The 144,179-nt window shown below is 41.0% G+C and overlaps 4 protein-coding genes across 10 annotated transcripts; 2 read left to right on the forward strand and 2 right to left on the reverse strand.

Annotated features, from left to right (window-relative positions):
• Nucleotides 1-3,218: 3,218 nt before the first annotated feature.
• LOC116782351 (exosome complex component RRP43-like) lies at nucleotides 3,219-11,730 on the reverse strand. The gene is made up of 11 exons (XM_032678850.1): nucleotides 11,651-11,730; nucleotides 9,908-9,944; nucleotides 9,240-9,303; nucleotides 8,080-8,153; nucleotides 7,497-7,542; nucleotides 6,434-6,539; nucleotides 6,301-6,346; nucleotides 5,945-6,041; nucleotides 5,268-5,388; nucleotides 3,877-3,983; nucleotides 3,219-3,426 (listed from the first exon to the last, which is right to left on the reverse strand). The coding sequence occupies exons 1-11, from the start codon at nucleotides 11,665-11,667 to the stop codon at nucleotides 3,311-3,313; spliced, it is 831 nt and encodes a 276-aa protein (XP_032534741.1). The 5' UTR covers nucleotides 11,668-11,730; the 3' UTR covers nucleotides 3,219-3,310.
• A 330-nt stretch (nucleotides 11,731-12,060) lies between these two features.
• On the forward strand, nucleotides 12,061-52,693 carry ALG5 (ALG5 dolichyl-phosphate beta-glucosyltransferase). Of its 5 annotated transcripts, none has more exons than XR_004355207.1 (7): nucleotides 12,061-13,238; nucleotides 14,081-14,127; nucleotides 14,801-14,858; nucleotides 16,085-16,125; nucleotides 29,878-29,963; nucleotides 30,344-30,489; nucleotides 31,176-32,453. XR_004355207.1 is itself a non-coding variant. In XM_032678853.1 (6 exons), exons 1-6 carry the CDS (start codon nucleotides 13,221-13,223, stop codon nucleotides 30,394-30,396), a joined length of 303 nt encoding a protein of 100 aa, XP_032534744.1. In that variant the 5' UTR covers nucleotides 12,061-13,220; the 3' UTR covers nucleotides 30,397-32,453. The 5 variants fall into 5 exon arrangements, 3 of the variants coding, with proteins under 3 accessions (XP_032534744.1, XP_032534743.1, XP_032534742.1); XR_004355206.1 differs by lacking the exon at nucleotides 30,344-30,489 and adding an exon at nucleotides 50,638-52,693 and having other exon boundaries at nucleotides 12,106-13,238; nucleotides 31,176-31,373; XM_032678853.1 differs by having other exon boundaries at nucleotides 30,344-32,453.
• A 1,868-nt stretch (nucleotides 52,694-54,561) lies between these two features.
• Nucleotides 54,562-92,396, forward strand: SMAD9 (SMAD family member 9). 3 transcript variants are annotated; one of them, XM_032680756.1, is made up of 7 exons: nucleotides 54,562-54,661; nucleotides 68,297-68,923; nucleotides 74,534-74,791; nucleotides 77,784-77,921; nucleotides 79,741-79,962; nucleotides 84,250-84,506; nucleotides 88,942-92,396. In XM_032680756.1, the coding sequence occupies exons 2-7, from the start codon at nucleotides 68,512-68,514 to the stop codon at nucleotides 89,083-89,085; spliced, it is 1,431 nt and encodes a 476-aa protein (XP_032536647.1). In that variant the 5' UTR covers nucleotides 54,562-54,661; nucleotides 68,297-68,511; the 3' UTR covers nucleotides 89,086-92,396. The 3 variants fall into 3 exon arrangements, with proteins under 3 accessions (XP_032536647.1, XP_032536649.1, XP_032536648.1); XM_032680758.1 differs by having other exon boundaries at nucleotides 77,784-77,894; XM_032680757.1 differs by lacking the exon at nucleotides 54,562-54,661 and adding an exon at nucleotides 67,625-67,738.
• A 13,504-nt stretch (nucleotides 92,397-105,900) lies between these two features.
• On the reverse strand, nucleotides 105,901-111,025 carry RFXAP (regulatory factor X associated protein). Its single transcript, XM_032679251.1, has 3 exons — nucleotides 110,273-111,025; nucleotides 107,526-107,633; nucleotides 105,901-106,119 (listed from the first exon to the last, which is right to left on the reverse strand). Exons 1-3 carry the CDS (start codon nucleotides 111,023-111,025, stop codon nucleotides 106,009-106,011), a joined length of 972 nt encoding a protein of 323 aa, XP_032535142.1. The 3' UTR covers nucleotides 105,901-106,008.
• Between the last annotated feature and the right edge of the window lie 33,154 nt (nucleotides 111,026-144,179).

Below are 144,179 nucleotides of genomic sequence, written 5' to 3' on the forward strand. Positions count from 1 at the left end.
GGCATTTACAAAAAGGTTGATGTAACAGCCTTGTGGTAGAAAGTTCTTGTGAAGGAAATCAATCTCTGCATTGGTTAAATTGCCCTAAGGAATTTCCCTCTTTCTGTGCATTCTAGAGGAAGACTAGGGGGTCATTACCTAAAATGAGCTATTATGAACATTAGATCCCTTATCTTTTTTAAGGACAAGAACGTATGTACTCACGGTGCTTAGTGGAAACAAACCATAAAGACCAACAATTTTCTTGGCTACCAACAGAATAGATGCATTCTCATCTCATTCTTAGGGTTTTCCCCATATGGTTCTATGACTCTGCAAGTCTTAGTCATCAGTCTTAGAGGTGATGATGTCTTCTTAACATGCAATCTTGTGGTCTGGTTTACTTAGATCTTAGTGGCATTATATCATATGGTTATGCTAAAGAAGCATCACAGCTCCTGGAATGCACCAGGCTCTTTATCTAACTGATAAGCCATGCAGTTTGCTTGGATTGTGAATATAATGCTTTATTTCCCTATGTTATAAAACAATGCATAATTTAAGTTCTAGAAGAAGTCATAATTCAGCACCCTTTGACTTCAGGAGATACTGTCAGACTCCACTTACTCTATTTGTGTGATTACTTGAGAACTACTCTATTCCAAAAATACAATTTTAAAAGTAGGGTTTGTATTTTTTATGAAATTAAGGAGTGTGTGGTACAATACGAACATGGGAAAGTAAAGTGTCAGGCTTTGCATACTTTGATTGATTAGGACCTTTGCACATGGATGGTTTCGGGGTCACCTGAAGACTCTGGGGCTGGGAGTGGGACAGGAAACAGTCATAAGATTACAATCATAAAGTCTAGTCTCTGCTAGACTACAGGGAAGTTGACAACTACATGGGACTTCTGCAGGGTAACAGGTGCAGTACCGTTTCTGCCAAAACAAAGTTGTTTGGGGGCATTCAGTATCTGTTCTATTTGTAGTGACTGCAGTATAGCCTGTATCTACATGCACTGGAGACAAAGTATTAAATATTTTTAAACAACACTTCAAAAGTTTGCCTTCACACTGGCTTTGTTTGCTTATTCATTGATACCAAAGTTTGGTAATAAGGATCAAGCTTTTCATTTTTGCTAGGGGTCTGACCAAGGTCCATCCACTCAAGATCAGGCATTATCTGCCCAACAAGCTGTTGTAATTAACCTGACCAGAGTAGGGAATTTTATGCAACCTCAAGCCACAGGTATGTGCTTGCTGAGCCTCCTTTTGTAGTTAAGTGTGTATATTGATAAATTCACACTGAAGTGGAGTTTGGTCTTAAAGAAGTCATATGTTAGATCAGAACAATTTATTGATTATTATCAGCATATGAGTTAAACAAGAAATACTGGACTTCTAACATATGCACTTCTCTGTTTTGTTTGGCAGTTAAGTGCAGTCAATTGATTGTATCACATGAAAATAAGCTATACTTAATACAAAAAGAAAATGATGGGCACTTCCATGCCAGACTTCATTGAGTATTTCTTTAACTCTGTGCTTAACATCTAGTATGAGAAACCTCTTTGTGTCTCCACAAGCACTTCATAATCTAGTTATGTTCTGAGTATGTATATCATGTATACCTTACTCTGCGCTGTTTTCAATTTGACCCTGAAAGTAATTCTTCTGATCCCCCTTTCCTGCTACACTGTATTCCTATGTCTTCCTTCCTCAGCCCTGACAAACTCAACCTGACCTCTCTGACCTGCCTGCCTTCCTGTTCTCCTTTCTCAGTGTTGTCTAAGTTTGGCTCTGCCATGAACAGACCTGGGCAAAGCCTTTCTCAGCAGAGATTCCAGCTCTCTTCGGCCTTGCAACAGCAACAAGCCTTGCAGCAGCAGCAGCAGCAACAGATACAAGCAATCCAGCAACCTCACTCTGACAGAGTTTAAAAAAAAAAAAAAACCAAACAAAAAAAACCCCAAAAACAAACAAACAAACAAACAAATACAATTCTTGGCTCCCAAATCAAAAATCTTGCCCTTTTGACTTCTTTAACTAATGTCACTATGGTCTCACAAATTACAAAGAACCTTGAATTTGGTAAACTATCATGCAAGATTTATAATCTGTGGTTCTCTCAGCTTGGATCACTGAACTTATTTTTATTCATTTAAGCCATCCACCTTCCTGATTTGCAAACATTCAAGGGATGCTTGTGGCACTTATCTAAATCAGGTCTGGCAGGTGCCAATAGATTTTAAAGTGGCATGAGTGTAAGCACCTGCAAGTTCAAATGCAGCACTGCTACAATCAGTACATGGAAGCAACAGCTCTGCAAAGCATTCCTTTTACCATTCTGTCATCCAGATGCTTTATGAAAATATTTTAATATTTCTTCAGCACAGTCTCCTCTTTGTAATATATACAGAAAATACATACGATGCATACACTGAGAAGGTATTATGTTAAAAATGCACTGTGTAACCCAAACATTCACAGAAGTTGCTGAGTTACTGCTGTTACTGCAATGAAGAGAAAGGGCAAAAAACCAAAACTGGGCACATACACATACAAAATGTGAGCTGTACCCTCAGCAGACTTCTGTGTCCTGGGTGCTGCTTGACTGTACCCATTGGCCCGGTACATGGTGTGTTCCTTTTGTCAACCTGGCGCTTCCTCATTTTTCTAGTTTCCCCCTCCTCCCCACCTTCCTCTCATTCCTCCTGACGTGAAAGCTTTATAGTCAACACTAACAAGCTTTTTCTCTCCCTTCTCCTTCATGGCAGCAGTTTTGATTCTTGCAGCATCAAATGGCTATGGTAGCAGCAGCACAAGCAGCTCACCTGCATCATCAACAGCATTCAGGTAGCCACTCAAAAAGTAAAAGGAAAAGAGGCACACCGGCCCCTCCAAAATTATGAGATTTGCCTCCTCCCCAAAAAATTGATTCAATGGGGATTTTTTTCAGATTAATAAGGAGAAAGCTTAAAGTTAAATTTGTGGGGTTTATTACTGGTGGAAAAATTAAGTTTTGACATTACACTAAAAAAAAATGAACTGATTTTGGAAGCCAACCCTACAGAACCTAGAAATTTCATCTATAAAGCATCTAGGATCTGGTTTCCTTAAGTTACTTAATTTTTTTAACAGAATGTTTTATCTTGTATTTTTTACCATTCAGCAGCATTATACATAGAATAAGGGTGAAAACCATTTTAGCAAAAAATGATCTTTGTAAAGGTAGTATTGGTATTTGTTTATTTAGTATAAAAGGTTTGCGAACACTGTAACAAATACAATTTTTACAAATCCATTTTTTAAAAGATCTCTCCTTTTGTTCACTTGGACATTATACTTTTTATTACTTTGTCAATCAGCTTCTTTACTTCTTTATGTCTTGTAATTGCTCTGGTGATACAGTCCTGAAGCTTGGCTCCTGTAAGAGGACTTCCACCTAAAAATTAAAGGGAACAATTTGATTTTCTACTTAATCTTCAGTTATGTATCTCTAAATGTGATTTCCAAATAAGAGTATTAATACAGTAATTCTCATGACCAACACGCCTTTCACCTGGGGATCATGCAGCTTTCCCAGCTCTAGCCTCAGGCAAAGATAATGGAAAAAAACTAGAGCTGTAATAGAAGACATGCTTAAAATCTGTCCTCTGCTGTACCTAAGTCAAGCTGTGACTTCTTTTTGAACTTCAGTCATGCCACTATCTTAAAAACTAATTTCAAGAGCAAGTAATTTAATGAGTATTTGAGCAGACACTCTGTTACCGTAAAGCACCCAAATCTTACAAAACAAAGCAGATACGTAGTCTTTTCTTGACCTAAACGTTATCACCTCCATAGGTTTAATAATAAACCTATATGTAATATACTGTAATAAATTTGGAAGTACCTGGTTTATGGACAGAACATAGTCTCCCTTCTTCATCAGTGACAATGGTTACTGTTCCAGTTGCTAAATCTTCCTCTTCGGCAGTTGGATCAACAATGAGTAACGTGCTTGTGAAAGAAAAACGCGTGCAGACATGTTTGTACATATTGCTCCATTAACATTACTGCAAAATACAGGTAACATTAATTTTTACTGTAGTCTTACAAAATACTTGCAGATGGATTTAGTGCCCAGGCTGTTTTTCTTACCAAAGTGCACTGATTTAAAAAAAATTAAAAAGTCAAAAAATATGGGAGATTCCACATAATCAAGTGTATATGTCTACTGAAAATACAGCTTTATGCCTAAAGTGTCTTAGATTTGTGACATCCGTGTATTGCAGGAAAATGCCACTAAACTGCCATTTGAAGGATGCAGTCACTCATTGTGTAGTTACACAAAGACTGGTATGGGGTGTAGCCTGCACTAATCTCTACTAATGCAAAATTCATTTCCAATGGTAAGTTCACCAAAGTAGTTCTCAGTCTCTTGTCAGAGAACTCTAACATCACTCAGCCTGGGAATAGTTAAAAAATGGATTTACAGGGTGTTTGACTGTCCTAAAAGCATACAAAATAAACTGTCATACATCACACAATGCATATCTTTGAGAGATTAAATACTGTTATTTTTGAACCATTTAAGTTAAAAATGGAGCAAAATTGATGGAAAAAAAAGAGGATCTAAACTATAAGCCAATTTTGTTCAACAAGAAAAACTTGAACTTAAAGTTAAACTTTAAAACCTGACCAATATTTCAGATTGCCATTTAATAGCAATAGTAACAAAACATAAGTCCTTAGCTACCCTGTAAAAAAGTGCTGCTTTTTAAAAGTCTAACACTGTGACACATCAGCCCTTAGGTAATTATGTGTCAGTTATCCAGAGGTTACGTTGTTCTAACTAGACTGTTACTTCTTACTTCCTCTGTTGACTATGTCCTTAGTATAAACTGTTCGAAAAGTAATCTCTTTTACATCATTTATTTACATAGGTTTCTAAAACATTAATTGCATTGATAACATTGTTTCATCTCATGGATATTTCAAAAACCTAAAACAATACCTATCCCTGTACTTTTAAGCATATCTTTTAGGTTGGGAACCAGTTCAGCCTAAAGTCACAGGAAGAAGCTGTGTAGACTGTTTTGTTCTGCATATTCATTCACATCACAGAACTACAGGTCAGTTCTACAAGAGAGGTCTGGACATAAGATGAGTTAAACAGCACTGCCTGAGGCTGCACACTCATCACTAGAAGTGCAGAAGCATCACTGGTAGCATCCTCTGTCTTTCACTCAAACTTTTACAGACACAGTTGTTTCCATAAGTACTAAACAGTTATGAACTTACTCATCAAATATAGCAAACGATGTAGCAACTGGATGCTTTCTGATAGTCAAAGGACTCTTCTGTTTTAAATTCACTTCTGATAAACCAGTTTCTTCATTTATAATAACCGATGGCAATTGTACTGAAGAGATGAAAAAATTACAGTGGTCTAATATTAAACATTGCTGGGTTTAGCAGGCCTAAAGATGTCCAAGACTACTGAAATATTTAAGCTGTCCTTTTAACTCACCAAAAATCAATCAGAATAGAGTTTTGGCTATGTTAACAGTATTTAGTACAAAAAAAAAAAATCTCAATTTCAAGCAAAGTATTTAGCTTAGGACTACCTGTTCAAGGAAGTATTTGATTTTTCTCCTCAAGGTAAGCATTTATCCTTACACAGAAGCATTTTCTACTTCCAAAATGCCATGCAATTAAAATAGTTTGGAGTCATATTCCCCCAAAAAGCCTACTGGACATATAAAACCCAGGAATATAGTCTCTCCAGGTGTTACACACCTATGGCACCCATACCATCATTTTCACTTTGCATTTTAGTAATTTAGCATTCAAATGACAGGAAACAAAACAGTCCTAACAAACTGTGAACCAGTTATCTATTAATCAAAGTTCAAAATTAATGCATTTCTCCAAGCAACACTAACCAGAACATGTCCCTTACTCTAAGGAAGACTCACCATTTTTTAATGCTGCTAACAAAGCAAAGACACTGGCATCCAAAAGGTTTCCATCATAGTCCAGACATATGATATCACAGTATAACACCCAAGCAAGCTATCAAAAAAAGTTTGCACACGTGAGATATCACAGCAGCTAAGCAAATGGTGCAATAGGCAAGAAAATTCTGGCCACATTGAATAGAGATACTTATTTCTATCATGCAATTTTTTTTTACACTTCAGATGTAAACCAAGCTATGAAGACTGAAAAGCAAAACAACAACAAAACAACCTATAACCCCAAATACCTTCTTTAACATCTCATTACTGAGATCTTGTTAGTATTCCCCTCTTCATTTTGATATACAACTTACCTTGCCATTTGCAATACACAGATCTTCTTTCACTATCATCTGTGAACTAAAATAACATGAGAGAATAAGCCAGGAAATAGAAAACTGTCTTGCAGAGTTATCTGTGTTTTAAATGCACTGTGATGGTTCTTACTTTTCAATCACATCTGCAATGAACTGGCTCGCTGCTTGAGCCTCTTCACCAGGTGGTCCAGAGCGAAACCTCTCTGAACAGAGGGATGGTAGTTCTACATTTGGTACTAGGTATGAGGAAAAGCAGGCAATGGGATATCAAAAAGAGATATAAGTCAACAATCACTCTTAATACCATTTTATGTACTTCAAATGCAAGGCAAGACCAAAAATTTTTCAATCAAGCCTCCCTACTCCTTTCAAAACTAAAGTTACGCATGAGTTGGTTTTAAAGAACTTGTAGTACTCTGTATTTAGAAACTATATATTTCATGGTAAAACACATAATCCTAACTACCATTTTCTGTTTATAATCCTGCTACGGCTATCATGGCCCCATATCTTCTTTAAGTGTTAGGCACTCTTCAGTAGATCAAGAAACAGCAGTATTTTCATCCCACTGCCTGACTTGACTGTTATGCTATCTGTTTTTCATCAGTCATTAAAAACTGAGGCTTTAGACTTGAAGCAAAAACATGCATAAACATTTCTGAAAAAAAACCAAACTCTCTGAAAATAACATACTTTGGAGATGCCTTGCAAAAGAGGGATTTGGTCTAACCTCTCAGTTCCACAGAACTCTTTTATTTCCAAAGAAACTCCAAGCAGGGAGGTACCCCCAGGACTTTTACAGTTTTCCAAGAAATAAACACAGTTTATTTCAGTGTTTTTAAGAGTTATGTTTTTTGTCTACTGTCTTCAAAACAAAAGTTAACATGCTTTTGCACAACCTTGCATGCCATAATCTTTTATAGATTAACTACCTTCCCCCTCTTAATATACACACTTGCCCCTGCTGCAAGTCTGTTTCCAGCCTGGCCTGGAATCAGCAATAAAAAAGTAGTTTTACATGGAAAACTCACGAGCAGAGGGCATTCTAAAATTTCTGAGGTACCACTGCCTAGATGTCAATTTGAAAATACAATTTTACCAAATCCGTTCTTTTAAGAAATCTTCCCAACACAATCTGTCATTACAGCCTCTTAACTGAAGCAATACAAGACCTGAGCAAGATCCACACTCACCAATATACCCTTTATTAGCAGAATCTGCTGCAGGTGCAGCAAGTTCCTGGAGAAACAAAAAAGACAAGATTTTCCAGCTATTCTATATACAACTAGTCATTTTCTTGAAAGTTACCATTACAATGAGATTTACAAAAGCCATTTTTAATCAGTCCTTGTCTGTAAATTTCCTATGGAAAAACTCAGTACAGGGGCATGCAGTGATTTGGCTCATAGCTCATGGCGGGCCAGCAGTAAAGTCGAAGCTACAAGGCACTTGATAGTCCAGCCAACTAATCCCCAGTGCACTTATTGACAGTAACTTTTCAATTATATAGCTTTTATCTAGAAATAACAAGGAGTTTATATTTGTATACCTCTTTTTCCATACATGATGGGCACCACAAAAAAATACATGTTCTCAGAGTAAACAGGTAGGATTAGGTAATTAAATTCTATATTAACTTTCATGTCTGAAAATAACTCTAGTGAAAGACTGTAATTGTGTCTGATTGGCACATTATTGTAACTCTGTGGGCGATTCATTCTAAACACCAATGCACAAATTCTGCTAACACATAAATTAAAATAAAACCAACCATACCGCTTTCACTCCACAAATCACCGTGGTATTTCCTAATTTCACCAGGGCAGAACCATCCGCAGTTGTAATTGAACCTGAAGAGAAAAAGTACTGTTCAATAAAATCTATTTTTCATTCGGAGAGCATTAATTAACATCCACCTTCACAAAGTGTTAACTTTCCATCATTTTATACTAAACAGAGGATACGCAATGTCTCAAATCCAGAGTGGGACAGAATCTCTATATTAAACCATCACAAAGAATGACTGAGGCTGGGACAGCTGGAGCTCATCTGGTTCAACATCCCTACTCAAGAAGGGCCACCTAGAGCTGGATGCCCAGAACTTGACCCAGATGGCTTTTGATTATCTCCAAGGAAGGAGACTCCACAACTTCTCTGGCCAACCTGTGCCAAGTGCTTCATCACTCTCACAGTAAAGAAGTGTTTCATCATGTTCAGAGGGAACATCCTGTGTTTCAGCTTGTGCCCATTGACTCATGTTCTGTTACTGGGCACTGATGAATAGAACTTGGCTTTGTCTTTCCCACACCCTCCCTTCAGGTATTTATATACATTGCCCGGCACTGGACACAACACTCCAGGTGTGGCCTCACTAGTGCTGAGCAGAGAGCGGGATCACGTTCCTTAACTGCTGGCAATGCTGTGCCTAATGCAGCCCCGGACAACATTGGCTGCTTTGCAGCAAGGGCACATTGCTGGCTCATTTTGCCTCTGCTTGAGGTAGGTGCCCACCAAGCTCAGAACACAGTAGAAGCCAGGACTCAGTGTCCCTCCCAAGATGTTCAGGTATAATTTTGTGCTGGTCAGTGTATGCCTTGTCGCTGCCTTCAGCATCTATAACATATGCTGCTGACCTGAGACAGAGACAAGATTCCACAACCACCTAAATTGTGCTGCATGTACCTGGACAGGAGCAGACCTGAGTAATTACATTGTGCACATTAGCCCAGGATCAGGACTGAAAACAATGTTAAAGTATATTACTGTGCCATGCATTCTCTTTCATGCTTACTGAAATGGTAAATAAAAATTCTTTCTCTTCCTTGTTTCAAAGTAAGAACCAAGAAAACCGATTAGCAAGTCATTAAGGTCACTATTATAACCTGATATTAATAACACCTCCCCCATTATTATTATTATTCCAAATAAGCACTTGCCTATGTTGACAGTGGTTGCTCGAAATTCACCTAATTCCCTTCCATCAGGTCGACAGTTCTCTTTCTAAACAAACATTACAAAGTTCAAATTAGAAAACATATTTTATTAAATAATACAGTAATATTTATGCTATAGAAGTTGATATAAAATAATATTCTCTTCTTTTTAGCAGAAATATACAGCCTCAAAAATGCTAGTAAAAACCTGGTCACACTCTAGTTGGTTTTTCATCAATTGATATGTAATTTGTGGTTCCAGGCCTGCAAAAAAATCCCTGATTTTTAAAATTTATTATAATTTATTTAGAAAATATAACAATTAATTGATTGTCTCAAAGGTAAGTATTACAGGCTAGATTCAGAACATCATCCATGAATGAATAGTCGTTGGTAATTTAAAATGAGAGTTTCCACCTGTCTGCACTGCTAAGGTTTCATAGGCAATTCCCCTCCTCCACCCCCACCTAGTGGAGCTCTAAAGAGACTGAACTAAAGCAAAACAACCCCCAAAAACCCATAACATTCAAATACCATCAGGCAGAAACTGCACAGTACAAGACCCTTAAGTTAGAAATTGAACGATATTCCATCGTGTTAGATCTGAAGAACCACAAGAAAGAAAAAATTCATTACAGGCAATTTATACAGGCATCTCATGTTTTACTCACCAAAAACCTTCTGTAATATTCCAATGGTTCCACAGTTCTGAAACAAATAGAAAGAGAAGTTCACATGCAAGCTCTTGAGTAGGCAAGAGATAGCAAAAAAAAAAAGATAAGCAAGCACTAATGCACAACAACAAATAACTGGAGAATCAAGATGCCTAGCAGTATGGCAAAGTAAATGCTAAGCAAAGCTGCTTAGCAATATGGTTACGGAAAGATGAGAAAACTCTGAACTGATCTGTTTTCCTACACTCCGTTTGAAAATGCTTCCTCCTTACAAGGAACCTGTCTGCACATATACCTAACAAAAACTAGTAGCTTTCACCTCAATAATATTAGTTATAAATCAACAGAAGTGTTTACTGAACAGACAGGTGTAGAATGGTTTTCAAGAAACGCAGAAAGCATAATTTTATAACCGTGTCTGAAATATCTGTTAGTTCAAGGACCGCATTCAGACATACAAAACGATATAAAACAATCTTAAATGCTACAATTTTTCTTAGAACCTTTGAGAAAATATAAAATTACAAAATATGCTTCATGCAGTGCTTCAGGTGAGAAATAATTAATACTCATTATTAATTACATACTAGTACCAGTGTTCGTGTATTAGTATTTAAGCAAGGATCATTAATGAAAAAAACAACCCCATCTTTTTTTTATAAAAGTATTCTTAATACTTAAACAAAGCAGTCGCAGTTTTGTTAATATAGTGCTTCTGAAGGAAAAAACAAAAAAAGATAAATGGGAAAAGGAAGTTTTCCAAATGCGAACTAACATACAGAGATATCACAAACACAATGGCAAGCATCAATTAGCTCCTGTTGGCTCCATATATGTTGGTCCTGTACTACTGGTTGTCTGAAGGCCAACAAAATGCCTGTTCTCTTCCAAATCATGTAAAAGCACTTGCTAAACATTGTTTTGCACATTTAAGACATAAATACAGAAGCAAGAACACTAGAACAGGCTGCCCGGAGAAGTTGTGGATGCTCCACCCCTGGAAGAGTTCAAGGCCTGGTTGGATAGGGCTCTGAGCAACCTGGTCTAGTGGCAGGTGTTCCTGCCCAGGGCAGGGGGGTTGGAATCAGGTGATCTTTGAAGATTCGCTCTGACTCAAACCATTCTACTATTCTAAAACGAGTAGTTATTAATGAGAAGCTACTGAATTCCCTACAGTTTAATTCCCTCCTTGTAATGCTATCAGCTGTGTCAGGAGAGGTTTAAGGTGGATATCAGGAAAAGGTTTTTCACCCAGAGAGTGGTTAGGTGCTGGAAGACGTTTCCCAGGGAAGTGGCCACAGCACCAAGCCTGACAGAGCCCAAGAAGGTTTGGACAACGCTCTCAGGCACGTGGTGTGACTCCTGGGTGTCCTGTGTAGGGCCAGGACTTGGACTCGGTGATTCCTGTGGATCCAACTCGGGATACTCTGCGATTCTGTGACACCAGATACCTCCGGGCCACATTGAGCTCCGCGCTTTGCCAGGCCTTTTCCCGGCTGGACACTGCTTGCTCGCTCAGCCCCCTCGCACACATCGGGGCCCCGCAGCCCCCTCAACACCGACCCCATCCCGGGGGGCCGCGCAGAGCCCGCTCCCCTGGCGGGCGCAGTGCCGCCGCGGTAGCGCGGAGGGGCCCCAGTGGCCCCGCGGGGCCCGGGCGGCGCTGCCGCGATCCTCGCGCGCGGGTGGGACCCCCGGAGCGGGGCTGGCGGGACCGGGGCCGCCAGGCCCTGCACTCACCTAAACGCGGCCGCCATGGCGGCACCGCTGCCGCCCCGGATGTGGCACCCCCTGGCGGCCGGCCCGCCCAGCGGGCTCTGTGGGCGGACCGGCCTGGGCGGCGGCGGTCGAGCCGGCAGCGCTGGCGGGGCCCGGCCGCGAGGGGGCGCCGGCGGCTTCCGGCGGCAGCGGTGGGCGGTGCCTCGTTGCCGCCGCGCGTCTGGTCCCCGCGCGCCGCCGGGGGCGATGGCGCTGCCGCTGTCTCTGCCCTTGCCGCTGTCTCTGCCCTTGTCCCTGTCCCTGTCCCTGTCCCTGTCCCTGCCCGCCGCGGCGCTGGCGACCCTCACCACCGTCCTGCTCGTCCTGGTGAGAGCCGCGCACCGCGGTCACGGCAGGCCCGGGGGGCTCCGTGGCGGGGGCGGTGCGCGGGGCCGCCCCGTGCCCGCCCCCGCGATGCGGAGCGGGGCCACTGCCCGCGGGTCGCGGCCCTGCCAGGGGGTCCCGGGGGGCTGCGGCGGGCCCGGGCAGGGCTGGCCCTGGAGCACCAGGGGGCACCTGGAGCCGTGCGGGCAGCAGCCGGCGGGGCTGCGCTGGTGCGGGGGTTGGTGCAGGCAAAGGCGTCCGGGGACCTGGGGAGGGGATAAAGACGCCTTGGGAAATGTCGTGGTAACGCCCGTTCGCGGTAACATTTGGGAAATCGCTGTGTCTCTGAGTGGCTGAAATACCCTGCAAGTTGCAGAAATTGGACACCCTGGAAGGTGGAATTCTGCTGCCTGTCCGCAGTGCCACATATGCCTCCTGCCCGGGGAGGTGGTGGAGTCCTCCTGTCCACGTATGCCTCCTGTCCTTGGAGGTGTTTCCTGGACGTAGCACTCAGTGCCATGGTGTAGTTGACATGGTGGTGTTCGGTTGTAGGTTGGACTCGATGATCTCAGAGGTCTTTTCCAACCTAATTGATTCTGTGATTCTGTATGTGGTGTTACCAAATAAAGTGCTCCAAACCCCACGTTCCATGGCTTTATTTTAACTATTCATAAGGTGATCAGAGCCTCTGTTTTGCAAGCACATGGCTGGCTGGTCACGAGCCAAAGCCTTGATTTCAGTGGCGCAGAGTGGGATCAGGGGCCGCACCAGTTTGTGTGCTCGGGTTTACTTGGTGAAGGGGCTGTGTGCGCTTGGACCACAACTTTGGAGGCATCTGCATGCTTTGCAGTCAAAAATAGTAACAAACCAATGATGCTGACAGTGGTCAGACTAGGAGTAAGCAAATGACATGAGAGGATTTTAGTCCTGTGTGATTCAATCAGTGGATGAAGTTCCACAGCATTGACCCACCTCATTATTGAAATACATTTGGTTGCCCTTTGTAGCACATTCAACAGCTAGGTCAACTTCTAATAGAATGTTCAACAACTTTTCTTATTTCTTTTTCACCATAGATTTGTACAATTGCTCATGTAACTCCCAAAAAAATGCCAACCCTTCACCAGTGCAAAGAAGAGAAATTCTTCATAAGCGCTGAAGTCAGGAAAGAACCTGTACGAAGTATACATGATCCCACTACAAGGGAACTCTGTTCTGGTGCCTTCATATGATGAGGAAGACTGGTGTAAGATTTTTCTTATTTTGAGGAAAAGAAGAAAATCTATCTTGTTACTGTAATAATGCAGAGGTCAGTTATGTTTGGGGTAGATTCTGGCAGCCCAGATTATGTATCAGATTTTGGACACAATTTCCAGAAAACAGTCCAATTACACTGAATTTCAAAATTAAGTAATTGTATAACTTGATTTCTGCTGCAAAAAATAGCATGGGGCACTTGTAACTACGAGTCCTCTATTTTAATGAACCCCAGAAGAATGGTTGTTCATTGCTCCTGTAAATACTGCAAGGCAAGAAGTAAAAAAAAATATTTTTAAAACTGATTTGAGAGCTTTCCACCCTTTAAACAGCAGCAGCTTCAGACAAGCAGAAAAAAGGATGATCTCACAGGTTTGTGTTTGACTTGGCCATAGGTATGAGTACCTGATACTGAGTGAAGGCTTTCAGATGTGATAGAAATAATCAAACATGGTAGTACACAAGCTGTCAGCTTGCTTAAGTAGATAAAGTCAGTGCTGGTTTTCAAGGTCAGTCATGAAGAATGATTTCTTTTTCTTTTAATCTTGTGTAGAGAATTACAAATTCCAAAATGAAAAATTGGTTCCTCAGAAGAAATATTTTTATCGTGCCTTTTATCATGTGCGTGCTTTTCTTCAGTGTTGTTTTGCATTGAGAAAGGACAGAACTTCGAGTTGCAGCTGCTAAGCTTGTTTGCTGAAGGTAGTGTCGTATGAAAGAGTCGATTTGCTCAGCTTTGCTTTGTGGTTGTTCACAGCTTGCTTGTCCAAGTACTTTTGGTGCTTTGCCTGTTGTAATCTACTAACCTGACCTCCTCCACCTTTTCTCTAGTACCTCTTACGATGGATGAAGCTTTGGATTATCTCGAAAAAAGGCAGGTATTTTCTTTTTGCATTCAAAATTCATTATTTTTTGGTGTATTATGTATAATAAGCAGTGATCTAGTTACTTTGTTATGTTGGTGTATATTAAACAGTAATACTTGGCTACTTAGAAGTAATACTTCGGTCCCTTCTCAGTTATTTTTAGATCAATTGCAAAAAAGTATTTTTAAATTAAGTAAAAATTTAATATACTTCTGTGGGATGAAAAAATCTTCATGTGAATGTTATCTTTCCAAGACAAAGCTAAAGATTAGCCATACATTTAACTTTCTAAACTAAATCCTAGTTTGTTCCAACAAGTTTTTTAAGTATCTGTTCTTCATTATGATTTGTTCTCTGGGTAAGAAGCCCATTGCGAAAGTTTGAGGATTTGTTCTTTTTGGGTTTTCTCAACAGTGATAATGTTCCGAGTGTTCATCTTTTACAATTGAATTGATTTTTCAGTCTGGATGGTAGCATGACAACCCAGTGTAATGGTACATTCATCAAGTATGGCAAAATTCTTTAATTATGCCATGTTAACAAATTTACTATATCATATTAGTGTCCGTTGGCAACTGTGAATGATTTAAAACCTGCTGGAGAGAAAAGAGTAATGATGTTTGAAAGACCTACTGCCTACTTAAGAAATTGGATTAAATATATTATTTCTGCTTTTATTTTCAAGAAGCGAGACTTATGAAGTCATAGTGGTTAATGATGGCAGTAAAGATCAAACTACAAAGGTAAGAAAAATAATTGTCTTCCCAAGCAATCAGAGGTGTGGGGTTTTGTACTATGTTTGTGGAATGTAACAGTTTTTTGCATTTATATTTTGGTACTTGAAATAGTTGACAATTGAAGTTCATATTTCTGAGTGCTTTCTGTCATTGTTCTTTATGCATCATGGATGTCACATATGCACATGAATACACATATAATTCTTTTGCAAATTCTAGTTTTCTTGGTTGGCAAGTGTGACAGCCATTTTCCTGCAGCTGAGATTCTCAGAATTCTAATCCTAACTTCAAGAAATTTTTTATGAAATACTCTATGTATGCATAGTGATGACGTGAATATGAACGTGAGGAAGCTAAAAAGTCTTTTAAAATACCCAGTTCATACTGTGATTGACAGAACATCTGACATAGTTCTTCTTCACACTCTTCATGGCATTGTTTATTTAAAAATCCCTTTGTCAGTAGTAGTATTTTCAAAATAGTTCTGTATTCTTGTGGTTCAACTTTGATGTATGTCACTGGAAAGGAAGGCTCACTAACTTGAGGGCTTTTTTTACTACTGCTTGGAAGATGTTTGAGGTAGCTACTAAAATGCATACTGCTTTTTGATTTACTTTCCTTAAGCTTGTCCATTAAGGATTGCTCGTAAATATTTTTGACTACTGTGCATTCCTTCTGGCATCTCTTTTAACTGAGCATACAACGGCTGGACTTACAAGCACTCAAGACAACCTTTAGAAAAAATTAAGATGAGAAAACTCATCCTTTCTCTTCCTCACAGCATGGAACAAAATCTGCAGATCTTTGCAGTGTGAATGGGATTTTGGATCAATGTGAATTTTTCTTTAAAACCACAAACAGCAGCAAGACAAGTGATAAATAGGTGACTGTAGTAGAAAATTATATTTCTTTTATTAACTATTGGTGTTAATATAAAAGGTCTGTAATAGTATAAGTTAAATTAGGTTCGAGGTTTTTGGAGGTGGGAGGATGGGGTTTGGAGTATCCTGTTCTTTTGAACGTGACTGGTTTCTTCAGTCTTCTTGTTTTGACTGTGAACTGGTTTTTATTTTCCCGAACAGACTCCAGCGAACACTGGCAATGTATTTGTGCTGACTGAAGTGGTTATCCCTCTGTGCTGTTAATTTATTTTCTTTTAAAGGATAAGCAAATGTAAACTTCTACTTTGATTCCTGGGTTTGTTTTATGGTGGTTTTTTGTGTGTCTGTCAGGTTGCAATGGAGTACTGCAAGAAATATGGTAGTGACAAAATGTAAGTGCTTTCTTTGGTAAAAAATCAAGGGAAAGGAGGAGCAGTCAGCATGGTAATAGATACTTTCATCTCCTTCTCTGTTTGAACCACCAAATATGCAGAAGATAGACTTGTGCTGATTGACATTTTGAATTCAATGCATTAACAAAATGATTATGAGAAAACTGAGTACAGATTCTATAAATTAAAGCAAAACCTGTTTTTCAAAATAAGCTTATTTGAGATCTTGGAAACAGTATTTTCTGCCAGATAGATCAATAATGAAGACTTTTTTTGTATGAGATTTCAAAGGGAAAAAAAACCCCTGAATTTCGTATTCATGTTAGTTCCACTTAGAAATAGACTTCTGTTTATAAAAGCGAACCAAAAAAAAACAAAACCAACCAAACTGTTACAGATTAAAGTTAAGTTTTTGTAGACAAAATACGTCCAAATTTGCAAACTTTGTTCTTCAGGTCATAGATGTAGTTTTTAAAATGGCTAATAAAGAAGCATTCTCATCCAGCAAAGTTTTTACTGAAGCCCACTGTCATCACCCACACTCAATAGCAGAAACAGCACAATTTATGCTTTCACATAGATATTATCCTGAAATCTTGTTGTCCTAAAAATAAAACAGCTGTTACACATTTTGAAGGAATATTTTTTCCTAGGATGAATAACACTTTACTTTTACGAGAAAGGGTAGTATCATCTGTGAGTTATCAGTGACTTGTCTTTATCTGTATTTTATGCTCTATCTTTAATGTGTCAATTTTATTTTTTTATGAAAAATGAGTAAATATAGGAAATGGAGAGAACATTATATTAGAACATATGGAACTTTCGTAAGGTATACACTTCTGAAGTTATTTCAAGAGAAGGAGAAAATTCTCTGTGTGATACACTTTTGCAGTGCAGAGTGTAGAGTGGATGTGTATACAACTACTTCCTTGACAGGGTTTTCCAAACTCACACATGCTTGGTTGAGACAGTACTTCGGTCAAACTCACTGCTAATTGTTTTCCTGTCTGGACCCCTTCAAAAATTGTGAAATTTTTCTGACCAAGAATATAGCAAAACAAGCTGTGAGACCTGTGCATCACAAACGTTTTGCAGTGAGACTGTGAGTTAAGACTGAATCTTAAATCAGTTTTGAGAAATAGCTCTTGAATTCTCTTGAAACAGTGTTGGGAAAAACTACCTCTGCATCCTCCTTTCCATAGCTGAAATGACAAAGAAAAGCCATTCAGTGGAGTGGCAGCTGCTAATCACTGCTTCTTTTGCTCCCTTCTACAGCTGACTGTAGCAACTTGTTGAAGCTTTTAGTTTGGAACCTTCTCTTCAAAGGGATTGTTAGCCTTTTGTGCTCATGCATTGTGTGTCACTGTGGGACACCACACACTGTGTAAAGTCTCTAGATGTTATTATAGGTTGGTAAATTGTGGTTAGTAGCAGAATATTAAGACTCACTTGTTGTGTTGAATCTGTGAGATATCACTGTTCTTGTTACTATGTTAGGTTTTTGGAGTCTTTTGCATCTAGCTTATGACAAATACTGATTTCAAAAGTGTTGATTTTTATTGACGATTTTCATTGGAGGGTGTCTTTAGTTCTCGGGGGAAAAAAATTCTTATGGCTGATGCAGATGGAGCTACAAAATTTGCAGATATTGAAAAAGGTCTAAAAAATCTCCAGCCATGGCCTGTGAGTATAAATTCTCATGGCTTTAGTTTAATACACATGCACAGAGATTGACCTTTGTAATTCTCTTCAACTTTTTTGAAATCCAGCTGAAGATGTAGGTGTAAGTCTGAAGACCTAAGTGTAAGCTTAGAAGCCTCAAGAATGGGCGGTCAGAAAGAGCTTCCACAGAGTTCTTAACTGCTTTGCATCCAGTGGGCCTACTTCAATACAGTACAGAATGCTCTATTTATCCTTCCTTTAACTTCTTTGAAGTTGTTCTGTTCTGTATAAATACCATGTGTTACCTACTTAGTTTTCTTTGTTAACTATTTTGTATTTTCATTTTATCTGATGTCATCCTGTATACCTTTAAGGATGCATCTTAATTTCACCTTCTTTTAAAGAGGTTTTCTTTTCTCAGGGTCCTTAGTTAAATGACAGTGTTTGGAAGAACTTTTATTGTAAATAAAAATTCAAAAACCTGTGGAACAAGAACACCTCCCTGGATAGTCATTCTTTTTTGAGAGCTTGACTTGAAAGAACTGAGGTTTATTTTCTGCTTAAACACATATGAGTGAGGTACTTGTAGCTAGTTTCCCAAAGTGCCAGAACTGATGTGCAAGCTTCCAGCCAGAGCTGCAAGGGATGTGCCTGTGGAATGGGTCATAGTCTGTGAGTTCAGAAGCACAAGTACAGGAACCAACAGGCAGCAGCGTGTCCCTGATGCTTTTTGCTACAAGGGCAGCAGCAGCTGTAGATTTGAGAGATTTTATGTGAGAAATAGTAGCACGAGAACAATGCTAAACTTTTCGTTTTCATTGCATTTATTTAATTTGAGGTTATATGTTTTTCTAACACCATGGCATTTTATTTGTTTGAAGGTACATCAGTGCAACAAGTACTTCATTCTGTTACCCTTCCATTGCACGATATTTAAGGAAAACATTCAGTTCCTAGGAATGCTGCATGCTTATCTGTGCTGTTAAACATATATACTGTATTCCTACAGTAAACAGTGTAAGCTAAACCAAACCTGAATAAATTGAAGTAATTTGTATGCACCATATGCAAACTGTAATAAACTTCAGATTATCTGTAAACTGTAGAAAAGACTGATTTAGGCTCAGAATTTAGCAGTAGAAGAAGTGCAGCTAGAAGAAGCAGAAAAGTATATACTTTGAGGGTTTTATATGGTTCTCAATACAAGATTCCACTGATTCTGAAATACTAGTTTAAGTATTTCAGAATACTAGTTTAATTTATATTCCTATACAGAACCAGATGGCTATTTCCTGTGGTTCTAGAGCTTATCTACTCTACAGATTTTTCAATTAAAGAATCAATATTTGTAAAAGAATGGAAGCTAAAAATAAGGAAAAGATTGTCATAAGTGTAGATTGTGATCCATCATATACAGGGGATGTGTTCTGGATTTCAGGCACTTTGTACTTGTTTCAGTCAGTGTTCCAATTTATGGATTTAATTTTTTGAGTTGAGAACATGTCACGAACAGAGCCTCTAAACCCTGATAAAATTAGTAACTAGTAACCAGTACTGGGGCTAGAGTGGAAGGAAAATGAGTTCATTTATTACTGATTCCCTTCCAGTGCAAGAGCTTGACCTGCAGATCTTGAAACCTGTTTAAAGTGATTTAAGGATAATTAGCAGCCAACTGTTTAAAGAGTATCTCAATTCTTGGTAAAGTGGTGTAATTTTTCTGTATTATTCATTGTAAAATTTGTGAGTTTTGAACACACAGACAGTGCTGTTCTATGTGTGGCTCTTGTGGAATAAACAGTGATGCATAGGCACATGACCTTATCTTGCATCTGGTTTTCTGATGTCTTGGCAGAGAGTAATTGACAAAGTACAGGCATGGGACTTGTATTGCAACAGATACGTTGCTGGGCTCATTTTTTCAGCATTGTTGGATGTGTTCATCATGTTGAATGTTTTCATGAGTAAGCTTTGTTTATACTGATGCTTAATTCTTGAAATAATTCTAAAATATATACACAACTACTAAAATAGTTACAGAAGTTCAAAGCAAGATATACTGATAATGTTCAGAAATTTGAACCCAGGAAAAATGCTTCATTTTATAATCAGGTACTGAATGCAGATAAACTTTCTTCAGAGCACTCATATTTCTTTTCATCTTTGAAGGTCTTGCTACATAGGGGAGAGGACTTTTATCTTTTAATACAAAAGTACAATTTTTAGGATGTGTCTGTGCTCTGTTTCCTGTTTCTCCACGTATTTCTGATTTTAATAAAGGAATCACCAACTGGTTGGGTAGAACTGATTTGTTTGGAATATGTAGCCCATTTCATTTCGTCATCCAGCTGTCCCTAGTCTGAAACAAAAAGACTACTACAGTGGGAAGTGCAATAGGTATAAAACAGTTGCAGAACAGTCTTTTAGATGTTGAGATGTCTCTCTGTACTTAGTGGCATCTAAAACAGTAGAATGAAGCTGTGATAAGCAGCTGTATAGGATTTATTGAGACCAGAATTTCACCTTAAATTCAGTCTGAAGACATCAAGAATTCTGTTCTGCCTCCAGAATTGTTAATGTACTTTAATGAATCTAAAATATGACAGGTATAAATAGTCTTAGGAGTGATAATCATAACCCAGGAATGCCTCTTTGTGAAGTAAGTGCACAGTTTCACTGTCTGACAATCATGCAGCCTCTTAGCGCTTCCCTTTTGGCACTAGTGGCAGCCTTGTGTTCTTGGTCACAGAGCCAAAGAAACCACAGTAGGTCCACCATTAACCTGGGACTGGAGCACTTTTTGAAAGGCACAACCTATGGATTTTAATTTAAGCCAAAGGCTGTTGCATAATAAACTGAGCATCTTCTCATTTTTCAAGTGAGGTTCTAAATTGTTAGGTTTGAAGGCATCTCTTTTCACCCAGAGATGCTTACCGGTTAAATTGATGGCTCCTAAAGATTTTACATGATACTTGGTTTGCAGTCTTAGATACAATCGCTTAAGTTGAGCTTAAGACCAGCAGTGAGTTCAGAAGTGATTTGTAGATCAGAGTGCTGCTTGTTTAGGAACTGTCTTGAATAAAAGACTAAGAGCGACCTCTGCAAATCCAAACTCCAGCCTCTGGAGTCCACGGACAAACTTATCCGCATGATTATTGCATCAAGAACAAAAATGTAACCAAAGAGTAGGCTGGGAGAACATTTACCAGGAACATAAAATATATCTCTGAAAGCAAAAGAACAAAAGAGATTACTGTGTAACATTGCTGGAAATATAAAATGAAACATTATCTTGCACAGTAGCCTTTACTTAAGACCTGATTTTTACTTGGTCCATCGTATACTGCAAAAAGGTGCATTCTCCAGTCGCATTCTCTTAAGTGCCTTAACATGGTGTGTGCAAGCTCTGGAGATCATTCAGTCTTGAATGAAAGAAGTTGGGTGGCAAATAACAGGAGATGCTCCCATCTGGGTTTTTTAGTGATCAAAAACTTTTTCAATTTTTGTGTTGGACTAGCAGCTGGAACCTGTTTAGTTTAAACCTGTTCAGTGTATTCTTAAGAGTAGCACTTTATGGTGTCCTGCTGGCTTATTGTCTGTCTTGGTAACTTTTGAATTTATTGCATCTGTTCAGCCAATTTTTAGAAAAACAAGAGGACTAGACAGAGGGAAAAAATAGCTTATAAGTGTCCAGTGGAGTAGAGTGTGTAACATGCCATGCTCTTCTTCCTTCACTCTTCTTTTCCTTGGGGAATTCCCAAAGAATCGTGCAGAAGATACTGTGGTCTTCCCACTCATTATTTGAAGTCCAGGTGCAGGTTCCTGCTTTACTTAATAAAGCATTTTTCCAAGTGAAAAGCTGCTGTGAATTGGGGAAAGCAGAAAAAAGAACTTGGGACTTCCCTTATCCTAGGCTGTGCTTGACTGGCAAGTCTTTCCCTTTCAGCTGTAATTTTGTTTCACTGTAACAATTGATACGTTCTATTTTCCTTCCAGTGCAAAACAGAAACAGTTTACAAACTTTGAAAGCTGTCACAAAACAGGATTATTGTCCTGTAAGACAGCTCTGTTCAAGCACTTCACTCATCACTTAAATGAAACCATCTTACTTACTGCCTTTTGTCCACAGCGCTCTTATTTTCAAACTCCTCTTATGTACAGGTTCCACTTCCTTGTTTGGTTTCTCTGTGTCAAAGAGATCAGAGACACACAGTGAGGATTTAAAGTTCTAACCAGAGAAGCTGCCTTGTAGACTTTCTCAACTCTTCATACAGAACAGTGGTAAATTGTTCCTTTTTTGTTGTTGTTTTTTTGGTTTTGAAAAAGTAATTTTAGTATTGCAGCTACTATGAAGCATGTCATGTCTGAGTATAAATCCTAGCTGCTCAGTTTAATCAGTTGTAGTACTGCTTGCATGGCAGCTTAGATTTCTTGTTATGTTCAAATATCCTGGTAATTGCTAGAAATTCCATGTTCTTTACAATTCAGTACTGCTTAAGCAAAACCTTTTACCTAGAATCAATATCTGATGTTTGTAATTGCTGAAGACTCAAAGTGAAAGCAAATGCTTATTCTTTTCTTATTTTCTTTCTAAAATATTTGATGAGAGGACTACTGATACATACCATTAGTTTGAAACAATAGAAGATGATTGATATTCTTTGAATTATTTTAGAGCTCCTTTTGTTGTAATTTAGCTAGAACATTTCCCTTATGAGTGATACAGTCATGAGTACTGTTAAGGGACTGAAACACTGTTTCCACACAATTACTATAATTTCTGTAAATTTCCTGCACCGAAATTGTTGCTAAAAAGGATAGTTTAATTAAGTATAATCAAATATTTTCAAACTGTTGTCTTCATTCAAGAAAATCTCTCCTGGGCTACTGCTTGCTGACAGGGAACAGAATTACTGAACAGTGTTCCCGTACAAAAATGAGTGCAAGCCTACAGTGCCTAGTCAATTCCAATACATCTAGTTTTAGGTTGAGGTTGGCAGTGATAGTTGAGCTACATTGCTCCTCCAGAATGAAATTGTGAATGTAGTGTTTGGGCACACAAGTGTGGAACATAGAGCTTCTGTTGTATGGAATCTGTAACTGTGAGCAGACAATGTTCAGAAAATCACTTTGTCTCACTTTTCTACCCAAGTGGTTTGCATATTGCTCTAAAGGAAACTATAGCTGAGCCAGAAGTATGATTTGTGCTGCTATCTCCAAACCCAAACTTGATCTGTAAAGTTCTGTAAATTTCACATAGAGGGATTTTCTAAATACGTGGTTAAACACATATGTGAGGTCCAGAAGTGCACATCCCAAAATTGCCCTATTTAACTTCATTTTAGAAATTAGGTTCTTCAAGAAGAAAACTGAAAGAAATAAATGAGGATAATAAGTTTAAGCTGTAAAAATGCAATCTTAAATTTTATTTTTTTTCAAACTGAAGATTCTGATTCTAATTGCACTTACTGGTTATATAAAGTGTTTTCTACAGAAAAAATCTTCACAAGTTTTCTTCTGCCACTTCAATTTTGTAGCACCAAAGGAATGAAAGAGTAAAAATAAATGTGCTGTACCCCATTATCTGGGAATAGAGGCAATGAAAAAAGGATATTGCTGACTTATAGTAATTATATTGTTGATATGTAACACACCAGATTTTCATATCTTAGTTCATTGTGCCTTGTATGTACTGCTATAAAATTGGCCTTCTAGTCTTGCACTTTTATTTACAGTAATCCAAAAACTAATCCCTTATTTATCAAAAATGTACTGGTTAGTGAAGAGGAATGTTTGTTTTGTTTGTCAAGGAAAGAATAACACAAATTCTTCCAATAAAGAAACTCTTCAGATAATTCCAAGTCACAAATTTGCCTAAAACAACAATAGTTTGTTTGGGTTTTTTAGTTTGGTTTAATTTTCTGCTAAAACAGGAAATATATTGTCTGGTTTTATCTTCATCTGTCCATCAACAGTCTCTGTGTTTCCCTGCTTTCAATTTCATGTTTATTGGCTAATTTAAACCAAATCTGGTAGAACAGTAGAGATTTGAAGATCAAAAGCTTTGGCAAGTTTTGTGGAAACTGAAACCCTCTTAGAGGAGAGAAACTCAGATTATTGCCACCGCTGAAGAAAAAAAAACTACAATAAGGATTCAAAAGGTACTTACCAGCTTCACAGCAAGTCATTTAGCATGTGCAACTGGAAGATAACTTGTCAGTGGACAAAACTGAGTACTGTCCCTTTCCCAGTTAATATTTATAAGACCTGGAAATAAACTGGGACATGGGGAGATATGGGGGATATGGGGAGAGTGGATAAATTAAAAGAAATTATAGTCCTAAGTTAAATGTCAGTGTTGTACAAACAAGTGCAATAATTGCAGTTGGAAATTAGATAGGGACGTCAAATAGTCGTCCCACAGATCTTCCATAGATACTTTTGTATGTAATTATGTAAGAATCAGAAATAGGCCAGTAGTGGAAGCCTTTTCTTTTAAACAAATCTGGCCCCTAATACCTTTCCATTGCATAACGTGTGTAAAAAGGAAAATAAAAACTGGTTAGATATTGTGTCATAGAGGTTCTGTACCTACCACCAGTATGAAGACGTAAGAGTAAGAAGTAGTCGTCAGTATTATATTTCTGCTGGAACCTGGAACAATGTGGGGTCCCCACCTGTGTTACAGAACAACTCATTCATACTGAGACCAGTATGAATGAGTTGCAGAGAAACCACTATCTTGATATTGGGTAAAAGGCTCTGAAAGCTGGGTTTGTTACAGCCTCTGCATCACCGCACTGGGGCTATTCAACATCTGAAGAAACTGTTTGATTCTCTTGGAGTCTTAAAATCCTACAAGTGAAGTGCAGCTCTGTTAGGTATTGAAAGAAGAGTTCAGTTCAGGATGGTCAGAGCTCAGATGTTCTGGGAATAATGGAGAATAATGGAGAGTGCTGGAGAATATTCAACAAACAAGCATCATTTAATCGAATAAAAGCCATCTGAGAGCATCCTGGTCCTTGAGTCTGTCGAGGGCTCCCCAGCTGCTGCACTGGAGCATGTGGTGAGCTGTTGAAGGGAATGAATGTGAGGCTTCTGCGAAAACCAGATCATCTGTCTTGTCTGCTCAAGTTTTGTCATGCTTGGATTTTTTGGGGTACTACAATGCTAGGTGAATTCTTATGTGAGCACATAACAAATATTTAGACTAAAATTCATGCAAAACATGTTTACTCATGATGTTAATATAAAATTACTATAAAATCAGCTACCTAGTAATTCCTACCTGTTTAGACCTTCACTTTTTTATGCTTTCTTCATGTTTTCCATTCCAGTGGACATTGATGGCAATATCACCTCTTTAATATTAAAAATACTAGGAAACAGACCACATTTTTCTTCTTGCTGTGGTGAATTTGATTTATAGTTGCTTATATTTAGGAAATCTTGAAAGCAAACTGAAGTATACAAGGAAAAATTACAGTTTTATCATTATGGCAATAAGGATCATGTAACACTTTTTAAAGAGAGACCAACAGATTTCCTAGAATATTTTGTTAATCTAACCTTAAAGTTTAGAAAGAATTTGAAAATCAATAGATTTTGCAAACTGTTTATATATTCAATATTAAGTAGTAATGCCTAAATCCTAAACAAGCTTTTTAGTGAGTGTTCTCATTGTCTTTTTGTTTAACTGTTCTTTGGAGAGCTGGCTCTGTATATATGAATGCAAACCAAACATTCTTGAAATTTACTTTCTAAATAGCAGTGTTTTGACATTAGTTTGAAATGAGAGCAACCTTCTGAACAGAGAGCATATGCTTTGTGTTTTAGGTTCTGAATCTGATTACACCATTAATCTGTTTTTCAGAAATGGATGGAGCACATTTTTTAATTTAAGACTTAAAAGAAAATTAAAAGAGATATTATAAAAACATAACAGAGACAGTTGTAATTACTTCAGGCTACAAAAGAAGGTCTAATTCTGCATCTACAGTCTTGACTTGAGAAATGTAACTGTGTTAAATTTTGATGCACAGGAGAAATATTGGAAAATTAAATGGTCTCACTGGCAGAATTTTCCTATCCTAAATTTGATCATTGCTTTCTTCTGACAACCAAACAAAATTATAAATTTACTTCCAGCCAGAAAATGTCCATCCTTAGGAGAACCAGACATAGCAGCGATTACTGTCCTACCTGGAATAATGATAAAAAACATAGTTCTAGTCCTGATTTGATTGACAAACTTTTGTGAAGTTGCAATTTATTATGATATTACCCAAGCCAGCAGATCACTGGTTAGATCAAATGGTTGCTATTACTTTTGTCTATAAAAGTTGCCTTGTGCACTGAACAAGCCATGCTGTTTCACTTTTAAAACTGGAAAGATCAATATAAAAAATTAACATTTGTTTATCCAGTTTGTCACTAATCTCTAAATGTGACTCACCATATAAAAATTACAGAAAAATAATCATTCATATTGCTACAGGGATTTTTTTCCCACTTCTTTGGCATTGTAGACCAACACAAGCAGTGGAATGAATTTTTTTCCTGGTTTTCTGCATGGCACGTAGAATTGTTTATTAATGTCTAATCAACACAAAAACATTTTGCTATTTTAACTTTGTCTCTTTTGTTTTACAAAAAGTCTTGCTCCTGGCACACATATGTGGACTTTCAAAAGCCCCAGTTTAGCTAGAGCAGTGCTGGCAGACTAACCCATTTGACATCTTGTTTCATTCTCAGACCTCTTTGACTATTGGAATTTTTCTCTACCCATTAAGAGTTTACTGGAAAAACATATCATGAGTGTACAAAAGTCCTGAATTCCAGTTAAAACTTTATAACTGAAGGTCTGAATTTATTTTTTGAAATTCATAATATAGTACCAGGAAAAAAAGAAGAGTCCTAGTGCAATTTTAAAATACAGAATAATATTTCAGGATATTTATTTTATAAGCTCAAGCATTTTAAGGGTTCAGTTTAAAAGGATGGAATTCAATTAAACACCTACCAACTTGGTGTTCAGACGAATTTTAGCCAGCATTGTCTTAAATTGTAACTTAACCAAAACACAACTACCTGGAGAAATTTTACTTTATTTTACATTACATATTAGTGTCAATTAACACATAATGGAGCCACTGTTAGAAATAGATTGGGAAATTGTTCACACCATATATTTTTGTGTGTCTAAATTTTGGATCTAAACTTAGCTTGGAGCCTGAATTCATTCAGGCTGGAGCCAAACTTACGTATTCTGAGCTGTGTGTCCCTCTTCCAAGAGGCACCTACTTTCAGTCTCTGCAGCAGGATGAAGTACATGGTGTGAGTAATACCTTGCTGTTTCTAAGAGTGCTTTTGTCTCATATTAACTAGTCACAAATGGCTTCCTGGCAAATCGCACTCACCGACTCATCCACTGGTGTGGCTTTGATCTCCTCTAGGACAGGCTCCATGTAACATACCCACACTTAAATCCTGGCTGTGGAAGCTCCTGTATGGTTATTCTATACCAGCTGCGTCTGGTGATCTGCAGTATGGATGTAATGCTATCAGTGTATTGAACATACTGTGGTCTTTATTCTCTGATTAACTATTCTGTTATACTGAAAGGTGATGGGGGAAAGGGAAGGAAAAAGATACCCCAGTGATATTCTACTAAAGTCATTCTCCCTTCAGCTTTGAATAGGGTTTTTTTTTAATTTTGGGATATGTTCACTGTTAACCCAAATGGCAACCACATGTAACAATATTAGTGTTCAACCTGATTAATTTCTGTACTTTTAATCTTTTACTTTGAGCACTGTAGTTCACAGAACTATTTAATGTTGTTGTTCTGTGATGTATATGCTGACATTCCAGTAATCAGTTGTCCACAGGAATTGTTGCAAATAACAGTTCACTAGGCTAATACTTTATGTAGTAATACTTTTAGAGGAGCTCATATAGTCTAATTCATCAGACAATTATTCTGCGTCTCTTAAGATTTTTAGTCATTTAAGTAGTAAGTATTACAAAATTAGATTTAGTCTTAATACACATGATTCATAAACATTCAAAGGTGAATACATGGGCGTTTTGGCTTACAAACATAAAATGTCAGCAAAAAAATTAAATAATAGAACTTCAGCAAAAGAGACTGTGGCGTAATTAATGAAATAATATTCAGCCCTCATTTAAAAAAAGCAGTAAAATGGCAAGGCTGCTTTGAGCAGATTCAATTCACCAAGGAAAAAAAATGTATTCCTGTAACTGTTTTGGTGACAATTAAAAGGTCTGTGTCCTGATCAAAATCAAATTTAGAAAATAGCTCTAAACTCTCCATACACAGTAAGCGTAGTCTCTGTAGATAACATCTGTTTATGCTGCCTTTGCAGCACACTTCAAAGTCGACTGCTGTTGTTGCATTCATTAATAGTTTTGCAGAAATACACTGCTAAAAAGGAGAGGGTGGTTTGAGGTAGAAGGAAGTAACATCTGAACGTGGCTAGCAGCCTGCTAAAGTATGACTCTGTGCCTACTCTTGATCACCTGTCTGTCTCTTTCTACCCTTTCTGTAATGTTAAATGGAATTACCAATGACTTGAATTCAAGCAACCCTTGAAGCATGAATGAATAATGTCGGGTTTTTATTGCATACATTTTCTCCAGTAAGAGATTTTTTTTCATTTTAAAAGAAAAATGTCTTGGATTTAGCAATGAGAATTTAAGGAGAATCTAAACTTATGAAGTTACTGAGAGGAAATGTGGACTAATGTTGAATCGTACTTGACTGCCTCACAGCTGCATTTTCAAGACCCCTCTGTAAGCTGGCCTTGAACATCTGTTCCCTTGACTTCAAACTGGGAATCTTACCAACAGCTTGGCTAAAATGTTTCCAGTTCCTTAACCTTCAAGGTTTAGTTTTCTGGGGAAAAAAACCCCAAAACCTCTGTATTTGAATATATTTTGAATCTAGTAGAAACTACATGTGGAAGGCCATTGACAGTTCTTTTCCAATAGGGACTAGTATTTTAAAAAGCTGCTTATTGGGGGGAATGGGGGACTGTTTAGCTTAAATTCCAGTTATTAAAACTCATTTAAGGAACAAGAACATCCCTAGGAAAAAAAAAAATAGACCTAGCAGTCAGTAAATCTAAGAAATTTAACAAAAATCACCAGAATCTTCATAATTGTGATTTGCATTCGCCCTTGTCAATAGTAACTACTGGCAGTTTCACATGCTGGTTTTTACATGAGCATTACAAGCTGCTAAGCTACTTGTCTGATATCAAAAGCTTCAGTGCTTCAGGTCCAGAAGGCCCATTTGAGCATGCAGTTGCAACAATGAAACACACAAACATTTCTCTGTGCAGAGAACTGAGAGGATTGAGGTATATTTTGGACAAAGTGGGCAGAAAAGGGCAGCTGATTTACAGCAGTATCACTTCCCCAGTTCATTTTGCTGCACAACCTGCAAAAAATTGTGCCAGCAAAAAACACAAGTGTCTCAGGAGGGTTTCTATGTTGTGCTTTAAATGGTCACTGGATAAAGTAAACCTGTTGTTCAGGTTTTGTTATGCACAGTAACTTAGGTAATTTCTCACTTCTGTGCTGCTGCCTTGAGTTTCTTGACTTAGAAAGTACAAGGAGAAATCATCAAATCGGCGTAAAGCCACAGCAGGTAGTTGTCCCCTTTGATGAAACTTCTAAAGATGTGGAATGACACTGTATGTTTGACTGCTTGGTCTTCATAGTCTTTAAAAATGTTTAAACCATGATAGTGGCCACAATGAAAAGCAAGCAGTGGTCTGAACACAGCATGACCTATACTTTCAAAAACAGAATGCAGTGAAGTGTTGTTGTTACTGTTGTAATATTGTATATTGCCTGTGTTCTGAGATGTTCAGTCAGGGAAATAAATTTCCCTTCCATGTGCATCTGACCTGTAGAGCACTGATATCAACTGCATAACGGAACAATTAGTTCAGTTATGCGCTTGATACCAATTAAATCAGGCAAGGGATTTAATTAACATTGCCACTGTCTTTCTTCTAGAAATAAGTGTGACTGTATTTTCTATTTCCTGTTCTTCTTCAGGGCATTTGACGTGGAACTTCTTTATATAGCCCAGCACTTGAAAATACCTATAACAGAAGTTGCTGTCAACTGGACTGAAATAGAAGGTAGGCAAATTGTTTATATTCTTGTAAGATTCCTTACATGTCAATCCAGAATAAAGTATCCAGTGGTCTGCCCATATTTCACTCAGTTTTGATAACACACAGCCTTCTTTCCATACAAATTTTGAACTTCCTGTCCTTGCCAGCCTTCTTGCATGGCTTGGTACAGGAAGAGTAGGTGAAGGAGTAACAAGGGAGAGAAACTCTGCACTCCCACTGCAGGCAAAAGTAGGTAGTTATACTGCTAGGACAAAACACTACTTTAACATGTCCTCTCGCTGTAATGTGTTAATACAAATAGAGCAATTGTAAAACACTGTGCAGGAAGTCTGACTATCGTCGCTTATTGATTCAACTCCATTTCACTGTGTCTTGCCTTCCAGAATTCTCAGCTATTAAGGCCTCCTCTGAGGCACCATCTCTTCTGAAGATGTGATGTTCTTTCAGACCCGTAGGGAGGTCTCTGACACTGGGTTACTGGAAAGTATAGCTCCATGCATATTTTGTCATAGCAAAGCCAGCTGAAGAGGTAGGTACTGCTTGCTTCTGCTCACTTACCTCCCATCAAATGCAGTTCCTCCATTTTTTTTCCCCTTTTTGTGTTTTTGTCTTTTCTCAATCTGAATCTCTTCCCCTCAACACAAGTCCTGAACAACAGATAGTACAATGAACTGCAGTGATGATGAAGGGTGCAAGTAGAGAACATCCTGAGACAGCTTTGCTAGAAAGGAAATGCTTCTTTTCGATGCAGTTCCACACGTGCATTACACCTATCACAAATGTTAGCAGAGATGGAAGAAGGCTTGGTTTCGTGGTGTAGGTTCCTTACTTGCCTGAAGATTGGCACATTCATATTACTGCTGTAAGATAAGGTGGTGGTCTTCTTCTCCAAAGTTGATAAAAAGATCATTTGACTAATTATTGGTGTTCAGGTTCCTATTTACTTGAATAAAGCCCTGTCATGGAGAAGACTGTGCATCTTGTCACATACATGGAATTACTGTGCTGCTTGCAAGCTAGAATCTCCCACTTGCGGCATAATGTAATTACTATAAAGCAATAACTTTCAAAATATAAATTTTTATTAATGTTAAGATCTAAGTTGTGTGACTGAGTGTGCTGAGAATGCAGAGTTTCAAGACTGCTTAGGTGTGTGTCTTGCCAGCGCTCATTTTTTTCTAATAATGTCCTGATTTTCTTCTTCATTAATCACAGGTTCTAAGTTAGTAGAAGTTTGGAGCTGGCTGCAGATGGGCAGGGATCTTCTTTTTATACGACTGCAATATATGACTGGTGCCTGGCAGCTTGAAAGAAGAAAATATAATTAGGTTATTTACATTTTCCAAATATATTATTATATTTAATGGAACATGAGAACAGTTTCAATCAAGTGAAGTAGTGATGAAAGCTGAGGTAATTTGTCATTGCTCCTCCTCTTGTATGTTTCATTTTTGCAGCATGTATGTGTTTTGTAAGATTGCCAGCAGGAAATTTGTACATTTTTAAAAGAGAAAGCATTTCAAAAAAGATTTTCTTACCTGGTAATCAGTTTTTATTTTATTAAATTGTAGCTTTAACATGTCTTATAAATTAATTCAAATAAATATATCTACTTTTGTCTCATCACACTTCTGGAATTTCCATATACGTATTAAAAAGAGGCACTATTCTACATTGTGCAATGTTGTGTCGGGAATGACCTCAACCATTTGTTTCTGTGATATCTGGAAATTTTAGGCCATATTGCAACTTGGAATTATCATTCATGGTTCACATTGATGCAGGTTTAGATTCAATGTTATGGGAAACATTAATGGATTTTACTGAGTTATAACAGTAATGTTCTTAAGGTTGTTCTCAGGACTTTTCAGTAGTCTCTTAAAATTCCAAATGTTTTTGTCTGAAGCTGAAATAGTTTTCCTGAGATCAAACTGCAGATCATGTGCAGACTATAGAAGGTCCAAGACCAAGCACATTTAGTTTTAAAATGTTGTCTTTTATAAATGTGTTTTGTTCGTGTGTACTAATTATTCCTACCTACTCAAGGCTAGAAGTCCTTGACATCTATAGGTCTGAAGTGAAGAGAGTCTGGAAAGCTAGTTCAGAGTATGCAAAAATGAGACCCAGTGTACACTGGGGGGGCTGTGCATTGGCAATGCCAATCTGATGTTTTCACACTTCAAATGAGATCAGAGAGGGAGGGAGGGGTCTTGAGTCTTTCACAGTAATGTCATACTATGTTACAGTACAGTAACACAGTTTCATTTGTGCTTTCAAAATATTTGTGGATTGCCAACAAACTAAGCCAGTCTGTCTTTCAGAAACATACAAATTTCAACAGATGTAAAGAATGAATGGTATATGGTTGTACTTTCACATGCAAATTCACTGGTGATTTTTCTTATTCTTTCTGTAATATTGACTTGAATTTTGTTCCTGTTAGGGTTACTGCAGTTTTCTATCAAGTGCTGGAATAAATTCTCAAAAAATATATTCAGTTTGATTTTGCAGGCTTTATTCTCTTGTCTAGTCCAGATACATCTCTGTCACTTCTGCAGAATCAATCACAACTCCTCAATGCCATTACTAGAATAAAATACCAGCTTCTCAGTTTTTGTAAAGTGAATTTCTGTGATCAAACCTAAACAGTAATAGCTCTGCTCATAATTGAAGTTGCCCACCAGTTTTCAAAAGTAGATTCTCAAAATTTTCCTCACATCTTACCTTAGAATTGAGCATGTTTGAAATTTTAATGAAAGTAGCTCACCTCTTTCAAATTATGAGGCTTAGGCCATCCATTATTTTTAGCATGATAAGTAAACATCTGGTGATGTCTTCTTAAGAAAAATTCTTCTTTTGAATTATATGCCAAAGGTTGGAAAGAGGGTGCTAAATATATTTTTTTTTTATAATTTCACAGAATCACAGTATAGTTAGGGTTGGAAGGGACCTCTGGAGATCATCTGGTACCCTGCCGGGGAAGGGTTACCTACAGCAGATTACACAGGAATGTATCTGGGTGATGTTTGAATGTCTCTAGAGACTCCATGGTCTCCCTGGTCAGCCTGTTCCACTGCTCTGCCACCCTCAATGTAAAGTTCTTCCTCACGCTGAGGTAGAACTTCTTGTGTTTCACTTGAGCATATTCTACAAACTTTTTTCAAAACTTTGCAGATAAACTCTCCAGTAACTCTCTCCTTATTGAGCAGTCTCCTTTAGCAACTGTGCATATGTCAGGCCAACAAAATACTTGATTCCTTCCACCTTAGAGATGTAGAAGTAAGACCACATTTACAGTCTCAGCACTTTGTGGAGCTGAGTGCTAGAACTTGTTTGCAGGGAATTCTCTTATTGTTTCAGTGGATTTGAGCTGTAGATAAAGGTCACTACATGTCTCCATAGTCCGTAGACTCTGAGGTGGACAGACATGGCACTGGTCACATCCATATGTCCCTTCTCAGCTGCCTGTCAAAGCAGGATTGCTTCTTCTAAACTGCCTGCTGGGGATAGTCCTTGACCTGCACTGACCACCACACTGTGCCCAAAAGTATTTTGGGAGCAGAGATAGACAGCTGTGAGACACCTGCTACAGTGTGGTTTGCTTCTATAGGTGTGGCCTGTTGTATTCCATTGCAGTGGAGATAAAAGCTGAACTGGAATAAAAAAAGGAGTAAACTGGGACAGAAGGAGAACGCGGAGAAGTAGAAAAGGAGACTGATCTGGGGCTGAGATTGACAGTCAGAGAGTGAAATAGAAGACTTACTTTACCTGAGAAGGATGGTTAGCTTCACCTTCTGTCACTCATGTACCAATCAGAAGTCTTCTGGGTAACATACCTAATTCCTACCTAGTATTTGAAGCTTATGAAATACAAGACACACAGGCTGTCACAGGTGACCAGGACACCACCAGGCACATGCTCTAACAGAAGTTTAGACTCACACTTGGTTTCAGGTTTTTGCTCTGCTCTGCTCTGTGTTCCTTCAGGCTCAACATACCTCAACAATCCCAGAATCAAGGGAAGATTATCCTAAGCACCATTTCAGAAGCAGATGTACTGGTTTAATTGCACACAGCCATAAAGAGGAGTGTTCCTGCTCCCTCTACACCTGTTCTTTGGCTGCTTAGAGGCTCCCTCAAGCCACTTCAGCTCACTAGAATGGCAGGATGCTGTCTTGTTTGCTATTTTTTCCTTTCTTCTGAGGTAGTTTTCTGCCATTTCAGTGATCCCTGAGTGGTCCAGCAGGCACAGGTGCAGCAGCAAGAGGAGGGCTTCCCCTTTTCACAGACGTGAACTCACCACAAGTTTAAAGACTGACTTGTCACCTGGAAGCTAGTACACTTTTCAAGAACAGGAAATGTGAATTTAAATTCCCCCTTTTTTAAGCCTAGGTAAGACCTGAGGTCTTGTTGCCCTCTTAAAATGAGACTCTTAAGTCCTGGCTCTGGCTCGTGATGTATTTCAGGGCCCCCACTTGATTTTAGAGTGTCACAAGATAGAATGGGAGGCTAAGCAGACAACTTCCCTGATCACCAAAGCTGTCATTCAAATCAGTCCTCTGCCTAACTGGTCCTCACTCTTCTCTTTATAGATTTGCAGAGATACATTTCTATTTCAGTGGACTCTTAACCTTTACTATTTCTTCCTACCCTTGCATTTGCAGGGGTGACCCAGGGAGGTGAAAGTCTTCTATGTTACTGTCCTGCATGACCCAGCCCTCCAAAGACACATCAAAACAAATTATTCTCACAAACTTTAAAAAGGAAATAAAAACAAATAGAGAAAATCTACATGATAATTTTGCAACATTCTTACCAACATCAATGTCTGCATAGTTAGTGCTTTCATAAATAGAAATTTCAATGTTTAAAAAAAATATTTTTATATCTCTGCATAAAAGCCTTACTTTTCTGCACCCTTTAATACTTCATAAGAGACTTTTTCAAGGGGCGACTTAATATCAAAGAGTTATCTTTGAAAAACACATGCAGAAAAAGCAAGTTACTGAAAAAGGTTCAGTAATTTACACAAGTTTTCTTCACATTGTAATTTTTTATCACAACTCAAAGCAACAGCAATGCAGTATCCCTTGATATACACTTAGCTTTAATCCTTACAAGCTATTTTTTTAACTCATATTTTAAATATCGATTGGAAAACCAGTAAAAATATCTCTTTTTACTCTCAGGCATGTCTGCAGATGTGCAGTATGTTTTCTTTGACAACTCTAGCAGTTAATATCTCAAACAGGTTTCAGCAACACTGCAGCATTATCACAAGGCAGGGTAACTCTTAAATGAGTAATAACACAGCTTTAATCAGTTTTAGCCTATATAAAGTTCTCAGAGATCACTGTTGTGAAGTGTAAGCAGACAAACATAGAAGATGGCTCCAGCTCATTCTGCAGAATTGCGTTCAGCAATACATAGATTTGCAACTCTCAAAGCTTCTGTGCGGACCATTCCACCACTGCCAATGTCCAGGTTAGTTTTTTCACCATAGGAAATTAAATTATATCAATATGTATAAGCACAGCAACATTTCCAAGCCATTGAATAGTCCCAGACAGTATTTAACTTGAATTCTCTGCTAATGTTTAAGGCTCTGGAGACCTATCCATAATTATTTATGTACCTATTGTCCAAGTGTTCCTTGATTTCACAGTCATAATGCTGACTGCAAACTAAAAATAGTTGAAATGAAGAGACAGGCAAAGACAGAAGGCTGCAATGAAGCTTCTGTATCTCAATGTTTATTACTTAAAATAACATCTAACCTTATTTATGATCCGTGTATGTTTCTTAGGGATGCAGTGGCATGTCTGTAATAGCTCAAGGGGTATGAATTAAAGTAGTGTTCCAGCATTGTTGAAGGCTGCACCCTGCCAGTTGAACCATAAGTTATCTACCTCTTTGGGATAGGGATTTAGAGGTTTGGATGCTACTACGACCTGCCTGTTGCATTAGCCAACGGCACATAAGAGAGTCTTGAGCGCACAAGCCCTCAGGGGCTCAGGGGAGAAGCTACAGACAAACCTTTGTTTCTTACTGGGAAAAGAAATGGCATTTTCATATGACCAAGCTTAACTAATAGTTGTGAGATCATAGCTGAGAGGGGTGTGCTAGAATATGATTTCATTTAATAGATCCATCAGAAAAGAAAGAGCTAACTAGCCTCCATTTTCCTGGATATTTTTTAATCTATTTTTCTTTATACTGTTCATCGAGCTGTTCAACTGCCCAAGCTGCATAATTAGGTATTTCCCTGATGTAAGAAAGAAACAAAACTTTTCCAGTCCGGCTTGCTGGACGCAGTCTTCCAAGTACCTGTACACTCTTGCAGGTGTATCAATCTGTAAATCAGTCTGTAAATTGTCGGTCTGTCTGCCAGATCCTTAAACTACACACATTTACATACAGTAACACAAACACAGTATGTTTGTGTTAGTGCAAAAAGTAGACCTGCTTTTTACTAAAGCAATGTTTTCAATGTTTCCCTTTCTGCAGAAGGAGATGAACTCTTGCTGGATATGGAATCTGCTGGTAATATCACTCCACACCTGAAGTTAAATGGTCTAGCCCATTTCAGACCAGCAGCCAGGTCAGCAGTAGCTCTTCAATGCACTGTAAATGCATGACTGCAGTTACTAGAAATATTCTGACTTACTTGAGGCAAACAGCAGCAAGCAAGCTGCAGCAGCACGGGCTGTGGGGCGGCTGGGCATGTTGGCCAACTGCAAAGTAAGCATTTCTACAGCAGGAAAGCCACTACAAGCAGGGAATACTCCTTTTCAGACTTTCTGCAGCTTCCAGATATTGCATTAAAGCCTCTGAATTCTCAGACCTTTTCTAAGGACAGTCTGCCATCAGCAAGCAGTATTCAGTCATAAGAGCTTTAATAGGCTGTGAGAGGTTATCCTTTGTCTACATTTACTCTACCACACATCCCAGCACTCCCATGCAAGCAGCAAATTCTATACATAATTTACTTATACTCACATTCTCTTTCTACATATACACTCAGTATTCAAGAAACAGCTGCAGACCAAACACCCTCCCAGACTGGCTTAGCCACAGGTGATCCTTCTTACCTACATGACCTTAACTCCCTCTCAGGTCCATGCCTTTGCATCCGTCAGGCTCTGCTTTCCTTGAGTCTTCACGTTTTGCTGTCAAGATCACTTTCCTCCTTTGAACGTTGATCAATTTGTCATTTTAGCAGAGCGAACTTCAATATCTAGACTGAATCCAAGCCTTTGTCACTGGCATGTTCTGTGCAATATTCTTGAAGAATGAGGTGACATTAATTCTGGCATTCCCATCTGGTTTTTGCCATGTTCTGATGTTTCATCTGGGGTTATTCTGAAGCTGTAGAAAGATCCCGTTACAAAACAAAGGGAAATATTGACTGTCCACTTTTGGATGGAGATCAGAAGAGTTATTTGCACCACACAAGGATGAAGAATCATTGAGTTCTGCAAAGAGTTTTGGCAAATTCACTTTGCATGGTCTCTGGAAAGCAGCCTTCCACATGTGGGACAAATCCGTATCTTCCTATCTTTGTAGAGTAGAGAAAGGTTTAGCTAATTATGTCAGACAGACTTCACCCAGTAGCCATATTATAACCTCAGTTGTACAGGCTGTCATAAACCACCCACTGCATACTCTGAATCATCTGCTATCAAACTAGGAACAAGGTTAAAACCACAAGAAATTTCTAACTCCGTTTGGCTGACTAGGTCTGATGCTATCTGAGGTCTCAACAAGAGAACTGCTGATAACTTTCATACCTTGTTGCCAAAAAACCAAAAACTCAAAACTATATCCATGGCCATCTTCCAGTCTTTAAGCCAAGTCATAAATTTTGGAAATTGTAATCAACTGTGTCAGCTCTCCCTCTGGTTGTTTTACAAGTCTGGCTAGGTTCTGCCTCCTAGAAGGTTCATGACAATGAAAGCTTAAGCGCAGATGAGGTTAGAACAACCTTTACTGTTTTTTCATCAAACAATAAACTTCTGGCCTCACAAAAATGTTTTCTGATGTTATGTCTGATTTTACTATTCTTGACAATTTATTTTCTCAATAAAAAGCTCCATGAGAACAGTAACAGGAGAAAAAACCAGTTTTCTGCAGTACTGCTAATGGGGCTACAAGAAGGACCAATTATTCTCATAAAGGAGACAGCAAGCAATTTTATTCCAGTATTTGCTAGAAAGATAGAAAAAAAGGCGTGGTTGACTGCACAAGAATATATTAATTTTAAGCAACTGCTGCATGCACTGCTCATGTTTTCATACATTGCCTCAACTTCCATGATACCTCTGAAATTCTTACACCCACACTCATATCTACATGTAGTGAACCCATGGCAGAAGAAATCTGGACCTTATCAATTCACTTATAAAATGAATTAATTACTTAAAAAGTCTGTTTACCAAAATAAATAAATACAGCTAGACAACTTAATAGACCCACTCATTTTTAAGTATTAAAAAAGGAATAAGGAATGCTGTGATTTTTCAGATCCTACAGAAATACTACAGAGTGGAGATGTTACTTGCCATTTTGTCTACATGTGTGATGTTTGTCCTTCACATACTTGACAGTGCCTTCCTAAGTCTCATGATAACCAAGGAATAGCAAACTTCATATCCTGGACATTACCTTCCCCAGAAAATAGAAGAGAATCATCATAAAATCGCAAATACAGGATCACTGCTCAGGTACCCTAGAAATTAGTTACACCTGAACAGTCATTCAAAGGAGAGAGAACGTGGTTGCATCCTACACTAAGACTGAAGGAAGAAACAATCAGTGTAAGGCCCACTCCATTCCCTGAAACCATGGATGCTCTGCCTCCCATATGGAAAGGTTTTGGAGAAAATAGCAAGGGAAGATTATCTTGCTGTGTGCCCCCTCCAACATCATGAAGGAATTTCAGGAGTGGCTTGAACAGACCTGCATGGTTACAGGAATCTAATTTCACGTGTAATGATTTCTCTGGGTTGTAAACTAATGAAGCATTCTTTCTATTCCTGGCTACTCCTGATTTACTCAAGATTATACAGTACATCAGTCTAGCCCTAATCTGGAACATGGGCATGATAATTTATTTACCCTCAAAAAACTCCTATTGAATTTTCCAGTGGTAGGACAAAAGATTTTAATATGTTAGAATAGAAGCTCCTTGCTATGAACAGCAAATATTCACAGGGGATATGACATAATTTTGTTGATTACCTAGGACCCCAATTATCCTGTCTGCAGGCTGCACTAAAAATCCCGGGGTTTAGCTTCTCTCCGCCTAAGATGTTCTCTATTAGTGTAAGCACTAGGCATATAGTTCTGTAGGTGTGCAGTCAACACCAAGCAATCATGTTCCCTGCTTTAAAGAAGCTTTATTATGCACAGTGATTACTTTGGGGAGAATACAGTCTTTGCTACTAAGTGCAAATGTAATGCATAATATCACTGTACAAGTTTGAGCAATGTGCAAGAGCTTTTATTTTCCCATCAAGCAAAATGTTTGGGGAAACCATTTGCAGAATGATCATTTGTAAAGCCTCTACTGCACTCACTTCAGATATTTAAGAACTAGGTAAATTCAGCAGATAGACTGCTATTCTCAGCTGTGTCTAGGTAATAATTTAGGAGTACCCTAAAAGTTTCTTAGGAAACTCACATCCCTAGCTCTGCAAAAGGTTTGTTCTTTCCATGTTTCTGCTGCAGACTTGTCAACATTTTGTCCATAATTTAATCTGCATTTATATCCACTCAGAGTTGAATCCCATACAGTCCTTCTAGATGGGACTGTGTCCTTTAGAGACAAATTCTTCATTCTCAAAGAAGAGGATAGACCAAAGTGAGCAATACACCTAAGATGGCTGTTGCCTTTGTAGTCAGTATCACACTAAAGAACTTCAAAATAAATGGACTCACATTTCCCAGGGCTTTGCTTAACACAGTAAAAAAGTTTATGGGGAAACATTCACTGGATGTAAAGTCAGTGGCAAACATAATCTTTGATATCGGAGAGATAATGTAGTTAAAAAAAAAAGGAAAAAAGAAGACACAGTTGTCATTTTGCTAAGATGCAAACCTGACATCAAAATGTTATGTGGCAACACACAGTTTGTGTTTGATAAGCGCCACTAAGTCTGAGGGAACAGACCTTCAAGTAGAAGAAGGGTTTGCAACATAGAAGTAGTTTCACACAAAAAACTCACCAAACTCTGGATTAGAGCCAGAAAACAGTAATGCTACTAGTATTTTGTTTTCTGTTGTGAGGCATTATACATGCACACAATATTTCAAATATAGCTGTCATTGAGTAGATTGATTACATTAGTGCAAGGCTTCTCAAGTTTTATGATGCCACGGCTTTCTCAACAGCAGGGAACAGTCAGTCTTACAGATCTACTACATTTTTGCCAGAAAATAAAAGGATAATGACTTGAAATACGAATGCCACAGTAAGGCACATGATTAATAGCTACTGAGTAATAAAATCATTGCTGACAAAATATATCCAATGACAAGTTTAAATCTTTTCCAATGAAAAGTTTAAATATCCTCTTGGGAAAGGAGTCCTCTGTCTTATTTCCAGTGCTGCAGAGGCGTTTTATTCAATGGCTTCTCAGGCGAGTGTTGTGAAGCAGTTTCCAGCACACGGACAAGAACCAAGACTTCCCATTCTCAGACACATTCCTCTGTTAAACTGGAGGGTGTGTACCTCTTCATTTAGTCTGTATCCTCAAGAGTCTTGCACTCCTTGCTGAACAGTAGCCCAATTTCAAATAGAGTTTGGTGGCCTCATACTAGACCTTTCCATAGCTCAGTGGCTGTTTCAGAAAGGAGGTACCACAGATTAAATTCCTTTAAGCAAAGCAAGACTCAGAGCCCCTCTTCTCCATTTTGTTGTAACCATTACATTGCTGTGGTAACGTAGTTCCTACTTCCTACCTTCCTCAGAAGATGGTCTGGTGTTCGCTCTCCTACGAAGAGGTGCAACTGCCTCTTGAAGTACACATTTCAAGGGTATTGTGTGTTTTCTACGAGCTGACTCCAAATGGCTTTGCTCCTACACACGTTAAAACAAACCCAGAAATTGCCATGCAGAGGCATATGGAGCCCCCATGCCATGAAGAGATAGCCTACATAAGGTTCTGGTACTGCTGTAAGGTGGGGTCTTGATCTTCTTGTTTGTCATCCTCATCTCTTCCTTCATGTCACTACCGCAAAACCACACCTAGAGCAGCATGTTGCCCAGTTGTCCATTCGAAGCATGCTTCATTTTCAGCAGGACCTTTTACCCATCAAACTCCCCACATGGAGACTCAATTACAAATGCCTGTGCAAGGGAAGGGACAAGAAGCCACAGCCAAGGGAAGGTGGATTGGTCCCTACTGAGAGCAGTCCTGCATTCATCAGCTGGAGACCACCATGGAGTCACACACACACTTCACTCACCCTCCTGTGGGAGCACCCAGCCTTGTCCATCATGAAGAGCCCAACCACCTGCCTTCCACTGTGAGAACCACCCCACTGTGACTGAGTACCATCTCTTATGCTCAACAACTTTCAACTGAGAGACTAAGGCAAGGAGGGAGAATGCTATTACTATCAACAAAACTTTACCAAAAAGGGATTATACAGCCATGTTGTGGAAATGAGATCTATTCCCCAACTCTTCATTAAGACATAATTAATTGGGATGTTTTGTAGCATAAGACTAAAAGCAACAGAATGATTGGTTACTTCTGCTAGAGAAAATTAGATCGGAAGTATCATGGGAAAATACTGAACAAGGAAATTTTTCTAAAATACGCTCAGTCCATGGTCTCATTTCTTCATCCCCTGAACCATGTGGTAGTTGTTTATAGTATTCAGTCTTAAGTCTTGTCTTCACAAGATACACAGTACAATACCCCAGTAAGTGCCACCAGCCCACTGGAAGTACCAAATTAGCTTAAAGAAACCTGAAGGGAGAAGTTGCTTCAGCCAAGAAGAATATGGGCCAGGTGACGGACTCCAGCTTTTGGAGTTGCTGCCCCCACCAGCAGAGTCCTGTCACTATCCATCACATGGTCAGCCAGAAAACAGCCCTCTAATCCAAGGCAAAGACTCAACCTGACATCTAGAGATGGGGGGGGGGGGGACACACGTTACACCACCACACCCTGGCCCCTACCCTCACTATTTTCATGTTCTTAGCATCCTTGACTTGGTACCATCCCAGCTGTAGGCCCAGCTGGGCTATAAAGGGAAAATAGCATCCACCTTTTCTTCTAAAGCTTTTGGTCATTCTTGCTCTTATCATTAGGCCACCTGGATGTGATATAAGAAGGTACAACAAGCACTAAGTGCCTGTCCCTCATCTTTCCTGTCCATCTCTCTTCCCAGCAAAGCCCCACAAAGCTACACCAGCCCCAGTACTGGTTATTCACAGTGCAAGCAGCCTGGACAAGAATTACTGCTGGCTTTCAGCAGACCTCACTGCTTTCAGTAGACCTCTGCAATGACTGTCACTCTTATTACTGGCCCAAAGCACACAGTTACTGCTCCTGCTGCTCTTCCCACATCAGTGCCTCTGAGTCCTTATTTCCCTAAACTGCAGCCTCTCAACCTGCATTCTCCATCACCTGGAGGCTGCCAGGCAAGACAGCAAATATCTCACACAGGCTGGTGAAGAAAGTCTTCATCAATTTTATCTAAAGCCACAGAGGAAAAGGGCAGCCCCAACCAAATGCCAGTTGAAATACACAGCACAGCACACTCTTGCCCCATTCACATTAGAAGTGCTGCCCTTCTAGGCAACCCTCTACTTTCCAGAACTTCCCCCTACAACCTCCAAAAAGCAACTAAACCAAAAATCATTCATCCCCAGAAAACCTTTGAAAATATACCACCTAAGACACAAATTCCTGCTGATTCTTTAACACCTGCAACCCAGTTTTCCAACACAGCTGGACTGCTGGTGGATCATTAGAGGCCCTAGACGCCGTAATGCAGGCACATGTCAGTAGAGACTGATGCACAAACTGAATTAGACATACAGCCCTTAATGCAGCAAAGGGTAACAGAGCAGTAGTGGTGATGCTGCAGTATATGTTAAATATAAGGCATCTTTGCCTGCCACCTAGTATTTTACACAGTGTTGCGATTTGTTATCCACACCAAGGCAGAGATGTCCAGACCACATGATATTTTCTCTCTCACAAGAGCTTAAGAACTCTGGCTTCCCTAAATGTAAATGGAGAGTTTGAGGAAACACAAGCCTTTGATGTGTGTGGGGAGATGTAACGTATTTAGGCAGAATATTTTAATTATGTGAATTACAACAGGACAGCCTCCTCTTTTTCTTTTTAGCATACTGAGTCATTTCCACTTGGACTCTGCAAACACGGACCCTCGCACTATGTTTAAGTCTTTGGAATAAACAATTAATGTTGTGCTCCAGCTTTCGCAAGCCTAAAGCAGAAAAAAGAAATCACTCCTTTTCTTCTTTATTTCCCTGTGCTTGTTAGTGCCTCCTTTGGCAGAGACTGGAGCTAGTTGAACATCCCAGTTTGAGACACACAGTGCCAAGGACCAGTTTGCTGAAACTATCTCATCCTGTTCCCAGGGACTGACTTCTGAGCCTTCTCTGAGGCTTTCAGTTGCCATCCAGTCTCATTTGTGTACAAAATATGGAGCGATGAGTCAGACTAATTTCTTGCCGTTTATGAAGAAAACCTGATACCTTGTGCATAGTTGTGGTATTTCTATACACAGTTTATATACTTGCCACCAACTTAGTTTTATTTTTGAGCCTTTTGATTTTTTTTCATACAGTAATTGTTCTGCTGAAGTCTGTAGCTAAATGAGGTGTTTATTCAGCATCTGTGCTTTCTAAATATTTACTAATTAAGATCTTTTTTAAAACTTTTTCCCTCAGCCTGCTCACTAGGCAGCGTAACTTTTTCCATTTCTTTGATCCTGAAGCCCCCTTTATTTTTAATCATTCTCCTCTTGGCAGATGAAAGAAAATGTGGCAATATATACCAAGCTCTTCCCCACCCCTCCAGTTAACAAAGATACCAGTACATCAAAGAATCCATCAGAACAAACTACTTCCTATGCAATAAGCCCTCTGTCTCTGGAATAAGCAAGTTTATCTTCATTGTGCATTCCGATAAGATATTATTATAGTAGTGACTTTAATTACATTTCTCATTATTACATTAGTGTGCAGTAACATAGGGTTTCACTGAATCTAAATGTGTTAGATTGTAGAATATGGTGCCTTTAAGTCTTGTGATGGGGGGAAGTAAAATTCTGGAAGCCACAAAACAACAACAACAAAAAAAAAGGTCCATCTTACAGTTGGGCAGATGTCTCTGTGGAAGGAGTGAGGAAATTTTTCTGGAATATGGTCTGGAGGGTGGAAAAAGATGAAGAGGCATCATGAAAAGGCAACAGTACATGCATTGCTGTATATCTCTGTTATGCAAATGTGGTAAGACTAGAAAATAAGTAGCTGCTTTATGACTTAAGGAATAAATACTTTTCTGTCTGAAGTTCATATAGTGATATACCTACAGGTATGTTTTAGTGGCATATCTTTAAATGTTGATCTGTTTTCATCCATAGGAAATAGCTTCTTCTCCTCCTATTTCTGTTTTGGTTTTGGTTGAGTTTTTTTATTATAAGACTAAAGACTCTAAGACTAATGCACTATCTCAAAGTATTTCATCCTAGGCACTGAGTCAGTTAAAAATGTTTATAGGCATAAAAATAATCTTTAAAATTTCTGTATTTTGGATGCTGATAATCACTGAGCAGATATTCAGTAAAATCTTCATGTGTCTCAGTTTCTCTGATAACTTCATTAAATGTGAGGCTTGGAATTTGGTGCCAGGTGATTCCCAGGGGAGTGAATTTATCACATGCTTAGTTTTGCAATCCTTACTTAATAACTGCTATATCTATAACTTAATGAAAATGGTGGTAGTTCCTATGAACTACAGTCAACTTTAAATTAGGGTATAAATTACCAAATGCATCTCCCTTTGAAAGGTACAGACCTCCAGATTACTGCTACTGGTTGTATGGAGCAGTAATAACTTCATGATCTCCAAGACAACTGCTGTTAACATATTTGCAAGAAGTGGATTGGAGTGCAATGGTCTCCTTTTTGGAATTCATAAGCAAAATATTCAGGCAGTACCTAACTTGTGTTAAAGCAAAAAAATGGTAAAATGATGCATTGCTTGACCCCTATTGCTTGAAGCAACTATAAGTTTATGGGGTTCTTTTTACTTCTGCCAGATAATGAAAATACAGATAAATCCAATCCATATAAATCAAGTTTTAATTAAAATACATTGAGTTTTTAATACAAATGGCACTTTCCCTTCTCACTTCGTCCTGCTTTAATGCCAATACTGAACAAATAAGCTGTGCTTATCAGTACAATGTTTGTGTCTGTCAGATATCACTGAGGGTTTTTTCCTCTTTTTATATTTTGAGTTTTAAATAGTCTAGTTTATAAAGATGTCTTTTTTTCTCCCCTGGCAGGCACACATACAGTCTTTGTTTAAACTGCGGGAGTGTTTTAAAATAAAATATTATTAAGGAGATGTTTGCCATCGACATTAATTGTGAACATCTTTTCATGTTTTCATCTGGAGAGGGAAGGTCAAGATGGGCTTTCTCAGAAAGTGCACACATCTTTACAGTCTCTGTTTTGAGACACTTGTTAATGAGCTTGTAAATCCATGAAAAAAAGGAGGGGGGGAATTACTGGCCTGTTGTTGTTGTTGTGACCATTCTTTTCCCTTTCTACAGCAATAATATTAAGAAACCATATAAGCATGTGAAAATCCAAATAACCATACTTTCTAAATTAACACAACACACGAGAGCATTTTAGGGAATACTGCTGCACTACAACAGAAAAAGACAAAACATGGTGAGCAATATGGTTGCACAGGTGACTAAGGTAATGCTTCTATAACTCCATACCTTGACATTATAAAGACAAAAGTATTTTGTTTCTATTTTGCCCCAAACTTTCGTACATCATAGAATCATAGAATACCAGAATGGTTTGTGTTGAAAGGGACATTAAAGATCATCTAGTTTCAAAGCCCCTGCCATAGGTAGGGACACCTTCCACTACACCAGGTTGCTCAGAGCCCCAGGCTTTGAACGCTTCCAGGGATGGGGTATCCACAGCTTCTCTGAGCAACCTGTTCTAGTGTCTCACCACCCTCAAAGTAAAGAATTTCTTCCTAATATCTAATCTAAACCTACGCTCTGTCAGTTTACAGCTATTCCTTGTCCTATCACTTCATGTCCTTCAAAAAGTCTTCCTCCAGCTTTCTTGCAGGGCCCCTTTAGGTACTGGAAGGCTGCTCTACGATCTAACCAGAGACTTCTCTTCTACAGGCTGAACAACCCCAGTTCTCTCAGCCTATCTTCATAGGCAAGGTACTCCAGCATTCTGATCTTCTTCAGAGTCCTCCTCTGGACTCACTCCAACAGCTTCATGTCCTTAATGGACCATGATTCTGAGATCATAGAATCAATAAGGTTGGAAAAGACCTCCAAGATCACCAAATCTAACCTTCAACTGAATACCGCCATGCCCACTAGACCATATCAAAAAGTGCCACGTCTTCTTGGTTTTTGAACACTTCCAGCGATGGTGACTCCACCTCTTCCTAGGGAACGTGTTCCAATGGCTAACCACTCTATCAGTGAAAAAATTTTTTTCTAATATCCAGTCTGAACCTCCCCTCGTGCAAGGTGAGGCCATTCCCCTGTCCTGTCACTAGTTTCCTGAGAGAAGAGGCCAACCCTGCTACAGCCTCCTTTCAGGTGCTTGTAGAGAGCAATGGAACTGTTTAAGCTGAGTTTCAAATGGAAGAAGGCACACCAGAACCGAAATTAGCACATCAAGATGACCCCACTCAGTATTTCCAAAACCTGCTTATCTTCTTCATACCTCTTCTTCATTGTCAACATGGCCAAGAGAACAACCTCTTCACAGACTCACGTTAATTCTACTTCCAGGAAGGGTCAGGAATGATATCCTGTCAGGTTAATAGTTTCTTATGAAAAGTTCTGCTCACTAAGGAAGGCTTCCCTGGCCTCAAAAATTCAGCATCTAACATGAAAGGAACATGTGTTAGACTTAGTCTTGATTGGTAGAGAAATCTGTCACTAAATTATAGAGATTGCTTAAGTCCAAGGCATTGTGACTTGATCACATTTGTGATGTGTGACCAGAAGACAGTTCAGACAGCTATACATGTTCTTGGAAATAATAAAAAAAGCCCTCCACAAAAAAAAACAGCCATCCAGTCTCACAAAGCTGAAAACAGTTAAGAGCTAAATCAGCTGAAAAGAAAGCAAGTAAATAGAAAGGGGAATAATAATTAGGAACTGCTAAAACATTCTAGGGGACGCTTTCAAAACCACAATCCAACTGAGAACGGAGGCTATTCTGGTTAACAGAGAACAGAAGGACTCAGAACAAGTACGAATACAAATATATTCTATAAACATGTCAGATAAAAAAGTAATAGAGATTTTATGAAAAAAAAAATCATAATGGAAAAAAGAGGAGGACAAATCCCTGGCTAGAAGTAACAGTAAGAAAGGAATTAAGCACTCCAGAAGTTAAAGTAATTCAGTTATTTGTATCAGTACTAGGTGGAAATGATAGAACCAAGTATAATAAAGGAAAGATTTCAAAAAGCGTCTGGGAAAGAAAAAAGGTTAAATGATAAATTACTTATACTGCAACATAGTAACATATTTTCTATTTTGTCAATAACCAAAGATGATGTTAAAACGCAAATCCTAACTTAAGACATTTTGAGTCCTGACACCCTGCTCTCAAGAATTTTAAATATGAGCAATAAGGAGCTCTCTGACCAACACAAGCTACTTCAACAGATTTTGAAAGGCTAGGTACATCAAAGTGGAAGATGCTTAATATATCAGCATTTTCAGATATATGGAATAGGCGGTATGATTAGAGGTCTTTCAGAGCTAAAAGCAATTCCAGGGAAAACACTGGAACAGTTAACACAGGTCATAGTAACTACAGAATTAAGGGAGGATAACATAAGTACCACCACTCAACAAATACATCTGGAGAAATTAAAACTGAATTAAAAGATTAGCTGGTAAAGGAAATGAGTTTGATACTACATACCTTTCAGAGGTATTCAGCTTCACGTTACCTGACATTTTAATTAGGAAATTAATGTAAGCCGTATTGAATTTGTATTATTCTACATTGATTAAAAACTGACTAGTTCCCAGGTCTGAAAATGTCACCATAAATGAGGAAAATTTTATCAGCTTGATGGGTTTTTAATGAGGTTTCAAAGAGATAATTTCTTGACCCAACAGTATTTTAACAATGACGCAAAACAATCCATGAAGTCGTTACTGAGAACTTTGCCAATGACATAAAGTATGGCGTTGTTGAAAAGGGAAGAGAAAAAAATTAAAGGGATTATGTAGTTAGATTATCAACAGGGCAGGTGAGGACTTCAAGGTCACTCCATCCCTCCCCATTTCCAAGGAAGGACCAGCTGTTCTGATAGATTTTTGTTTAATCTGCTCTTCAGAGGGAGAGTTTCTCCCTCATCCATGGGGAAGTTATTCTAGTTCTTCCTTGTAAGCCTGGCACAAGAAAACAGCAGATGTTTCTGCACACTCAAAGTAAGGTGACATGATGGAGCGAAGAATGCTTGCAGGTCAATGTATGAGAAGATGGGGAGTCTGACCTGGAATCTAAATAAATCTTGGGCTTTTAGGCATGAGCCAAAATTATTAAATGCTGGTGTGATCTCTATACATTGAAACAAAGACATACAAGTTTAACAAAGATTATCGTGCTCTGTGTATGTCCCCTGATGTCTGGTAGAGCTGGAGAAGCCTGAGTTCTTGATGTCCACAATTCAAAAAGATGTTAAGAATTTGGAAAGGGCTCAAAGGAGAGCCCAGTAACTCTTAGGATGGTTTAATCACCTGATACTTAATAGCCATTGCTGAGTGGCACAGGTAAATGTAGCACAAGCATGGGCTGTAAAGGAACAGACATGTAATAATGAACTCTCAATCTCGTGTAAAGACACAAGATCAAACTGCTAGTAGCTGAAGCTAGAAAAATTCGGAGCAGACAAAGCCATTTTTCTTTACAACCAAGGATAAGCCTAACCATAGAACAACTTAGCAGGGCTTGTAATGGATTTTCCATCACTAAAGATTTCAAAATCTCTTTATCCAGAAGATTTGCTCTAGCTCAACCATAGCTGCTGGCTTTGATGCCACAGTTCAGTGAAATCGGGGGACCTCTGTACGTATGTGATGTCAGAGGACAGTGGTTCGTTCTTACAATTTATGAATCTTTACATACTGGTTTTTTCCACACTGTTTCTTTTCATCCAAGCAAATCATCAACAACAAGAAAACTGCTCACATTAGTAAGATAAAGAGTGAACTTACATAAAATGGCTGACAATTCATCTGATTCTTCCCAGCATTAGGTGTGAAGTTCAGAAGGTGAAGTGAAGGCAGGGGATTACAGTGGTTCTTGAGCCAGTGCCAGCTGAGCCAGAGGCACATAAATATTTCATCCAGGTGAAGAAAACATCAGAGAAGTGATTTATTACACATTTCAGACAGTGCTGGCTAAAAAGTGTGGAAATAGAATCCTTCTAGAATTTACCTTCTAAGGTTTATTAAGTCATCAACATTGCTACGCAAAAGGAACAAGAAGTACAAAAGTTGGTTGTGTCTGTCCTCTTCCTCACATGGTCTCATAGTTTTGAGGAGGAAGTAACAGACTCTATCAACTGGAAGATCTTATTCTTCAGACTAAACTGAGCTAGTCTGGGGTTAATCCACATCTCTTGGAGTAAAAAGACATCTCAACCATCATACTGTTCTGAGCATCTTGAGTCTTATTCTCTGCAGCAGAAAACAAACAGCACGAATAACAAGACAGGTAGCTGGATCTCAGTGCATTAAAAATTTTGGTGAATTAAAGCCAAGCCTTTGTACATGAATCAAAGAAAAGGAAAAAAACCAAGGGAGTCTATAGAGCTTTGGTATAATACAATGATGACAAATTTCACTGGAATGCCTTAAAATTTATGGGGCTTTAGCTCAGAGCAGAATTTGCCCCCAAAATCTTTAATCACAAATAATATGATTTCATTCTTCAACTGCTTCAGCAGGTAGTTACATACACGCATTAACAAAAATCTTTAGCTCAATTACTGTTCTGAGTAGGAAATTATCTTTTCCACTTCTGAAAACTGTAGTAACCTGGGCAAATGTTTTCCTGAGTCTTTTTCGGCTAGTAATTCTAAGTTATCAAGACTGGTTTACGTTCATTTGTCCATATCAGAGTATGCTCATTCACTTCTTGACACCTCTTTCAACTCCAGATGAAAAGTGCCATGAGGCTAAATGATAGATTTAGATCTTACTGGTCATCTGACCTAAAAGGGTCAGAATCCACATCCTGGTGGCAGTACATGAAGCCACTCAGCCTGGTCACCTCTGTGTCCCCCAGTATTTCTGAACTACTGTTTTACAGTCTTCTCAGGTGATCCTTGTTACCCATCCACTCTAATGATGATTCCCTTTTTCCCTTCTCTCCCTTTAGGCACAGATCTCCAAACCTGCCTGCCTACCTCCTTCTTCTGTCTCTCTGGATTTATAGCTTCACTTTTAGAGTCTGAAGCAAAGAGCAGTGAGATGAGCAATTGTAATGCCTTAGCTGTGACGGAACAGAGAACTCAGCTGCCCAGCACAATCTCTGCAATGCCTCATTCACCAATATGTTGCACAAGATTGCAGCTGCTTTTTCCACCTGGTTTTCTTCTGAGAATTAGCATCTTAAGCCACAAACATGCAGGAAAATTGACATGAGTAGCATGAAATATGTTTGTAAAGAGCAAATGTTTCATCCTACCGGTGCTGGAAAAGAGGTGTGACAGAAGACTCCCTGATGGTTCAAGTGTTTATTTTTAAACCTGATACAGATGTGTCCAAACCGGCTGGACATTAGTTAGGATACTGAGATATCCAAACTGTCTGTGAATAAGAAGCAGGGTAAACTGAGCAAGCTCCAAGCTTCTAGACAGCACAAGAGACATCAAACTTAGCCAACCCCGAGGGTGAGGGGCTGGGGCTGGCCCAGTTCTATCCTGGAAAGGGGACCTAAAGGTGTGGAGCTAGGCATCCTGGAAGGGCTTGGGCTCATTGTTCAAGCATCCACTGAAGGAGTGAGAAGGTGATTGCTGCTGTTTGAATAGTCAGCTGCTTCTTGGCTAGGCTGCCCTGCATGTCTGACTCCACCCTGCAATACAGGAACAGCCCTCACTTTCCAGGGCTCTGGCACAGGCAAAGTGGGCAACAGAACCACAGCTATGTTGCTGTTCTCAAAAATCTGCTGCCAGAGGCAAGTGCCTGCTGTGTCTTTGCCTTGAGAAAGCCCTTGAGGAAAATGTAACTCACTCAGTAAATCCATGATACTGTGGCTATAAGTCTTCTAGTGCCTGCACCAGCACACTTGGAGCTGTTTGATGTATCTCCATCACACAGCACATGACATTGCTGTTTTAACAGCTATTTCTTGTTAGGTGGAGGACAGTGCCAGTACTTCAGCAGAGCCCTGGGGCAGTACATACAGAGTCAATGGACTTACAACTCTTAGGAACTTGTAGTTCTCTCCAAGCGGAAAATGCATGTTATTCTATGTGGTTTACACAGTTCTAATGCTAAAAGGAATTAGAATGCTTCCTTCTCTTTTACAGCTACATCCAGTCTTTACTATTTTCTACTTAACCTTTTATTTAATTTTCTTTACATAGCTATCCAGCAAAAAAAGACAAAATACAGACCAAAATAAGGAGGATACCCTCATATCAGGATTTTGTTTATGATTAAAGAAGGTTGGTCCATGTTTTACAGGACAGGATTTGAGAAGATAAGTTACATCATGTGCAGATGAAGGGAAGGCATTTACAAGGGGCAGGATGGGAAATGAGGCACTCAAGAGGGATAACAGCTAATGAGAAATGGAATTAGCAGAGCCTAGGCGGTGCAGAGGAGGGACAGGTGATGAGTCACCCTGGCAGGAGGAGCAGAGCCTTATAAAGCGGACATAGGCTTTGAAAGCCATGCTGAAGATTTGGAATGAGGAATGGGTCTGAAAGTGTGTGTGGAGAGAGGGAGAAGGAGATGTGGGATATATCAGCCCTGCTCCTGAGAAGACACATAGTTCAAAGGGTTTATCAGATCAGAGGTTACACCAGCATATATTCAGCTACCATAATAAAGCATCATGTGCAAATGCCACATGATCTGAAGTACAATTGTATGCAAAAAAAATTGTTGCCTGCTCTATAATCTATAGTATGTCAAACTCTAGTAGTATATATACCCATCTAATCTCTGTTAGCTAGACTTTTTTCATAATGGCACAGTTAAAATTGGCACCACACAAATACGAATGCAATTCAGTCATTTCACAAATAGTTTTTGCCTCTTTAATGGGAAGCTTCAATCAAAGTAAAGCTTTAGGAACTGATCGATCAATCTCAACAGCGGCTCTGCTGCTATCCCCCACCAGCTGGGATTGCTCCAGTAGCAGTACTGGCATTTTAATGAACACTGCCAATGAAGATGGACAGGAGATAGCACAGCAGGCTCTGCACCAGAGCAGCGATGGGTACAGACCCACCTTGTCCTGCCATCCCTTTGTTGGTAACAGCAACTGTGAGCAGAGGCATGAGAAACTGGTGGTTTCAACACCTGAAAAGATGCAGTGAGACCCAGCAGTGAGGGCCCTCAGATTCATGATGAAGAGCCATGCCTCATTAAGTTACACACCACACTTAAGCCAAGCAACCCCAACTGTCTGTGTGTGTAGCGTTTACAGTGTGATGTCTTCAGTTAAAAATAAACATCATTATGGATATAAAATCTGAAATCATGCCGAGTTAGAATGTGTGACCAGCACTTTATTTATGTTTACAGTGATTTATAAATAACAGCATCTCTTCTGCCACTCATCTGTCGAGAAGTCTCCTGTAGAAGCCAAACAGCAGTGGGAAAGCTGCTGGTATTTTAAGATGTTTCAGGCCAAAGTGGGAAAGAAAGACATTTTGGGGCATTACACCGTATATCTCCTTATTGCACCACAACCTTCACGCACACATGCTTCAATAAATTTGTGCTGTGGAGCTGTAATTCCATTGTGGCTTTTTGATGTCTACTCAAACAATATTAGCTTTGCTATCACGTTTACAATGTAAAAAAATTTTGGTGAAAATGTCAGCAGGATTGTATCTTTAATCATATTTATTGATTGACCTCAAAAGGCTCAGCGCCATTTAACTGAAACCCCTCGGTGCAGCCACGGCCGGGTTCAGCTGGTGCCTGTTCCTAGCACTGCCTGGAGCCCCAATTTCACAAGTAGCTTTTATGTCTAGAGTCCTTGAAGCCACTTGACTTCGCTGATATTTCTCTTTCAGCCCTTCCTTATTACAGCTAATACAATATGCTACATAGCTAGAGATGGTTACTCCTAAGTAATATGAGGGCTTAATAGGTAATCTCTGGAGCAGAAAATTCATCTGCTCCCCAGTGCCGATTGCAGTTTGCTGTTTTCTGACCAGTCCTGTGCAATGACGGAATCCCTGTACAGTCGGTGTGGAAAGGTGCAGCCTGGCCCCCAAACCCCTCTGCAGCTGTGCTGTCCAACCGCTCCATAGTGACATTGTCCAAGTTTCTCCCCACAGCCGGGGTTTGTCCCCTATCCTCAGAGGCCGGGGTCCTCAGCAGTACCCATTGCGGCGGAGGACGGAGAAGATGCCCCACGCCCCGCTTGGCCGCTGTGTCCATCCTCGGGGGCTCGGAGGCTTGCGAAAAAGGCCACGGGGAAGGGCCGGCTGCGGGGGCACTGAGCGGAGGCTCTGCCCCGGGGAGACCCGGCGGCCGCACACAAACGCCGCGTCGCCCCCGCACAGCCCCGGGCAGGGTAGGGACCGGAGTGCCCCTCAGCGCAGAGCCGCGGGGCGGGCACATACCGGCGCCTCAGGGGGCTGCGCTCCCGCGGGGCGCTGGGCTGGGGGCGAGTGGGAGCGTGTATGGGGGGGGGGTGTGAAGGGCGGGTTCCGCGCCAGGGGGGCGTATGGTTGTGCCTTGCGGTGAACTCTGTCAGAGGGGTGTCCGTGTGCCCGTGCGCCGGAGGGGCAGAACTCGGCGTCTGCGGACGGGTGAGCCGGAGGAGGGGGCGGCGTGCGGTGGGTGCGTGTGCTGGGAGGTGCGCGGTGTGTGAGCGTGCGTGTGAGCGTGTAACTGTGTGAGCGTGTGTGCGAGCGTGCAAACGTGCGTGTGCGCGTGTGTGGATGTGCCTGTGTGGGTGTGTGCGGTTGTGAGTTGTGTGCGGGGGCGGCGCGGCCGGGGGGGCGCAGGGGCGGGCCGGCGGCCACGGCGCTGCTGGCCGCGGTCCAGCCCGGCGCACTAATACAGCCTGGCGGCTCCCGCCTGACTGACGCCGGCCGGGGCTGCTGCTGCTGCTGCCGCTGCCGCTGCGCCCTGGCTCCGCCGCCGCCGCCGCGCAGCTGCAGCCCCGCTCCCGCCTGCGGCGCGCCGAGACCCCAGCCCGTGCCCGCTGGCAGGTAAGAGCCGGGGCTCCCGCCCGCGTCCCGGGAAGGGCGGAGGGGGTGGCAGGGGAGACGGAGAACAGTCCTGCCGCCGTCGCCGCCCCAAACTTCGCGCCGGGGCTACCCCGCGCCGTGTCCCCCCGGCTGGCGGCCCCGGCCCCGCTGGGCTGGGGCGCTGTGCGGGCGGGGGCTGGGGCCGCGGAGCAGCGAGATGAGACAGACCGACGCCAGGGCGGCGAGCGAAAGGAGGAGCGCGGGGAAAAACATTTTTATGGATGGCTAAACGCTGACAAGTCTTCCCGCTGTCAGGGTTTCTTTCCTCCTCGTTTAAGTAGGAGAGGGAATAAAAGAAAAGAAACAACAGAGCCCCACATGACACGTTTGGAAATACTTTTCCTTTTAGAGGTTGTGTTCTGTTCAAGAAATCCCGCTCCTGGACACGCTCCCAGGCAAAACGGAGCAGAATTACTGGGATTTGGGGTTTTTATTCCAGCTACGAACGGTGTCTCTGATTGTTTTGTTGTTGTGTTCTTTGGGGTTTTTTGGCTCTTAAGTTCAAACGTTATGCATTAGCAAGTACCCAACATTTCCAAAAACAATAGTCCTCGATATGGCAAATTATAAATCATTGTAATTTTATCTCTACGCCCAGGCTGCTCTAAGTGGAGGGAATTCGGAGTTTGGCTCATTTGGAACAATTCGGATATTGTGTGGTAACTTTGATTTTATGGGTAAATTTATTTGATGCTAGCCAGGTCTGGTTTTAAAAGAGGCATTAGTGGGAATGAAAGTAAATCACACATGGACGTGCGTGCACACACACACACATACGCGTGCACTGTTAATTACTTGCATTTTATAAACTAGTGAAAAAGAATTTCAGCCTCAAACGATCAACTGTTCAGTGAATGAGTTCTCCCTTGGCAGAAGTGAGAAATGATGTGCACCGCTCGGGAATGTATTCAAGTTGGTAGTGGTTTGGGAAGGACACTGCAGATAATGCAACTTTCAGTACTCTCTATCTCTGAGGTGTGAACGTGTGCCTCTCTTTACGTGCAAATATTTGTGTAGTAGGACTAATCCTCTCGTCTTCGGGAGTACAAGCTGAAGAAAACGCTGCAAAATTCTTTCCCTCAGCAATGGAAGGACAAATGTCATCACTCAAACAAACCTCATCCGTTTTAATCCAGCCAGACAACTCCCTTCTTTCAGATTTGATAAGTACCAGTGTCTGGCTGGTTCATCTTTGCTTCCTGTTAGATTTTAAAGCAGAGGCTGGGGAGGTTTGTGATTTGTTTGTTGGTTTTTTAAATATTGAGTTAATTTGACTTAGTAGCTAAAATAAACATGCCCAAAAATACATTTAAAGTCAATTGTATCAAGGATATCATGTATTTACTGAGTTTGGCGCTGGTTCCCATTCCTGCTTGTTGTTTGTAATGGAATTAGAAACTTTTTTTTCTTGACTTGGTTAACTTTTACGTGAGCTGATAAACGGTAATTCTGCAAAAATGACTAGAGTAAGGGTCAAGTCTATTTTGTCATGAATCCTTATCGTATCCATATGATATACACAAATTGGAAGATTTAACAATTTATGTATCACATCCGTATCAAGATTTGTAAATTGTTATGAGGTGGAGATAGAATGAATATGAATATGAAATGAATATGCACAAAGCTGTCAACTGCACGACTTTGTGAAGAAGTTGAGTATTAGTATTTTATTAACACACTTGCCCAAGACTAAGAGTCATGTACACATGTGCCAGATATCTGCAGAAGGTGGAGATGTGTGTAGAGGAACTAGGTAGCACCTCGGGTTTGAAAGCTACTCTTACAGAAACTTGTAGTAGTGTCCTACCTTGCCTTCAGTGGGTACAAGAGGACACCCAGCTCACTAAAACAGGAGTGTAGGAGTGTCATTATAATGTATCACATAACATCTGGACAGTTAATCCTCCTTTCTCTCCTTTTATTCTTTTACAGACTTTCTGCATCTCACATGTGCTGTTATCAATCTGGGAGATAGTGTGTCATGTAATCTTCTCTCCTGAATGCTAAAGTGCTGTAATTTTGATGGCCAGGCTAATCTGTCGCTATAAAGTTTTATTTTTCCATTGTTAAATTCAAAGGACAATGACTACTAATTACGAGTGACCTCTAACCAGAACACTAGCTAGAGTTTATCACCAGTGCTGATACTGACTAACAGTAATTCCAGCATCAGCAGTACTAGGCACCCCTTTGAAAGAAACTTTAAAGAATAAAGGGAGCCAAAAGACAAATATATATATGCTCTAGGAAATTTGTCTGCTGCAAAAAATACAGTGAAAGTGTACAGATATTCCATTTGCTGTGCAATATACCCTTTACAAATAATAATTACAGGGAAGGAAAAAAAACAACCCATCATAAATATTTTAACTGAAAACAACACAGCAAAAACATATATAGGAAAGGTTGTTCTCTTAGACTGCCTGATTTCCTGCTACAGGCATGTATAAAGAATCATTAGTGTTATTGTACATGAACACCAAAAGATACCAATAACAATGACAATTTGAAATAATCATTGCAGCCCTATTACTGTCTTCAAGAACATTGGTTGTAAGGAAGCATTAGACTCTGAGTAGAGTACAATAAAATTAATTTTTAAAAAATATCCCAAATTATTTCCCGTCTTATATTTTGTCTCTAATGTTTGAATGGTTAAAACTGTGGGAATTTTACAGACGGACAAGTGACTTAAAGAGTCTTGGGTCCTGTGTGTTTATTAGCGCAGCTAAAAACCTTGCTGTGCTTTTGCAGATGAGTGGATCTAATAGATGGCGGGATCAGAGCCCAGACTGAGATCCTGACTAATACATGTTCTCATTTAAATCAAAGCAGGTGAAACGTTATCTGCCCAAATGTTGTGCAGATGCGTGTGATTTTTAGACAGATTGTTCTACAGGACCACTTGCAGGTTTCTTCAGGAACTGTTGCAACATCTTAGACAGATGGCAGGTTGAGCAGTTCACTTTGAAGTTAGGCTCCTCTGGACAAGGGCACATCAAGGACGCGGTGGAGGTGGACATAGAGCAGAGATTTCCCAGTTTATGCAGTCACTCCTACATAAAAAAACCACAAGAAAAAAAAAGAAGAAAATCTGACAATTGATTTCTGTTTTTCTGAGACAGCATTAAGATTGAGGTGTGTTTCTGATTGGACGGAGCAATGCCTTATCTTTCCCACATCCTTCTCTCTAGAACTTGTTTCCTTTCCACTCTTTTTCCTTGTCAGTAGCAATGCCATCCTCCCTTCTGCCAAACTTAGCATCATCTTTGCCTTTTCTGTTTCTCATGGGTCTTGATACTTCCAGATACCTCTTGATGCTTTTTCTTCATGTTGCTTCTTACATTCCTCCTTCCTTTTGTTTGCAGCTGCCAAAGCATTAGTCCACACTATGGCAACCTTCCAGCTTGATACTGCAACCTCCAGTTTCCCAACAAGCTCTTTTCTCCCACCTACATTCTGCTCCCAGTTAGCATGACCCATGCCAAAATCCTGCATCTTTTGCTTTTCTTTCTGAAACATCCCCTTTTCTGAAACATCCCCTTTTCTGGAGTATCTGTACGCCTGGTCTTTTTATAGGCTTTGAAAATGTTCCCTGCATCCAGAGTTCCCTAGAACTATTGGCCTCAAACTCACTGTCTGTCCATTAAAAGAGAGAAATACGGAGGAAAGAAAATTAACAGACACCCGGGTCATTAGAGTTTGTTCTGCATCAGGCTTCCTTTCACCCTTACTACCTGGCTACAGTAGGAGGCAGATTGGCCATTTCTTGATAACGGTGGTTCTGTGTTTGTTCGGTCTGGTGGTGTGCTTGGTCAGGCAGCCATGCTGTGCAGAACAGCAGGCAGGAGCTGGCAATGGAGAGACTTTCCAGAAGGCGACATCTGCAAACAGCAAAGCTCCGCGTAATGAAGACTTCTTTATAACGTGAATAACCCTGATGATGAGGTCAATACATTTCAACAATACTTAATCGTTTTTTGTGTGTTTTCTTGCTGTGCCTTTCCTTAACAAAAATCCTTTTTTTTCTTTTTCTTTTTTTTTTTTTTTTAAACATTCCTGTGCAGCGTTCCTCATTCAGGAGAGTTCATAGTGCTTTACAAAGCCATCCCTGTCAGGGTGCCTGTAAGACAGATGCAGAAATCAAGGCACCTGAGGGAAAGCCATTCACCCAGAGGCCTGTGGCAGGAGGTGATCCCACGTGCTACCCAGTAGACACAGAACTGACTGGAGGCATAAGCAGTTCATGTGGCTTTTCAAGACTCTCTTATGGTTACTTTCTGGTCTTGTCTATCCAAACCTACTTTTCTCTGTCAAATTACTCTACTACCAATGTGCAGTTTCTTACCCTGCAGCATATATGAGGTATCTAATTTATCTCTCTCATCAGCAGATCTTGAATTACTTCATACAGGGCATGAGGCCTTCACAGAGACATCTAGAGCAGAGAAACCAAAATTCATTCCTGTGGGAGCTGCAGTTTGCGACTCCCATGCCTGCCCTGCTGCGTGTCCTATAGGACCACCTCAGGCTTCTTGGTGGTGGTCTCCTTGGGACCCTTGGGCTGTAGGGGCTGCATGGGGCAGAGCTGAGTGCTAGGAGGGGAGAAGAAGTGGAGAAGCAGCCCTGGAGAAAGGGGATATTCCTTGCAGTCCTGGGGTGGATTTACAGAAGAGTGATATGTTTCTTTTAAAGACTCAGGGCCCAATTTATGCCTTTTGCTCAGTGTTTTCCGACGCTGGTAAGATGACATGTCATCTTACATGCTGAAGAGAGTCCAGCCCTGGTTTTACACTCCCAGGCTCAAATATAGGCATATGAAGACTGTTTAATCTCATAAGCAAGTGTTCTGGTTTAGAGAATCTGAGCACCCACATCTTCAGCTGAAGTCAGTGGGAATAGCCAGCCATCTCCTCCTTTACCCCCACAGAAGGGAACCAGATAGGCAAGTTCTTGCTCCTTTTGTTCTTAGTCCTGTTGTTGTGAAATAACTTCTGTAAAAAGTCCAAGCATATTCAGATATTTTTCATAGAAAATACCTCAGTGCTGTTGCTTGGGAGCGTTGGTACCTCGTCCAAGGCAATCCCTGCCACTGAATCAGATCTTTATGTGGATAAAGCACACTAATATTAGTGCTTACCTGTCCTCCACACTCTTATTTGTTGCAGTTCTCCAAGATGTAAGCCTTGTGGATGCTCCACCCTTCCTCCCCCCACCACAGGGTTTCACAAGCCACTGAGAGCTCAATTAGCACAGATTACTGCGGATGTTCATGCAGGAGAACCTATATGTCAATCTTATTGCATTAGCAATTTCCCACAGTGATGTACAATGAAAACCTTTTAGGAAAAACAGATTTGAATGTGATATGGTTTGAACACAATGAAATGCTAATGCAATTCCATGGAAAACTGCTAACATGATGTATATGGAAAGTCTTTTGTGTGTTGAACCTATTCCCCTGTATGCAGTTGGCCAGGCTGTCTCACCTGCAAAGGAGAGGTGGCCAGCAGTGCTGTTGCTCTCTCTCCAGGCCTGCTACCAGTCAGAGGAGAAGCACTTCTGGAAGTTCTTCCTTTTGAGTATTTTACTGATGATCCATATGATCTGATGATCTGTATTTCACTTGCCAAACTGTGTAATGCTAAATGGCCAGCAAAAGATATCTGCTGTGTTAAATACCATAACTAAGTAACTCTTCAGGCAGACCCCCCCGATGTGTGTCTCTCTGGGACCTTGGATGTTACGCAAGGGAGTGTCTTTGCCAGGCTACAGCCAGGAGCGTGCCTCAGGGTGCCCCGTAAGCGTGGGGTGCTGGAGACAACAGACTCCACAGCTAATGCCCAATGCCACAGGTTATTTCTGACTTTGTGGCATTAGATTCCTGGCACAATTAGGCAGCAGATCTCAGAAACACGAGATGTAGTCCTTGCATGGATAGAACCTGGCGCCAGGTTTCATTGCTGGGATCAGACCTTGCAGGTCTGCCGGTGGGAGCCAGCCTCCCAGTTCCATGTATTCTCTCAGGAAATGAAGGTATTTGACATGATGCTGACTCAGCTGGCCCTCAGGTCTCCTCTAAGTAGGTGGATGTGCTGCTACCTTGCAACATGAGGAGAGTGTTTGCTTTACCCTTCTTCCCTGTGTGTACCATAAATGCACAACCAGAACTCCAAATGTATTCTCTTCTAACAGCTTAAGACACTAAACTTCCAGAATAGGTTTCCATCAGACTGGAGTGCCACATCCTTGGTGAAATAATTGTTCTTTAGATGTATGCTTATTCACAACGTTCTTAACATCTAACTCTAAGGAAATCCTTTTCCTAAAATGGGTATTTGGGAATGACTCCAAGAATGCCAGTGATTGATAACGAGGGTTACAGCATCTGATTAGTGTGGATATAAACTTCAGGCTAGCACTGAAGGTGAAATTCTTTTCAAGTCGCCTTCTTCCTTTGTGAAGTGTTTGTTCTGGAGGCACTTGGCTGCATGTTTTGTATTAGAGACGAGTCAGCTTTTATTTTAAAAGCAGGAATTCTATTTTTTGTGCATTCTAACTGTTCCATTTTTAGAAACACCAATGGGCTTTGGTACAGTTTCTCTGGGAATGGTGGGTATGTGGAGAATGTAGGACTGACTGGCTACAAAATGGGGATAACCAGAGCCATGAGAAGACATTTTGGCTTCCCAGAGCAGGTTGATGTGCCTCCCCATCACCCCACTGCCTCCTGCCTTCTCCCACAAATATGTACTCAGAGCTCCTCCATGGCATATGTGCTCCTTAGCCTTCAGCTCTGCTGGTGGAAAGCAGCAGGGAGAGGGGCTCTTCCTCAGAGCTGCTGGTCTGAGGCTGAGCAAGGTAGCCACAGGAAGGGGTGAGACAGGGGCTGGGTGAATGAGTCTTCCTTCTGCCTGCAGGGAGCAGGGTGTGAGGCAGAGAAGAGGATGTGTCCCTGTGGAATTGGATCTTAGAAACTTCAGTGTGGCCCAGCCAGGGAACACAGTGCAGTTCACTCCTTATAAACATCACAGTCACTGGTTTCCTTTAAGAATTAATATCAAGGAAGGAAGTGCAGTCAAAGAGAGATCGCAGTGATAAAGTGGTCTGGTTTAATGTTTTTGCACAGACATTGGTTGTGGTAATTTTGTGGGGTACCTTTAAATATTGTGGGAGATTTTTGAAGGCAAAAATCAGTGATAACATCCAGCCCTCTGGTTTGGGTTTACCCTCAGCAGCTGGATGCAAGTAGCCCAGGGGCTGAAGCCAGCATAGCCATGTCAGCCTAGTGCTGCACCTGAAGAGAGGGGCTCTTTTGCTTAGTCATAGTAGGGGATGTAGGGTCATAAGGGCTCATCTCAAGGGGTTTTCCAGTCCTTTCTTCCTCCCCAAGGTCAGCACAGTTATTCTTGAAGCAAGCTGTGTAATATGCACTCATAGACTTCCAGCAGCAGCTGTCCTAACATGTGTCTGTTCTATTCGTATGCTCTCCCTGTTTCTCAAGTGGACATGAAAGACATGCCCCTATCCTGCCTGCAACAGCCTTTTGCACATGGGTGAACTGTTACCATGTCCATGCCCCTCTACTCTCCCCATCTTATGCCACACCAATGAAGCTTTGTTGAAAAATCAGTCAGTGTGCTCACTCAGAGTAGTCCCACTGCGGGAGTTGGTACATCCCTTCTTCCTAGTCAGGCATCATGGGCGTACCAAAAGTGACCTTGGTGCTTAATTTTCTTTCGTGACAGAATTTATGCATCTTAAACATTTCCACAAGTGTTTGGCCTATGGAAGTGCCCGTAGCTGTGCTAAGGTGTGCGGCTTATATACCTGAACCTTTCCCTCTTTATATCAAAGGAGAATGTGTTATTCCTGTCAAGAGAAGCTAAATGATGTGGAGCAGATGAGGTAATATTTGAGTAATTACACTCAAAATTCAAAGTCCAGAGAAATTATTTGGATGTCACAGATTTTTAGGCACTAGCATCAAATTTTGTCCTTGCTTTATTTGGAGGGCAGTGAGTTCCGGTGAAAGCTCCACAGGGTAGATGAGTGGTTGGAGAGGCATGAGGTGCTGTGGGATTTTCTGTTTGATATTGATGCCTGCACGTAAAAATCATTGTAGAAGGGTTTTCAGAACAAACTTGAAAAGACTCAAGAAAATGAGTTTCACAAGTTTGCATTATTCATTTAAGTTTATAGGAATAAACAACAAGATGTTGCCAGGGCTGTGTGAAACATGGATATATTTAAATCCCAGGCATTCTACCTCCTATCATTGCAGCTGTTTCCAGTTGAAGCAGACCATGGTCAGATGAAGAAGAAATTTAGTTTCTTAATAAAAAAAAAAAAACAAACAACCCAACCTCCTTTATGTCCCATGTAATTAAAATGCTGGCTATCAGGTCTGTGGTTGTCAGTAAGAAGAAGAAGGTAACATTGTAATGAATAATTCATTCACTGTATTTTCTTGGGTGTGAAAGACAGTGGTTTCAGATAGGTTCATAACAGCACCCTTGTCTGGCAGGTCCCAAGCACAGCAAGAAGCCTCGGGGGATCCCAAATGATGATGTGGGTGCCACGAGTGGAACATGAGTCTTTTCAAGTGATTTACATGTGTTAAGAGTAACATGTGGCCACTGTTCCCAAGCCATGAGCTGATTACTCATGACTGTGCAGCTCAGGTGTGTGCTTCCACACTGCTCTTCCAGAGTAAGTGCACGTGTGAAACTCTCCTGCCTAACTCTGAGCTGCTGTGCTTACAAAAAAACCAAAAAGGGTTGTGCATGAGGCCCAAAGCAAGGTTGGTGAGGTTCCTTGCTCATTTGAGGCCCAAGTATTTGTATACATTTCTGTTAGTTTATTTCTTTATTTATTTATTTTATAGCCCTTTCCCCTTCTGATGTGTGGAACATCCCCATAAATGAGTGGCAGTGGTGATGAAACCCAGGAGGTTCTTTGCCAGCCCTGAGTGTGTGCTGGCTGCTGCCATCTGGCCACATTTGAAAACATATCAAGACTCAGCTTTAAGAAAACTTGCATGCTTCTCTCTTTCATAGTAGGTAGAAGTAACTGAATCAGTGCTAGGTAAAAATAACTAACCAAGAGCATGTTCACAGCATTCCTCTTTACACTGATTGACTGAAATTATTTTCTCCCTTCCAGTTCTCTTGTGATTTAGTCGCCGAGCGGCAGACTTCCAGCTATAATTGTCGCACTACTCCATTTTCTAGCCGCATTCATCTCCAAGAACTGCACAGCTTATGTCTAGACAACCCTCTGAGGAATCTCCCTCTGTGGCCTTACATAGCTTTTGCAGTGACACCAAGACTGATGTCAGCCATTTTTGAGACAGATAGCCCTGCCTCTGCCTCTCACGGCACAGTTAGCCCAGACGAGCGCTTCCAGTGGAGGCAGCATGTTGACTCTTTATTCCAAAGCATACACAGTCTGCATACACGTGTGCTTACACACACATGCACAGATATGCTTTTGAGGGAGACTGGACCCTTTGCTTTTTATACAGTTGTGGTTTAAGTCTGGTTTTGTTAGCATCCATGCAGTTTTCCTTTTCAACTTCTGCGGAAAACTTAGGGTGAAATGTAACAAGGACTGATACAATTTCCCTGCCGTGCCTATGGTAGGGAAATTCCCCCAGCCTGAGGGAATGGTATGAAGCTGTGTCTGGGGAGGTGTAGATTAAACATTAGGAAAAACCTACCTTATACTGTTCCTTGGCTTGAGGCTTACTTCCATGCAATGGCTGTCTCACCCTCCAAAACAGGGTGTCTCTGTGCAGGCCTATCAGGAGTGACCCCTGTTCCCTGCTAACTCTTGAACTACACACAAGTGATTTGGAGGTGCTGCTGTAACAGACCGAAGCTATTCCAGGTGCTGTGGTAATAACATGCTATAGGTAGTCAAGTTCCAGTTTCCCACCACTATTGTACCATAGCTAAGGTAGGCGCCCTGTGTTTAGGGGGAATGGAGCCAGTGAACTGGGCTAGTGCATTTCCAGTCCCACCTTCTCCTGCAGGCCCTACAGAAGTGAAAGGTCCATGCTCACATACCATATGTCTTCTGCCTCTTCCCTAAATGAAGCTTCAGACCTTAGGCTAAACTCAGTGATGGAATAAAGATCTATAACATGGAAGACTGACCATGTTTAGTGTTGACCAGTCACTTAGCTGACAGACAGATAAAGCCTTCCTTATAGTTCCAGAAGAGAGGGAATCATGTTAGGAATGTACCCTGAATGATGCCTGACTCGTACTCAGGATAACACATCATGCTGTCACTGAGGGAGATAGAGGTGACCAGAGCAGAACTACCATCATAGTATGGCTTTACACATGTGGTGGGGATATGGATCAAAACTGTAACGGTTCCCTCCCCACTGCCGCTCTAAATTGTTGAGCATCAAGAAGCACAATGGATCATTGGCACAGAAAATACATCAAGCATGGTTTTGAAACATTTTAACGTTGGAAGTTTCCAGTTGGGTAGGCATGTTGCCTGTTACCAAAGACACAGAGCTGAAGCAACTGCTTCAGTCCTAAAAGACTGTTAAAATTAAATTGTGAATTTACATCCCTGTCATTGCAGCCCTGGAGCAGAGTGGCTGCCTAGGTATTTCATAATGGAGAATCTAAGTGTAGCAACACAGGACTTAGTCTGCTGAATAGTATGCAGTATTATGTAATTTAATAACATTAAACTAGGATGTTCAGATAATATTATTTGAAATCTGTTTATTTAATACCATTTATATTTTATATGTCAGTTGAATTTGGGGAGAAAAAGATTTTAGAAGAAACTGGGGGGAGCACAGTAGGAAATTGTGCAAAGTACCTATCTGAGACTACATCACATGGTCTGCAAAGCAGGGCTTTTGCTTTCATACGCATAGTCTTGGCTGCTCTCCCACTAGCAACAATAGTGCTCAGACTCATACTGATGTCACTGTTGAGTTATTTAATTTGACTGTACGAGATTAATGTGTTTATTTAAAACCTTGGTCAAAATGGAAAAGAAAATCTTGGGACAATACTTTTACGTGAACATGTATGTTTTCATATCTGATGATTGTAATGTTGCATTAACTTATCAGAAGCAGTTGTTTACACATGCCAATGCCCGAGAGACCCCCTCAGATAAGAAGTGTGAGCCATTTTCCCTCTCAGCCTGGAGCAGAGACTTCACTGCTGCTGGTCCAGTGGGCTTTCATCCCAGGCTTTCCTTGCTTCCTGTTGCTGCTTTCAGGGCTGATCCACAGCAATCCCAGCATTGATTCATTTTCTATGTGAGGGTGGGGTTTGGTGCCGCCAAGCAGTGATGGCAGTGTGGTGGTGGATCCTCCAGAGATTCTCACTGGGGTAGGGAGGGACAGACACCTCCACTGCACAGGATGTCAAGATGCGGCTGGTGCTGTAGCCTCTGTAGGCTGAGCCTGCTCCTGCAAAGGTTGGAGCCTGCCTGCCTAAATTTTATCCACATTATGTTTTACAAGCAGCTTGAGGGTTTTTTTTCCTGTGATAAATCATTCTGAATTTACTTCATTCTCACACGTACCCTCTAAGTGTTTGAAATAGACTTTGGTTTTTACTAAGAAGCATCATTAACTGTCCAGTTAAATACTCCAGGTCATTGGATTTCCACTAATACGGAGCAGGGAAAAAATCTGGAATATGAAGTTTCTCTTGGTGTGAACGGACAAGTTCAGGCAGAGTTCTGTGGAATCAATTGGTCATTGACTGATGAATGGCATGAGTGAGGGGGTTTCTGCTGTGCTCTGTCAGGAACCTCTCTTGATAGTTGAGGACAAATGGACATACACATAGACTGATAATGTAGAAATTGCGTAAGCCACAGCTCAATACTGTAGTAGGTGCCTGAAGCAAGGTGGGCCTGTTCTACCTTTCAGTTTTGTAGTCCTTCTGTGCATACTTTCATGCAGCCTCCTGTTCACTGGTTCTTGGAATATTAATCTCTTGGGGAATAGCAACTACTGGTGGGGTTTGTGGTATGCCAGGGTGTTGCTTTTATGCTGCTTCCATCTTCCTAGTGCAGTAGAAGGCTTTTGGGCATTTGAGCCCCTGCCATCACCACTGCTGCTGTTGTGGAAGAAGGAAAAAGCTTGTTATGCATCCGTGTACCTGCATTTCTTAGAGTGCTTGGCGTCTTAAAGGGTAATGCAGTGGGGCAGAGGGGTGGGCATGGGAACAGAAGAGCTGGTAGAAAAAAACAGCTCCAGGCAATCCTTGGTTCTCAGGTTGTCTAAAAGGCTCTGATGCCCTGGGCTGTGTGTGCTTACTCTGCAGCATGCTCCAGAGCTGTGTGGTGCCGAGGGTATCAGACTATGCCAAATCTTCAGGATTGGCCTCCTGTATCAATGTGTTGTACCTGTGCCTGCACATGGTGTCCCCAGGTGCCCTTTGAACTCTTACAAGAACTGTACGTTTAAGGAAATTGCAGAATAATATGGTTTGTGAAGCTCTGCTGCTCCCCGGACTGGGTGACGTGTCTCTTCAGTGGCTGCATATAAGTAGTGCTGAGGACTATGAGCAGGCCTTTACTGGATGGGGGGAAAGGTCCACAAGAGTGGACCAGGGCAGTCATGGAGCTACTTTTCTAGAAGCATCCATTTAGAAGCTGTTCCCATCTCCTGTTTTAAGTGCCCTCTGTATATATAGTTCAGACCTTTGGACTACCTATGCACAGGGAGTCCATGAAGTTTATTTAAAGCAGTAAATAGCTTGACATACGAAGACATCCTTCCTCAGAGTTCCAGTCAGTGGAAATATGTCATTTACAGCTAAAATTAGACTGTCTCCAGCTACATGAAGGGAAAAAAAGTAAAAACCCTCAAGAACTAAACTCCTTCTGTTGGACTTTGTCAAATGTAGCAACTCCTAGCAAAACTAACTGAGGATCCACAAACTATGTCCAAAAGTATGTGATTTGGATCCAGAAAGCTGTGAATTGTTGAAGAGAGAGAAACAGACTGTCTAGACAAACAAGGTTTTTCTCTTCCATGTGAGAGAATATAAATAAGCTTAGAGAATACTAATAAATCATTCAAAGGCCCTAAATGAAACCTGAGAGTAGTCATTTTAAATTAGTTTTGCAGTTAATATTGTACAGCTCTTGACAGTACACTGTGAGACTGGAGTGGCAGAGGGAGTTGAAATCAGTGCAATATTCTACTCATTGCTTCCATAAAATTTGATATAACAGATTTAGTTTCATAGAAGATGCGTGAGCTGAACCCACAGATACTAGCATATAAAAAAGAGCTACATTTTGTTTTCTAGTAAATATAACCATAGTCGTGCAACAATTTGCCTGGTGCATTGAACTCTAAACAGAGTTGAAGTGGCTGGATGCTTAACAATTTCCATCGTCCAGCTCTAAAAGGAGTGGGGAGGGTAATGGGGAGGAGAAGCTTGGACCCAAAATAAACATCAAAAACCAAACAGAAAACCATTGCAAATTAACTACACATTTTGAATAATTTCTCTTTCAAAATATTTTATTGAAGGAACAATGAAAATAGTGTGTGAAGCCTAACTGTGTATTGTGTTGCTGTTCCAGGCTTCATCAGCAGTTTCTTGATGTTTGGAAAGTTCTGAGACCCACCCTGTCGGACCACTTGTAACCAGTGCCTAAGACTACAGGAACATATGTGTGGAAGAACCTTTCCTTGAAGGAAGTGTCCCTTGCTATACTGTGGAAACTCCGTCCAAGCCTTGCCAGGCAGGAGAGTAATTTGTGCTTCCATTGGCGCTTGTTTGTAATCTCTGCTTCTTATGCACTCCAGCACCCCTATCAGTTCCTTGTTCTCCTTCACCAGCCCTGCAGTGAAGAGGCTGCTGGGCTGGAAACAAGGAGATGAAGAAGAAAAGTGGGCAGAAAAAGCTGTTGATTCCTTAGTGAAGAAGTTAAAGAAGAAAAAGGGTGCCATGGAAGAACTGGAAAGGGCTCTGAGCTGCCCGGGTCAGCCCAGTAAATGTGTCACTATCCCACGTTCCTTGGATGGGCGGCTGCAGGTGTCTCACCGCAAGGGGCTTCCCCACGTCATATATTGCAGAGTGTGGCGCTGGCCTGATTTACAATCTCACCATGAGTTGAAACCACTGGAATGTTGTGAATTCCCATTTGGCTCAAAACAAAAAGAAGTGTGCATTAACCCCTACCATTACCGGCGGGTGGAAACCCCAGGTAATTATGTCATCTGCCAATGATTCACATCTCTCTATTAGCTCTTGCTCTAGCAGGTCTAGTCTTGGTGCATCCTACGAGTTGTGCTCTGAAATGTGAAAAGGCTTTATCTAATGGAAGGATCTTGGGTCTTACCCTGCCCTGTGGCATCATAGCTCTGGCAGCCAGGAGTAAGGAGCCCATTGCCCTGTGGGGTCTGCATCCCATCAGACCACCGAGGGTGCCCGGATCTTGTCCAGGGTGCTGAAAGCAGCTTCCTCTCCATGGATGTGGGTGCAGAATCCTTCCCTTGTGAACTGGTGTCCATTTGCATTAAGTCTAGGCACGAGCCCAGACTTACCACCCTGGCAAGATTTATGTCTCATTGCCTCAAAATCAACAATCGACTCATTAACCCACGGGAAACACTAGCTCCCCTTTAAAGACAAGAGTTGCAGTAAGATCGCATATTTTGCAGTGGATATGAAACCAAGTCAGTTGATTCTTCCTAAAATGCCTGGTGGCCTGCCTTAAATGGAATTTACTTACCTAAAGGGAGAGTTTATATGAAATAAATCCCCCAAGTTCTCATAAAACTTTGAAATTTCCCCAATGATCCTCTTTAGACTGGACTTGGCCAGCACTAAAACACTGAAGGGTCATTTGGTTGGGCTTTATGTCAATGAAACAGCTGTTAAAAAATCATAGTGTTCAGTGTTGACTTCTATAGAGACGTTAGAAAGCAGGGCTGACAGAGATCTCAAGCAGTCATCCTGTTTTCCTCTGCCCAGACCACCAAACCAAAACAAATGACGGGGTATATTCCTGACGGATCTTTTTCTAATGAGCTCTAAAAGTCCCATGTGATATAGGCTCTACAATCTCCCCAGGCAAGTGAATCCATTGCTTTGCTCTTCTTACAGTTCAAAATGATTTCTAATGTCTAACCTAGCTCTCCCTTGCTGCCAAAAATCACACTAATTTAATTTACTAATGGATACGGTTGGTAAGTATATTATTCTGTGATTACTCTTTGTCTGGCATGAACTTTACTCTGAGGTGACATTAGGATCAGATAAGTGAACTGTGGGATGCTTCTTTTCACATAGATGAAATAAGGGAAAGACATTTGTTAACATTTGTTAAACAACAGGGGCTGCTTCCTCCTCTGATAGTCCTTCCACTGCAGCAGAACTGTTGCTGTGAAGTTGTATCTGAACTGCTGTAAACATTGTCACAACTTTTAAATTTTACAGCTACACTGAGTGCTGCTTGCTGTCAACAGTTCTCAGTGGAAAAAGCTGATTGCCTGCCTTGCTAAATAAACTCTTCAGCAATCTACAAGAAGATGCTCATAAAGTATCCCATTTTGTGTATCTTTCTGTTTGAAGGCTGCAGTCTTAAGTGTCTTTTCATTTCTTCTGGTGTAACTCCTGTGCAGTTAACAGAGTCTCCTCTGTAGTAGCTGACAGCACTGCACAGTGCTGTTTTCAACCCTAGTCTTGTCATCTGTTCAGTGTCAGCTAACAAACGCTAGTACTGGAATAGTACAGCAGCTGCTAAATGGCTGCCAAATGTTTTATAATCTACATGCCAGTATTATTTTCATTTTAATGTCCATCCTTCTGTGGACCACTTTGCATCACTGCAGTCTTTCTTACTGAGTCAACTACTCTATGACCAGACCTGTTGACTTTTATCCAGAATGAATGAGTTGTGTCAAAGATGGGAGGGCCTCACCCTTTCTTCAATGGCCTGGCAGATCCCTAGACTTCTGTTACTAGAGAGCAGCTTTAGGCTCTGGTTGAAGATTCAGGGGTGTCATTGCTTCTGCTACATCCTCAGGCTGCCCAGCCACCTTTTAGGTTATGCTGACCAATACTGCACAGACTATGCATAGCTTTTGTTGCTGCTGCCAGTGTCCCCAGCAGATTTCTTATCAGGTCTGCTGAGTATCAGGTGCCAGTTAGAAAAAAACAGCAAATATTTCCTCTATTTGTGCAACATCCCACTGCAGAGAGGGGTTAGGCTACCTAGTCTGAAGGAGATAGGTATGGTGGTTATGCTCTACTTCCCCCTTCATTGTTTTCTTCGAAGAGCTCGTCAAAAATCTGAATTGTTTGTTGTCAGAAGAAGCCTCAGTTTCAGAAAAATCTGGAAGCTGCCTAAACATGTACCCTGTTATTTTTATGAGATCATTCATGTGTAGATGTTGCAAATTTGAGGGTGCACCATTGCTCTAGACAGCAGGAGACTAAATGAATTTTTCACTTAGATTAACTGACTGCTTTCATCAAGCCCGAGTAGGACTAAGATGTGATAGCCTCCCAGGTGGAAGACCGCCCAATTATCTCACTGTTGATCATGTGTTTGGTGTTTGGAAATAGTTGTGGACACAGGGAGTAGATGGATCTCACCAGAGGGTAGATCTCCAAAGGTAAGTAAACTCTGCAGAGATGGACTGATGTGTGAGAAATTGCAGTGTGGACATTGTACCTGGAACTAAACTGAGACAGGTAGTTTGCTTGTGAGCCTCTGAAGTCAGAGGCTCTGGGCACAGCCAGGTTTCCAGCAAGAACTGTTGAAGCTAAAGGGAAGAGGAGAAAGCCCTGTGCATGAAAGGCAGTAGCAGGACTTAGGACATGACCGTATATGTCTTCAGTTAAACAAAGATCATCAACACTTGAGCATGCATAGAAGGAAGGATCCACCTCTGGCTCTTGGTAGACAATAGCAGGCAGAAGAAAAGGACCCCCATTGAGTGAAGAAAGTGCAGGTAATTTATGAGGGAAGGCAAGCCCAAATACACTCAGTTACTCAGTTTTGAGCCTCTGATCACACTTCCTTCAGAGTGGTTGAGCCCTGGAGAGTGGCATGTTACCAAAAGAACAAGGAGAACAAGGCCCTCAGGGATACTCTTAGCCACAAACAAGAAAATTTCTGAATTCCTCACCACCACAGAGGCTTTAGCCCTCTAGGCAGTCACAGAACAGTCAGTGGAAAGATTAAGTGAGGTGGCAAAAACTGTACAGTAGAGCAGAAATTAAGAGTATCCTGGTCAGAGCTGGGAAGAAGTTCAAGGCTTGAAAATTCTTCAAGCATGCTGACTCACTCAAGGCAAATCAAAGGCTTTCCCTGGCAAGCGTTATTCACACATCCGAATTCTCAGCTTTCATTTAGAGGAGTTATGTTGAGTTCTCAAAGGGCTGAAGAAAGCATGTGGTACCCACAGTGAGGTGCCAGCCTCTCAATGCTGCATGACATTGCTGTAGCACAGCTGGCCCTTGCTCAGCACCTCTGCTGGGTGCAAAGGGATCACCAGCTCCCCATTTTCTAAGGCTGCTGGTCAGAGCTGGCTGAGCAGCAGCAGACCTGGCATGCATCATCCCAGTTTCATGGAGCAGCAGAGGAAAACTCCAGAAGCAGCAACAGCTCACAGCCTGGGGCTGCTCACAAGAGCATGGGATGGGAGCAATCCAGCTCACCAAAAACACTTCTGCAGTGGTTGTACTGGTCTTGTCCCAATGTACAGCAGATGAACTTAGCAGTAAAAGACTCTGTTTCTCTCCACTAGCTATGAAGAGATCATGTGAATAAGATGTGAATACTTGTATTGCCTGTATGAGTCCTACCTGAAGAGTCTAGGAAATCCATAAAACTAAAAACACAGTAAAGAAGCAGAAACACCTTTCTCTAAGAAAGTGGTGGCAGAATTTTTACACCACAGATAGGGGCATATCAGATCCAGAAGGAAAGAAAGTAGTCTCCCAAGCAGAATCCTTGTCCTGGCCAAAAGCTAATTAGAAATGCATTGGGCCAGAGAAGGGTCTATGTCCAGTCTCTTAATAGGTATCCCAGTGCCTGTGTTTCCAGGCAGATAAGAAGACTTCTGCAGTGAACTTCCTGACATCAGTCCAATCTCTTGTATGGTTTTAGGGCTCAGTTCTTCATCTTGTGGGTGACTGACAAATTCCCAAATGGTATATGCTAGTGGGTAGGCAGATGCATGGTTTAATCCTGCCCCAGCTGCAGCACAGTGCTACATCAAGCAAGAAGCTGTAAACCTGTCCTTGTTACCAGGCACTAGTAAGTGCCCCAGCTCTCTGAGCTGTTGATGTGCATTTCAAGGGGAGTGTTCCTGCAGCCTCTTCTCGTGCACATGTTTTGCATTATCTATATATTACTTGCTTTATAGCAATTATTCCATGCTTCCATTAAGCTGGATAAATGAGAGTTTGCTGTAATTAAAAGGTGTTAGCTAACCTACCTAAAAAGGATTTGCCTTACCTAAGCAGAGCTTTTGGGCCCAAGTAGTATGTTAAAACATGTTCAAACCATATATTCCCAACAACGTTTAAGACCAAGGATGCCCATTGCTCTTTGTTTCTATAAACTATTAAGAGTAGACTGAAAGATTACGTGCTGCTGGGTTTTAAACCAGAGGAACTCTGCACACTAGGTCAATCAATTGTCCCTGCTGTTGGAACAATTCATCCTTGTCACAATAGCTCAAATTGCCTCCTTATCTCTTCTGGTGGCTTTTAGATCTGCAGGACAGCTTAAGGCTACATGAATTACCCACTGTAGGTGCTGTTCTCCCTCCAGGGACTATGGGGGACCCAATTAAAGCCTCAAGTTGAACTCTCATATGTAGTCCTACTTAGCAAGCCCCTTTGTGTTCCAACCTAGGGACTTCATCTTTATAGGTAACTCACTAGTCAGGATTTTTAAAGTGTTTTGACTCCAATTCTGCTGTTGCTCTTCATGTCAGAATCTAGAGTAATTCAGATCCACTTTGGATTTCTCAAAGGAGCAATGGTGTTAACAGCACTGACAGTATGAGATGTAAGTGAAGAGAGTTTGTGAAGAGAGGTGCTATCTTCTACTAGACCAATTTTTACATTGGTTAATTTGGATTTCAGTTTTCTGACCTGCATTTTTCATGTCTTAAATACCAACCATTGACATATGCCTTTTTATGCTAGATCTTTTCTAACTATATTGCAAGAGCTAAATTGATATTGCTGCAATATTTTAATTGCCATTTATATTTCCTTTTAAAGATCCCACTGTCTGGCTGGTAGCGTTTTCAAGTACCTGAGAACATTTTAAATCTGGTGTCTAGCTTTGGGTCTGTACTTCTTTTTGCCCATCTGTGACTCAGTGGTAGTAAAATATGTTGTGTATTGCAGAGTACTATTAGTTGTTATTAAACATGGCTGTGAATTTGGCACATCCTGGTGATAATATTTAGCAAAATCCTGACGTGGTCAGTCTTTGAAGAAGGAAAGAATAAATAATTTTGAGATGGAGAGATGTGCCACTTGCATTTCTGTAAGAGGACTGTGTGGTCATGCCGTACCTGTGAATTTTTTGGTATTTTGCTCAAGTCAGGATTCTATGTTTTGCATATGGAACTGCTGTAACTGGCTGCAAATCTGCAGAAAAAAAAGTCCCAAGAATCAGCTTTTGATTCTTGATTCTGAACAAGTTTGTTGCCCTTCAATGACTTATCTATAGATAGCAATATTTGAGCAGCATGGAATATGCCTCTTTTTAACTTACAAAGAGATATACTTTCAAGAATACAGTTTTAACCATTTTATTTCTTGTTGTTATTTTTATTTTCAGTCCTGCCTCCTGTACTCGTTCCAAGACACAGTGAGTTTAACCCTCACCTCAGCCTCCTTGCCAAGTTTCGAAACACTTCTCTGCACAGTGAGCCACTGATGCCGCACAATGCCACCTATCCTGATTCTTTCCAGCATCCTCCATGCACCCCTTTTCCATCATCACCCAGCCACATGTTTTCCCAGTCACCTAACAGCATCAGCTATCCCAACTCACCAGAAAGCTCTTCTGGACCAGGAAGTCCCTATCAGCTCACAGGTAATAATGAGCTTTTAGACATTCTGACTGAGGCAGTCAAGGTTCTTACCAGAGCCTGGAGTCAGGTGACAATTCTGTATGCTTCCCTTAGGCTGTAGCTACAGATTGAACTGTTGGACAGAGTGGACTTGGAATGTGATTTCTTGTGACTGCTTCTTGTGTATTTGACTCCCAGTCCTTCTGAGGGATGCTCAAGGGACTAAGAATTGTAGTCATCCCATTCCTAGAAGTGCCTGGGTGAGATTTCATGATTACTGTAAGGAGGAAGTTGAGGAGAGAAGCAGGTATGCCAGGCCACTTTCTGTCTAAAGCTGTCCATCCAAGCTTCCAATACAATTCATGGAAAAGAGCACTTGCAAGACTCAAGTAAGGGACCTAAGATGGTCGGAGTAGGAACCTTTAGAAACTCCATCAAGAGAGAGGATAAAATGGGGAAATTGGTGTGCAGAAATATTTTTAAATGTGTGGTGTTCCCAATGACTGTATAAATTAAAGTGTTTACCAATCTGACCAACACTTGTGGAAGCCACTAGGCACATTCCTATGACTTTGAAACATGTTCCACAGTTCTGAAGTTGGGAGGGTTATGTCACTCAGATTGTTTGTGTTGTAAACTCCTTACTTAGTACTGCTCTTATTACGTGAAAATTTAACTATGCGTTTGCTGTTAATGCAACACAGCTGAGAGATAGTTTTAATATCAAAACATGTTTCAGATTCACTTCTACTCTTAAACTTTCAAATAGTTTCAGTGATCTCAGCTTTTTCCACAAAGATGAATTCAGATCAGAATGTAGCTTAAAATTTTAGTATCTCAACTGCAAAGTGTTTAAATGCATGTCCTTAATGACGTGCCTGTTTTCACTTTAAGTGCAAGAAGTTTATTTTTACAAGGTATTTGTAGTATTTGAACTTCCTTTTAAGCTGGATACTTTCAATACAGCGTGATGCTTTTCCTTCTCTCTCCATTCATTGAGTATGTCTTCATTAATTTCTTCTCTAGATCTGTATTTCAGATTAAGTCATATTTAGCAACACTGAAACGTTTCATCGAGTAGTAAGACTTGTTTGTCTTCTCCTATATTTTTTCTTTCACCTCTGTGTAACCAAGCTGGATTCAGTGGAGCTGGTCCTGACAGGTAAATCAGGCCCAATCCAGCTATGTAATGACTCTGACTCGTGCATTTAACTGAACTTGGGACCTTGCAAAGCTACTTAAAAACAGAAGTGGCTCAACCTGAGCTTCAGTATATCACAGCACATGGCATGCTGATAAGCATAATTTGCCTGTGTAACAATCAGGGATGGAAGGGTATCTAAAGCAAACTGGAGTTACATCAAGAACCTTGAGCAGGATTGCTGTGACCAAATATAGATGTCAGCTATGCTCATTTCTGCATCTCATGCAATTCTCTACACTCTCTCTCTAATCAATGGAGGAAAACAGGGACTCCTACAACAGGATTCATTGCATCTTCTTGTATATGTTTAAAGTACTTGAGATACGCTGTCTCTGCGGGTGCCTGTGTTTCTGTTGTGGGTATAAGGAGAGCTTAGGGTGACTAGCTTAGGCATAGACGTCAAAAATAGCCATATAACCACATGATTGTGTGATTATATTCCTTTCTGTGACTTGTTTTCTCTTCCACTATTTCTTGGTTTTGTTTTACCATTCTAGCTTGTCGTATTTTATGTGGGAGGCTTATGTCATCTATATGTTAGAAATATCATGTGGTGTATGAAATTCCTAAATCCTGAACAGTGCTTAAGTAAAATTACATTCCTGTTCAGTACTTACTTGGAAGATTCAATGATTGTCTTATGAGACAGTTCACAGTCATCCACTTCCAGATGAAGTTGCTCTGTTTTGAGGGCCAGCCAACAGACCCCAAACACAACAGGGAATTTCAAACTGGAACCAAATTAAACAGTGCTTAAAGAGATCCATAGTCCTACAGGCTTGTATATGGCTATAATTAGCACATAAGCTCACAGAGTTTCTGTTCAAATGAACAAAGCTACATGCTTTGAGTGCTTATGCAGTGAATGTTGAAATTTTTTAATTTGAAAATTAAGACCTTTTTTCTTTGGCTGTTTGAAGCCTTCTGTCTTTCTTGAGAATCCCTGCTATAGAGTAACCTATTTTCTAGCTCATGTTGCTGGAAATGGAAAAGATCAGGAGCTGGGCAGGTTGCGAGTTGATACTTTTTCTCCTAATGTTTTCAACACATCCATTGCTCTTTGACGGGAGACTGAACAAACCAGGAGAGGACAGACTTCCCTTGTAGGACAGAGGTAAAAAAAATAAATCTGAAGGGAGATTTGCCAAGTCTGATTTTAGAGTGTAAATGCTTTCCGTAGGCTTTTTTTTATAGACTGTGAAGAGAGCTTTCTCCCAGAGGATCATTTAAAGTTAGCTTCTGCTCTTAAATCATCTCCTTAAGTTTTAAATTCATGAGAGAAGTCTGGAACTGAAGGGTCAAACTTCATTACTTTTGTAGGGTAACAGCTGGTGTTAAGAGAGAACTTGGCACGGGTCTAGGCCTGAGGCACTGTTGTGACTGTCCCTCTCTCAAGTGCTGTGTGTCCAACACGACAGCCCTTCCTTCCCATCTTCTCTGAACACACAATGGTCTTAATCTAGAGACTGAAGGGAGGTCAGGTTCAGATTTGTGCTGTTTCCAGCCCTTCTCTAGCTAAACAATGCCAAAGAGGTATAATATTCACCAGGAAAAGCCAAGAAGGAATTTACCAACATACTGATTTAGGCTTCATTCTTTTCTTTTTTTCTCTTTCTTTCTTTCTTTATTGCTTGCTTTCTTTCTTTGCTTTCTTGCTTTCTTTCTTTGCTTTCCTTCCCTCCCTCCCTCCCTCTCTCTCTCTCTCTCTCTGTCTGTCTCTCTCCCTCCCTCTCCCTTCCCTTCCGTCCCCTTCCCTTCCCTCCCTCCTTCCATTCCCTCCCTTCCCTTCCCTCTCTCTTTCTTTCTTCCAGTGGAAACTCCACCTCCTCCCTACCACACAAGAGAACCTGCAGGAATGCACAATGGACGGTCAATGGATGCAATAGCTGAAAGTCAACTAGTGCTGTCTTTGCCCAATGGAGGTAAATCTGCCGATGGAGAACCTGAAAGTAAATAACCATTTGTACTATTTTTTACATAAAAATTGTTAAGAAAAAGAATTGTCATTTGAACAAAAGGGTTCAGTGATATGTAATAATAGGTTTCAGGCAGTTTTGCAGTAAGGCTCTGTGCTAGACCCACCCATTACCTAGCAGAATAGGTTGATGTAAGAAAACCATGTATTATGTGCAAAGTTACAGAGTTTAGACTCTGTATTTTGTATTTTTATTTGTATTTTTGTACTTTAACTACTTTATGTAGTCAACTACTTTACTACTATTACTTTACTTTTGTACTTTAACTACTTTATGTAGTTTATTTGTATCCATGTACTATTACATTTAAAAGTTGTTAATGAAAGCAAGCACTGTTATCTACATCATAAAGATAAATATATCAAATCAAGCATGGTGGGGCAGTATAACACACAAGAGCATTATCAATATCAGAACTGTTGGGTTTTTTACCACCTTCAGCTCTGGGTTTCAAATACTTTAAAGTCTTGTGGTAGGAACCTTTCTGCTGCCATCTTTGTATAAATGTTACATTACTGGCTGGCTAAAAAAGAAAAGAACATGTTTTAGTTAAGTACAAAGAGATTTTTACAGAAGACCAACCTCTGTCCTCTTATGAGAATGCTTTAGTGGGAGAGGGCATGGATGGTCAGAGAAGAAGGGTCTGGGATCCTCCTTGCACCCCTCAAAGCAACTTGATGTCATCTTCATCATGGTCCCTGCTACCTTTGCACCAGTACTGGCAACTAATGCCTCCACTATTCAAAGCCAATTGCTGCAGAGTACCAAGGCAAATGGGAGTTCTTCTGCTGGGTTTTACTTTGGCTTCCTGCTACTGCAAAGGAAAAATCACCATTGTTCTTTTAGTCCATCATATTGTATTCTTAAAGAAATGTGGTTTATAGAATGTGCACACACATGCACATTAAAAAACTACTGCCAGTTCTTCTGAAAAAATGAGAAGGCTGTATGTAGCATGGAACTGGAGCAGAAGGAAGATGAGTGGGATAGTGCTAATTACACAGAATGACCAGATAATAATAAGTTATCAGACACCAATACTTTTAAATAAATTGTCAAGCTACTTTAATCTCTTTATCATAGTTTACCACCCTGATCACTATCCTAGTGAATATTAGTTAGGAGTTTATTAGAGGTTACACACAGAGGCTCTGGGGGCAGGCAGGCTTACATGCCTGTGGTGAGCAGGCAGGATAAGGTTTCCTTCTGATTTCTGTAGGAAAAATGAGGCTCAGAGATTCTGTTACATTTTTCAGTCTGTCTCTGACTTAGAAAACCTGGGCATGGGTAGATGCAAAAGAAATGACCTTGCCGACGTTTCTGCTTACGATCCCACATGGAAGCAGAAAGCCTGAAAGCATCTAAAAATTGAGAATGGGGGATGGGAGGTGGGGGTAGTGATTTATTACTTCTGAACTACAGAGTTTGGTATTAGGCTGAAGGCTTACCTTAGTTTTGACTTGCTTTGAGCCCATCTGTCATCCCTAGCTCCTACTGGTGTGTAGAGCAGATGTATCCCTTACTATTTTCAGTGTATAATTTGGGCCCCAGTTCAGCAAGGAATGTCAGTGCGTTAGAGTTAAGCTGGTGCATCAAACTTTTGCATGTTTGGGACTTCAGTAAAAAAGTTAAGAAGCAAGGGAAGCTGCTGTTGAGATAAAGCATGACATAAGTGACTGTTTAGATGAAGAGATGGGGGGCTGAGAATGGGAGGGAGGAAAGAAAACAGAGAAGGATTGTTTAAAAAATATTACTGAGACCTGAGCAACTGACTAACTTTTATTTCCTACAGACTTTCGGCCTGTTTGTTATGAGGAACCCCAACACTGGTGCTCAGTTGCCTACTATGAACTCAACAACCGTGTAGGGGAGACTTTCCAGGCTTCCTCTCGAAGCATCCTTATAGATGGATTTACAGATCCCTCAAATAACAAAAACAGATTCTGCCTGGGTCTGCTGTCAAATGTAAACCGCAACTCTACTATAGAAAACACCAGGAGACACATAGGAAAAGGTAAGAGGAAATCCCTTCTCCTCAGGAATATTCAGAACTCAAAAGATCCACACATTGCATTAACAAACCTATCTGATTTGTCAAATGCGCTTGTCTTAAAAGCTCTGAGATTATTCTGAAATAAAAGAAAAGCAGCTGATTCTTTTCTGACTGGATAACAATCAGCAGAGTAACTCCTTACAAAAGCTATTTACTTGGCCAATGAAGAGAAAAATGTTGTTTATAGTTATGTGTTCTGATTTAGCAGTATGTATTTTCATTTTATTTATTAGAGCTTCTGGCAACTGGGAATATTGCCATTGAAATGCCACTACAAGGATAATTGCTGGTGCCTGAGGGCTGATTCTCCTCCCACCAAATAACAAAGGGAAATGGATGAAACACTTAGTAGTTGAGTTACTTAGCTGAAGAACTCTACCAGAGTTGTCTTTGTAGCTCCATACCCCCCCCCCCGCCCCTCGCTGCCAGCACCAGTCTGATTCCCTGCTTTGCCAACTTTTCACCAGTAAAACTAAGGTTTCTGTTCTCCCACCGGTGGTTCTCTTTGTGTGCTCCACTTCTGGTGTACAGTGTGCAGAATCATATGCTGCCGCTGAAAGACCACACCTGGACATATGTGACCACACACAATCTGTCCCAGCTCACTGGGGCTGTGTAGGGCTTGATATTCTCACAGAACTTACTGTTGTTTGTGATGATGAGTCAGAAGCCCTGTGCCAGCCACTTCTCCATGCAGATGAAGCTTTTCATGTTCTGGTATATCCAGTCTAGACTCATTATCTTGCCAACCCAGCCTCGAACCAGTAGCTACTTGGGAATGTATTTCCCACTGGGCTAATTAACTCTAATTGTTCCACTGCTATTATCTTGTCAACCTCACCTTATTTCCCAGGCCTAGAGCAATATTTTAATTGACTCTTGATAGTCTAGTGTTGAATGACTGAATACAAGGAAGCTCTGAGACAAATGTGATACAGTTTTTGCAAACAGCAGTGAACCTGAAGGCTGGTGCAGGAGATGTTGTGCTTTGCTCTTGCACTTTTCTCTGGGAGGGAAGGCACTTGTGCAGATGCGCTGCGTGAAGCCAGTGTGATGCTACAAGTGTCTGTCATAGTGGTGCGTTGTGAGAGGTGCAAATGTGTTGTACATCTAGTTCTAGCTTAGTAAATAAAGCAAAGCTTCCCTATCAGTGTAAGTTGTCAGAGGGATGTAGATGAAAGATGAGCCTGGCCCTAAAAGAATGACAAAAGATCCCAGCTGTCATTTGAGGATGTTACATCCTGTGACTTTCTGTGCCGAAAGAGGAAGAGACAGAACAAAAATAAAATTAGGGAAATGCTAATGGTCTTAATCCATTTAAATCTGAAGATCTGTCTTCATTGCTTAAAAGTCCTTTAAAGTCCTACACTAGGAATCTGCCCAAGGGAAGGGAGCAGGTTGCCCAGAGAGGAGTTTAGTGTATCAGAGATCCATGATTTTACTGTTCTTGCCTGTTTATGTAAATCTTAAAAAAACATGTACAAGTCGAGTATAAGTGGCACCAGTACAGGCCTGCAGAAGAGCTCAGAGCAGCTCCAAAATGTTCAGAGGCATGGTGGACAGATGAAAGCTACTGAAATGGATACAATTGTCACATGTTAACAGGGGAGAAAAAAGAGTGAGTAAACAAGATTAGCTCAGTAGGATAAGGATATGTGATTGAATTGTCATCTAGTGTATCAGCATGAAACGGTTTCCTGGAAATACCACATCAAAGCTAAAAACAATCCAGAACACAATGCAACATCTACTAGCAATTGGACCTGTTTCAGCAGTTAGACTTCAAGGACAAAAAGGGGACTTTTGATCAGTGTCAAGAAGATGTGGATGCTTGGAGACTGCTGAATTTCCAGCTTCTGCATGGAGCAATGAAATCCCACTAAAACATATGGACCCTTAATTTGGTCTTCTTACAAATATGTATCTAGCAGCTTGGTTTCCTTGAGGGTGCTTTCCTCTGATGAATGAATACTAGAAGAATAGAAATACATACTGATATTTCATTACTGCTGTATTTACTGCTTTTAAAAAGTCCACAAGGAGAAAGCAATTTGTAGCATCTGCTTTTGAGACTAACAGTGGTTTTTGTTACTATAGCAGACAGATTGGGCGATGCCTTCGAAAAAATTAATTTTTTTCAGAAAATAGGTTGCTCAATATACTTCAAAAACCCAGCCTTAAAAATTTTTCACCTTAGTACCAGAAAGTGTGGTGACCCTAAATCAGTAGCCACACTTGAAGATTTGAAATGTGGTGAATTTTTATGTCCTTATTCTTCTCTCCTTACCCTCTGTTCTCACTCTGTCTGATTATTTCAGAAAATTATACGAACTCCATCAAGGTCCTTCCTGTTTTCAGTCCTTCCCTTTTATGCATTTCCAAGGTAAGGAAAGGAGAGTAGGTCCAGTAATAGCAGTCACAGTGTGCAGCACCCCACAGTGTCTGGCGTAGTCAGAGCAGACCTGAGGACTGGTGGAATGGAGCTGTCCCCTTGCTTGTGTTCCCAGTGCAGCACCAGTGTGTATTTCAAGCCACACCCCTGCCACTCGCATCTTATTTGAGATCTTGTGGGTGCGTAGAAGTCAAGTGGTGGCTTGAAGACAGACTTAAAGGTTCGTGTCTGAGTCACCCTGGAAAACTGTGGGAGAACATAATCTTCCCAGATTCCTTTCCCGCTCAACCTGCTTTTCCCTGAGCCTTTCCCACTTCTGTTTAGAGGCTGGTTTTGTCCTGAGGATGTGCTGCTACCCCTTATTGTTATGACCACAGAATGATGAACAGACTGGGAATATGTAACCAGTCCTTTTATGAAAGACACCAGGAATAAAAGTAATTTCAACTGCATTATTAAAGCATAGTTATCACTAGCTTTGGAGGCAGTCCACTGAGGCTCTGTGAAAATGTACATTTGTATGTAAGTGTTTGAATGCCATACCTGGGAATAGAGAGGAGGATTTTACTTTTATTTAGTGGTGGTTTTTATGAGAACAAAGAACTGAGTTCTTCCACTTCTCTTGACTATGGGAGGGGTTCATTTTCACAGGATGACTTGGCCCCTTTCAGGGTGTGGCTTCATGCTCACGTTTAAGCAGGCTGGGTCCCCATTGCTGCGCTTGCACTGATGAAGATCTCACTGCAAATAAATTTGGTTTGGTTTGAAGTTTATTAGCTGGTTCCCGATCCTCAGCCATTGCTGCCAGCATGAAAGCAAGTGTGAGAAGAAAGAGCAGGGGTGGGGAATGGGAGAGCCTTTTCAGCACCTACACAGACTTCCATGGGGTTAAACTGGCTGTAAGCCTGCACTCTGTAGCAGATGGAATGAATCATCTGGTCACAATGCCTCTTATCATCTATCAGCTAGGGAAGGTGTCTGCACAATTAGCTTACTCAAGATCCCTAACTTTAAGGTTACTGAATTAGGCTAAGATAAATTCTCACACCAATTTAGGTATATTTTCATGCAAGCAGATATCCTGAGGGGATCAGAGTATTTGAATGGATAGAAGTGCTTCCACCTTCATTTCCCCAAGGCACAGTCAAAATTTGAAGGTTAGAGTTGGTAAGTCACTTGGGCACTGGAAAGTTCAGAATAAAATCAGTCCTTTTTTTGCTAAAGGTCACTTGGAACAGGATCTGACGAGTCAGTCACATCATGTAAATGCAAATACTCGGTTCTGATGTGACGGATAAAGCAAAATACAGAAAAGCTATTTTAAAGTACACACTATGCTGTGTTTTAACTGTATGATGTAGGATACTGTAGTAAAATAACAGCATGCAGTGAAGTGGGTCTTGGTCAGCGTGCATGTTCTCAACAGAGAAAATACACTTCGATGTGTAATGTAATACTGATTTTTCAGTTCTTGGATAGTTTTGATTTATGCTGTGTATATGGTTGACATGTGTTTGATACTTACGTATGTGTGTCTTGTCATAAACTGTGCTGTTGGGTAAAAGAAGTAAACCAAGTTTTACTGAGAAACGAAGAAAAATACCGCTTTCCAAAACTTTTCTCTTCTAGACCAGTACCCCAAAATAATGTTTATGATATTTTCCTCTTAATGTTAGTGGCCCCTTGTACAGTACGTAGATATGCACACATTTTACTGTCTTCTAAAAGGTAATGTATAGGTACCAGGTATCTGGAATGATCTTGGGTTTGTATGCCAGGATAAAAGAAAAAATTATTGGTATAAAGTGTGTTGTGAACAATGGAGAAATGATACACATTACATTTTCTTTTTCAAGGTGTTCATCTTTACTACGTTGGTGGGGAAGTTTATGCCGAATGTGTCAGTGACAGCAGTATTTTTGTGCAAAGCCGCAACTGTAACTACCAGCATGGTTTCCACCCAGCCACTGTCTGCAAGATCCCCAGTGGCTGCAGCCTCAAGATCTTCAACAACCAGCTCTTCGCCCAGCTGCTTGCCCAGTCAGTCAATCATGGTTTTGAAGTGGTGTATGAGCTGACCAAGATGTGTACTATTCGAATGAGCTTTGTTAAAGTAAGTATTCTTTGTCTTCTCTTGCATTTCTGAAAAGGCAAATCCCGTTACTTTCTAGCTCCATCAAATCCTTTCTGAAGCAATTCAGACTGCCTCTTTTCCAGTATTGCCTTAAACTTCTAGGTGCTTACAATCATTAGTTTTGAGGTCAACCTGGAAATTTCTTAGATTCCAAAATTTGGGTATTCCATAGGCTCTCTGTGGAAAATAGGCAGAGAATACATGGTGGAGTTCCCCCACTGATTGCACAAAAAGCTCAACTTGGAAGGGCTTAGCAAAATGTAAATGTCTTAGGCAGTTGTGATCTCTCATATTGTTACAGGTTTGCAATAGAGCTTGATAGAGCCATAGATCTGAAAAGAATGTCCTTATGTCTCTAGGCTAATTTACAGTCTCACCAGTACCATAGACTGATATATATGGTCTCAGTCAAGAAACACTGGATCTTTCTTCATCTCTCACTTAGCTTGCAGGGAGTTGTTGTTTGCCATCTGCCTGATTCCTGGCTAAAGATTGTCATAATTTCTGATGACGTTTCCTCTGGCCAGCCACAGGATCAGAAGGGCTTCTTGCAAGCAGAATAGAAAAAGAATATCTGACCTTCTCTCTGTTACTTGGAAGAGACAGGAGGCCACGAAAGCCATTACTGTTTCGATGTCTTTCATATCTGAACTTCACAGTCTGATTGCTCTGTGTGATATTTGTGGGAGTTTCTCAAATTTTCTGAATGGCCTTCTTACCAGAATGAGATCTCTTGACTCCTTTTAGCACTTAGAATTTACTTAGGTGCCTATTGTAGCATCTAAAACCAAAGAATGGTGGGTATTTAAAGATTGTTTGCAGATATGCTAGACTGACTTGCTGTAGTGCTGCTGGGGAGAGCTGGTAGCAATGTTCAGCCTGCAAACTAGAGGAGCTGCACCATTAGAAGCCAGTTGGTCCTGCTAGGTACCATAAAAAATGGCTTGTATATGTGCCTTCGTCTTGCAGATTTGTTTCTATACAAATGACTGAATCAAGATGATTGAATTCTAAGATACTGAAAAATTGCTTGAGGCTTGAGCGCAGTTACCTTATGTTCTACAGAGCAGATGAGTTGAGTCCTACACATCTTTCTGACTTTTTCAAGCCATCCTTGGGGACCCATCTCCTTAAGTCTCTGAGAGCATTAAGAGTGCTCTGTAACTTCTCCCAGGAGTCCAAGCCAAAATCTCCATGCCCATCACCATGCTGCTGCTTTGTTCTTGTGAAGGAGCTGACATCTTGTTCACATGCAGACTTTAGGGGGGAAAAGGAAAGCAAGAAACTCAACAAACATTTTCTTTAATTAATGAAAGACATGAATGGGCATGTTGTTTGTAAAGGCAGTGTAGCCAGTTACACAATATTTTCATTACCTCAGCAACTTGGGGACAGTCTCTTTGATGTGTTATCTGCCTCCATGCTCAGCCTGGCAGCAGAAATGGTGATGTTGATGCACTCTATATTGCTGCTGCCATATTATCACCTTGCTTTGTTGAAACAATAGCAGCTACTATAGTACCTCAGGCACCAGAAGACCAGTGCAAGGAGTTCTTTTGAAACCTTTCCCATGACCTTTGGAAAATTGCTATGCAAATCTCATCTAGGTTCTTTGTTCCTGGCCTACTAATACCTTTTCCTGTACTCAGTCTTCTCAAAATATTTCTCTCCCAAGGTGTGAGCCCCTGTGTGTTCAGTCTGAGGTCAGGAGTGCCGTTGGATGTTGGGTATGCAGTTGCAGATAGGGGCATGTTGTCTGTCAGAGAGCCGCCAAGAGAGCCCCCAGGTGCAGGGTGATGCTTCGACTTCTCCTCTGATTCATGTCCAGATGCTGCTGGTCACCTACAACCCACGGGACGAGCACAGCTAAAGGGCTGGAGACCCTGTCTCGTACCCCACCAATGCTTTAGCTACCAGCTGGGAGACAGCGATGGGGAGGGACCAAGACATGAGAAACTTGCCAGGACTGTGTTGTCTTCTGGAGGCAGGACATGGGACAGAGGGAGGTAAATATCTTGTCCCCTCTGATGTCCTTTGTGTGCCCACAGAGCAGCTAGGAGCTCAGTTGTGGATGTACCATCAGTGAGAGCAGTTTCCATCCATTGAGCACTTCTGATAGCCAAAGCAGGATGGTGTTGGCCCCTCTGCACAACTGAGGCAGCTGAAGCACAAAGGGTAGAGATGGAGAGTTTCTCTAAGCTAAGGTCTGAACCCAGCACAACCCCTCACACATTTCCCCAAGTCTTGGGGCTAAGGGGAAGACCCAGCAGACTCGACTGTGTTCCATGGCATGAGGTAACTCAGTACTCTGGGACATGGCTGGAGCCTGGGCTGGAGAGAGCTGTTGCCCACAGGAGGTAGGAAGGGCTGGCAGGAGCAGCAGGACCCTGTGAGGGTACTAGTATCCTCTTCCTACCATCTGTGCAAAACACCGTCACAGCTTTGCAAGTTGTGCTCATCTTATTCCCTCATTAAGAGAGTCCGAGTTCATTTTGACCCTGGGGATAAAGGATACCTGCGACCCTAGAGTGATATACAAGGGGCCACAGGGGCCTTGTCCTCCTACTGTTTCCCCTGGCAGGGCTCCAGCCAGAGACAGCATCACTGGGAGTGTTTGGGAGTTGCCAGCAGAGGGAGATGGCCAGCTGCCTGCATGCGCTGCCAGACTCCCCCAAATCTGGCAGGTTGTACTTTCAACCTGCAATTGCCATTCCTCTGACTTTTCCATTCTGCCAGTCAGCAGAGGTGCATCGGCTCCTCTAATGCCCTTCTGGCTGTGTATCTTCATTGCAGCTGAGTACTTGCAACTTCATCATCTCAGGAGTGTGACGGCACTGGCATTTTATGCAAACATTTACAGAACATCAGTCTGAGGTCCTGTGAGCACAGGCCCTTTCTAGCTTGATAAATGCTCTGCAGTTCAGAAAAATGCTGCCTGTTTAGAAGTACTCTGGGCTTTTGTGGGTCCATATTTTACTCTTCTGCTTTCTTTCCCCTTTTCATCATTTAGTAGCAATGAATTTTATCCAGACCACTTATTATGGCATCCTGTTTCGGTGTTGATCTTAATTTTGCAGCTGAACATCTAAAGAAGTGGGCTCTAGCACCTTCACTTGTCGGAGTTGTTCAGCAGTCTACAATTTAAGTGCCTTTGGCAGGCATCATTCTTAATATACCTCCACATCCTTTTTCCATGACAAGAATACCAACCTGCCTGACTAGCATAATGATAGGTAAGACTCAGTGTCTGATCAACATCCCACAAATGAAGATCCTCATCCTGTAGTGGGACCATGTTTTTACACATTGCCCTGTGGAAATCCCAGTTCAGTTCTGCCAGTGGGACAGCCGGTGAGCTGCAAGACTTTGGGCTGTGACTCGGAGGCCTCGTGTTGCTGTGAAATCAGGCTGCCTGCTTAGGGAGCAGACACTGAGCCTGCTTGAATCATAGAATCATAGAATATACTGAGTTGGAAGGGACCCATGAGGATCATCGAGTCCAACTCCTGGCCCTTCACAGGAGAATTATACTATGTGCCTGAAAGTGTTGTCCAAACACTTCTTGAACTCGGACAGGCTTGGTGCTGTGACCACTTCCCTGGGGTGCCTGTTCTACTGCTCAACCACCCTCTGGGGGAAAAACCTTTTCCTGATATGTAACCTAAACCTGTCCCTTGAGGCATGGGGGCTCCAGGCTCTTTTCTCCCTGCCAGCACCACACCCCATCTTCTGTCAGATGCTCTGTATCCCTTGTCACACCAAAAGAGCTGGAGAAATTACTGCAGGACTTCCCACAGCAGAGAGCTGGGAACTCCTGTGGGAAAAGAGGACATGTTCAAGGATAGAAAACTTATGGAAAATATCTATACATAGGCTATGGTACATAAGGAACTGCTGAAAGTTTCCAGAGGTTTAGATAAATACCTAGAACTTCTAGGGTCTCAGACTCATAGAATGCATCCCTACCAATACATGAAGCAGTGCCCAGGATCATGCCCAGTTCCTGTTAAAATGTTATGAAAGAGCCTGGCCTGCTTTTTATCTGTGCCAGACAGCAGTCTGCCAGACTTTCCTGGGCATGTCTCTGGGGTGCAAACAGCAGGGACCATTCCCCATGGACTGTTTGCAGGCAGCAAGCTTGGAAACAGGCCTTTCCATGCCAGTTGTTTTCAGCACTTGGAAGTGTGAAGAGATTTTTAATTTAATACCATAGAGTAACCACATAGGTAACTGATAACAGTGACCTTAAAAAGTAGCAAAGTTTCTAGAGAAAATTATCCCTAGGACAAAGCATTAAATCTTGGGAACTTGGGTGGTGTACTACCTGTAGTTGTGTTAGACTGTCAGCACTGGAGTTGTGATTTAATGTTTTGGTTTTCTTAAAAAAAATGCTCACTTTTTGGTCCTTTTGTAGGGCTGGGGAGCAGAGTATCATCGCCAAGATGTTACAAGCACGCCTTGCTGGATTGAGATCCACCTGCATGGACCGTTGCAATGGCTGGATAAGGTGCTGACACAGATGGGCTCGCCTCACAACCCCATCTCCTCAGTCTCTTAAGAATCATCTCTAGAATTTCTTTAGGATGGATGCTATTGCAGGCAGTGGCTTATAGAATTCCCAGTGAACAGAAGCTTCTATATGTAGATGTATGTAGATGTAAATATATCTATACATAGTCTACTCTCTTTTTTTTTTTTATCATGCTGCATTTTGTGGTTTCTAGTTACTCTGATGCCAGTACAACAAGTTTAGAAATTCAGGTATAGCATATCTGTTCTCTAGTGCAAAATAAGCCAAATTCCTGCAAAAGTGTCAAACATTTCCTGTGAGCATCTTCATTCCCCAGCCAAGCCAGTAAATGGTGCGAATTCTCAGCACTTTCATGTGGGTTCGGAAACCTGGCTGTAGCTGTTCCTAGTAGGTGAAATTCACCCCTCTGCAGGCAACCAAAGTCAGATCTCTATGCCATTTATATCCATTTTACATCCTAACTTCAGGTCTAAAAGAGGACCTTAGATGGTGCACAGGACTTATGCATAGAGATGACTTTTATCTAGTGAACTGAAGGACTAAATTGCAATTCCAGTCTGACTCCCTACTGCAAAGCATGATGGGACAACAAATCCTCTGAGGAGCTGAGGCACCTGCATCTCCCCTAGGATTTGGCAGGGAGAGAGAGCCCTCAGGACATGCTCAGCACTGGAGCCTTATCAGAGCATTCTGGACACCTCCAAGTAATCTGTTACTGTTGACACAGTAGGGTACGGTATTGCTGCACTGAAAAGCAACAAGCTCCTAAGATAAAAATAATAATTGAAATATAGGCCTATGAGTTAAAAAACTAATTAACTTCCAGTGCTTTTTTTGCAAAGTACATACATACTTGCATATGTATCCGGCATGTAAACTGAATCCTATCCATGATACAGTATTGATGTAGTTTGTTTTAAAGTTAGGACTGTCTGTAGATAGAATACTGTGCTGATATCAAGGGTACACCTCAAAGGGGCTTGAACTGTGATTCAGAAAAGGGAAATGAAGTGTGCATTGAAGAAGCAAATAATTACTTTATCATTCTTCTTGGGATAGTCTCCATACTGGGAGCAGGAAGCCCCATGCCCACAGGATGCAATGAGAAGGAGATGGGAGTCAGCCACATCCATCCCCTGTACTGGGCCAGTCCTTGGGATCTGACTGCATCACTCGGGTCTGACAGAGAGAGGGCTTCCCTGCCAGTCACACCATACATCCCCACAAATGGTTTCTCGTCTTAGATACAGGTTCCATCATTTGCTGTGCTTTTGCCTTGCCTGCAGGTGATGGTGAGGCAGTGTAAGCCGTGAACAAGCAAAGAGTGAATCGATGTGCAGAACCTTGTCTGTGTTCCTTCTGTAAGCAGGGAAACCTATTGCCCATACCCTCATCCACAGAGCCAGCCTTACAAAATGCTGTTCACTTTGTAACCTTTTCTGAGGAGATAGGTGAAACTCTTAATACATTTTGATTGTCTCCATCATTTTGCTGAAAGAATCAAGTATTATTTCTTTCAAGGCATAACAGTTCATTGAAAATTGTTTTGCTTTAAGGATAACTTCTCCAATCTCATTCCTCCGTGGCATACACTAGAAGTATCATGAGGAAAAAAAATGTTTTACAGAATGTTTCTTTTCTTCTCACACAATATCTGGTGCTACACATTTTGCTGCATAATTCGAAGAGGATACCTGAAATCTTCAGCTATATCACATATGCAAAGGAAATAACATTCACTGGAAAGACAGTAAGTAAAGTAACAGTGTTATTTCATTTCAGTGCATCTTCAGCTGCCTGTGGAATTTGCAGGACACAGAAGGATAAATTATTGTTAAGTTTGAGCAGTAATAGCAAGTTGTATATGAAATTTGTACATGCGAAGAAACCTGTTCTATCACCATTTGACGTCAGGAATGTCACTGTGAGATAGGAAAAGCTTTACAGTCTCTTGCAGCAATGAAATACAATAATAATATTACACAGAAATTCCAGGTGTGCCATTTACTGTTTAGCAGACTTAGAGACATCAGTTCGGAAAAATGCGTTTTCCTCAGCTCCCTCTGTCATCAGTGACCCTGTACCAAGGTACTGGTAACATGTTTTTTATCATGTTTATTGTACCTCTTCTCCGGTAGCACCTTTGCTCTAGGATGAGCACCTTTTCATGTAGCTCATTTCTTTGCTTTCTTAGCAGCTAAGGACAGAGAAAATCACCTCTCCTGTCTAGGATCTAGCTCTGTCCTTTATCCTAGGTTTCCCCTTGTCTTTTAGGCTGAAACCTCCTTCCCTTCTAATATAGAGAGAAGCTTTTATAGAGAGAAAACATTCCCAGCATTGTCATCTTCCTCACAGAGAGCAAAAAGGAGATGTTCTGAGGTGTATCTGCTCTTGCGCAGCTCCAGAACCCAGTTTCTGCCAATGCTGAAAAATAGGCCAGTGAAGAGAAGCAGGTCCTTTTGGGACATCATTCATTTCATCATAAGACAGGCATTTCAAGTAGGTGAAAATGTACTTTGGGCATGCTTATGTTTTCCCACTGAGTATAAGGGGCACTTGTGTCTCTAGCGCAAATGTGGACTGCTACACTGGACATTCCAAAAGTAGAGGAGGTGGACCCTAAGGAAGATGTGGTAGCTTTCCCAGCCTCATAACGATGCTTGCTCAGTTAAGTGTCTGTGTTGTTTGAATAAAAGTTGGTAAAATCAGAGCAGTTCTTTCTTTCCTGTATGTCTACTTCTATAGTAATCCTTATATGAATGGAATTTGGCTTCCATGCAGTCCATACATGCATCTCATTTAAGGCAGTCACCTTAATACTGCCTTACTGATAAGTAAAGAGGAATCTCTGAAGCATGATTCTTCTGACCTATTTAAAACATCTGTATTAGAATGAAATGAATTTCAGCAAATATACTATTTGTCAGAAATTGGATCAAAGCACCTGATTCTGGGCAATTGAAGCCAAGGTCATCACAGAGTTGTTAGCCTTTAGGAAGGCTGGTATCACTGTGTCAACTATTTCTTCCTGTTTTGGTGGCCTCTGGGGACTTATCCCACCATGTGGGATGCTGTGCAAACACAGAGAAGCTGACAGCTCCTTCCCAAGTGAAGGGGAGAGCTCACAGAGAAGTGATAATAGGAATGAGGAAAACAAGTAAACAGGAAGATAATCCCTGCCCAGATGCAGAGATAAAAAGTAAGGTTATTAAACCATTTATTTCCCTTTCTTTTTGAACAAAGTTTCTTTTACAGGCTTCTCTAGTATATGTGAATTGAACTTGGTTAAAAATTCAGGTTTCTCTTAATTTACAGCAATGTAACTTTGTATCTCTAATGTCTCCCCATTTTGGAAGGTTTGAAAGGGGAAGGGTTTGAAACCAGGCTCTCCAGAGATGAGCCTAAGGGTAGAAAGCCAGGGTTAGGAGTGATATCAGCAGCCCAGGTGAAGTGCATGTACATCAATGCACACAGTAGGGGTAACAAGCAAGAGGAGCTGGAAGCCATCATGCAGCAGGAAAGCTATGACGTAGTCGCCGTCACAGAAACGTGGTGGGATGACTTGCATGACCAGAGTGCTGCCATGGGTGGCTACAGGCTCTTCATAAGTGATAGGTGAGGTGGAGGGGTGGCTCTATATGTTAGAGAGTCTCTTGACACTCTAGAATTTAAAGTCAGTAACGATAAGGTTGAGTGCCTGTGGATCAGAATCAGGGGGAAGGCCAACAAGGCTGACATCCCGGTGGGAGTCTGTTTGTTATAGACCCCCCAATCAGGATGATGAGGGTGATGAATTATTCTACAAGCAGCTGGCAGATGTCTCAAAATCGCCAGCCCTTGTTCTTGTGGGTGACTTCAACCTGCTGGATGTCTGCTGGGAACTCAACACAGTGGGGAAGAGGCAGTCTAGGAGATTCCTAGAGTGTATAGAGGATAATTTCCTGCTTCAGCTGATAAATGAGCCTACCAGGGATGGGGCCCCTCTAGACATGCTGTTCACAAACAGAGAGGGGCTGGTGGGAGATGTGGTGGTCGGAGGCCGTCTGGGGCACAATGACCATGAAATAATAGAGTTTTCAGTACTCAGGGACACAAAGAGGGCCATCAATAAAAAACTTCTACCCTGGAATTCCAGAGGGCAGATTTCGGCCTACTCAGAAGGCTGGTTCAGAGGGTACCTTGGGAAACAGCCCTTGAAAACAAGGGGGTCCAGGAGAAATGGACATGCTTCTAGAAGGAAGTCTGGAATGCACAGGAGCAGGCTGTCCCAGTGTGCCGAAAGGCGAGCTGGCGGGAAAGATGACCAGCCTGGCTGAACAGGGAGATTATGAAGGAAATAAGGGGAAAAAAGAGAGCTTACCGACTATGGAAAAAAGGGCTGGCTAGTCATGAAGAGTTTAGGAATATAGTTAGGTCATGTAGAAAGAAAATTAGACAAAGGCACAATCTGAACTCAGTCTGGCCACTTCTGTGAAGGACAACAAAAAGTGCTTCTACAAATACATAATAGCAAAAGGAGGGGCAAGGAAAACCTCCATTCTTTTTTGGAAATACGGGGGAACAAAGTCACCAAAGATGAAGAAAAGGCTGAGGTACTTAAAACCTTCTTTGCCTCAGTTTTCAACAAGAAGGCAGGCTGTCCTCAGGACAACTGGCCTCCAGAGCTGGTAGACAGAGACAGGAAGCTGAATAGCCCCCCTGTAATCCAGGAGGAAACAGCCACCTGCTGAGCCATTTGGATCCTCACAGGTCTATGGGACCAGATGGGATCCATCCTAGAGTGATGAGGGAGCTGGTGGAAGAGCTCATCAAGCCACTCTCCATCATCTACCAACAGTCCTGGCTCACTGGGGAGGTCCCAGATGACTGGAAGTTGGCGAATGTCACACCAGTCCACAAAAAGGGCTGCAAAGAGGACCTGGGAAACTACAGTGCCCGGTAAGGTTATGGAGCAGTTCATCCCAAGTGCAATCACACAGCACCTACAGGATGGACAGGGGATCAGACCCAATCAGCACAGGTTTAGGAAGTGCAACTCCTGTCTGACCAACCTGATCTCCTTTTATGATCAGGTGACCCACCTGGTAGATAAGGGGAATGTTGTGGATAGAGTCTGTCCAGACTTCAGCAAAGCCTTTGACACTCCCATGGCATTCTCCTGGAAAAGCTGGCAGCCCATGGCTTGGACAGGGGCACTCTCTGCTGAGTTAAGAACTGGTTGGATGGCCAGGCCCAGAGAGTGGTGGTGAACGGTGCGGCATCCAGTTGGCGGCTGGTCACTAGTTTAATATCTTTACTGATGATCTGGATGAGGGGATTGAGTGTACCATTAGCAAATCTGCAGATGACACAAAGCTGGGGGGGAGTGTTGATCTGCTGGAAGACAGGAGGGCTCTTCAGAGGGACCTGGGCAGACTGGAGAGATGGTCTGATTCCAACAGGATGAGGTTCAACAAGGCCAAGTGCCGGGTCCTGCACTTTGGCCACAACAACCCCATGCAGCACTACAGGCTGGGCACAGAGTGGCTGGAGAACGGCCAGGCAGAAAGAGACCTGGGAGTTTGGATTGACAGGAAGCTGAACATGAGCCAGCAGTGTGCCCAGGTGGCCAAGGTGGCCAATGGCATCCTGGCCTGTGTCAGGAACAGTGTGGCCAGCAGGACCAGGGAAGTGATTCTGCCCCTGTACTCAGCACTAGAACAGGTTGCCCAGAGAAGCTGTGCATGCCCCATCCCTGGAAGTGTTCAAGGCCAGGTTGGATGGGGCTTTGAGCAACCTGGTCTAGTGGAAGGTGTCCCTGCCCATAGCAGGGTGTTAGGACTTCATCATCTTTAAAGGTCCCTTCCAACCCAAACCATTTGATGATGATGATGTCCCAGGTGCTCTCCAAGCCAAAGGCAAGAGTTCCTTGCTCTGGAGAAAGCTGGAGAGCAGACTGTTACTTGGACAGCTGAAACCAAGCCCTTTTGAGTGAGGGGAAGCCCCACTGAAGGGGCTGAGATTTTTATAGAGGATTTGCAGTTCGTGGTTGTTTAAATAGCCAGAAATGCACTGAGATGCTGAAGAGACTGAGGAGGAGAGAGCATATGACCAGCTAAACTCAGTGGTCATTACTGGAGGTATCAAGGCAGTATGTGCTTGGGCAGCTATTGTGTTCACTAGAGCTTTTTACATTCACATCTAACCAAATTGTCAAGACCTGCTTTTAGAGCAGCTTGGAGTATGACAATCCTTGCTGTGGTTTTTCCTGTACATCCAGCCTGTGTGAGTATGCCAGATTCCTGATTAAGCCATTCGATAGTTGGGGCAAATGTGATCCAGAGAGTAGGCTCTGGTTGCATCTGGGAACTGCACTTGAAAGATTACCCTCTACCTTGCTGCAAAACTAATGAGTTCAGTTTTGGGGCAAATGTTCAAGGACACTACAAGCACATCCAGTGTGTGCTCCTCAAAGAAAGATGCAGTCTGAACAGAAACTACACAACTGAAAGACGTGGTCTGTATAAGAGCATCTACCTGGGAATTGTGATAAACCAGCTCACTTCATGCATAGGTGGGAAATTGCAGTGCCCAAAGGAAAACGGAGTCAGCAGGAGCTTTCATGGGGACTCATATTTTTATCAGTACTTAAGAATGGACAAATGTGCTTCCTTGAGAGCAACTAAGAGATCAGGTCGCCATTGAAAAAGAGCTTGACAACAGTTGGTCCCATCTTGCAGCAGGGAGAGAGATTATATGAGACTTTAGATCTGTGAATGAAAAGCTTCTCAACCTGGAGGTTTCATTGCACCCATTGAAACAGGGCTTCTTCCTCATCGCAGCTTCAGGAGTACCTTACTGCAAGATACAGGAAGCCTGAGTGGGCATTTAGTCTTTGTTCAGCTGAGAGAAATCCTTTTGTGTCTCTAGTGCAGACAGACACTTCAGCATGTTGGGCACCAGCACACACAACAGCCTTTGGTTTGTATCTGTTATCTATTCATGGAAAGCTCCGAATGGGCAGGAGCAGCCAGAATCCTGTTACCTGTTCACCCCAGGGCTCTCCAGACAGCCTGCCCAGCTGTGCCTTACATTACATTGCCATATTGATGCCCCACTTCCCTGTCAGGGAGGTGAGGTGCATGAGAGTCCTACCAAGAGGACACCTGCACTTGCACCTGGGCCATGCTTGCAGACGGTGCCTGTACAGATAACAAATCTAATTTGCAGGTCGTGTCTCTTACGCAATTAGACATAACCACTACATCCTCCAGTCAGCTACTCTTCCATTATAGTCAATGTGAACATTTGCAGCTAATTGTGAACAGATTTTAGATCTTCAGTCATGGTGTTTTTATTATCCATGGATGCTGCTATTTTATATTCTGTGTTAGTATTCAAATAATATTGCATATGAATAGCATAGGATGAAATAGACCAACCACTTAATAATTTTAAATACAGACCTCATCAGCAAAGAAAAGCTAAAAAAAACTTGGTAAAGTCTGACCCCTTGCACTTTCACAGTAGTGAGTGAGCAAATTGTATTTCAAAGTGGTTTATTTGATGCTAAAGTGTGTGTTGTCTTATTAGTTCACAGTTATGTCCATGAGAAGCTTTGCAAACAAGAGAGCAAGGGAACAAACATAATGATAAGCAGAGATAATGCACATTTAGATAAATTTTCTTCACTTACTCAAGCACTTGGGAGTTTTTAATGATTTAAAATACTTCTAAAGTACAAGCTAAATGTACCACAGCATACTTTCTGCAAATAAGTTAGTGTTAGCAATTTAAACCCTCACTTCAGCATCACCTCTGTGATATAAATGGGGCTGAGAAGTGAGACAAGAAAGTGAAGAAACAGGCTTTTAGTGTGGAACAATGAAGCCATAAGGTTGCAAAGTTCTATGCAGTCAAGGGGTTGAAATGGTGGATTTGAGCAAGGTGTGTGTGGGGGGGTTGTGTTAAATACAAGCTATCAGTCTGGTGCAGAAAAGCACTGTGAGTCATGCATAGATTTAACAGAGTCGCTTCTGTCTATGAACAATTCTGCCCTCTCTTTTCCACCAGAAGCAAAGCAAAACATCTGCACCATCCACAAGTATTATTCACCGTTCATGATATTCTGTAAACCAGCATAGATTGCTGTATAAAGAACAATACTTGGACCCTTGCTTCTTGAGAATGAAAAATCTCAGACATAGCTTCAGGAGCCCGAGAGATCAGGGCAGCTTCGAGTATTCCACTCAGCCCCAGAGTACTCTATTCCATGCTGTGTCGTATCAAGAAAGATGTAATGACTGCTAACCAAGTGGACATTTTCAGAAGCATTCCTTCTGCTGCATTTGATTTGAGGCATTCTGAAGTCAACACATTTAGTCTGATGTTTGTACACTTTTTAACACACTCCATTTTCTTTGGCTGAAATTATTCTATTGTAAAAGGGATTATTCACGTCTTGTGTTTTACTGTTAATAAAGAGATTTCTGATTTAAGAGCTCTTTCCCTTGTCATCTGCCATTCTTCTCTTTGAAAGAGATTGGCCATGGAAAACTCTAGGTAGGTCCCAGTCAGACCACAGGTGACTGTGGGAACTGGAGCATTTAGAAATCCTTTATTCATACAAGTTCGTCTTGGGCAAGAGAATCAGTGATTGTACTAAGTGAGTAATGGTATGCTAGACACAGGAAAATGTACTGAAAATTAATATGGCATAAAATCTGGATGTATAGTTTATGAATCCTTCACTGTTCTGTGGTAGATTTGGTGATTTAAGATGATGGTTCAGCTTACTTTTGAAGGAGACAGCTCTGATCTGACAGGCAGTCAATGAGCAGTGATGCTGCCCTACGACAGAGGCCCTAGCTCTGCACCAGACTGATATTAGTGGAAAGACAGACTTGCAGCTGCACAGTTCTTGAAATGCTCAAGGAAAAAGACAAATACAGTAAGAATGCACTGTTATAGAAGTGTAATGGTTTAATCTTCCTAAAATTCAGATTTTGTTCTGCAATAAAAGAAGCAAGGGAGTAGACAACCTAATGAGTCTCAGAGCCATGCAGGCACTGCTGGGTTCACACACAGCTTGAGAATCCCATCTGGAACTCTGCCCAAACAGGACAGCCCTGCTGCCAGCACATCTCCCAACACCTGCACTAACCTGTAAGGCACTGGTATTACAGACCACCAAAAGTACAGGATAGGTGAGCTGCACTGTACTGAACATCTCTATGCACAGCTTCAGCAAGTTGCATTTGTTTTGACATAACCAACTTGTTCAGCACTGTTTAACAAACACTCCCTGTGCAACCTTTCTGCTGTGAGGGTTTGAGTTTTTTAAAAGTTTAATTATATCTATTCGCCTTTCATAAGCTGACCATTTGAAACAAAATCAAATACTTTATTCTACACTTTCAGCCAATTATGTTTTCACATATATTCTAATACACTGAAAAGTAACCTGATTTTACCTAAAGCTAAAATAACTTTTTATACCAAGAGCCTTGGAAAACAGAATGCCATCTAATCAGAGCTGGCTGTTTTAGTAATGGGGAAAAAAAACCCAAACATGTAAATTTAACAAAACAAAAAAGAACAGGCTTTGTTTTTAAAGAAAAACAAAGATTTTACTCAAACACTTATTGGTCCAGATATACAAAGTTTTTCAAGTTCTTTTTAAAAGAACAACTTGTGCTAAATACAATTAATCCCTACTGAACAAGTTTTATACATACAAAAAGCACAGCTTGAGAAAATCCATAAGACTAACAAATACTCCTGAAAAGATATTATTTCGTGGATCAAACTGCTGCAATAACTTTAAAGTAGTACTTTATAATAAGCACCCACCCCATCTGGATAACCTCTATTCAGAAATGTGGTTTAATACAAAACTTTGTTTCAAAAACAAAACGTGGGATATAACACTTACATAATATAGTGTTTGGATGTTTAACCCAATCAATTGCAAGTTCATCTGATTTGGGTGAAAACCTTTTTCAGCACTGCAGCTGATACAGTATCAGTTGTCTTAATAGAATTTTAACTGTAGGTTTTTTTAGAAGAATAGTTTTCGGATTTTCTTTAAGTGTTTATTACGCCATACTCTCTTGTGGAGTTTTCCAAAAGCATTATATGCCTTAGCTAATCTGTTGTCTATCTCTCCGTCGATCTTACCATCTGAGGAGATGAGGCTACCAAGGTAATTAAACTGTTGGACTGATTTGAGTTCTGATTGGCCAATGGTGATGTGGGGATGATGGAAGACTTCCTGAGGTGCAGGTTGATGGAGGACCTCTGTCTTCTTTAAGCTGACTTCCAGCCCAAAGAGCTCAGCAGCACCTGCAAAGCAGGATGTTAAGCGCTGCAGAGCTGCTTCTGTGTGGGCAACAAGGGCAGCATCATCAGCATAAAGCAGCTCCCGGACAAGATGGTTTAAGGTCTTGGTGTGGGCCTTCAGTCGCCTTAGATTGAATAGACTTCCATCAGTACGGTATCGAATGTAGATGCCGTCCTGTTCATCGAGGTCTGCTGTGGCCCTTTGGAGCATCATGCTAAAGAAGACGGTGAATAGGGTAGGAGCGAGAACGCAACCTTGTTTCACACCATTCTTAATTAAAAAGGGCTCAGAAAGTGTGTTGCCATATCTGACTTGGCCGTGCTGATCCTCATGGAGTGAGATGATCATTTTAAGGAACTTGGGGGGACAACCTAAACGTTCCAAAATCTGCCACAGACCTTTTCTGCTCACAGTATCAAAAGCCTTGGTGAGGTCGACAAAGGTTACATAGAGACCTTTATTCTGTTCCCTACACTTCTCTTGCAGTTGTCTGAGGACAAATACCATGTCTGTGGTGCTCCTGTTGGTTCTGAAACCACATTGACTTTCAGGTAGAGTTCCTTCTGCTATAGTGGGTATTAGTCTGTTCAAGAGTATTCTTGCCAGGATTTTGCCAGCAATGGAGAGCAGAGTAATACCACGATAGTTTGAGCAATCTGATTTAGAACCTTTCTTCTTATACAAAGTGATGATGACAGCATCACGAAGGTCTGATGGTAGTTCACCGAGCTCCCAGCAGCGCACCACAAATTCGTGAAATTTGGTGTGGAGTGCAAGGCCCCCATGTTTCCAGACTTCAGGTGGAATTCCATCAACCCCAGCTGCCTTGCCGATTTTTACCTGCTGTATGGCCTTCAGAGTTTCTTCTAAAGCACTGGTCTACTCTGGCCTCCAATCGGGAGGCCTGGAGACACACCATCTATAACGCTGCGGAAGCCTTTGAGAACTCACGCAGGATCACTCTCGAGGAAAAAAGGCAACGCAGAAAGAACCGTGTCTTGCAAAATACACCATCTAAGGAGTCTTTCTGCTGCGCCTTTTGCAATCGGATATGTCTATCACGTATTGGCCTCATAAGCCACCAGCGTGCCTGCTGCAAATGTGGATAGTGCCTTCACAAATCTTCGTTCGCGAAGCCTAGCCATGATGATGAGTTTTCGGATTAATTTGCTATTATGAGTTAAAAGCTTTAAAATTTAATTTAGTAACTTAAAAATGAGTGATAATCTGCAATTAATTTATATTTCACATATAAAAAGTTGGTCGTTACAAATAACTCCACAAAACAAGATCTAACTCCAGTTTCATATGTTCCACCTAATTCTTCTTTAAAGCTTTTTGCCATTTATCTGTTTTGGAACTTTTAAACACAAATTCTTTTTCATGCTATGCACAATGAAGCATTTCAAACCTACTCAACTTGCAGATAATGAACAGATAGCAGGAGGATCACCTACTTGTACTTTCCTGAGCCACTGGATTGACTTCTTGATGGCATGTTATCTTTGCCTTTAGTGTAAGATTCTACTGGACAGTTCTCATATCCCTGAGTAATTACTGTTAGGTCATGCCACTGGGTTGGCTCAACTTCAAAACTTTATTTCACAACTTCCATAGAAAGTAACTGACTTCCTTCAATGATTGTCATCAAAGACTGATTTAACTGCAAATCTTTATATAAAAAAAGGTTAAATTAAATGGAAGACTTTGTTACGTAAAGGGTATTCAGCTAAACATTACTACTATAAACAATTTTTTATTAAAAAATTAAACATTAAAATGAAGTTTTAAAAATAATCAAAAAATAGACTCCTCCAGATTTGCAGGTGACACCAAGCTGAGTGGTGTGGTTGACACAACTGAGGGATGAGATGCCACGTAGAGGGATCTGGACAAGCTCGAGAACTGGGCCAATGGGAATATCCCACTGTTTAACAAGACCAACTGCAAGGTGCTGCACCTGGATAAGGGCAGCTGCTGGTACCAACACAGGCTGAGGGATGATCAAGAGCAGCCCCACCAAGAAGGAGTTCAGGGGCTGGTGGTTGAGAGGCTAGACATGAACTGGCAACTGTCTCCTGGGCTGCATCAAAAGGAGTATGGCCAGCAGGTCAATGGAGGTGATTCTGTACATTGATGCTGGAATAACAAGGCCTACAGTCAGCAATCAGGAGGTCACGAAGCCAAAGAGCTGGGATCCCTTGTTAAAGAGGCACTGGAAAAGAGGCAGCAATTTGCAGTCTCAGGACATGGCTCTTCTCAAGTGTGAGGGCAAGATACACATTTAAGGAAGATCTTGTGAACTTCCCAAGAAAGTGGACCACTCCAGATAAAGGTATCCAGTACTTGAGAGAACTAGCAGCGCTAATGAGAAGTCATCTATAGTAATCTAGGACATGATAACACCCCTAAAGACCCAGAGAATGGACCTTGTACAAAGGCGAGGTGGAGGAAGGTGGTTCAAAACACCCCTGCATCATATTCCAACAGCCTGGTAGCATTATATTACCCGAAGATGGGTTCACCAGCTGTAGAGGTGATGTCCTCCTGTGTGGTGGATAAGAAGACAGAATGGGAAAGATATGTTGCCTGGAGAAGCATATATGGGAACTAAATGGACCTGTTACTTACTGGATAATTCACCTACCGGACTGACAGTTTTTCCCCAGTTTATTGTTGTGTGTTTACGAAATCTTATGCACCCCAGTTTATTGTTAAATTTTATGAAGTCCATTATACCTCCATATTGTCCCCATTTCTTCCTTAGATTTTCCCTCCAAAAGTTGTTTGTCACCCTGTCCTCCCCTGTTTTCCTGCTCCTCTGCCACTGATTGGTTACAGTTTGCCACAGAGCAGAGAGAGCTACCATTGGCCCATTCCCTTGGAGACCCAGGAGTTCCACCCACCTTTCCCCTGTCTCCCTATCACACTTTTCCCTGAGTTGTCAGTCGCTTGCTCCTCCCCAGTTTAGAATCCACCCCTCAAACCTATTTTATATAAACCCTTGTTCTCCCTGAATAAAGCAGCATTGCTGCACTAACCCTCGACTGTGCCAAGAACCCTTATTGCAGTGCTCGGTCCCATTTCCCTTTTCCCTGCGGACCGTGGCACTCCTGGCTTCAAAACACAGAATAACTCTAGGAGCTTCCTCATTCCCACGGGCCAGCACCTCAGCCCTCAGGGGCAGCCCAAGATTGGTCCCCTCCCCGGTCAGAGGGAAAGGAAGCCCCAAGTACAGGCCATATGGTGAACTCTGGTTCTTTCTGCATGACCACAGGGAAGACAAAAGGAAGTGGGATGGCAAACCCACCTTTAAGCTGGAAGCCCAGGTATGTGAATTGAGAGGAAAGAGAACTGTTAAGAAGGGGTTACCCAAGAAGGCTGTCAATGTAGTTGCCACAGAGATCCAAAAAAGCAATCAGCGACCTCCCATACATGAAAGGACTTAAATCAACTCCTTTGATCCTGGTGAGGGGACTTCTGATCTGGCATCACAAAGGTCAGACAGTGAATACTCTGACCAGGAACAGGAATAGAGGGTACCTGTCTTCAGCCACGAGGAGGAAAGGGATGACAGGGGATGATTCGATAGCCCGGCACATTGGATCCACAGAGGTATAGAGCTTTGGTAGATATGGGTGCACAATGCACACTGCTGCTATCAAGACACAGGAGTGCAGAACCCATCTGGACCTCTGGAGTGACACAAGGATGCCAAAAACTGTCTGTATTAGAGGCCAACATGAGCACAGCAGGGGACAAGTGGGAAAAGCACCCTATTGTGACTGGCCCAGAGGCCCCTTGTATCCTTGGCATCAGTTACCTCAGGAGAGGGTATTTCAAGAGTCTTAAAGCTGGGTCTGCCGTAAAGAAAAGCAAAGCACCTGCACAAGAGATTCCGTTCTTGGGAGTAAAATGGCAGGATGGATGCCATCATACGCCTATGAGTGTGGTTAACAAAATAGGAACGATGTCTTCACAGGCTAACAAGAGGGAAACACAAGCTTTCCTAGGCCTTGTAGGATTCTAGAGGATGCACATTCCAGGTTATAGTCAGCTTGTGAGCCCCCTCTATCGAGTCACCTGGAAGAAGAACCATTTTGAGTGGGGCCTTGAACAACAACAGGCCTTTGAGCAGATCTAACAGGAGATGGCCCGTGCGGTAGCTCTGGGGCCTGTTTGAACAGGACCAACTACACAAAATATTCTCTCCGCTGCAGCTGGGGAGCATGGTCTCAACTGGAGCCTCTGGCAAAGAACATCAGGAGAAATCCTAGGGTTTTGGAGCCGGAGTTATCGAGGATCAGAAGCCCACTACATGCCAACTGAAAAGGAGATATTAGCAGCCTATGAGGGGGTTCGAGGCACCTCAGAAGTTGTTGGGACAGAAGCATGTCTCCTTTTGGCAATGCATTTGCCTGTGCTGCACTGGATGTTCAAAGGGAACATCCCCTCAATACATTATGCAAGCAGTGTAATAAGTGAGTAGCTTTGATCACACAATGAGCCTGCATGGGAAAACCCAGTTTTCTGGGAATCCTTGAAGAAATTATGGACTGAACAAAAGGCAGAGATTTTGGAGCACTGCCTGAGGAGGTGACTTGCGCTCAAGAAACACCACCATATAATGAGTTATCAGAAGACAAAAGAGGCTATGCTCTATTTACTGATGGATCTTGCCATGTGGTAGGAAACCATCAGAGGTGGAAAGCTGCTGAGTGGAGTTCCACATGACAAGTCATTAAGACCACTGAAGAAGGCGAGTCAAGCCAGTTCGCAGAAGTGAAAGCCATCTAACTAGCCCTTAAGATTGCTGAACAAGAAAAGTGGCCTGTACTATACCTCTATACTGACTCCTGGATGGTGGCTAATGCCCTGTGAGCATGGCTACAGCAATGGAAGAAGGCCAATTGGCAACACAGGGGTAAACCCATCTGGGCTGCTGCATTGTGGCAGGACATCGCTGCACAAGTGGAAAATATGACTCTGAAGGTACATCAGGTAGATGCTCACATGCCCAAAAGTCGTGCCACTGAAGAACATCAGAACAATAAGCAGGTATATACGGCTGCCAAAATTGAAATAGCACAGATAGAACTAGACTGGGAGAAGGGTGAGCTATTTATAGCCCAATGGGCCCATGAAACATCAGGACATCTAGGAAGAGATGCAACAATGGGCTCATGATCCATGGGGTCATGACCATGGAGTCCATCACACAGATCATTCATGAATGAGAGATGTGCTGCAATGAAGAGAGCTACACATGTAAAATTTCCCTGGAATAGAGGGAACTGGGATTTCTGATATAGTGAGGCCTGGCAAACATGCCAAGTTAAGTGTTACATACTCACCACAGTGAAACAACTACTGGTTGGCTGGAAGCAGATCCTGTAAACCAGGCCACTGTGTCCAGCTCTGGGGCTCCCAATGCCCCAGACATCCACCTGTTAAAGCAAGTCCAGAGGAGGGCCACCAAGTTGATTAGAGGGATGGAGCACCTCTCCTGTGAGGAAGCTTTAAGGTCCCTTGCAACTGTTGAGGAATACATCATAAAATAAAATTGAGGGGGTGGGAAACTGAAAGATTAACAATAATCTAGAAGAAAAATAAAGGAATCTCTCGTTTTCACCTGGGGACTGCAAAGAAAGCAGAACTGCCATCCATTAACTCACACACAGCATCATTTTATTTAATGATGCGTCTCTGCCACGGACTATTGCACTGGAAGGAGAAGAAAATTGGCCTTAATGTTTTCACTGCTGCTAGAACACTGTCTCCAAGCTCTCTTCAGCTTTCCTGAAGCACTGAAAAGTTCTCTTAAGCAAAGTGACTCTCAGCGAAACCCTTACCTAAGTGCATCTCTCAGGTAGCTCGTTTTGCAAGCTGCAATTCAGAGATACAGACTGAGATGCAGATTGAGTTCTAGCTAGGAGCCAAGAGGGCCACGAACTGCCAAGCCAATCCTTTGCATAACAAAGGGCATGAAGTCCGATGGCACTAGCCAGGTGAGTGGACACAGAGCCACATCAGGAGCCAAAGATTCAGGAGGAAGAGTGAGACTTGCTGGCACTTAGACTGCGAGGGTATAAAAGCCCAAGGGTTCCTTTGTTGGAGGTCCCTCCTCAGAGGCACCAGCTGGGGCTGTTTCTGTGTGACTGCGCTGTGAATAAAGTGCTTTATGGAATGAGACATCTGAGACTCTGCTATAGGAAACGTGAGGTCGAACCTGTACGGAAACCTGGTCTGACTGCATGTGAGTGGGGTTTGTAGGGAGTCAAGCAGGGCAGAGAGCCGTCAGCTCACTGGAGCCACCCACAGTGAAGGGGCTTTGGTCCCAGCAGTTAAAGTCTCTGGCACTGGGAATGTGACTGCCAGAGTCTGGTGAATGGTCAGATTGGGAAGTTTCCTTAACACAATCCAGTCCACTCTATGATTCTATGATTTGCTCAGAAGTTTGCAGACACCCAAGCAGCTCAAAACCTCAAAAGTGCAAACAAGATACAAATACATAACAAAAGTAACTTTCATTTTCCTTTAAACATTGAGATTCTTTGTATTTATACAAAATACAGATCCTATCCCTCCTTCAGCACCAGACTGATCTGAAGGTCATTGATCTGTTCTCATTACCCAGGGGCTCCTTGAAACTGTTGTTGCCTTTGTTCCAAAGCTTGTTGACTTAGCAGTTGCTGTTGTTTTTGTAGAAACTGCACTACTTCTGGGCTTCTGAGTAGGGACTGAAAGAAAGAAAGAAAGAAAGTGAACTTTACTTTAGAGAACTCACATATTTTAAATAGCTATATTACATTTATATTACTTTCCATTAAATTAATTTGTGCATTACTCCTTGCTGTTCTTTAACCGTGGCAGACAACTAAGCAGCAGCCTCTGCTCACTCCCTCCCCCGCTCCCTCCCTGCTGTGGAATGAAGCACTGTTCAGCAATAACTAAAACAACACTGCATTATCAACACTCTTTTCATCACAAACCCAAAGTGCAGTCCCATACAAGCTACTGTGAAGAAAATTAACTGTATCTCAGTCACTACCAGCACACCCATACAAACGAGAGTTCAATCAAATGCAGAATTACAAAACAGGCTCACAAGACATCTAGGCACTGTTTCAAGACACCATCAGGTAACCAGAAGCAGCATTAACACACATCCTGAAAGCAGGGTCATAATGTAAAGAATATACAGTATTGCAAAAAAACCCATAAATATAATAAACAGGAATAATCTAATGACATACTGAAAACAAACACCTCTGAATCGTGTCTTCAGTTTTGAGCCAATTTCTACATTTCCCACTGCAGATAGCTCAAAAAGAGTATAATAAACAAACAAAATACTGTAATTCTGCAGCAAAGTTCATGTTCCTATGAAGAGTTCAAGCATCTGGAGTATTAGCCACATGTTTTAGTTTTAGGTAGACCTGCAAGGAGCAGGGACTTGGACTCAATGATCCTTATGGGTTCCTTCCAACTCGGGATATTCTATGATGCTGTGTTCACTGAGTGTTCAGAATTTCCCAACACTTCAAAACAGCAGTCCGGCCACAAGGAATGAAAGTTGTAATGGAGAAGCCAAAGAAACTGTAAGTACTGAATTATTTTCCTTCATTGGGCCAAATTCTTTAAAGGAGCAACAAAGTGTTTAAAAACTCAGAACACATGCCATTCATGCACTCTACAGATGAATCATACTGTTTACAGTTTATCAAGACATACATACCCAACCTTAAGTGTGATATATCTTCAACTTCTAAAACACACCAGAGTAATTAAAGCTTATATCAGACCTAAAGTCCATACATTGTTCTACCTAAAGCTTTGGTTTAACAAGCTAAAACCCCTCAGTTATACTATAAGCACTATTTACACTGAAGAAATAACCATGCCTGTTTATTACTACCATAATACACAACTTCAGTTAATGTGGCAGTGATCACTAAGTTCAGTTATCTTAGTATTCTTCACAGAGAGGCTGAGGCACATATCTGCTCTGCAGCGTATTTCAGATTTGAAAATATGCACATGTAGTGAACAATCTGAAACTGATCTTTCACAGCAATGCCAGTTAAGTAAATAAAGGTGGGGTAACAATTTTTGAGCTCAAAACCTCTACGAAAACAAGACTTACCAGCCTTTTTTTATTCAATACTTGTTCTAAAAGAGTAGGTCTTGCTGGGCGATCTCCAATGGATCCTGTTCTCTGCTTTGTAACAGGAACTGAACCTTCAACACTATCCTGCACATGAAAGAAAAAAGAGAAAGTGAGACTATAAACTCTGATATAGTGATACACAGAAATCCCAAGAGTAAAGAACATTTGCCTCCTAATCTGCACAGGAAAGTAACAGCACAGGAATGGAAATGTATCTATTCAAGACTGGGCCTCTTCTTTCCACATCCTTTCACCGTTTCACCAGTCACACCAAAGCAATGCAGCTGATTTAAGTCTTCCACACTGCAAAAGTAACCAGGTTACTAGGGCTAGTTGTAGCCTTGAATTTATTTGACTGAATTTCTTAAAAAAGAAGTCACAACAGTTCAATCTCCAGCTTCTGAAAGCGAGTGATATTTACCATTTACAACTGGGCAGGAATGACAGTACTTCTAGTACCAAAACAAAACATACTTCAGAACACTATTATGAACTTGCTGAAGCCTCAGGCTTACTTTTCTCTTCGCAAGTTTATTCTGTTTGTTGTACCATCACCAGTCACCTGAATTAGACATATGAATACAATATGGCTCTACAATCTGCTCTGAAGAAAATATCAATGGTTTGGAAAATTTAAACCTATGTTGAATTCTTTGTGTATTAAATTCATAACTTACTGACACTTCCACTTACCTGAAAGGGATCAAAAGGAAGAACAAAGTATCCCAGTATCTTTCACTTCAATCCTGTCCACAGAAGTCAAATATGAAAACATCTACTGGGAACCTAACTCTCACTCCACAAGACAACAGTATCTTGTGAAGTCTTAACAGAGACCACTGCAAAAAGCATACTAAGTTTAGGACTAAATATCCTTTCTTCTGCAAGTTCAGGCCTTAATTTCATAACATTCAAAGCAATCTGCATTTGCAAAACTTGGGAAAAGCAAGTCCACTTTCTTCCAAAATGCAATAATCACTATTTCATGTTACAGATCAAAAGATTTTAACCCATCACTATGCAATATGCTACGATTTTGCCCTTCTCCCATACTGTCCTTTTTTCTGAACTAGCAAAAGTATTTCTACAGACTGAGCAGGAAGTAGTTCTGTAGACCCAGCTCACAAACTGAGCAGGATGAACTATCAGAGAAGAAAGAGAGAAGAGGGGAAGTCATGCCAGTATATAAATCTAGAATTCATTTTGATCTTGACTGAATACTGTGCGCAGCTTCTGTTCCCTCATCTAAAAGAGAAGTAGCCACTAGAACTAGAAAAGGTTAACAGAATAGCAAGAATAATAAAAGTATGTAACTTTTTCCTTGAAAACAAGCATGTTAGGCCTTTTCAGTGCAGGAAGGAAACAACTTAGGAGGCAAGTTTTAAGTGTCACAAACTGAACAGAAATTAGTTGTTCACCGTATCTTCTCATGTAAACACTAACTGGCAAATCATACTGACAGCAGAAAGATTCAAAAACAAGGAGATCATATAAACCAAGCAGCAGACCTGAAGAAACTACCAGAATGTAACAGATGCTCAGAGCTTACAGGGTTCAACAAAAAATCCAAAATACTACATGGAACAGGCATTACTTAAGAGCTACAAAATACATCAGAAAACCTACAGCTATTTCAGCAAGTTCTTTGAACTGAGAGAGAAAATGAGAGAATACTTCTTAGCAGCATCATGTACACTTCCCTTTTTTTAATGCACCTGCTTCATGCCAGCTTTTACAGCTACACAAAAAAAGATTCTTTAGTGTGACACCCAGTATGGTTACTATTATATTTATATGAAGAAAAACAGAAAAAGGAAAAGTTTTTTGATGGTTAAGTTTGCAGTTAGATCAGTTGCCAGTCACATAACTCGAGAGACAGCTGTGCTGACATAAAAGGGTTGCTTCTACAATAAGTGTCAGGCAAGTTGGTGTTTTTTTCCTTCTGGCAATCACTATTTTATACTTGCCCCTTTAAGCACAAACTAGTCAGTACCTTCAAGAGTAAAACCATTTCCCTCTTTCTGTCTCATCCTAATACAAGATCTTGGTCACTCTGTAACAAGTGACCAAAAATGCGAAAATCTGTGATCCTGGCTGTGTCAGTAACTGTAGAAAAAAAAACTATTTAAAAAGTCGAACGTTACCATCAGCTCTCCCACTGACAATTTTTCCCCATCCAAACAATACACATAAGCTTATGAAAAGTAAGTATAAACTAGCAGTGGTCTAAATATATAAAAACTGCCATATAATATAAAAAATAATAACGGAAAAGCATCTTGAAAAACCTACACAACTGATTCTTATATACAATATAACCTGATATCTAACGGCCTTTGTGACTTTAAAACTTATTTCAGCATCAACTGAGCAAGAAATCTGACAAGAAGTCTCTCTTAGATCTATTTTTTCACCCTTCCTCCTGTGAAAAAAACCACGCGCTACACAGCGAAGCATCCTCTAGCAAGAATTCTTTCCCTGAAATGTCCTGGTCTAGCTGTACGCTACTACAATTTATGTCAGAGAGCTAAGAAGAAATGGGCTTTGCTCCGGCAAACCGGAGGAAGAGTGAGCTGTAGGACCGCCCCACATTTCTGCCCTTTCCTCTGGCCAGCAAGGTCCCATTCCCGGGTCTGACAGAAGCCGATTTTCCAGGGAAGCCGCAGCCCCCGGGCACCCCTGAGGGTGTCCCGGCCGAGGCCCCGCCGACCACCCCGCCTCACCTCGGCCCGGGAGCCTCCCCCGGCGGTCGCCGCCGCCCCGCCGCCCCCCAGGGCCTGGTCGCTCTTCTTGCGCTTGTACTTGTCCTTGTAGATCTTGTTGCGGTGCCGCTTGCACATCCAGGGCTTGCGCTGCTTCACCACCTGCGTGGTGGTCTCGCTGCAGCCCTGGTACGTGCAGCTCTTGCACTCGCCGCCCGCCGCCGCCTCGCCGCTCGAAGCCGCCGCCGCCCCCGCCTCCGCCTCCTCCTCCTCCAGCTCCTCCAAGCTGGCCGTGCTCTCGCCGCCCGCCGCCTCGGCCTCGGCCTCCTCCTCCCTCGCCTCGGCCCCGCCGGGGCCTCCCAGCCCGTACAGCACCATGAAGCCGCCGCTAGAGGAGGGCGGCAGCGGCCCGTCGGCGCTCGACACCGGCTGCAGCGCCACCCCCGCCGTCCCAGCCGCCGCCTCCCCGCCGCCGCACGGCTGCATCAGAAGCAGCGCCAGCTGCTGCTGCTGCGGCGGCGAGGAGGAGGAGGAGGAGGAAGAGGCGAAAGTGGGGGCGTGAGCGGCGGCGGAGCAGCCCCGCGGGGCGCCCCTGCCCGACCGCGCGGAGCCCCGAATGCTCGCCCCGTCCTCGCCGCGCCCCCAGCGCGCAGGCGCCGCGCGCGCCGCGCATGTGCCCCAACCGTGCTGAGGGACGGGGCGCGGGGGCGGCTGTAATGGCGGCGCCGCCCCTTTGGTGGTCTGAGGGGGCTTGCCTCGAGGGTGCACCGGCATACTGTGGCAGGAAGCCCTTTTAATCACGGCACAGCCACCAGTGTGGTTTGGGCCGGTGTGACGTCCCACCCTTAAGGGGAGGGGAACACCCGAGATTCGTAAATGCTCGTGGTCGAAAGGAACGACAGAAGTCAAGAGGGTCCGCAAGCAATCGAAGTTTTATTAGTACATTGCACACTTGGCATGGAAATCGATGTGTTAGCCCCTGACCTACTATATAGGCATATGGCAGTGGGTTTTGGATAAAGGGGAAGCCTGAAAATGAAGAGAAAGGAAGAGATGAAGTAAAGGGAGTGAGGGAGAGGGGAGAGAGAGAAAGAAATGAAGGAGGGGAGAGAGAAAAAGATGTTCAGAATCCTGGGAGTGCCACCTGGGCTTGTGGGGATGCCATTTCATGGATAGGTTTCCTGACCCTGAAGATAGGTTTCTTGCTTTCCATGTAAATTAGTCGCCATGTGCAGTCTGTTCTTTCAGATCTTTCTGGGAATGAGTTGGAGGACTTCGGGTGTCTTGGGTGGTCTTGATTCCCTGCTACTGTCCATGCCCATTTCTTGGCCTCATTCCTGGACTTGCACAGTACTGTGTTGTGCTTATCTCCAGAACAAGGGTGTTTGTCCCAGAGAAGTGCTGCCCTACCTCCACGTTCCCCTTCTCCAGTCACATCTTGTTCTTTGTCACAGCGTGTTAGTACCAACAATCCTTGTCTGTTAGTACCAACAGTCCTTGGTTGTCTCTCGCAGCCATCTGGCTCTCTGTTCTTGAGACATACACATTAGCCCCTTATCTTCTGGGGTTCTACATCCAGTCAGCCTGCTCAGCCTCCTGTCCTGCTCTGGTCCTGTGATGTCTGTCCAGACCTAAACATTCCTACCATTGATCTTCCGAAGTGCTGTCTCTAGACTGTACTTGTGTCTTTGCTTTTCAGCCACTGTCACTTCAGACGGGGGACAAAGTGATGCAGTTTGTCTTCTCCCACTTAGCCTTTTTGTTTCCCCTAGTTTGCTGTTGCCTTTCCCTTTCTTCCTTTGGAAATCGATTCTTTCTTTGGGTTACTTCTGGATGGTGGTTTGGATGCTTTTTCCCTATTAGAAGGTTCATCTGAGCAGCTAAACTTATCTTCACCCAATTCCTACCAAGTACATTATTGCTAAGTAAATTTCTTTATTCTGCAGTGTAAGTGAATGGTGTATCCATAATCTTAGATGTTTTGTCACTCCTCAATCCTGTCCTTTTCTCTGCAAAGCTCTTGCATTTTATTCCAAGAAAAACATTACCTGTAATGCAACTGTCGTGCCTACCTTCAGTATTCCTCTTACTTACTCTTTCTGTGTCAGGCACTGGATTTTCCTCACTCCTGCAGAGAAGTCCCACTGCATTCCATCTCCTTCATCTCCTGCTGTTTGCCCCCCTTCATTTTTCTTACCTCCTTACTGTCTGTGGGCTCTTGCCTTTCTCATTGCATGCATCAGTTAATCCCATATTAAAGAACAGAGCTGACTCCATTTATTCCCTGGCAATTACCACAGCTCCCTTTTCCTTTCATTAAGGTAAATTATTATGCTGTTTACAGTTGTACCATTCCATTTCACTCTCGATCTTGTCATAATACAGTTCTCCTTCATTTGTCAAAATAGTTAATGATGTGGTATAGTCACAGGCAAATCACAGTGAACGGAGTAACTCTCTCTTCATCGCCTTTGACCCACCAGTCAACTTTAATATGGCTAAGGTGACTCCCAGCTGTAGTGTTTAAACTGGAATTACAAACTATTTCTTTTTTGGTCAGTGAAGACTTACCCTCCCCACATCTGCCTCAGTGTCTTCTTCATCTCTGTTACAGCCATGCTGGGACGACTTACCAGAAGCTTTCTTTAGAACTCAGCCTTATATCTGTGCCTGTAGTGAAACATGTAAAAGTTACACATAGCCTTCTTTTTCTCCTGCCTCATCTCTTTTATGTCAGCTCCTTAAGACAGAGGCTGTCACAAAATGTTTGGGTTTTTTTTTTCACATTATAGTTCCATCTAAATAATTTTATTTTTTTTGCTTTAAATACATCTTGAAAGAATTCCGTCTTAAAATTCTAAGTGCTCCTGAAATTAATTAAAAGAAAAATTCAAAGTAATAACAAAATCAATAATATTTTTCTCCAGCCACACTCCCTGCACGTATCCACACGATAACTAGTTAAAAGAAACGGGAAGCTGATAACCTTTAAATCCTGGGAAGCAGAATTGCTTGTGTCCTTCACCACCAATTCTCTGAAGCCCCACTGAGACACATAGGTTTGTCATGGGCCAGTCAGACCAGTAGACTGAAGCTGTGAAAGGCTACATGAGAAAATTTTTCATGGAGTTACGGTTTCCAACCAAATGCTCTGCTGAAAACTCCCTCCGTTTTAGAATAAGTTGGATTCTGTCTTAGACTCCCTGGTAACACATGGGGATCTCACTGGAGAGTGTGCCTGGAAGCATACTTCAACTCCATAGTTCTCATTTTCCTCATCTGAAGAACAAAGAGCAACAGAAAGCTGCAGAAACTAACAGTACCTTACAAAGGTACTGAAAGGGTTAATGAATTAGCAAATGAATTTTATGTTTAATGAGCCTATTACTGTATTGCAGTGTGAAGGTTTATCTAGTTCTTTTTACCCCAGAACCTTATCATCTACTTGCTTTAGGGCATAGAAACATAAATAGGAATTAAATTAGTGTGAGCTAACAAATTAAGCCCTTCTTAAAAAGCTGCCATTGATGCTTTCTTTTTTTATACGCCTAGTTTGCTCAGAAAAGAGAAATCTATGATGGAAAAGAAATAAAGGAAAGTAGTCCTTTCCTTGGGCTGCACTTCTGTCAGCCTGGCTCTTTGGGGAGGAATGTCATGTTTGGAAAATTTTGACACCAGTCTGTACATCATTGCCATCCAGCTGCATCATGTTTTGTCTTCCCAGCTGCAATTAAAAGGAGATGCCAAATACAATTATTGAAATCTAATAACTTCATTTGTCCATTTGCTGACATCTTGTTGTTTAAGTGGATTCTGTAATTTTCTGCTGTCTCTTTTGTTTGTGTTTGTGAAATAGTTCATTTTAATATTCTAGATTTCTATGCTAGTTCTTAATATCCAGTTCTTAGTTATCTTGGGAAACAACATGTATTAAAAAAAACAGATACAGGTTATGATTCAGGAAGGTAATCATCATTGGAGAGGCTGATTTGTCTTACTTACAGACCAGGATAGTACTAATGATTACAGCTGAAGTAATATTTTCAAATGTTGGAAGTTATTTTATCACTATTTGATGAGTTATGATATGAATTTTGTTCACTCAATATGTCTATCTATCTATCTGTCTATCTGTCTATCTTTTACACAGAAATGCATTTGTCTTTATCATTTGCTGTAAGAGGGCAGGCCATACTAAGAACTTCTATGAGATGTGGGACTATGAAATTCATACCTCCAGTGTTGTGATAACCCTACAAAGGAGACATAATCTAAATGCAAATTATCTTGTGACCTTATTGTTATTGGTTATTTGTTATAAAATGAACAGGTTGACTCAAGGAGAGCATTTGGTTTTTTAAAACAGGAATGAATGGTACTCAAAAGATGCATGGGAATTAGACATAAATTAATCAGCTTATGAATAAAATTAACATTCACATTCACAATATAATAAAACCAATCGGAAATAGGCATGGATAAAAGTGTGTGGGACAGGAGTTAGAATATGCTCTGAACCTCACACCGAACATTTATTAGCCCCTATGCTCTCAACAGCTTTAATTACTGGAATACTTCTAAATCTCAGAACAATGTTGCTTTGATGTCATTTTTAATTGCTGAAGTAAAACTTACCTGGAGCCCATTTTGCTAGTCTAGGTGATTTCCATTCATGGTGGATGTATGGGTGATTATTGCTTTTGGCATCTGAGCAAGGTCAGTGTCATTCTGTTCTCTCATGCGGGGCCAGCATCCTTGGATGTGTTCTGAAATGTCTCCTAGTCTGTGTGAGTTATGATATAAGGCTTTGTGGTATGGAACAGTTATCACCTTGGCAGAGGTCAGTGTTGCTAGTTCTAACTGTTACTGTTTCACAGATTGATATCCTCTCAATCTAAATCATTGAATTCAGGCCTAGTTTAAAACAATATCTCTATCCTTATAGCCAAGAAACCATGAATAACAGAAAAGAAAGGGATAGTCACTCTGCTTTATGAGGCAGTAAATGTCAATAACAGGATACATTTACAAAATTATAATGAAAAAAAAGGAGCGAGCTTGGTTTTAGACTATGAAACATTCTCTTTCAGTAGAAATAGGGAGAGCCTTGCTTATTAAGGAAGTTAAAACTAGGTGGAAGCAAAGCTCTAGATAGGGGAAGTAATCCTCTGTTGGCAGGGAAATATGTCAGATTAGCTGCTCTGTCCATAGCCAACAACTGTGGCTGCCAAGCAACTCATAACTGTATCTGAGCGTCAGCATCTTTTCCTTCCTATTTTGTAACAATTGCTAACATCGATCATGTGTTTTGGCCTTTGTGCTGACATACATAAAATCACAGAACAGTTTGGGTTGGAAGGGACCTTAAAGATCATCTGGTTCCAACTCCCCTGCCATAGGCAAGGACATCTTCCACAAGACCAGGCTGCTCAAAACCCCATTCAGTCTTGGCTTTGAACACTTCCAGAGATGGGACATCCACAACATCTCTGGGCAATCTGTGCCCATGTCTCACTACCCCTGTCTTGGGACCCCAGAGCTGGATGCAGTACCCATAACTGTAGAGCAGAGGGGCAGAATCACCTCCCTCACCCTACTGGCCGTGCTGCTTTTGGTGCAGCCCAGGATACAATTGGCTTTCTGGGCTGCAAGGACACATTCTGGGTCATGTTGAGCTTCTTGTCATTGACTCCCTTTCACGATCTATGGGAGTCACACCTTGGAGTCACTCCACAAGTTGTGTTCAAGTAGTCTTTTATCACTTTAATTGAGCAGTGAAATATTGTTCCCATAAGTATGTTTTACATGTCATTTCAAGCAAAAGTTGGAAGATTTACTTCTGATGTGGTTATTTGGACAGCAAAATTTATATTTTCTATTTCTGGCTTAATGCCACACATTTCTCACATATAAGTGTTATCAAAGGTGTCTAGTTTTTCTGAAAGATGTATTTCACACTTGAGAGTCCCCTTCATGGAAGGGGATGGTTCTGTCCCATTAACAAGAATTTCTTTCTTGAACTGGAGCTATTTTTGCACACTTTTCTAGCACTTTGTTGAAGCCGTGAAATAGCAACTTTGTCAGTTCTTCGACACATTCACAGAGGTTTTTCTGTTTTGTTCTTCAATATGAAGCTGAGAAGTTTGTTTTGATTTGTTCTATTTAAGCCACCATTCTTCAAAGAGTAAGAGAATCACAATCCCTTTGTCTTCTTTTTACTGCAGTGATGGGGTGAGCACCCAGAAGGGGAAGGACAGAGGTATAAAATGTTCCTGACACAGGAAAGTCAAAATGCTCCAGTTTATGAAATGACGTGTTAAGAACTGCAAGTAAATAAGATTTGTAGGCTCCTTATATATATGCTTTGCTAGGCCACTCCTCTGCTTCACAGAAAGTCAGGCGAAAAGGAGTCAAATTCATAGCTTTTTAACTCTTTTGTTATATTCTGCTCAATAACCTATTCCTGTTCTCTTTGAAATGCTCAGCAAATACAGGTACAATGGGAGTTCATATATAGGGACTTTATTATGATCAGATTCAGTCTATCAGAGATCAAAAGGGATTAATTTTTGTAGGCAAGAGGGGAAGGAATTATCACTGTGCGGGACTAAAGCATGGCTTGATCCTCAGAAAATAACAAATTTTTGCCTAAACTATTTATTCTCTCCTTTCTCAGACTGGCTTTACAAGACTTGTGTATTTGGGTACAGGAGTAACATTTTCTAGACAAGTATGCTGTCTTTGTATTGTGTGCATACAGCTATTCTGCCTTTCATCTTGGCAACCAAGAACATGTCTAATTTGGACCTGAATGCTGCCCCTGAAGCGTCGATGGTAAACAGCCTGTTGGAAAGTCCTTGGGGACCCACTTGTTTTCAAAGCCATTCTATTAAAGCCAGATAATTAAACAGTTTAATTTTGGAGGAGTCAGGGTGCAGACTTCCAACAGCATCAAGTTGATTCCAAACACAGAAACCTGAAACTAGCTTTCAGGGAGCTCAAAAAAGAGTCATTAATGTACTGTTAGCACACTGCTTAGTCATTAGCTTGTATCTTTTAATTTCAATTGCCTTTATTCTTCTCTTTCAGAGATCCAGGGACGGCTTCTTAGTTACCAAGTGCCTTGGGACTGCTACTTCACATGAAACATTTTTCTCAAACATTGAGTTTCTTCGTCCTGTCACACAACCTTACCTTAAGTATTCATATTGATCTGCAGTCATTTTACCCTTCTGGCATTGAAGCTTCATACATCTGGTGCAAGTATTTCTGGAAGTGTGTCACAGGCTTTGTTGTATTTCAGCATCAAAAGCCATTTCTATGCAAAAGAGCTCCTCCATGTATTTTTAAAGAAAGTTTTTGTGAACCCAGAAGTCCCATTTGACTGAGGCACATCTGTTTCTCTGTAGTTCTTATACATTCCAGCCTGAAGGATAAATATGGTGATCCACAGGCTGAACTTTTCCCAGTTGGGATCAATGGCTTGTATTATTTGGTAGACACTCAGACCTTGACCAGATCCTGGTTATTGTTTCAGAAGCAGCTATTGGCATACAGAAAAATAGAAGTTCATTTGATCACTGCAGACTTAATAGCTATGCTGAGTAATGCTACTGGTTGCATATTCTGGTACAGGAACATTAAAGAAGATTATGTTCCTTTGTACATTGGAGACGGTCAGCTTCAGATACAGCATTTTTCCAAGAAGAGACAGCTAGTCATGAAGCTTTGTGGAGGAGTTATTGTGTTATAGCACTTAGAGACCACCTCCTTAAAGTAGCAGGGCATATTTTCCTGTTTGAACTGTTCCACCTCAATTGCTGCATATTTTCAGTAACTCTGTTCAGCACAGAAAAATCAAGCTGTTTGGACTGCAGTGGTGGGGTGTTGTATAATGGTTTTCTTTTGAGTTGACGATACATAATAAACTTTGTAAATGGTACAGAGTAAATGACTTGCAAAAAAGTAGGATTCCTCATTTCCCAAGAGCCACAGGTAGTATCCTAGAGGAGAAAATGAGTTGTTGAGTCTGCAAATCTACCTTAAAAGGTAGAAAGATTCATGGATAACTGTGTGGGAAACATGGAAAAAGTGCTGAGTGGTCTTGGCATATTAAATGTTGAGAGAAGTAAAGACAAGTGCTCCCTAAAGATTTTGTATGTGTAATTGTGAAGTTAATTTTATGTCCTAAATAGATGTCAACCTGTAGGCTTAATGAATTGTTAGCACTGAAGATCCTTTTGTGTGTTTTGTGAGCAGTCTTACAGCAGTCTGTGCCACACAATTCATTGAATTGTGTTTGGAAGTGAAAAATGTGCAGCCTAGATGATTCTGCCCTCCCTCTTGGTTTTCTAGACTACTTTGTGCATCCTGTATAGAGTTTGGCATTTAAATTATTAAAAGCAAGGTAGGAAGCTTAAATGCAATTTGAATATCCTCAGACCATTGAGGAATTCTGTTTAGCTCCCCCTGTATTAACATACTGATAATTATGACTTATCTTCTTTTCAACGGAATATTTAGTATAAAAAAATCTGACTACTTCTAAATGTTCCTCTTTATATTGCAACCGTTGTACAACGTTATGGAAAGTGGTTCCTATGGTATTATTTTCTTATAATACATTATTCTTCATAAAAGAGTTTTAGTGAAGACAGTCTTATTCCAAGTAATGTGTAAAAGTTGACTAAGGACCAGGTAATTCTTGCTCAGCTGCTTTTTCTCAATAAATAATTATAAGTCATGTTTAGAAACATGCGAAAGTCTGGAAACTGTAAATCTGTTCCTCTTTCCTTCTCTTTGGCACTTCACTCCACCAAGAGTTTCCTTCATTCTTCTTTATACTGAAATTAGGACGACCAGTAGCTTTAGACCAATGCTTTGAGAATAAAGTGTGAGGAGTACACAGATGCAGATTTTGGACTTGATTAGTGGTGATGAAAAATACAAATGCCGTGTTATATATAATAAACACAAGCTGGAAGTTTAAATCATTGTATTCCCCTGAAACTGTCTGTATTGCAAAAGATCTTTAGATCCAGAGAATCTAGATGTTACAGTCTGCCCTCTCATCCAATTTTAAACAGGCACTATTGGTTAGATTGTTTTTAAAATAGTATGAATAAAGTGACTCTATACCTATATATATTTGTTTACTATCTAGTGTGAAGAACTTCTAATTGTAAAATTCAGCTCTGATTGAAAGTCAACCCTGCCAATTTCCACACAGTTATGCAAATTCCACTCAGAGATGAATTGGGACCTACAAGCCATTTATTTGTTGACAATCTCTTCTTTTACTCAAGCTTTACTGTCAAGGAAATCACAATGCCTTTACTTACTAAGGCAGTGTCTGGAAGATCCATCTTGCTTGTAGAAAGAAAGAAAAAGAAACATTTATATAAAAATAAGTCACCACTACTGACTGCAGTGGGATTCCTGAAGGCTAATAATTTATTTCACTGTGTTTAGTCCTCCTAGTTCGCCCATGACCTGGATCCCTTGTTACGAGAGTAAGTGTGTCAGATGTTTGCAATGACATGGCCAGTTGCAGCTGTGTTTGGCCTATTTCCACTGGCAGCAGACTTGAGCTTGTATATAGTATCCTTAATTTCTTGGTAGCTTGTTGACAGGCAAGGCAGCCAGCACTACCCAGTGTATTAATGTAATCCATGAGAATTGCTCTTTAACCCATGTCTAGCTTTCATCTACTTCTTCACTCCCACATAATAAAGTGATTGTACTTAAAGTAATGGTCTTTCAAGCATGCCCTAGCCAGGCAAACCAACAAAACTTTTGATCTTTTAACAGTTTATTCTATAACAAATACATCATCCTATTACATTAAAAGTGTAGAATACCGAGAGAAGGCTCAGACTGCCAGTACTAAGACATTATTACACTTTCTAAAAATTTGACATAGTAATTTTCTTACATGAGAGATACTATTAAGTGCCAGATTATGGTAAGGAAGAGTTAATCACAGAGTACAAGATTGGCGAACCAGTAGCCAAGACTAATTGCAGTCACTGTGAAAAAAAGATTACCCTAAACAGTAATTATAAAAATATGTACTACACATTAAGATGCACATCATGCATATAGGAGTTGACTTTTAAAACAGGAAAAATTGTGAGCAAAACAGTGTAGGGGAAAAAATAGAAAATAGTTGATTTTAAAGAAGATTTTATTAAATGGTTAAAAGGGACAGTTCCAATCTATCAGAAGGGATAACTTTGGCTTAGAGCCAGTCTTGGCACAGTAATGTAGCCAGGGCAGGACTTGTGAATATAAAATGATATGTAATGAAAAATGGGTAAGGAGGCATATATGGTCATGAAATCTAAAAAAATGGCTAAGAATTTTAACAACACGTAGAATAAAGGAGAAGCTGAAGATTTTTAGAAAAGAAATTCTTCCTAGACCTGCTATTAAAGGGAGCTGATAAAGTTACTATTAAGGAAAAAAAATTGAGGTTTAATAAATGTTTATGTTAATTCATTGAAAAATGTACCATGCTTTTTTCCCATCATAGGAGAAAATTAAAAGTATCTTTCAGTTCCGTAGTAACTAAGAAGGATATTAAACATCTGCAAAAGAAAAATTCTGTTAAGTTTGCAGGCCTGTATAATTTGTACTCAGAGACCAAAGGAACTGGAACTCTTTTCTGTTGAAATTCATTTTTAATAAATTTTGGAACACCACAGCTGTTCCAAGAGGCAAGAAGATTGTCAATGCTGCGGCAATATGCCAAAGACAGGGATGATGGCTCAAAGCAATATATACTGGTTATCCTGATGTAAGCCACAGGTATATAAATCTTCAGTAGTGAAGACTAGACATGAATCATAGCTATCAAGGAGTTGGATATCAAACATAAAACAACTATCAATGAAAGTTCATTTTCACAGGAAATAGAACTTTTAAAGTTGAGTCTGATTTTGATTGGGGGGTTTTGGGTGGTTTTAATTGTATTTTTAACATAGTGTATGTTTGTTTGAGAAAAGTACAAAATGTAATTTATTTAGGCTTTGGTAAGTAATTTGGCTGTACACCAGTGTGTTCTGATTAAGATCAGTATAGTATATGAAGAGTAAAGAAACAGTAAGAAAATATTGTGGGAAGTAATTTTTTAAACAGGTGCCAGTGATGAATTGTCCACATAGAGTCATAATTGAGTATGAATGTCTGCAGTGGTATTTTACATGGACTTGCAGTAATTCTGATATTTTTCAACATTTGAATTAATGGTGTGGAAGTAAATACAAAGAGCTAATGAAATTTGCAGACTGTATGAAGATATATGGTATGGTAAATTACAGACTGTGGCTCTGTCCCTGTCATCCTCTAAAAATGTACTTTACCACAGTACAAAACTAAGAACATGAAATTCAGGCCAAGTTCACAGAATGGTGAACTTTTACTGCAAGAACGTAGTTTCTGAAAATGATTTAGAGGTCACAATATGCATGCATCTCACTAAAATCTCACACTGTGATATTCAGGTAAAAATGTCATTTTCAATACTCACACTTAGGGAGACAAGTTCATTTTCTTATGGAACACTGGTGAAACTTCGTTGTGAAATATGACTAAAAAGTTACATGAGCTTTTCTGTTTTAGAAAAAATTTCTAAAAATTGAATATATGCGTGAAAAACAACAACAACAAAAAATAAACCAAAAGTACCCCATCCTTTACATCGGAGATTTAAGTACAAGAATGGCTTTAGAGTGAGACACAAGTTCACTCAATAAGAAAACCTGAGATGTGACATCATTATAAGTAGGTTTTTGAAGAGAAAATAATAGTAAGTGGATTAAATTAAATTGAATTAAATAAAGAAAACCTCAGAGGGGAAAAAAAAACCAAAAACAACCAAAAAACCGCAGAACACCAGTTTCTGGAAACTAAAGTCATACAGATTCAAATGGGACATTAGGCACAAATTATTAACAGTGAAGCTGATTAACCACTGGATTAAGCTAATAAAACAGTGGTGGATTTTCCAGCTTTCCGTTTCTTGGATTCAAGCCTAGCTAGATTGCTGGAAAATGTGTTTAGCCAAACACAAAATAGCACAATAAAAGGGGAGCTGGGTGATACATCTGTGAAATGGTCTGTGAAATACTGGAGATTCAAATCAGGTGATCCAATGCCCACTTCTCATCGTAAAGTCTGTAAACTCCCTTCAGTTCAACTATAGATTCCATAAATCTTACTTTTGATAGTACTCAGGTTATTAATATCAAAGGACCACAGAGCTCAGTCATACTAACTAGAAAGTGGTTGTAATACTGTTATTTGTTTAAATATACTGGGCAAACCAAATCTAGTGGAAACATGTTCTGTAGATATTTCTTTCCTTTCCCCTGCATTCTGGGACAATAACCTTCCTCTGTTATGTAAGGTTGTATCTTCCTCACTGTAGGAAGGGAGAAACTTGTCTTCTTTTCCATCTCTTCCCTTATATCACCTCTGACTTGTTCCCTATACTCACTTACAGAACTTTCCTTCAGCAGGACAACTGTCAGCACTGCTACCTCTGGTGTCCTTGTGCCTAGAACTCTGAGAGGGACAGAGATGGGATGTTGACAACTGGGTATGTCCTTAGTTGTGGAGACAAGCTCAATGGCTTTGTAGCAGTAATGCTCTTCTGTGCAACTGCTGAGGCTTTCCACAGGCTTTTCAGATTTCTTCACGTTGGACAGCAGCTTGTATCTGCTCTGGTATGAATTAGATGGAGTAAAGCATAGCTCGTGCAAAATTGTACTTCAGATAATGCTGCTACTTCATGTCTCAAAAGACACCCAGCAAAGAAGACCTGGTAGCTTCATGCAGCAGCTGAAAAAATGCACACTCAGTCAGTTGACAGGCAGTGAACACTTTATTTACAGACGGCTTAGTTTTATAGTCTTTTTCTTCTGTCCACACACAAATATACCATATCTCATTGGTTAAGTGTTCTTGTTCATGTGCCTAAGCTCCTTTTCTATAGGTGGTCAGCATTCCTTCATATGCTGGCAACTCTCAAAACAACACCTGTTATTTACTGCAGTTCTTCTTCCTTTTCTGCTTTCTCATCTTCGATGTTTACATTCCTTTACAACCTCATAGCTGTAACTGATCAAATTCAAGGCCTAAGCTGTCTACAGCTCAGTCGTTTCCCACAGCTTCATATACAATCAATTATATATTTGAAATGTTCTGATCTGAATGATCTTACAAAGAAGAGCACTTCCTTACAGAGAAGTTGCCACTGTAGTGTCTGTCCAGTAGGCTGAGACCACAGCAGTACAGTCAGGGTAAGGGACAAGTTTTGCAGATTATGTGGGAACAACAGAAGAAATAGGCAAAATTTTCTGTCTCCCCAAGGCACTGCCAGTTCTGGCAGCCCTTGCCATGGAAGGACAAAGCAGTCTCTCAGCAAAGGTCACAAAGGTCTGAAGCTTTTTATACTTCCATTCTCTCCTAGAAGTAGCATTTCTTCTTGCTCTTTCCATGCATATGCCAACAGAAAGGCTTCCCAGCAGAAAGGCTTGGCTGGGGGGTTTATAGCTTGCAGAAACCAAGAAGCAAAACATACGTTAACACAATTCTCTGTCCCCTGCAGCATGTCATTTCTGGTTTTCAAAGCCATCCTGTGACTTCTGGTCCAGAGGAAAGAAATGGGACAAAATTCTAATTCTAAAAATTCTTGACCTGGGCTTTCCCTTTAAAGGTTTTATATGAAAGGTAATTATTTTCTAGTCCCACTATCTGATAACAATCCATACTGATATTCATATACATAAATTAATATGTTCCAAAATCAAATATTAAAAGGTTTGACCTCAAGGAAAACTGTTTCTACTGCTCTAGTTGTGAATAGTTGAGGTTAATTGTAGAAAAGACACCTGTATTTCATAGAGAAGAGGGAGGATGGAGAGGGGAGGGATGAGGTATGAGACATCAACAAAAATTTCTTGAAAAGAAAATGTGTTAGGTCCCTATTCTCATGCGGGTGAGGTATGTTTTACCTACCGGATCGTGTTCTGTCTGGTACTTACCCAGAAATTCTTGTGACACAGAGGCTGTCTCTGCCATTTTCTGTACTGCACCTACCAAAAGTCCCAGAATCATCAGCTGACATTGCCAAGAATCATCATAAGAAAATGGCATAAGCTAAAATTATCTAAATAAACTGAAAGCTGTTAAATAGGTTAAATAAGTTAAAACCAAAGACATACAGATGAAAATCTGTTTGTTAAGGGGAAAGAAAAAAAGGGTAATAAATCAAGACTTCTCATCCCTCTCAAAATACAATAATAAAAGACTTGTTTGGAAAACTGGAAATGTGAGAATATTTGCTCTCCTGATGGGTGGAGTATGCCTCTCTCAGAGATTGTGGGGTCAGGAAGTAAACTATGGTGCAGTAAGGAAGGAAGGACATTCACAATCCCTATATGATCAGAAACTCCATCAATGCTAATTTCATCCAGTAGGATTAGTTTCCTTTTTTTACCCATCTCATTCTTGCAAAGTCTAGAGAGCTTTTACTGAAATAACAAACCCTAGTCTTGATTTTAAATGAACTTATGTTTTTGATTCAAAGATAAGGGAGTTAGATTTGTCTTCAGACAATTCCATGGGATTCTCCAATAAGTGAAAATGTTCCCAATTTCTTTAGAAAAGGATGCCTGAAATTGTGAGTGCTGCAGGATTCTGATGGAGCTGCAACAGGGTAGTTTAGTGAGTCTAAATGTAGAACAACATGCAAACAAATTGAACTTTTAATGTTTTTCCATTTTCTCCGCAACAGATCTGTTCTGTAGATAAGGCCCAAGAATTGCAAGTGTTCCCTTCATCATCAGCATCTCTGAATAGCTTCAATAAATCAAGTTGAACCTAATACTGGAAATATTATGGATCACCCATACCTAGTTCTAGAGCCCTCTCACCTTTGGCTTCTTTTTCCTTTATTGGTCATTCTAAAAAGACAAATTTCTCTCAAACTTCTCTTTTCTTAGTTTTCTTATGTGTGCCATAAAAATCTCTCCGAAGTGCTGATAGCAGTTCTGTTGTTGCCCTCATTCAGTTGATGCTACTCTGTCTCTATGCATATTCATTTCCTTGTTTTCCTGCTTAAAATTCTGCCTGTCATGGCTCAAATTTCAAACCCTAATTACTTGTCAAAGCCACAAAATTCTGAGAAGCATCCTCACAGTGCATGTTCTCCAAATAGTGCCTTGTGTTTGTGTTGACTCCAGCCAAATCTCTATGGAAAACACTGAACTGAAAGAATTGCGTTAGTATTCAAAGACCTTTTGCTGGATCAAAATTAAATCAGTCTTAATCATCATAATTATAAAGCATGGAAGTATTTCCTCCCAAATAAAAAACTTGGAATTGCTGGAGGCACCTTCTTCTGGGCTGCTAGCTAACATTGTCAGGAAGCAGTAGCCTCACAAGCCCCAGCTTCCATGTCAAGTAATTAAAGCCCCTTAGGAGGCTGTCGCATCTGAGAACTGTAAAGCCTTAATTTAAATCTCCTTCTAATCCAGTGAGACTTGAAATATGCTCAAACACTGGCCCCTTGGAAATGTCATACCCCTTCCACAGAGCAATAAATGCTGGCAAGAAAAGCCCAAGGTTAATCAAAGTATTATTTTTAATAGAAGTTCTATTTTAAGACAGTTCCTCAGGGGTCAGTAGGAGGCAGTGGTATTCATATTAGTTATGAGCATATGTGTGACTTCTTTGCACCTTTAGCATCTTTGCTGCTCTTGCATTCTGTATGCCAAGATCAGTTTGTACGTCACTGGTGCTAAGGGATAATCTAGGCTATTTTCTTGTTATTTCTCTAATTTATTATTAATTGTTCTGTTTGTGAGCAAAAAGTGTATTAAAAATTATCAGGAAAGCAACGGCAAACAAAACAGAAAATAATATGCATAGTGTACCTGTTGTAGTTTCTCAGTACAGTTCTGGTTCTTCTATCTCAAGGGCAATAACAAACCTGGAAGAAGCACAGAGATGAGTGATAAGGATGATAAAAGGTATGGAACTGCTACATAATAAATAGACAAGAGAGTAGACTGGCAAAGAGATAACTGAGAGGGTGGAAAGGTCTGTGAAAATGTGTGGCTAGAAAAGAAAATTATAAATTTTTATTATAAGCTATTTCATCCAGTACAAAAGCAAGAGAACTTCAAGTGAAACCAGCAGATGGCTAGATAAAAGCAAACAAAAGAGGTGAATTTTGGTACGATATTCAGTCAAGCTGTGGAAAGTTTTCCTGAAGAAAGTTATTGGTACAAGTTTGCATAATTCAGAGTGACTGGACGAATTCATGAAAGAAAACTTCCACCAAAGTAAAATGCAGATGTATTGTGTTATGTGCAGTGGTACTATATGCAACATATGTTTAAAATATCCATTGTATACACCACAATTATATTAAACAATTGCACAATACAATTCTAATATACATAGTGACAATACCTCTGGCTTAGGAAGTCCTCAAATAATTATTTGCTGGATAGCTGCCATGGGAGCATTTGGAAGAAACACTACTGTGAGTGTACTGTTCTTATTGCCTTTATCCAGTCTGCTAACCTCTGTTCTCCTGGGATTGTTGTTGTTGTTGGTTTTCCCCTCAAAAGAAACTAGCCTTCAGTACCACAATCTGCTCAATTTGTTTCAGCAAACATCCCTTAACTAAGGGATATTACCATCTGTTCCTGGCACCTTTGAAGTCTGGCTGCTGCCATGGGCACATGATTGACTAAAACCTTGCTCTACTCCACTGGATGGTGCTTTTGTCAGTGGGTGGGAGAAAAGGGAATAAAAACGTGGGAGGTTCTAGGGTTTCCTAGTGTCTCGTCTGTCACTGCCCTTGTATTCAGATTCTGAGATTCCCAGAAGCATCAGTTCTATTATCAGTTGTTGGATACTGGCAATTATTTATGGTCCATGCTTCTGGGAAATTGAGAGTTATGCCAAGAGGAACATAGCTAAACTGAGATATCTGAGGCCAAATGTGCCACACATCAAGTGCTACCTCTGACCAACCACATAGTAACTCATTTTGAAGGCTGAATCCTAGGCTAGATGAATCCTTCTTTTGACTCTTGTAGCCAATTTCATATTCTTAAAAACATGGGGGAAAGATTATTCCTGATCATGTCACAGTTTCCCCTTAAGCTGACCCTTTCATAATAGTATTTGTAGGAGATTTCGTTGAGACTGATAGCTAATATCCTAGTGAATATGAGGTTTATGAGAGAAGAATCTTGAAAAGTACCATTGTATTGGTTTGGAAAGGTCATTGTGGTTCTCTTAGGCAGCAGCTTGTAGCCTGTCTGGCCATAATTCCATATCCATTTACAGCTGGATCAAAAAGAAATAGGCTCCAGACTTGTATTTGTAAACTTGAGTTCACAGCTTTAACAGGAGAACACTCAAGTCTCCTCCATAGCAGGACTTGATTGAATCCCAGAGGTCCTACCTTAGTCACAGTTGAAGTCATCAGTGGGGTTCACTGTAGTTAAAAGAAAAAAACATAACAGAATGTCTGAATCTATATCTTTTCCTTTTTTTCCCAGAAACTGGAGAGGGAGAAGAACAACAAAACACTGACTGTTATGAAATGGTACTGGGAAATTGTACTGAAATGGGCACTTCTGGCTGCCTGATACCTACATTTGATATATACAATAATAGAAGGAAAAGACTTCCCTGCAATATTTTGTGGTTTCTTTGAAGCATACCACTAGAAAAAAATTGTCACTGTAATTTCTTCCATCTGCTCCCTTTGGCTAATAGGTACAAGACTGTCAATTCATCATGCACAAGAAGAAAAATGGAAAAAGCAGAACAGGACCATTTTTTCTCATAGTTATTCAACCATATAAAAGACCCCATGGAACCATTTACAACAGATTTCTGAGGCAAATACCTTCAAGACCCAAACACCAACAAAGTACTGAAGCAGTAGGCCATGCCTATTTCTATATGCAATAAGGAATGTATGGCATCATATCTGTAGCAGATGCTGGATACATTGTCATAGAATTGTCATACTTGGCCATCCCTATTTGCAGATTGCTTTCTCTCCATCAGGAAGTGGAAATGATCTCTTATCCATCAGTCTGTGAAATGCCTTGGAATAGAAGACAGACAAGTAACTAACATTTCTATATAAACACTGTCCTTTATAATTGACTATTATTATCAGTTATTGTAAATATTAAGTGTCTAAAGCATAGGCAGGCCTTAAGTCTCTAACAGCCATTTGTAAGAAAGAGCAGAACATTAGAAAACTCCAGCATAACCACTCTGTGTTCAAGTGCTGGCATTGGAATTACAAGTGTGCACTATAAACTGCAGATTCCTGTTTGGCTTCTAGCACCAGATTTTCCTGCGCAAGAATGTACATATTTGTGAATGGTCTATGCTGGTAAGAATGTGCCATCAAGTGAAAGGATGAGAGAAAATGGTCTTAAGTTGCACCAGAGGAGGTTCAGATTAGATATTACAAATTTTCATTGTGGTGAAAATGTGGTTAGGCATTGGAATAAATTGCCCAGGGAGGTGGTAGAGTCACTATCTCTGGAAGTGTTCCAGAAGTGTCTGGATGTGGCACTTGGGGATATAGTTTAGGGGTGATTATGGTGGTGCTACGTTGACATTTGGACTAGATGGTCTTGAAGGTCTCTTCCAATCTTGATAACTCCGATTCTGCGATTCTGTGATTCTGTGATCTGACTGTGTCAATTCAGAAAACAAGAAATCTATCCAAGGAATCGTAATTATTCATAAGTCAACAGGATCAGCGTCTCTTTAAAACTGTGTGTTGGCTGTTAATTGTGTACAGCATTTGGTTTGTCATGACTCAGGATTGACTCATAATTCTCTTGCAGATGCAGCCACCACCAACCCCAGGAGAAGTGACTGGGGTGAGAAATTAAGAATCTTGGCATGGGATCATAGAATTAGTTATGTATTTAAAAGCTGAGAAACAGGGATTGTGAACGATCTGTGCTACAGGTCTCAGTGGCAGTTATATATCTGTCTTATATTTACATTTGTGGAAATTATAAATAAAGTGAAAATTATAAATAGTGCTGTGACCAAAGCTAATGAGACTTCTGGGATTAAGTTAATTTTAAAAAGATCCACAATACCTGCTGATATGTCAATAATTAAGGAGTAGCCCTTCAGCCTCAGCAGAGGAGCTGGAGCATGTGAATTAGGAGCCAAGGCAGACAGTGTGAAGAGTTAAGACATGGAGAACAGGAAGGGATGCAGGAGTCAGCTAGCACCATTGTTAGAGTGAGATGGTGGAACCCAAATGCAGAGGAGCATCCAGCACTTCATTCTGTTTTCTACACAAAGCATAAGCATGTTCCAGGGCATTTCCAAAGAGCAATCTGGAAAGCATTAGAGACAGGAACCCACATTAAATGCCTCCTTCAGCTTGAGTGCTACATACAGTGCTCATACTTCACAGACCAGAATTCACATCTTCTAAGAGTCTCAGTCATCCAAAAAGTGTTCTAATTAGATTCAGCATCCTCATCAATCTGACAGGAGGCAAGCCATCTACCCTTCCTTCCAACAGTGGAGAGCCTTAAGGCTGGACATGTGAGAGGGGCAGGGTACCCACAGCACCTTCCTCCAAGTGAAACCTCTAAGCAGCCAGGAAGGCAAGCACAGTAGGGTCAAGAGGCAAGTACTCAAAGAGATCCTAAGTATCACAGCTGAGAATTTTATAAGGTGAAGACCTGGGTTCCCTCCTCTGGAATGATGACCAGCTTACAGAGTCCTTGAATAAAACTAGAAGCTACCCTGTGAACAGGAACCACAACCTCCAGTTCCCCACACCCCACAACATACTATCACATGAAGTGATCTTAGTCAGTGCCAGATTCTGGTATGGTAGCTTTCGCTGTCTAAGAGTTTGCATAAAACAACTAGGCATTTGGACCCTCACTGGAGGGCCCACAACCAAACATGCTGAAATGCAGGGCCCTGGGGAAATCTGGGGATAACAAGATGTAGGGAACTCCAGATGAGGTTGCCGTTGGAGTTGGGGCTTTGGAACAACCCTTGTGATAAGACAAAAGGGAATGGCTTTAGACTAAAAGAGGTATTTAGATTAGATATTAGGAAGAAAATCTTTGCTGTGAAGATGGCAAAGCACTGGCACGGGTTGCCCAGAGAAGTTGTGGATGCCCCATCCCTGGAACTGTCCATGGCCAGGTTGAATGGGGCTTTGAGCAACCTGGTCTAATGGAAGGTGTCCCTGCCCCTGGCGGGTGGGGTTGGAACTAAATAATCTTTAAGGTCCCTTCACACAGAAACCATTCTATGATTCTGTGATAAGTTGCAAGACCATTCACCTTTAGATTAAGAGCAAGCAAGCACCTGATCCAAGATATTCTTAAATGTGATTCAGTGGAGAATTTGAAGTGTCTTTAGTGGTCTGTGTGGAGAGAGAATTGCCTCAGTCTTAGACCTCTTGTCTTGCTGTGTGCATTAGCTATTTGAACAGAGAAAAAAATGGATTTATAAGGAGTTTTTTGTTCCCTCTTGCACATATAGCTAGTTCTTCCAAATTAGGAAGGAAGTAGCTCAAAAAAGAAGTCTGAGGAAACTTACAATAATTTTGTTGTACCAGTAATGCCTGATAATTCTAGCTACTTACATAAGACCACGTTTTCTTATTAAGAAGCAGAATGATTGCTCAGGGAAATGACCAAAATCATGGTAAGGATTAAACAGCAGCAAGGTAACAACAGCGGTCCATTTCAGAGGGAGATGAAGGTGAGGAGAAAGCAATAGTTATTGGACTTGCTGTTCTACAACAAATGTATGGATGCAGACAGTTTGCATGCAACAGTCCACTTGTCTGCCACTGCCACACCACCACGTGTTGTCATAGGGTCACCCAGTGTTGTTCAGTGAATGGAGCCACCAGGATTGCTGCTGTAACAGAAGTGCTGGTGTGTTGCCTGACAGCTCACACACTTATGCAGCGGCACATAGCTGGCCCACATCAGACCCAAATCATGACAATGATGTCAGAAAACAGTGACGAGATAGAAAAAATGTCCTTCCACTTCATAAAGTTCCTCATCGGCTGAATGCAATCTCCAAAGTTTTGATTCATGCCAAGAGTTCTGCATGTACAGCAGTTTTATGTGCTGCTTGATAATGCATTTTGGAGGCATTTTATTAGAATCTTCATTTAGGGCAAGGTTCTTGTGTGATCAAGGACTCTGAAAAGTTCAGTGATTACAGTACTGCAGGCTTTCAAGAAACCAAGCCATCAGGAACAATTTATAGTCCAGCTCTCTCTTTGCTGCCATGTTTTGCCTCTGATGAGATGCAGAATCTCTGAGGGCCTGGTCTTATATCAGGTTGGTGAGTAAAGCTTTGAAAAACTGATGTTTTATAAAATCCATTTAACTGATAACTAGTCACTACCCAGTCACCCTCCAAGCTTCCTTTACTGTTCCACATCTCTCATTCTGATTTAAAATGGATTTTGTTCTTCAGGAGTACACAGTAAATCCCAGTGGTTATTGTTACTGATAGCTTATACTAGAGCTCAGCTGTGCTGCTCCTGGATTTCTAATCAGCTTAGCAATGACAGAACTCCTATCGGAGAATTGCAGTAAGCCTATTTTATATCCAAAACTAGAAAAGTGAAAAAAAAAGTAAAAATATTTTAATACTCTATATCACAAAAAATGGGATAAAATAAAAAGAGGTAGACATTTTTCACCCATGGGGCACATCTTCTGCTAATCCCTGGAAGTTAGCAGAAAGAATGACTGGCTGCATGAACAGGTTGCCACAGGGCAATTTTACACCACAGTAGCTATTCTGCTGCGACAGCCTATGAGAATGTTTTCATCCCACAGTATATGCGAGGTAACTTAGCCTTTATTCACCAAGATACAAACCACTTGACACTTAACCACAGTTTAAAGAACAGTCACTGCAATACTTTGAACAGTCATTAATACTTTGCAAAATCACAGCTCTCATGCCTGTTACTTGTTTGTGTTGCTGCATTCAAAGTTTCAGAGAGATTATCATCAAAGTGGTCTTCTTGGGAGTCCTAACTGCTGTAAACAGAAGTTGGAGACAGTATTTGGTCATACTTTTGGATGTCTATTTATCTAATTCATCTTCCTTTTCTTCATGGACTGGTCAAAGACTCCCTGGTGACCTTTAGCAAACCTCTTTTGCCCAGATTCTTAGAGATAATTAGTCCCACACTTCCACTGAATTAATGATTAATCAACTTTGAGGATCTAGGATTAATCCTTCATTTCCTCAATTGAGGAACAAAAGCAAGAAGCAATAATAATCCTTGTTACCTATTTTGTCTATACAGCCTGTAATCTTTTTGGGTATAAACCACAATTATTGCACTGACTGCAATGTAGTGTAGATCTACCAAGCTTTGAAGCAAGTGGTTTCCTGTTTGATATTTCTTTTCCTCAGAGTGATAGTTTCATGTTGGAAGAGTATGCTGTGATGTTTTATAGAGACAAGAAATATTTCTCTCTTCTGATGACTGTCACTTTGGAACCAAAATAGCTAATTTAAAATTGGTAAAACATGCTAGCTACTGATTGTCACATTCAAATGTTTATTAATCTGTTTACCCCAGAAGGGATATATGCCACATTTGTTCAGCAGTCAGTGAGGAATGAAGCTCTCCATGTCACTGATTTTGGATGTTAGTGACTAAACAAACTTGCATCTCCTGAACTGGATGCAAGCCTACTCTGAAAGAATCTAACCTTATTTTCATTCTAGGCACATTAACACCATGGATACCTCAGACCATTTAACATTTGCAAACCAGTGAGAAGATTCATTTAAAACCTGAACTGGATGCACATTTGTCCGTAATCTCTGTAATGAGCCACAAAACTGCATTTCAACTGGACAAATTGGTTTAGTTCTCAATAATTATCTATATAAGGACTGAGACACCTTCCAACTGGGTTTCATCTCTCTCTAAAAGGCACTAACCTATTGTGAAACAGAAGCTGTGAATGCTATGGAGAAGTCCTCCCACAGAAGCGGACAAGTTCCTTTCTAGTCCTCTACTCTCAGTGAAACCCTTCTCTTTTTTGTTTTTCTTCTTAGCGTTTATAGCAGTGAGCAGTATCCTGCATTCAGACTAGAGGTGTTGGAAGGGTATCTGTGAAAATGCAAGAGATTATGATTGGGATGTTTGTACCTGCCACTTCAGGCTTCCCTTTCTGTCAGTGAAGTGAATAAGTGTATTAATTGTAAAAGAGATAGCTTAGGATATCTGCCAACATACCTGTCCTCACAGTGTCTGTGTTTCATTCCTGGCAGTAAAGGCAGCCCTATGTGCTCTGAAGTAGGTGCATGGTGTTAAAGGTAGGTAAGACAAAAACAATTCCACAAGTTTGGGTTACGCAGACCAGCAATTTTTTGTGTGTGTGTCATCCAACACTGGTTTTGTTATCTTTAAACCCTCTCAGGATTTCTGGCATTATAACTTCACGAGGCACCTAGCTCTTCCTTTCCCATATAGCTTTTATGCTACTCTCAACATCACTGCTTACTGGGCAGGCTCCAGTTAGCACTCCAGATAATGAAGGGACAAATGTATTGTAAGCAACTGCTGATTTTTGAACCCTCTTGCTGCAGAGAGATAGCCATGCATCTCTAGGGGGCAGACAAAATGGCAAATGTTTTGTTCTGCTTGTAACTGAAGAAAAAGGAGAAGGAAGCTTCCTGCTGCAGATGCATTCATTTCTCTGTTCAGGTATCCTGACATGAGGTCCTTCAGAAAAGGTTAATTTTCTAGGGGAATGTGTCTTCTTCTTAAAAAAAATGTGACTTCTTAAGCAAAATGCTTGTGCGCCACAAGGCAGTTCTACAGCTGTGCTGGCAGGGCTGTTTGTGAGGAAATGCTGTGATAAGGAACTAGATAAAGCTCAAAACAAATCCAAAAAGATACATCTTTGTTCAGTTGCCTTGTCCAGTCCATTAGCAAAACGAGGAGGAGCCTCCAGCTGTGGGGAAGGGAGGACCTTAGGGGAAACAGTGTTTGACTTGCAGAGTTCTTCGGTCAGTAGCCACATCTGATATACTTCTGAGGCAAAACCACTAAGTTTGGACTGTTGAAATATTAAGGACATCAGGATTTAACTCACAGAACCTCTGTAAGGGACATAACAGCCCAAGGATATCAATGTGAGGTTGTCATGAGTATTTGTGACCATTGTGTACTAACACCTGTATTATTCGGCTTTTTTCTGAAATTCATTCAGCAAAACAGGGCTTATCCACCCCCTGCTACCTGTTTGACCTCTGAATGGCAGAGTATTCTGCGTCAGGATCTTGTTTTGTTCTTACCTGTGACAAGTCAGCATGAAATCCTTGACAGGAGACAGTTCAGAGGTATACGTAGTGACTTTTTTGTCCTTTTTTTTTTTTTTTGCACAAAGAGACATTGCAAAGCAATAAAAACTGAAAGGAGCAAGATTTCAGATGCCTGCCTGATAAATGGCAATCCCAAAGTGGCTTGAATCTGTAAGACATAGTGTAGTACATCAAATGGGCTTTTTGTTAAATTCTGCATCACCATGTTCCACTTAAAGGAACTGACCCAGATTCACAAGACTTTTCTGGTTGCAAATCCACTTAGAAACCTTTTATGCCATACTTAGTATCCTATTAAAAAGATATACTACCAGTCTTTAGTGTGTCCTTTCTCCTCAGATATTTGAGCAAAAAGAGGCTGTGTTTCATGACCTGAAGATCCAAAATTGGGTTTAGAAAATCATCATGAATATCTGAGGCCTCAGCTTCAAAGATGTCTCCTTGTTTCCATTAGCTGTGTGTCTGAATCCTGTGTTATGCCCACACTGACAAGATCAGAGGATATCTGAGGCAGCCAGTAACCTCGAAGATTTTTTCTTGCACTGACCTGCATCCCCAGCAGTTTTATCAGAAATAGAAAGTTAAAAACTGGCAAAGAGTCAGTGGGAATATGTCCGCAGTTGCATTTTGAGTAGCCATGGTACTGGAATTTCCTTAACATAAGCTGTCACCTTCCCACCCAAAGGAACTGTTGACAACAATGGGCACATCTCTTCCTCACTAGCCCATAACTAACTTCACTTCAGTGCCAGATTTATCATCTCTGTTAGAAACACATTTGATGAGAGTTGTTACAGCAGAGATTAAAATATTCTACATGTCCACAAGGCAGACAAGCCCTAATTTTTTTTCACATGATATTATAAAAGTCAAAAATAACTGTAGAAGCAAATCTGTACGTTTTTTGGCTGTTTTGTGTTGCTAGCAGGTAAATAATAAGAAGATGTAGCTATTGAAGTCTAGCCGAAATTTTCTTATCAGCTTGGTTGGAAGATATGCCAAATGATAAGACTAAAGGGAACTTATTCATTTATTCTTAAATTGTGGGAGTATGATTAACTGATTTTTCCCATCTCCCAAGCTTTTTCTTATAATTCTGCTGGTAAAGGCTTCACTTTCAAGAATGCAGCTTTGCATGCCGAAGTGTTGAGAAGTGTTACGTCAATTAAACATCTCTAAAAGTGTTAAGCTTTTGTTTCCACTTGCTCTTATTTGGCTACCATGGAGTATCAACTCCAATGCAATATTTTTCTTAACTTAGCAGTGAGCAATACACCCAGTAGTCTCCTGTATTCTTTTGCAAAGAGCTCTGCAGGAGCCTATCAATGTACACTGTAATCTGTCCTGGTGAAGTCAATACGATGGTCGTGTTTGACTATACGTAGAAGCACATTCAGCCCCAAGGAAGTCAACAGGCAAGGTTTAAGCAGGCGTGTGGGACTGACTCAGCCTAGATGCACAAAGTTGCAGAATTGGGCAGGGATGTAGAGAATAACAACATTCTGCAAGAGAAATAGAGAAATTCTGGCTCCTTGGCCTACCCTGAAGATACTAGAATGACTTATCTTCCATTAGTGTTAAATATCAAATTCAAGGGGGTTCTACTACTAGAATACATTGATGATATGTCAACACTGTTTGTCTCTTTTGGTGTGAACTAAAATAGGGTTAAGAAACTTAGGAAGGTAGACTGATAGAGTATGAACCTACAGTCTGCCAAGGAGCCAAGCCATCTGTTTAGAGTTTCAACTGTCCAGCACTCTGGATAGATCTCAATTTTGGTTCTCAGTGAGACAATATAGGATTTACCTTCTTGCAGTTTCAGAGATTATTATCCCTTAACAAAACTCTCAGGGAATTGGAAGGTAAAAACTAGGTGCTTCTCCATTTAGAAAGAAATTTATTGACTCAGGATGACAAAATTAACATTGTTTCCTGAACTGAAGGCATACAACAAAAAGAAATATGCAATTGGGTTTATTCCCACACTTAAAATGACTAACATGATCAAGACATGCTTTCTCAGCAGATAACTCATTCTTGGGTAAAAAAACCAGCTAGAATAAAAGTTGTTAGCTCCATGAAGGAGCTAAAATTACTGCGCATCCTTTGTGACTACCATGACTCAGAGCACAAGAGATGGCATTTAAAGAAGCAGTTCACAGTAAACAAATCAGTCTAGCAGGTGTACACATATTGATTCTTTAAACAGAATAATTTGTCTCTTTCTCTGCCATCTTTCATTAGAGAGGAACTGTAGTAGCTACTCTATTTTTAATTTATAATTCACTAGCTTCCATATATTTTTTTTCCAAAACCCTTGAGACTCTGTCTGCACTACCAGGAGAATGAACAGGTTCTTGCCATAAATTCCTTAATTCTAGAATTAAATAATCACTGAGGATTTAACAGCAAAATGCTGCTGCTCTACCTGCCAATGCTATGACTTCATTAATTTTACAGAATATATCAAAGTACATTGTCAAAAATAATTATTGTGTAACCATACTCTGGAAAAGAGATATGTAAAAATGCCATCTTCTTACACAGCAGGTCATAGGCCCATGAGCATGCAGTCCCTATATTGTGACAGAAATACTCTTTTTTGTGTTTCAGTTCTGCAAGCACCTTGTTTATATAATATCAGTAAAACTGAATATGTCAAATCCCTCAAGGGCATTCTCATCACGGTGATCACCAAACCTGGGTTCATGGAGTTGTGCACAAATTTTAGAAAAGCACAGCTGGAAGATCTTAGGGCTGATGAATCTTGAGTGAATTCACAGCTTGATTTTCTATAGGCATCAAAGCAGACATAATGAGAAGAGAATCTAGTCTGAGTTCTAGAAGGCAGGCAGAATTTCCAGAGCTAGCAAAGCACATCTCTTATTGATAGAGGCAATGTGTTTGATCTGAAAGTAATTAAGCTGTAACAAATATGGAATCAAAAAATGTTATTTTACATCACTTCCATTTTCAAACAACTTTATGAAATCAAGTTGTAATTGTCCAGTGTTACATTTTATTGTGCAAGAGCCTTGTTTCAGCAAGGCTCCTCTCTTAATCATGTTGCTTTATTTCTTTATTAATTCACACAACATGACATTGTAGGATATCCATCTTTCTTCATTGTTTTCTTAATCCTTAAAACCCTGAGCAATTTAGTTTCATCTGAAATATCACAGGAGCCTGTTACTCACCTCCCCTTCCAGCTCATTCACAAATTATGTCAAATAGCAAAATGATCCTTCACAGCTCCCTCCAGTCTGAAAACAATTGGTCCTGTTTTGTTTCCTACCTCTTTGTCATTTACTCATCCATAAAAGCACTGTCCTGCTTGCTCCTCAGCTGCTTAGTTCCCTAAATAATCTTTGGCAATAGGCTTAGTCAATGGTCTTTTGGAAATCCAAGTAGACCTTCACACATATTCTTGTTCAACCACTCAAAGAATTCATAAGGCAGTATTTCTCTTCATAAAACCCTTGATGATTCTTCTCTGATCATTTTTATTCAAGTGTCCACTAATTCTAATCTTCATTATACTTTCATTTAATTTGCCTGGTAGAAGCATCAAGGTTACAGAACTAGAGTTCCACAAAGCTCCCCCAGAGTACTTTTCAAAATTGGCTTCACACCACTTTGCCACCCTCTAGTTTTCTGGTATCAAGACAACCCAGCACAACTTCTTCCCAGACTCCTATGATTTATTTATTCATAGAAATGTAACAAGCAGAGAGCACAAGATTGAAACAAGCAGAGCCTTTATCCTTTCCCTTCCTTGCCAAACTAGTTAATTTTTTCTAAAATGTAGGTTCTGTCAAGACTTACCCAAGCAAGTTGTCATATAGCTTATTTTGTCAGTGTCTCTGTTGGTCTTCCTGCAAGCAGTTGCTGTCAAGTCACCTCTTGCGATTTCTTCAGGAAACTAACTAGGAGAACAAGTTTTCAGTCTTGCTAACACCACTGTTTAACTTGGTTTGAAGCTTTGTTATTCCCATTCTGCAGATAATAGTTAACTGTTTTCTCTCAGTTTCTTTTTTTTCCTCCCTCTTGGGCTGTTTCTTATCCAGTCTGCTGCTCTTCCTACCTACAACAGCCTGTTACCAAAACAAGCCATTATTTGATCCACTGTGCCATACCTGTACTTTGTAAATAGCTGAGAAAATATTAATATATAGCCTGTGCACTCTCTTTGGGCTCAGACCTGTCCTAAAATGGAGCACTGCAAAGGAACTTCACATGGCCTGAGGGGTCTGTGCTGGTTTCCCAGGCCATGAAACCAACAGGACAGGACTGTGAGACACAATCTGCACAGCTGGCATGGATGGGAAGCCAGCCAGCACAAAGTAAAACATCTATGAGATTCTGTTAGTTCCTGTAGTAAAAGGAGCTCAAAACTAAGCTTAGGAAGGCAGAGGATCGAGAGGTAGCTAAGTACAATATTCCCATGACACAGGCTAGTTCTGAAGTCCCAGGTGTTTCCCTGGAACGCATTCCTCCACTACTGTAAATGACTGAAGCTGCTGAAGAAGTTTCAGTAGAGTCTGACAGTAGAGTCTGTGCTGGCTCTGTGCTTAATATGCCAAGGTACAGCAAGGGAAAACGTAGAAGGAAAGGATTCCTCAGCTTCCCACTCTTTGTGCAGTCCACTAGGATGCAACCAAGCTAATGGATGGTAATATGGCATCTGTTCTTTATGTCTTTACCAACAGTTTAGTAACTCAGTGTGCTGGGTGTGGCCACAGGTGTTTATCCTTGTGTAAATAGCAGAAGTACCAATACGCAGCCTTTAATTGAATGGCACTAATTTTACTTTAATGAGGAACAAATATGCATCTGGGTGCAGAGTTGCAAGCATCCCCCAAGATACCAAACTAAACTGCAAACCACATTAAACAATAAAAAATAACACAACACAACACTTTTAAAAATAATTGTGTAGGTGCTTGCACAGCCCAGGCTTGGCAAGTGACCCGAATAACACCACCTGATAACACAAAGGTGTGAGGTAAAGAGGTAAAGTGTGTGTGTGTGTTGAATACACACGATAGTGACTATCAGCCCCACATCGATGGTATTAAAGGGGGAGAGAGAACTTCAGTGGATTAAACAATAGGCAGGGAACTTAAAAGAGAGCTTTGAAACAAAGGAGGAGTCAGCCTGAAAAGAAGTATGAAGTATGAAGGAAATGTGAAAATTGGGGTGAGGGAGACACCTTGAAGGGTAACCAGCAGTAGTCAAACCGGGTTTGATGCTGCCAGAAGCTGCCCTGCCACCACCTACATCCAACAAATCATCATCCCCATGGAATTCCTCTTGGAACCTGTGCTCAGCAGGTGGCATGACTGGATGGGATGCAACAAGCAGGAATCCACACTCAGGATGCAGCTAAGGAGGCTTGTGGAGGGACCTTTCTTAGCCTGCAGGAGACATGGTTTATCTCTTGTGTTACTGATATTGATTCTGAATGTTCTGCACATGAGTTATGTGTCAATAACAAATCAGTAAACTGCTTTAATCCTTATTTAGTTTAAATTATGAGGGCTGAACTGTTTTCCTCTGCTTCACTATTTGTACAGTGGATGGTAACACTAGAGAAATCTTTCCATTTGAGAACACTGCTTTGCAGAAAAGGTTTGTAAATTTCAACTGTCTAGTGGCTAGATAATGAGGTTCAGCCCAAGATTTGCCATACACCTCTAATATGACCTTGGAAAAGACATTTAACATCCCACTTGAAAGACCTAATCAGTTCTCTGTAAAGAAGAAAAATAGCTGTGAGTTTTTTTCTCCTTCCATTGTATTTAGACTGGGCATACTTTGGGGCAAGGATTGCCCTGTGCGCTGTTGCAATTTCATTTGAGGCTGCAAGTATGATAAAATAAGTCCAAAAGTCTGTTTCGGGAGCAGTGCTGGTGAACAAAAAATTGATGTCTCCATTGAAATACATTGCAAATGTACCCTGCTCTAGTACATCTCATGGTGAGGTCTAACTGTGACTCTTGAAAGTCAGTGATTTCCATTGCCCAACAGAAGGACTCAGCAGACAGTAAGTGATGGCTGTACAACCTGATTCCAGCAGGAAGGACCTTAAACACTATGAAAAACTGTTGCTTTCTGAAATGGATGAACAGAAAAACAGTGACAGTAAAAATAATACTTTGGCAAAAGGTTTTCAGTTCATCCAGTATGCCCAACACTTCTCTAAGTTCCATGACCTTTCCACGTTTCTTTTCCATTTATGCAAATATATTCATGCCTCAGATTGACACTGACACCCAAGCTGGATTTCAAAATATTCCAAAAATCCTTTCAAGAAAATTTGGATTTTATTACTATTTCATAGAATTTTCTTTAATTAAAAATTATCTATTTCTTTTAAGAGCTAGCTCTGCAAGTCATTGCAGAAGATACTGTAGTTGATTACTGAGATTAAGAAGTGGCAGGCCACATGCTTGAAAATACTACTTTGAGTCCTTTAAATAAAACTGAAGTGGGCTTTTTTTCTCCCTGAATAATGCAGTCAGACTTGAAATGTGGTATCTAATGCTCTATTAACTATTTCTTTAGGGTGACTCAGACACTCCCTATTTTAGGTAATCTTCTGTCAAAATCTTTGAGTTTAAAACAAGGGGAAGTAGAGCACAATACAGCTGTACTGGCCATCTCACATCTTATGGTAAGACAAATGCCTCTGAGATGACAAAATATTTTGAATTATTCATTTTACTGTTGACTTAGGTGGGACAGAATTTACTGTAGCAAAGAATAATACCTTGGAAGGGCTGAGATTAGTTGAGTTTGTGATTCTGCAGAAAACAAAGCTCCTCTTAGTCCCTTTCAGCTGCTTAAAAGCAATTTCAGCAAATACTTTCCATGAATAAAAGTGGACATGTGTACTTTGTTCTGCTACTGCCATGCTCCAAGGTTGCATGGCACTAGGTGGGAAGCTAAGTGCCTTCAGTGGCCAGGACTGATGTTATCTCTTAGCATGTCTAAGCAATCCATACTAGAAGGCACTCATCATTTAATCAAGTGTTTAATTTTATGCTTAAGGCTGAGATCTCAGGCATGCTTTCTATTTTGCTTCTTCCCCATCATCCTCATCTTCAGGTCTAGACCAATGAGCTACACAGAAGAGCTGAGATCAAAGAAAATCTGCAGCAACAGAACGAAACAAAAAGAGAGAACTGGCTAAGGCTTTTAAGGAAAACATATAAGTAGGAAAGCCAGTAGAAATGTAGTTGGAAATGATCAAAGAACAAATGAAAAATATAACACATTTTAACGAAGGCCACTTCCTGCCTGAAAAAAAGGTTGCCAGAGAGTAAAACATCCAGAAATTGGTGAGGGGACTAAATTCACACAAGAGCTTTATCTGACTCTAGAGAGGTTATGTCATACTGAGAAAGAAAAATAAGAGCATTTAGGAAGTAAAGGAGATCTAATAAAAGACCTGTTAATTGCTAAACCAGACATGGACTCCCGGAAAATATGAACATGAAAAAGGCAGTGGATTCAGGTCATATGGGGACTGTGGTATTTATGCAGCAAATGTAGGGTTTAATTGGGAGCAGCCACATTGCCAGTTCCTGCAGAGCCTGAGCCGTCTGAGACACTGTCTGGGAGGAGCTGTCAGTCCCAAGTAACTTCAATGGCACTCCTGGAGCTGGATGTGCTTCCCAGACTAAGACCAGTGGCTGAGACTGAGCAGAAAAAGAACAGCTGGCACGAGACTTCCAGCAGTGGTTTAAGGTTTGAACCAGGAAGAAGTGGATGAAGAGCAATGAAGAGCACTGCCACTCTATGTAATCCTGCTTGAAGGGGAGGTCTTACAGAGACTGCCTGTTAGTTGGTAGTGTTGACCTCAGGGTGCAGTAAACTCCCCAGTAAGGCAACTCATGCTCCAAGTTGTCTGTGAACAAGAAGAGAAAATCAAATGTAGTTTAGTTTCTCTGGAAGGGAGAAAAATCATGGCAGTTACATTTGGATGAGGATGAGCTCCCATCCTGGTTTACACAATGGAGAAAATTCTGAGGAAAAAAACCCCTACATATCTGTGGAAGGAAAGTTGGAACCACTGAGGACAGTACTGTAGACATTTTCCAACCAACGCAGCAGTCTGTAACTCTCCCAGCTGTATCTGCTCCAAAGTATCTCCTGGATCCATGAACGTGCTGCTCAAACACCCTGTCTCTGCCTCAAACAAGCAAATTAGGAAGAAGAAAAGCAGAGGAGGTAACAGCAGCAGGGCTTCTATGAATGTAACATGCCTAATTCTGTTGGTAGCTCTGACAATTTACAGCAATATAATTACGTTTTAGTAATGCACTAGATAGAGTCACTTATGAAATATTACTTTGTAATTGTCTTGATAGATTGACTGGGATAAAAACACCCTGAATTGTAAACAAAGAGTAATGATAAATGTTGATGTATCAGATTGGTGCTTGGTGGTTTACTGCTGAGACTGGGTTTACAGGCAGGCTTATTTAACATCTTATTTAATGGTCTGAAGAGAGTAGTAAACAGAGTGTTAAAAGAAATCCCAAGGGCGAGCTGAACTGGGGCAAGGTGAGCACAGTGGAGGCAAAAAACTGATGAAAGGATCTTAAGGGAAAGGATGGTTTGGGGTTGATGGAGTGGAGCAGAGTTCAGTTTTCTGATTATACCATATACAACATACCTCTTCCCAGGCTTTCATCCATGCTGATTGATTTGAGACTCACACACATGCTTTGGAGCTAAAAAATTATTAAATCTGAGGTTGCCACAATATATGGCCAGTTTGGGGCTGTTTATGTAGAAGCATCTCCTTCCAAAGTGAGGAATCCAGCAAATGCTCTCCATGCCTGTGGGGTGACAGGAGCTGCAACACTGAGTGGGATGCAGTCTATCTTCCTAGAAGTGATTGGAAAATTCAGAGAAGAATGACAGAAGTGACTGGGAGGGTGGAGGAGTTTGGTGACATACACACAAGCCCACAAATATAGATGTGTATGTTAGAGTGAAAGTAAAATGAACTAATTTGGCATTGTCAACAAACATTTGCAGGATGTCAAACAAATCTGTGTTTCATACATATGTACTGAAAGCCATCACTGGGAGGCTTGTTTTGGTCCATGGCTTTGTGAAATCATAGCCTTAGCAAGTCCAAAAACCTGCACTGAAAGTGTTTCTTTAATGTTTTTAATCCAGGCTGTACTACTAGATTTTGCATGGGAGCAAAATAATCCTGCAATGATAAGGAATACTTGTTGATTAAAATTTTGTAATTCAACCCTGTAAACCCACAAATCTTTGGGGACTTCCAGGAAACCAGGATGCATTGGTGAAGAGGGATAACTATTCAGATGAGGCCGGTTATGAAAACAAAATAGAAATTATCTGAAATAACTTAGAAAATCATATTTTCAGTATGCATATTATAAAATAACACCATGGAAAAAAAAAAGAATTCTCACAGAGGTGATCCCACCCCATAGAGCCTGTCTACTAGGAA

The sequence above is a fragment of the Chiroxiphia lanceolata genome, chromosome 2 (genome assembly GCF_009829145.1).
Source record: "Chiroxiphia lanceolata isolate bChiLan1 chromosome 2, bChiLan1.pri, whole genome shotgun sequence".
Lineage (NCBI taxonomy): Eukaryota > Metazoa > Chordata > Aves > Passeriformes > Pipridae > Chiroxiphia > Chiroxiphia lanceolata.

Coding starts and splice junctions, on each gene's coding strand:
- LOC116782351 (XM_032678850.1), bottom strand. Junction 5,389..5,944: donor GTTAGCAGCATTAAAAAATG/GTGAGTCTTCCT, acceptor TCATCTCTTCAG/TACAATTGCCATCGGTTATT. Junction 3,984..5,267: donor TCGTTTGCTATATTTGATGA/GTAAGTTCATAA, acceptor TTCTTTCACAAG/CACGTTACTCATTGTTGATC.
- ALG5 (XM_032678851.1), top strand. Junction 14,859..16,084: donor GTAAAGATCAAACTACAAAG/GTAAGAAAAATA, acceptor TGTGTCTGTCAG/GTTGCAATGGAGTACTGCAA. Junction 29,964..31,175: donor CAACTGGACTGAAATAGAAG/GTAGGCAAATTG, acceptor CATTAATCACAG/GTTCTAAGTTAGTAGAAGTT.
- SMAD9 (XM_032680756.1), top strand. CDS start 68,512: ATGCACTCCAGCACCCCTATCAGTTCCTTGTTCTCCTTCACCAGCCCT. Junction 74,792..77,783: donor AAGTCCCTATCAGCTCACAG/GTAATAATGAGC, acceptor TCTTTCTTCCAG/TGGAAACTCCACCTCCTCCC. Junction 79,963..84,249: donor CAGGAGACACATAGGAAAAG/GTAAGAGGAAAT, acceptor TTCTTTTTCAAG/GTGTTCATCTTTACTACGTT.
- RFXAP (XM_032679251.1), bottom strand. CDS start 111,025: ATGCCGGTGCACCCTCGAGGCAAGCCCCCTCAGACCACCAAAGGGGCG. Junction 107,634..110,272: donor GGGGAGGCTCCCGGGCCGAG/GTGAGGCGGGGT, acceptor TTTCATGTGCAG/GATAGTGTTGAAGGTTCAGT. Junction 106,120..107,525: donor TATTGAATAAAAAAAGGCTG/GTAAGTCTTGTT, acceptor TCTTTCTTTCAG/TCCCTACTCAGAAGCCCAGA.